Genomic DNA, 130,001 nt, shown 5'->3' on the forward strand with positions numbered 1-130,001 from the left:
AGGCTGATATGGCTAGGAACTATACTCTCATTCAGGCGTAATAATCAAGGAACTTTGCTGCCGTTCCATGGCTGCAGCAGTGCAATGATATTACGCAGCGCCTGTGAGCCCCTGCTTGCACAGGGAACGTGCCTTGCAACCATGGAGACGTATGTGAGAGACGCTGCGTAATATCATTGCACTGCTGCAGCCATGGAACGGCAGCAAAGTTCCTTGATTATTACGCCTGAATGAGAGTATAGTTCCTAGCCATATCAGCCCAGAAAATCGCAACTTTTCATTTTCTGTCGGTCTTAGTACACGATTTAACTACAGAAGAGTCAAGTTTTAAATATGAAAAATATCAAAACTCTATGGTCATTTTTAAGCGTGATGCTAACAGTCTAATCAGATTCAATGAACTATGCTAAGCTATGCTAAAAGTGGTACCGCCAGAACCGGAGATCGGCTGAATGGATTCGAAAACGGTAAAACTCAACTGTTTAGCTCTAGGGGAGTTGGAAAATGAGCCTATTTTCAAAAAAAGTGGAGTGTTCCTTTAAAAATGAAGGCCTGATTGTTTTAGGGGCCTTGTCACAGGTCCATTGATTTTGAATCTCTGTATTACTTTTGCTATATTTTCACACTTAAAATAATGATTTGGTAATCCTCTTGTATCACCGTTCTCTTTTGTGCTAAGAAATAAGTTTTACTGACAATTCTTTCTCAAGTGGTTCCATTTTTGTCAGTATTAAAGGCTGATTTATACTGCGTCGAGTGTACACCGTAGCTACGGCGTAGGTTGTTTTTACCACGCATAGCCTACGACATAGCCTGACGTGCAACTCTTCAAAAATGTAACAATGCGTCAATTCTACGCGGACCACAAGCACTGTGATTGGTCCGCTAGAACCCCTCCCTCAGGTCGAAAAACTGCCGCTGCGCAATAGGAGAAGAGCAAGCATTTACAACTTCCATAGGAATGAAAAACGCACTGTTTCAGGGTACACATACAGTCATACTGCAACAAAAGTCGTTACCTATTTGCCACTTCTCTGCTGTTTCTATTTGTAAGCTTCTCTGACAACGTACATAACAAGCAGCTTCTTCCTCGGCTTTTGTCTTGATCCTCAGCATGACCGCGGACACTGCACACTAGTGGTCTGCATGCACGTCAACGCAGACAACGACGCAAAAGTATAAATGAAAACACGCATATCCTACGGCGCCGACGCAGAAGTATAAATCAGCCTCAAGTCTGAGAAGGATTCAGTGGGCTATATAACACTTAATTTAAGAAATTACTTCTCTTTAAATGTTTTGGTTCATCATACTTACATTTTAATCAAAAATTGTCTTAAACTTACACCATTTTTTTTCTTATTTAGCTCTATTTAGTAAATGGGTGCTCCATTTTGTAACACAACATCTTTATATATATATATATATATATATATATATATATATATATATATATATATATATATATATATATATATATATATATATATATATATATATATTTATTTATTTATTTATTTATTTATTTTTCGACTGATAGTGGTTAATAAAGTCAAATAAATGTATGTGAGAGAGTCAGCTGTAATATCATTGCATTCCTATTGTTCTGGACCAGGCTAGTTTCCCAGCATATGTTGCCAGAGTAACTGAGTTTGAACTAATTTAATTTGTTTTATGAAACTGAATTCGCTGACAATAAGTCTGACTAATTAAAATAAGCCTGGCTTGTTTTCTAATCTTGTTTCATGAAACACCCTCAGGTCTGCAGCAACTTAGGCTTACTTGATTATTATTAAAATAATGTTAAAATGTGAGTATCAAATATGATAGATCAGGCTTTTGAGGAAAGTTTATTTGTACATCTCCTAAACATCATTGTATTGCACTGCATTATAAAAACAGTTTTATCATAAAACTAAGCATTTAAAGGTGCAATACGTAATATTTTTGCAGTAAAATATCCAAAAACCACTAGTCCAGTGTTATATATTTTGTTTACTTGAGTACTTACAATATCCCAATTGTTTCCAACTATTTGTAAATCGTGAGAAAATTGGAATTTTAACCAATGGCTCCGGGACGTGTGAGGAGTCACCTGTCAATTGCGTCATACCCACGTTACCCTCAGTTTCTGGTTTTATTTTGTAGAAACCATGGAAACACCAAAGACGATTTAAAGGGGTGGTTGCATGCGATTTCACTTTTTTAACTTTAGTTAGTGTGTAATGTTGCTGCTTGACCAAAAACAGTATCTGCAAAGTTACAGCGCTGAAAGTTCAATGCACATTGAGATATTGTCTTTTAAAGTTATGGCAGTTTAATGCCAACAAAAACAGGCAGTTTGGACTACAACGAGCTTCTTCCCGGGTTGGTGACATCATAAACCCTTGCTATTAACATAAACACTGCCCCCGGGAACACGCAACAAAGTGGGCAAAGCCATGTGGCGCAGCATAATGAAAGCGGAAGAGTTGTTTACACCGAACGCGAGCTGTGTGACGCGGCGCGTCAACAGATATAGAACCCATTATAATCTGTGATATTTTCTACACTGGACGCGGCGCTGAAGAAGCTTCCAGAATCTACACGAGTTCAATGCTGGATTTACACAAAGACTTTTACTGAAAGATGAAGCAGTTCCCACTTTAAAAGCAGAAGCAGTTGTTTATCGCTCCCAAACTGTAAGTACGTTTTATTGTTTGTGTTTTAAACGTAATGTTATAGTTCTGTTGCTATTTTTAATGCATCAGGGACATATACAAAGAGCAACTCGTTTCTGCTAGCCAGTTAGCTAAGTTCTACTGCAACAAACACCAACAAACTTCTATGTTCATAGACAAACAGTTGTTCATGCTATAAATTAAACCCTACCTTTACAAAAATGTGACAACTCAGGCATGTATTCGGCTACAGTAAAGCTTTAATCAGGATAAAACTGTATATTGAAAGCTAACAAACAGCAGTGATAGCATCGAAACACTTTGACACAAATACTATATGAAATACCATTCATAAACGTCATTTAAAAGCAGCGATTGCAGAGGTTCTGCCTGACCCTCTTCGTCTGGGTCTGATTTGGCTCAATTTGATACAGCAATATAGGCGCTATTATTTACTTTCCACCTAAGCACGTAACTACGAATGGTAAGGGGCATGGCGTTTCTGGACGCTTTAGCGAATCACGACAGACTGGGCCAGTTACCAACCTGCTAACCAATCTGAGCATATTGCGTATGTCGGAGGGAGTGGCTTCATAGAAGCAGGAAGTCAAACGAGCCGTTCATATGACAGTGGAAACAGAGGTGTAGAATTAAGATAAAATATATGAAAAATACAGCATTTAAAAAAAAATGAAGCATTAAGACATGTTAAACTGTGCCCCAAGAACACAATCAAGCCTAGAAAAAAAACACGTAACCACCCCTTTAATATATTACACATTTTAATAGACAAGGGAACATCTGTTTTGATATATTTATAGACAGAAAATGAATTGTTGTTATATAGCTCAACACGTTTAGTCTTTTTTTTTTCGATTTACTATGCTTTACCATGCCTCAGAGAAAAACAATATTTTGTCAAATAGCTAACATAGCATAATCAGATGCAGCTTTATTTTTATTAACAGTAATACATAATTTTCTCCATCATACAATGCATTTTAAATTGCATGCCATTTATCAACACAAGTCATCCAGCATTTAATATGATATTCTAAAATCTATCTATCTTACTGCAGCGTGTAACAAGTGTCTCACAGCAGCCGCCGAGTGAATGCAGAATAATGTTATAATATTTTCAAATGTGTCTAATAATAAACAGAGCTGTGTTACCTCATACTCATGACCGGAAATGCGGTAGCTGTACATTTTTTGGACTATTACTTCATATGTCTAGCTTTAAAGGAATAAACATGTAACAGGACTGTTGTAAAAATTTGTTTTAAGGTCTGTATATTTTTTTTTTACACTGCAATCTCAATTGTTGATATACTTTTCCCACATTTATATGCCACAAATTAATGTTAACAACTTATCCCTAAAATGTGTAGAATGACGTTAGATTTTGTTAAATGAATTTACTAAAATGTGTGATCTCCCCTTAATCCCACTCGTGTGCAGCTCATTTCTAACTAGTTTAAACTGATGGTGTTACAATGAACCCCTTGTTTCAACCATCCTCCTCTCCATACAGCATTTATTGCGATAAGATGCATGACAGATATGTGTTCCTTCTTCGAACCAGCTCAAACCAGCCAACTATTTGCCAGTTTTAGCCACTATGCCAGAGCACCCCACCCCAAGTTAACATAGGTTATATTTCAGGTGCCTCATTTACATACATATATAATCTCCGAACTGTACGTGACATATAGACATTTCATATAGACGTTCACCACCACATTTGATGTATTGTGATTAATATCATTCTGTTAGGAAATGATGATGAGGGAAATTAAACAGCATAAAAAAGCCTTTCTAAGGCTTGGATAGCTAGAATTTTTTGTAGTACTTTCATAATCTTTGCATACTGTAATTTGATTTTTTTTTTTTTTTTTTTTTTTTTTTATTTATACATTTTGACTGGAAATAACACAATTTGTGTATAAATTCTGCCTTACAGTGATATATACCAATTCATGTGTATATATTATTTTATAATTTTAATAATTTTATAATTGATATAATTGATACATTTAAAAGTCTGCTTCTCAAGGCTAACAAAATAAAAACTATACATAGAAGGCATTTAAAAAGTATCAAAAATAAATGATGAAGGCATGGTACAAAGTTTCCAAGACAGATTTAATGTGACCATCCTATATAGCAAAAAGAAGAAAACGTTAAAATCTGTTACTTTTAATAAAAATCGCCCGTCCACGGCTCAGATACTCAGAATCAAAGCTGCATCAGAGGCATCGCTGTTATGGTTGAAGATGACGTATTTTAGTAAATTTGTTAGTCGCTGTACACAGCAAACACACTTTCCTCTCTTATACACTCTTTCAGTTGATCTGACACTGCGCTGCGGTCACATGAGGTTTCACCTACATTTTAGCTCAGTCACTTTGAGTTATTTAAAAATATGGCATGTTAGTTTAATAAGTGCCACGATTAATAACTATCTAGGCAAATGGATGTCACTAGCATATGTTTGTGCTTGCTTTGTGGACCGTAGACAAGGTTGGGTCCACATTGCTTAACTACATAAAGAGACCACTTTGATGGAGTAACGCACCCCACCTCTCCCTCACACAACACACATACATATTACAGTATCCTCTATCCACTCAAAGGGACCTCATGTCCTCACATCCCACAGGGCTGGACATCAATGAAGCCTCTGTCTTTTTCCAATAAAGGCATGTTTTGTCTGTGTTACTTAAATGCATTATTAACAGTTTATCACATCTGAAGGCTGGCTCACGGATGAATTCAGGGAAACAAACCAGGGTGGGATGTGAGGGGCCAGAGAAAGAGGTAAACAGTTTGTGTACATGTGTGTATGCGTCTAATAAGGGTGGAGTTGGTCTGGCTGATGGACAGGAATGATGCCGAAGCCAGACACCTCTGATGATGGCATCAGGGTTTTGACGGCAGACTGGAAAGTAAACACATCTTTCTCCTCCATCCATCCCAGCCCAAGTCCCTAATGCAAGCCTTGATCACTAGCCTAGGTAACGTCTGAGGGGTATGAAAAATAGCAGGACACAGGCCATGCAGTAATCCCTGTGCAAAAACATTCAGGCTATTTTGACAGCTCAGACAGTACATAAAGTCTCACCAAGGCTGTAAAAATAAAAATATTTGGTGTTAATTTCAATCAAACTTCTCAACTGTAACAGCTACTGAGAGTTAGCTAATGCTGAGAGGTCAGTATAAAATGGAAAGTGTTATTTTGTCCTTCCTTGCTTTTTTCTTCCCCCCACAAGATGTACGGTGCCTCGATTGATTAACAGGACTCCAGGCAAATTAGGGTGTTTAGGGAATTAACATTAAGGAGGCACTTCAGTGGCAGCATGAATGAAGAGAATAAAGGAGCTGTTTACTCGTCGGGTCCTAGAACCAGCACAAACCAGCCTAAGGTGGTTAAGCTGGCATCTCTTGAAGATTAGAGAGGGTTTTGGGAACTTGTCCAGGGCTGCATTTCCCAACAGCATCGTAAGCCAATCGTAGAACAATTGCCACCAATGGTCTCTACAATCAACTTAGGCTTACGATGCTTTTGGGAAATGCAGCCCAGCTGGCCGACCAGCTGAAAACCAGCTTGGCAAGGCTGGTGTTCTTCTTGGCTGGTGTTTTGACTGAAAAATTTTACGTTTTATAATTTAAAATTTTTTAACTTCATCTGAATGGGGCATGTGCAAAAAAAAAAAAAATGAGGTTGTAGTTATTAAAAGAAAATAGTCACACTTGTAGATTTTCAAGGTCAAAAATGACCATATATACGTTACACTTTAATTAATCTAATTAATCGCAAATTATTCACACATCACATTTGGCTGAGAAATTACCCTTAAAAGATTATTTAAAGTCATTATTGTGTTAACTGAGAAAAGCATCAGATAGACATTACAAAAAGTAGCTTTAGAAAGAAATATTTTATTTTATTCAACATAGAATTTATTACACAAACTTTAAGGTTACAATAGCCATGAGGCCATAAGGGTGTGTAAATGATAACAGAGTTTTCATTTTTGGGTAAACTTCTTTAAAGGTGCCCTAGATTCAAAAATTGAATTTACCTCGGCATAGTTAAATAACAAGAGTTCAGTACATGGAAATGACATACAGTGAGTCTCAAACTCTATTGTTTCCTCCTCCTTATATAAATCTCATTTGTTTAAAAGACCTCTGAAGAACAGGCGCATCTCAACATAACACCAGCTGTTACGTAACAGTCGGGGTGTATGCCCCCAATATTTGCATATGACAGCCCATGTTCCCAACATTATGAAAGGCATTAGACAAGGGCAGGACGTCTGGATGTGCACAGCCGAATCATCAGACTAGGTAAGCAAGGACAATAGCAAAAAATGGCAGATGGAGCAATAATAACTGACATGATTCATGATATTTCGTTAGCATGTTGCTAATGTACTGTTAAATGTGGTTAAAGTTACCATCGTTTCTTATTGTATTCACGGAGACAAGAGAGCCGTCGCTATTTTCATTTTTAAACACTTGCAGTCTGTATAATTCATAAACACAACTTCATTCTTCATAAATCTCTCCAACAGTGTAGCATTAGCCATTAGCCACGGAGCATAGCCTCAAACTCATTCAGAATCAATGTAAACATCAAAATAAACACTGTACTTACGCGATTAGACATGCTGCATGACGAACACTTTGTAAAGATCCATTTTGAGGGTTATATTAGCTGTTTGAACTTTTTTTTTATGTTGTTTAAGGCAAGCGCAAGCTCTTGGGGTGTGGAGCACCAGATTTAAAGGGCCACACACCCTGAATCGGCTCATTTCTAATGATGCCCCAAAATAGGCAGTTAAAAAAATGAATTAAAAAAAAAAATCGATGGGGTATTTTGAGCTGAAACTTCACAGACACATTCAGGGGACACCTTAGACTTATATTACATCTTTTAAAAAAAAGTTCTAGGGCACCTTTAGAGGTGCAATATGTACGATTTTTGCAATAAAATATCCAAAAACCACTAGACCAGTGTTGTATATTTTGTTCACTTGAGTACATATCCCAAATGTTTCCAACTATTTGTAAAATAGTCGGCCAAATTGCAATTTTAACCAAGGCTCCGGGACGTGTGAGGAGTCACCTGTCAATTGACCCTTCGCCGGGAGTTTGACAGACAAGCGATCTAACCAATCATAACGCCAAATCCGCCATTTTGTCTGACAAAGCATTCAGAAGTTAGAAGATTAACCTCGGTGGACTTGAACTTGAAAAATGGTGTATATTGACGTCTTTCTGCTTTTGAAACAACATTCCTTCTCATGTTCATTCATGTTTATTTGATGCTTTTAATTAAACTAGTAAGAAGAGATTATCGGTTCACGAGCTTGAGCTGAGGCGCTACAGCCATCTGTCACTACACATTAAAGAGCCACAAAACTGTTTTTATTGTTCGAATTTCTTAAAAAAAATTACACAATTTGAAAACTTTGTTTAATATCACAAGTAACCTGCTCTGTCTTGCCTGTCGACGTGTTGTCAGTGTCCTCTTTGCTCTGTGATGTATTTTTCACTCTGTGAGGTGTGACAGTGCCATGGCTTGTCGGACAAAGCAACAGTAACTAAGGGGGGCGGGTCTTTGCGAAGGGTCAATTGCGGCATACCCAGTCTTTCCGGTTTTATTTTATAGAAACCATGGAAACACCAAAGACATTTTAATATATTACATGCTTTAATATACACTTTTAATATAAGCTCTTATATATATATATAAGTCGGCAGCACAACTTTCGAGCAAAATGAGAAAGAAGCACTTTTTTCCAAAATTGGTGATTTTCGTTTTTTTGCAGAATCTGTTAGTTGAGATCATGAAGAAGCCTTTCCGTGTTTGAGATAGCAGTATTGGTATATTTAAAAGCGTACATTTTGAGGTTGAAATTGGCTTGTTTTTCGGAGATTCTAGCACGCAGTAGCGTGTCATGTCTTTGTGTATTTCCATACTGGGAAGCGTGGCTACTTATTATGCAGCGCTCTGGCCGGCTCTAGCTGATATCAAAATTCAATGAAGAACCGTGGCTGTTACACCGAAAATGTTTTGAAGTACTTCTTCGCCAAGCCGGATGCTTATGAACAAGCGCTCACTGATTCTGAAGACGATCTGAGTGACGATGAAAGCGGCATAATAAGACATTACCTCTCTGGAGCCGGGTAACGCGCCGGCGCATTTTGCAGGATTTTTTTCACATTGCAGCAAAACAGACTTAAAATACTCCGTCATTTTTTGTCATAGAGACATAAGTAATATATCAATTGAAACTATAGAATGTCTTCTTTTATTTGTGTACACTCAGAGTAAAAACAAAATGTTGTGCTTTTTGTAAAATAAAGAAAACTAACATGATGCGTGATCTCTCATCTCCCTCTGAACGAAGTCCAATCTGATAGTTCTCAGAAAATGAACTGTAACTTAGTGAATACTAATCATAAAAAATTTTTACTTGTGTCTGAAAAAACTTTGAAATGTCAGGTTTTAAATTGTGTAAGTCAAATCGAAAACAAACATTCTGTGTTTATGTAATCTGTATGAAAATGGAGCCATGTCAGAAGTCTGTGATTCAGCTCATTATCCGCTAATGCGGCCACGCCCACGGAGCCAGCGCTATTCAGAGGCAAATTCAGTCAATACATGCATTCATCGTCTCAATCGTGTATTTATTGTCTTGAAAAGTGTTTTGAATAGCCATAGTTAGCGATCTCTGGCCTCTGTTAGTCCAGTTAGTTCCTGGATTGCCTATTCTTCTTTAACAGGCTTCTCATGTGAGAAAATTTCATTTCATGATTATAGTGACCAAAATGATCACGGTTATCACAGAATCCTGTTCAAAAAGTCAATTCACCAAGTTTCATGTGGAAAACCAGCAAATAACAAATAAAATTAGCATCAATATGTACTTTTTCTTTACATAAACATTAAAATAATAACATTAAAAATGATGGGCAGATTTTAAAGGAGTGTCTTACAACAATCTACAATGCACAAGTTCAAATAGAGTTTTGACAAAAAAAGTCACATATTTCAGCCTCTAAATCATTTTTATAAAAGTCAAAAAAAATAAATTACTGACATTTATAATGCGCATTAACCTTTATTATTAATAGTATGCGGTCCATGCAGCTTTACAGGGGGTATGGCTTATCTAAATGAGATGTAAATGAGCCCTATTGTCAATCCCAGCAGGTGGGAACAGGTGAGAACTGCAACTTTAGAGGCGTTTTTCTCCCTATAGAGCTTTCTTGAATGCCTACCTTCAAATGGCCACAACTTCTCCAAACATTATCCGATTTGCATGTGTCACACATTGTTGGAAAGCTTGGAGACTACACTTTCAGAATCTGTGAATAGCTCAAAATGCCCCAGAACCGACTTGTGTCCCTACTTTCCGTGAATTATTGTTATATAGCTCAACGTGTTTAGTCTTGTTTAAATCTAATTTTCTTGATTTTCTTGAGTACCATGCTTTACCATGCCTCAGAGAAAAACACTATTTTGTCAAGCAGCTAACATAGCATAATCAGATGCAGCTTTATTTTTAGTGACAGTAATACAGATTTTTTTTTTCCAATTTTTTTAAAAATTAATCGCATGCCATTTATCAACACATAAGCCATCCAGTATTTAATATGATATTCTAAAATCGATTTAGCTTACTACAGTGTGCAACAAGTCTCTCATAGCAGTCACCGAGCAAACACACAGAGAGTCGCTTTAACATAATTTTCAACACTCTCAAATGTTTATAATATGATAAACAGAGCTGCGTTACCTCATACTCATAACCGGAAAAGTGTAAGTGGCACCGGCAACTGTGGCATAATAAAAGTTCCGCTGCTCATGAGGCGTGTGTTTCGCAACCGCTCCAGCGGCCTCGTTCAGCTCCCACAACACTCTGCTTCATACTACAGTAACGTTAATTATCGCATCCATGAACATGATTTTATGAGTCCTATCTCAATTCTTTTCCACCGGCCGTTGAGGTAAAGACCACATGTCCCAAGATTCCGCGCTCAAACGTTGCATCATCAAGCTACACCTTTGTTTTGAATAGGCCTCTAGTGACCTCTAGCGGACAGAAATCCTATATACTGCACCTTTATTTTTTTTTTTTTTTATTTTTTTTTTTTAAGGAATACTCTAAATACGAACTGCCAGTAGGTGGCGGTAAATGTCTAAATGAGTAAGTCATTGATTCATTAATTCAATCAATTCGTTCAAACGGCTGATTCATTCAGGAATTAAGTAAATGGCTCTCTTTATGAATGGGCCATTGAATCATTGGTTCACCTGATTCATTCAAAATGTGAATTAATTCAGAAAATAAACACTGCTGTGTTACTCAGAGACACACAGCCATTCTGCTGTGGCTTTGTAGGTAATATTTTTGATGACAAAAACGGACAATATTGTGTCAATATTGTTGTATAAAATCAGTATCACATTTGCACATTGAACAAAAACAGCACTTGTGTGATATTGCACTCATTGCTTGTGTGATATTGAATATGATATAAATATGAGAAAGGAAATATGGATTTTAGGGGCATATAACTGCATTCTGTAGGCTACATCATACAGTGAGTTGTTGTCCTTTTTATATTACATCTATAAATATCAACAAAATTATATATAAATTCTGAAAAATGATATAATAATGAAGTAAATCATTATTTTTCAGCACCAAACTAAAAACTTTGTCCTCTCTATTTAAAATAGCATAAAACGTTGTCTAACAAAATGAGTTTTGTAAAGAGTTTTTACAGGGTTGAGGAGAATGTGGACACTGGGCTTCAAAAGGTTGTGAGATTTGAACTGATGGACTCTCAAAGTTCTATCTTTCTCAGCATCAGTCCGTGGGTGGGCCATATGAGGCTGAGAATAAGTGTCAGTGATACAAAGAATAGATGGAGTCTATACACTTGTCAAAATTGTTCCTTAATATGGTTTTGTTTGGCAATATCTCTTTCTTGTTTCCCCCACAAAAATCCCACATATTTCTCCTCTTGCCACCGCAGGAACTTCACAGTCCCATCCTTGCCAATAAACCGGATCTCCCTGAGCGGACATGCACTGACCACAACAACTTTAATCACAAAGCCAGCTGCACCCTCACATGAGCAACTTCGGCTCCAGCAGGGTCATATCACATAAGGAATTCATATTCTAGACTCCTCACATTACCATCCAAAACATTCTCATGCACATCATTTATCATCATCAACAAGAATCATAATATCCAAAACGCAATACAACCTGCATGGGGCTCTTACAATATGCAAGACAGAAGCAGCAAATAAAAAGAGTTTTATTTGAATCAAAAGCTCCCACATTCTAAGCAGTGTTATATTCTCTGTCTCTGATTTTCACTTTTTAAACATGGTCCAGTATTTACACAGTGTGACCATTTTGTCTTTATTCAGTGTCGGTTTGAGCTCAATTTGAACAGGCTTGCCACCATCTTGAACGCAGTTTGCATAGAGACCACATTTACGTCATGATACTCGTTGAGGCCCGGATTCAAACGACTCTCAACGATGTGCAACTCTTGTCCATGTAACAGCTATCCTCTAAATTGCTTTCTCACACAAAAAGTCCCAAAGTGATGAGTGCTTTAACCGGTAATTCAGGGGGGTTGAGTAGTATAACCTGTAATTCGAACCTGTAATTCCTGTAATTAATTTAATTCCATATATATATATATATATATATATATATATATATATATATATATATATATATATATATATATATATATATATATATATATATATATATATATATATATATATATTAAAAATTATATTTAAGAGAACTTATGTCATTGATTAGGATATAAATATAATAATAATATAATAATGTATTTTCCGATTGTATATAATTATTATTTTAAATGAATTTTCACTAGTTTGAAAAGCCCTTGATGGCTTAGTACTTGAATGCACTAAACTCTCAGAATATTAATATAAAACATTAATTACAAGTTACATTAAGTTACATTGACATGTTCAAAGCAGTTGTAAAATGACTATAAATGCACACCTTTGACTGCAAATGCTATAATAATGGCAAATTTGCTACATTGTTTAAATAAATACACCAATTGTTAATCAATTAATAAATATCAATGTTTTTATTTAATAATAATAATAGTTATTTTTATTATCAATTATCACACACTACAACGATCAGGCATAACATTGTGACCACTGACAGGTGAAGTGAATAACACTGATTATCTCTTCATCACGGCACCTGTTAATGGGTGGGATATATTAGGCAGCAAGTTAACATTTTGTCCTCAAAGTTGATGTTTAGAAGCTGGAAAATCCAAATTTCCCAGATCTTAATCCAATCAAACATCTGTGGGATGTGCTGAACAAACAAGTCCAATCCATGGAGGCCCCACTTCGTGACTTATAAGATCTGCTGCTAACATCTTGGTGCCAGATACCACATCACACCTTCAGGGGACTAATGGAGTCCATGCTTCGACGGGTCAGGGCTGTTGAGACCAACACAATATTAGGAAGGTCTGAATTCCTCCACAGCGTTGTAACAGACTCATTGCAAGTTATCGCAAAATTTTGATTGCAGTTGTTGCTGCTAAGCATGGCCCAACCAGTTATTAGGTTTAGGGAGCAAGCACTTTTTCACACTGGGATTTTGTTTTCCCTTCATAATAAAAACCTTAATTTAAAATTTTAATTTTAAATTAAAAAAATCCGGAAGGGGGCAAACACTTTTTCACATCACTTGTGATGACTGTGTAGTAAACAGCTCAGTTGACTCACTCAGCTGAAGACATATATTTGCAGTTTAAACACTACAACTCTGTGTTAAAAAAAATATGTTCCCTTTCAGTCGGTCACGTTAGACGTACGTCAGTAATGACCAACGAATCGGAATATCGCTAACTAAAACAGGCCAATGGAATTGGTGTGCGATATTTGCATTATGCGCACTGCCTCCGACAGGTGTATATAAATAGGAAGCAGATGCAATCACACTCTGTCTTTCACTTCGGAGCCAACCACTTGGTGTTCTCCAGTTTTCAGACTTTGAGTTTTTCTGAAACAAGCCTTGAAGGATTTCAGCATCTTGTGTTGGTGTCACGGCACTTCAGCGAGGTAGCAAGCTTCCCGAAGAGCCTGAGCATAAAAGCTCTCAACTGCTGTTTTTACAGCAACTTTGTCCCATATTAACCACAGTTGTCTGTTGCGAATTGGGCCTGTTCCTCCATTGTGTTCGGGGAGTGGTGTACCTGAACACATCGTGACACTCCCTGTGTGCTTCGGCACGAAAGAGCTGTATTTCCCCTCTAAAAGAGCTTCACAGACGAACCCTGCATCTATATCAAGATTTCATTTTGTCTGTGCGTTACTGGATGTGGTCGTTCACTGGTCCCTGCTGACGGTCACAATCGCTGCATCACGAGCTGCTTTTGTGGATAGTTCATGTACTCATTGTGGGAACATGACTATCGCAGTACTGAGATCGAGACTCTCGTTCCTTGGTTCCCAGGGAGCGAGGGTCCCCTCCCCTATGCCCCGTGCTGCCGTTTTCTCTGGCTCCGGCCGGGCTGACGCCGCATCAGCGTGTAGGTAGGGTGATCTGAGGATCACAGTCAGGGCTTCCCCGCCGAGCGCCGCTCCGTGGGCTCTTGCCCCCTCTACAGTACTGAAGCCTGTGGTGCTGCCGTTGGATTGTGCTGGTCCCTCTACAGAGCGATCTCATCCGTTTCCTTCGGCACGCCTGTGGACAATCAAATATTAATCGCGGCATCGAAAGGTGAGCAAGAGTCCTCAGGAGATGAGGACTCAGCTGCGCTGCCTCCCTCCGGGACAGTAGCGTTGCCTTAGGCTGGTCCTGAGTTGACGGCTATGCTTTCCCGGGCTGCCGAGAAAGACGGGCTCATCTGGAATCCTCGACCGTGCCCCGGCCCCTCTCGGCTTGATGATTGGTACCTCAGGGTGGACTGCGCTGGTCCCCAGCACCCCGCCCCGATGCTTTTCTTCCCGGAGGTGCATGATGAGGTGACCAAGTCCTGGAGGACGCTGTATAACGTTGTGTGATATCTGGCCCCTCGTCCAACTTCACCACCCTGGATGGTGAAGAGGCTAGGGGATACACACGGATTTCCCCGGTCGAGCGGTCTATTGCGATGCAGCTGAGTCCAACGGCCGCAGGCTGGCGCGCTGACCCTGGCCTGACCCTGACCCTGTTCAAGATGCTTACGCAGCTTAGGCGGCCATTGTTCCGCTCAAGGAACAGGGCGTTCGCATCCTCAACTACCTCAACAACTGGCTCATCCTGGCCAGCTCACGAGAGCAGTTGTGCGAACAAAAGGATATGGTGTTAGCTCACCTCAGCCTTGGGTCCTCAGGTCAACTGGGACAAGAGCAAACTCGCCCCCGGGCAGAGGATCTCTTATCTTGGTATGGAACAGCGTGCCTCATCGAGGAGCGCATCCAGTCAGTGTTGAACTCCCCGAGTACGCTCAAGCGCAGAACAGCGGCCCCACTGAAACTCTTTCGGAGGCTCCTGGGGCATATGGCTTCCACAGCTGCAGTCACGCCGCTCGGATTGCTTCATATGAGGCTGCTTCAACACTGGCTCCATGGCCGGGTCCCGAGATGGGCATGGCAGCGCAGCATGTTCCGTGTCCCCGTGACAATGAACTGCCGTTGCACTGATGCCAGGCAAATGTCCGTCACCGACGTTGATGTTGGCTGGGTTCCATATGTCGCCACCCCTCCACGTGAGCGGTCCCATATGTGTATTGTCCACGGTTAACTCCCCATGGTGAGCCCATGTCTTTCCCTTAGCAAAGCCAGCTCTGCTGTCACCTGTCAAATGAGTCTCCCCCTATGCCAGGTGGAGCCATCCCAGGGACTCCATATGCGTACTGCCCACGGTCAGTCCATATGTGTATTCTCCACGTAAATTCCTTCCCTGCATGGTAGGTAGTGGTCTCCGCAGCATCCCCTATGGGTTCGCTTCCCCAGTGTAGTCTAGTTTACTGGTGCACCAGGTGGCTGAGCTTGCACTGGGCACTGGAAGGGGTCCATAACTGTGGCACTTTATTTGGGATCCCAATTTGTCGGTCACTACTGACGTACGTCGAACGCGGCCGACTGAAAGGGAACGTCTCGGTTACGTATGTAACCCTCATTCCCTGAAGGAGGGAACTGAGACATATGTCCCGTCGCCACAATTTTTATACCCTCGCTGAGTGCGATTGCATCTGCTTACTATTTAAATACACCTGTCGGAGGCAGTGTGCATTATGCAAATATCGCACGCCAATTCCATTGGCCTGTTTTAGTTTACTCAAAGCTGATGGGGCTCTCTAGTGATATCCCAATTCGTTGGTCACTACTGACGTACGTCTCCATTCCCTCCTTCAGGGAATGAGGGTTACATACATAACCGAGATATTTTCTCACTTTTTTGCCTGTTCTACTCTAACTATGCACATGTTTTCTTTCACCAGATTTTGAAAGATTTCCACTGTGCTTTCATCTCAATTTACAACCTTTTTCCTTTTGTTTTTACACACACTATTTTACTTTCATTCTCAAGTCTGTGCCACACCATAGCATTATTCTCAGCAGCAGCACCCCCGTTTCCTCTCCACCGGTGACACATTCACTCATTCAGAGGAAGTGCAGAGAGGCTATACACTCCCTGTGTGCTTTTGAAACCTTTTGGGTTAAAAAAAATATATATAATTTTAAGACAGGGGTTCTCAACCTCTTTGTCTTTATGGCCCACATTTGTCCTCATGACATTCCTAGTTACATAAATTAAAAGTCAGTATTCCAGAAGAGCTGAATGTTCTTATGGGATAGATACCACCTACAAATTTGTATGAATTTCCCAGTTAAGGACTTACTTCAAATTTTCTACCTGATAAACTAAAAAAATATATATATATATAATATATAATATATATATGACCGTGGAATAATTAGTAGTGAGGAAATTTCACAGGTGGCAACCTATCACAGTACCACGCTTGAATTCACTAAGCTCCTGAGAGTGACCCATTTTTTCACAAATGTTTGTAGAAGCAGTCAGCATGCCTAGGTGCTTGATTTTATATACCTGTGGCCATCGAAGTGATTGGAACACCTGAATTGAATGATTTGGAGGGGTGACACAATACTTTTGGCAATATATATATATATATATATATATATATATATATATATATATATATATATATATATATATATATATATATATATATATATATATATATATATATATATAATGCATACAAGTTAAAAATTGTTGTAAATTGCATAACTAGGTCTAAAAATCACTCTTTGAAATCACTGTTTTCTGGGAACCAGGGAATCCTGTTTCTCTCACCCACAAAAATAAATAAATAAATAAATAAATAAATCTTGCTCTTTATTTCTACTTTTAGCTTATTTTAATGCGTGTTTTATCTTATTTTGAATCAGAAAAGTCCCCTTGATGTTTGCTAGAGCCCCTTAATTATGAGGCCTCAGCAAACATCAAGGGGACTAATTGAGAATCGCTGATCTAAGATCAAATTTTGCATTCATGGTGTTGTTAGACCTCCTCTCCTCAAACGTGCAATTTAAATGTTCATCCTAAAATGAAAAGTCTCTCATCATTTACCCTGATGCTGTTCCAAAGTTATATAACTTTTTTTCTTCTGTTGGACATAAGTTTAGCAGAAAGCTGATGGTGCTCTTTTACATACAATGGAAGTGAATACCAGAGAGACCAGTGGCTGTCAACTCCAAAAATGACAAAAAGCAGCATATGAGAATCATAAAAGTGGGTGATATGACATACTCAAATATCTATTATCATGATGTGTCACATCTGGTTTAATGTCAATGATGCCAAAGATCATTATTGCATGTGTTTTGTAATAGACTGTCATATATCAAATTGTAATTAGGAACATTCTAAATCACCCATATCATATTTAAGACATAGGGCAGAGAGGAAGATTTTAAGCAAACATCTCACATTTTTTACTTCCTCCATCATATGAATTCTACAAAAGAAGAATTCTACATCACTACAAAAGAAGAGCAATCAATCTGGGCTTTGTTTCCCAAAACATCATAAGCCCAAGTAGATCGTAGAGAGCATTGTTGCCAATGGTTTTATGATCTATTCAGGCTTACAATGCTTTGGGGAAATGCAGCCCCAGCCTGTGAAAATAGGTCTTGCTTGTAAAGCTGGTTTGTGTTTCCTGCCCTTAAAATTTAGCTAGTGATGAAATATAACAGTCATTCTGAAAATACCCCACTGTGCTGTTTAGTCCCCACAGCCACTGCTGTACTTTCTTGTGAATTCAGGACTAATAAATAGACTCTGCTCCATCAGCCTGGTGGAAGGCTAAGGGGAAGGCAAGCTGCATAAATAAATACTGCTTAAAGAAATCAAATCCAACGCTATGCACCATGTAAACTGATCAAACAGACTGCCGCCTTTCAGTTATATGGCCAAATACAGAACATTTGAGAACATGAGGGTCGTGCACGCACACACAAACGATAGTGGTATTCCCATACACCAGATATTTTAATAGTTCTCTATTACTATTAATAGTAATAGTTCTGTCAGACATTTGAAGTGTGCAGGTGCCATTTTCCAAACCAGATTAAAGCAAGGCTTCAGACTACAAAAATAACTAAGAAAACAAAATGGATTAAATGAAACATTTAAGCTATCTTTAAATGTCCTTGCACAGTTTAATAGTTTAGAGGTTGCGTGAATGCATTTAAACAACGATTACAGTTGCATAATGTTACAATATTAATTTAAGACTAAAATATAAAATATATGACAAGACAACAACAAAATTGAAGTCTGCTCTGATACTGAAATTAATTTACAAAGAACCAAAGCAGCATCAGAACTGCCTTTGATATCACATATTGAGCTGGGTCAGAGCAGGCATAGTTTAGTTTGCCTTTATACTGAATTTTGAGATGACACAAAGCAGCCTAATTGTGGCTCTGTAAAGAAAATTTAAAAGTCAAATAATTTATTTATCTGACAAAATACCGAATTGCTCATTTTAGCAGCCCTTTTTTTTTTTTTTTTTTTTAGCATTTTTTGTTTTCCATTTAAAACTACAATAATCTAAATAAAGAGTGGAATAAAACATTTTCACACAATACTGAATAGATTTATCTTAATTATTAAAAAAAAAATGATGACTACATTTCCACCCAATTTTGCCCCTTATAAAAGTTTTATTTGTTACTGCACTTGTTTACCAAGGAGACTGAATTTTTTTTTTTTTTTTTCTGTGTGTATATAATGTGGGCTGAATTTCCATGATTAAAAAGAAGAAAAAAAAAATGCATGTTAGGGTCCCATATCTGAAGAAACACGCATATATTATTAAAGGGTTAGTTCACCCAAAAATTACAATTCTGTCATTAATTACTCTTCAGTTACCCTCATGTTGCTCCAAACCCGTAAGACATTCATTCTTCTTTGGAGCACAAATGAAGATCTTTTTGAGGAAATCTGAGAGCTTTCTGTCCTTTCATTGACAGCCTACGCAACTACCAATTTCAAGCCCCAGAAAGGTAGTAAAGACATCTTTAAAGTGTGACTCCAGTGGTTTAACCTTAATTATATGAAGCGACACGAGTGCTTTGTGCAAAAAACTGATTACTTTAACAATGTCTTTACTACCTTTCTGGGGCTTGGTAATTGCATAGGCTTTCAATGAAAGGACAGAATGACATGAGGTTAAGTAATTAATGACAGAATTAAAATTGTTGGGTAAACTAACCCTTTAAACTTTATTTTATGCTTTAGTATTAGCTAACATATGGAACAGTTTTCTTTTTTCTCTTCAGTTCATTGAGTGCATAGCTCCCCATTCTACAGTACCTTTTAACCAACAGTCACTTCTGTGTGCTGTGATGAAGGGCCGTTTCATATAAACTATGACTATGAGGATTTAAGTACATAAACTACTGCATTTTTTTTTTTTTTACTGTATTTAATATAAAGACAGATTTTAAACCCATTTGAAACTACTCATGAGCTGAAAGTAAACATGAAACCAAGCAGCACTTACTGAGTGAACATATGCAAAGGGCCTCATTTCTATAAGCGTTTCCTCTTGGCAAGACTCAGGTGCGGGGGAAACTTATCACTACTCAAGGGCTTTTAACATACAGAGAGGAACCATATGAAGCCACTTAAGAATTTATCAATGCAATTGAAATTTTGTCTCTCACGTTCTCACGTTAGGTTTTCACAACAACACGAGTTCATCGGAGTGATTATGGGAGAAAAAAAAGGGAAAAAGCAAAGTGCAAAAACTAGCATTTGTTTCCAATCTTTGTGTAATGACAGCGATTTTCCCCACATACTGATAGTTGCACTGCTCCAACCTGCACAGTGTGTGTTAAACATTTGCTTTATGATCTCATCCTTTCTTCTACAGACAAGAAGAAATGCTGCTGGGATTTCACAGGATGATTCCACCCTATTTCTCTACATATTTTTATGTTACTGACTTTCTAAATGGTGACATAACTAGGAGTTAAGAAGCAGAGCTTACCCTTCAAAACATTATAATCTTGCATCCCAAGACACATGTGATGAAGAAAACATCTTTAACTCAGGAGACACAAATTGCAAAAATAGGAAAAGAACTAAACTTCTAACACAACAAGAATATGATCATAAAATTATGAAAGCATACTGTGCAAATATAAATCTTATATGCTGTATCCTTGAAAACAACATACACCCCATTGGTAAATTGTATTTGATTTTTTTTTTTTTTTTAAGCATAAACTTATTTATGCTTTACATAGAAAACAAGGAAATAATGTTTTAGAAAAATGCAAAAAATAATTAAGTATCTTGTTTTAAGGACAATGCGGTGAAAAAGAAGTCTGTTACTGTCATACAATTTGCAACCTTCTGTGTTTTTCACCAGTTTTATTGAGAAGAAACATGAGAGGTGATGAGGGGAATGGGATCAGCAAATGACACAATCCAGGTTTGAACTCGCAAAAGTGTCATCCACGTGGCCAAGGTCTGGCTAGTAGATAACCTCACCATCTGGATGCAAAAATCTTTCTCTATTGATGGCTATATTCAGCTGGATTCAACTTCATCACAAATATTTAATTATATTACAGCAGATATTTTTTTCCCAGTCTACTGACTTTGATTTCAAAGCAATGCTATTAGTGAAGACTTTGAAGACTAGTCATTTCCCTATGGCTCCAAAGCAATTATTCAAATGACATTTGGTTCAGGTGACTGGTAGGGGTGTGACTAGATCTTGTGAAAGGCTGTCTCACAATTTTGCCATGACGAATATGCCACTTCTACATTTACATTACGCCTCTACTGTCGTTTTGCATTTTAAAGAAATAAAAACCATTTTATTCAGTTGGATAACGGTCGCTTCAATTCATGGAAGATGATTTGTTCCATGGTGGATGATTTGTTGCACAACAGAGCCTAAGCTTCTTCTTTTTTTTTTTTTTTTTTTTTTTTGGACCTTCACTTTTTTTTTTTTTTTTTTTTTATTAGGAGTGCAAAACTTACAACATAGGGTGAACACAAAACACAACAACAAAACACAAAAACAACAATAAAACAGCAGTGATAGTAACAGCAATGAAAACTAAGCAGAAATGACAAATAATAGTAGTAATAGTAGAAGTATTTAAACAGTAATAGCATGTATATTAATATTGATAATATTTTGTGATGCTGGCAACAGTAGTATCAGTAATGGTAATAACAGTAATGACTATAATAATGATACTAAAGATGGTGATGATAAGTTGTGTTGACGGCAGTAGTAATATCAGTAACAATCATAGATAACGTCTCGGTTACAAAGGTAACCCTCGTTCCCTGAAGGAGGGAACGGAGACGTACGTCGGACAGACCGACGAATAGGAATCTCGCTAGAGAGGCCAATCTACTTCGAGTGTAACTAAACGAGCCAATGCACATTGGCATGCAATCATATGCATCAGCTGCTCGCCTCGCAGCGCGGGTATATAATGAGCAGCAGGTGCGTTGCATCTTCAGGTTTTCGCTGAGGAGCCGAACCGGATAGGCGGCAGCATCAGCGGGGTACAGCGACTGTGGCGACGGGACGTACGTCTCCGTTCCCTCCTTCAGGGAACGAGGGTTACCTTGTAACCGAGACGTTTCCATTCAGTCGGTCACGTTTCGACGTACGTCGGACAGACCGACGAATAGGAATCCCTACCAAAGCGCCACAGGAGCTGCCCCCTTCCAGCGCTCTGTTGTAAGCCACCTGAACCCCCTTGCCTGAGGATGGTGGGACAGGGCTAACACAGAGAGAGTCGATCACTGCTGTTCCCCAAAACCCATTCAGTGAGACTATTGGATAACGCTGGGAAAGCGTACCCTTCACTGGGAAAGGAACGCTGCGGAAGCCACATCCTTCCCCGAAGGAGTTATGTGGAGAAGTACATATGGACTAACCCTGTAGGGCTGTGCTACATATGGAAGAGCTGGGGTGACTCCAACCCGATGAAGGGTAGGTTCTCCCAGAGGGAAAGACACGGGCTTCGTTTAGGAGCAACCGTGGAACCAACCATATGGGATCCCCGTAGGGTCACACATATGGAACCCAGCCTAAACCCGGTTCTCAAGGATACAACGGAGTATAGGCCTGGCGCCAGACGCTCCGCCACGTCGGCTGCCGAAGGGATATCGGAGGACTCGACAGGGTCTGCCTTGTAGGGACTCTCTGGAGAAAAGAAGCGCATGTAGCGCAGCAAGCCGACACTAAGCCGGGGCCTCTCCGTGCCTCTGACCTGTGGCGAGAACATGGGAGGAGACCGGCTTGACACGAAGGCTATAGTATCTAGCGAACGTGTTAGGTGTCGCCCAGCCCGCAGCTCTACAAATGTCTGTCAGCGAGGCGCCACGAGCCAGCGCCCAGGAGGATGCGACACCTCTCGTGGAGTGAGCATGCAACCTGAGCGGGCAGGGCACACCCTGAGCTTGGTAAGCCAGGGCGATGGCATCCACTATCCAGTGGGCCATCCTCTGCTTGGAGACAGCCTTTCCTTCTGCTGGCCTCCATAACAGACAAGAGCTGGTCTGAGGTCCTGAGGCTTTAGGGTTCTGTCTATGTACAGTCGCAAAGCGCGGACTGGACAGAGTAAAGCCAGGGCTGGGTCTGCCTCCTCCGAGGGCAGCGCTTGCAGGCTCACCACCTGGTCCCTGAAGGGAGTGGTAGGAACCTTGGGCACATAGCCAGGCCGGGGTCTTAGTACCACGTGGCTATCACCCGGCCCGAACTCCAGGCACGATTCGTCGACCGAAAATGACTGCAGGTCCCCTACCCTCTTGATGGAGGCCAATGCCACCAGCAGCAAAGTCTTCATAGACAGAATCTTTAAGTCTGCTGACAGTAAAGGCTCAAAGGGAGCAATCTGAAGTGCTCTCAGCACCAGAGTGAGGTCCCAAGAGGGTATGGAGAGGGGACGAGAAGGATTTAACCGTCTCGCCCCCCTAAGGAACCTGATGACCAGGTCGTGCTGACCAACAGATTTGCCATCTAAGTGGTCGTGGTAAGCGGATATAGCAGCAGTATGGACTTTGAGGGTGGAGGGGGGGACAGCCTACGCTCCAACCCTACTGCAAGAAGGAAAGCACGACTCTGGTCGAGCATCTTCGGGGGTCTTCCCGGCGAGAAGAGCACCACTCGACGAACAGGTTCCACTTTGAGGCGTGAGCACGTCTCGTAGACAGTGCACGTGCCGAAGTGATGGTGTTAAGTACCTCAGTGGGTAAGTCACCTAGAACCTCCGCATCCCGTCCAAGGGACCAGACATGGAGTTTCCAGAGGTCTGGACGCGGGTGCCAAAGAGTGCCCCGTCTCTGAGAAAGAAGGTCTTTCCTCAGAGGGATGGGCCAGGGAGGGGCTGTCGCGAGGAGTGAGAGTTCTGGGAACCAGGTCCGGTTGGGCCAGTAAGGCGCAACTAACAAGACCTGCTCCTCGTCCTCCCTGACTTTGCACAGGGTCTGTGTAAGTAGGCTCACTGGGGGAAACGCATATTTGCGCAGGCCCCGGGGCCAGCTGTGAGCCAGTGCATCTGTCCCGAGTGTCCCCTCGGTCAGAGAGTAAAACAACTGGCAGTGGGAGGTTTCTGGTGAGGCAAACAGGTCTACCTGAGCCTCTCCGAATTCTCTCCAGATCAGCTGAACCACCTGGGGGTGGAGTCGCCATTCTCCTGGCAGCGCAGCTCGTGATAGCTCGTCGGCCACACGGTTGAGCACACCGGAGACATGAATGGCGCGAAGCGACCTCAGATGCTTCCGACTCCACAGGAGGAGATGGCGGGCGAGTTGTGACATGCGATGGGAGCGTAGACCACCTTGACGGTTGATGTACGCAACGGTCGCAGTGTTGTCCATACGGACCAGTACATGCTTGCCCTGAAGCAGGCCTTTGAGGCGGCTCAGAGCAAGGCGTACTGCCAGCAACTCGAGGCAATTGATGTGCCAATGCAGATGGGGTCCCGTCCAAACCCCTGAGACTGCATGCCCGTATTACGTGGCACCCCAGCCAGTGGCAGAAGCATCTGTGAACACCACAGCATGCCGGGACACCTGTTCTAGGGGCACTCCTGCCCGAAGAAACAAGGGGTCCGACCACGGACTGAAGGTTCGGCGGCACTCCTGAGTGATTGGCACCCGGAATGTGCCGCGCTGCCACGCCCATCTCGGGACTCGGCCGTGAAGCCAGCGCTGAAGCGGTCTCATATGAAGCAGACCGAGCGGTGTTACAGCCGCAGCAGCTGCCATATGCCCCAGGAGCCTCTGAAAGAACTTCAGTGGGACCGCTGTCCTGCCATTGAATGTATTCAGGCAGTTCAACACTGACCGAGCACGTTCCTCTGTGAGGCGTGCTATCTGCTCGACCGAATCCAACTCCATACCGAGAAAAGAGATCCTCTGCACCGGGGCGAGTTTGCTCTTTTCCCAGTTGACCTGAAGCCCCAACTGGCTGAGGTGTCTGAGCACCAAATCCCTGTGTTTGCACAACTGATCCCGGGACTGTGCTAGAATGAGCCAGTCGTCGAGATAGTTGAGAATGCGAACACCCTGTTCTCTCATGGGAACAAGGGCTCCCTCCACGACTTTCGTGAAGACGCGGGGAGACAGGGCCAGCCCGAAGGGTAGGACTCTGTACTGATATGCTCGACCTTCGAACGCGAATCTCAGGAATGGCCTGTGTCGCGGAAGAATTGAAACATGGAAGTACGCGTCCTTCAGGTCAATCGCTGCAAACCAATCTCGGGGACGGATGCACTCGAAAATGCGTTTCTGCGTGAGCATTTTGAATGGTAGCTTGTGGAGGCTCCGATTCAAAACTCGCAGGTCCAAGATCGGTCGTAACCCGCCGCTTTTCTTGGGTACAATGAAGTAGGGGCTGTAGAACCCCGACCTCAAATCGGCTGGGAGGGACCGGCTCTATCGCGTCCTTCGCCAGTAGGACTGCGATCTCCGCACGCAGGACAGGGGCATCGGCATCTTTCACTGTAGTGAAGAGGACGTCCCTGAACTTGGGGGGGGGAGCCGGGCGAACTGAATCGCAAAGCCGACCCTGATGGTCCGAAGGAGCCAGCGAGACGGACTGGGGAGCGCTAACCCGGCTCGCAGAGACCGTACAAGCAGGACCAAAGGGACCACCGGTGTACCCGCAGCAGGGCAGCGAGGTGGAACACAGGGACGCGGCTCGGGGGCTCTCTTTGTGAGGCGGCCCGAAGCGGCGTCACAGTGTGCTAGGCAACACTTACCTGGCTCCACGGATGGACAGAGGGAGCAGTCGAGGCTTTGGCTGCCCGCTGCTCGCTGCTGTCCGTTGGCGACAGAAGAGGGAATGAGAGTGGTGAGGTTTTTCTCCTCCCACTGCTCTCCAAACCCTCTTCAGACCTGGAAATGGAGGAACTGCTCTTTAAAATTTGGGTACCGCTGCCTCTTGGGTCAGTGGCGGAACAGAAACAAACCCAATAAAGGATTTACCACCTGGCCCTCCTCCAGGGGTAGAAGAGCAGCCCCACCCATCTCTGGGTCGCCCGTCTCAGGGGTGATTCTCACCAACCAGTTAAACAGCTGCAGAGACGGGAGGCGTCATCTCCCCGCAATGGATACAGCAGAGCCTGCTGGGCCGGAGTTTCTTGCAGGGGACGACACCCTTGGCGACGAGCAGACTGAGGGGCGGCCCAAGAGGAACTCAATGGTTTGTCATGGGAAGCTCCCCTATCCGCTACTAACTGAGGAGAACTGCTGGGCTCAGTCCTCGACAGTGTCACCGAAAGGCCACCTCGTAAGATGGGAGCATTGAGAAAGCATTTAGCTTGACAACCTCTCACACCTCACAAGGTAAGCCAGGGGCACTTCTGGACCACGGAGGTGGACATCGTCTGGCTGAGGGCCTGCGCCGTGACTTTGATCACGGTTAGTCAACAAGCGCAGCTCAACCCCAGCACAGAACTACCCTCATGCAAAAAGAGTGCCTTGGCCTCACATGCAGGGTGGGTGTGGTCTGTGTACAGCCACCCCATCCAAGAGGGTAGTGAGAGAGGAAAACTTATGCAGATTGGCACCTTTGGCATTCCATATTTATGGCACCAATATACCCCCATACTGCCAAGTTTTCCATGCACATCTGGAAGACCCAGGAAAGCATGGCTGTAAACTCTGAATCTGAGTCAGCATAAGCACACACCATTACAGTGGGCAGCGTCACCCTCATTTCCAGAGCATAACAGCACTCTCTCCGATGCTGCAATCGACGTCTGTCCCTCAGCTGGAGCTCTGAATGAAATGCTAGGGTTCCCCTATGAAAAAGGACCAGCAATCCAATCCAGAAACTGCACAGCTTGCAATGCGCTAGAGAGGGAGGGGCCCTAGGGGGTTGGTTCCCCGAAGGAACCCCTCAACCTCATGTCACCCAAGCCATATCAGCAAAGTAGACCTCTTCTGGTGCACCAGAGAGGGCGCTACAATGGAGATTACGCAAGGGAACCGCGCATCTAGAGCGCCGAGCGAGCGCTGGGTTGCCGTGACAACCCGCGCTGCAGCCCGGCAGCTCGACGGCACACGACACGCAGAGGAGCGAGAGATTTGCTCTCGCTGATCTCCGCGGTCTCCCAGAGTGTCGGGCAGAGCCGCGGCTGTGCTTTTACACACAAGCGGCAGCTGGCCAACAACAGAGGGGACTCAAGCTTCCCGGAGAAAGAAGAGTCACGACCGGCGTGTCGACGTGATCATGTTCTCATATGAAAACATGAACACCCACGAACATCATTTCAGCACGCGCCCAGACATGCGAAACGGTGATCGTGGCCGTCAGTGAGGACAGGAACGATCGCATCCAGAAACACAAGTAGGATGTCGTCTTTAAAAAGACGCGAATCTACTTGTGTAAGCTCTTTCAGGGACTTTACTCTTTTAGAAGTGCTGAAGCACGCAGGGGAACGGCCACCGCAACACAGACAGGGATTGTGTGCAGCCTGTCATGTGCTTTCTCTCTCTTTGAAGGCGCTCACTCTTACCAGCCGTAAAAACGGCTTTTCAGCGCTCAAAAGCGCACCGTACCGGCCGTGAGAACAGCCTTCTGACGCTGTCAAACAGCTATTTGCTCAAAAACGGCAAACGAAACAGAAAAAGAGAGGACGTCGACCCCGCTGCTGTGCTGTTCGCCCGCACTCAGAAAAAAAGAGAAGTTCAACCAAAAAGCTTGACTCGTCTTCTAGCAGACACTCGCTTGCAGAGAACAGGAACAAACACCGTTCGGCTCCGAAGCGAAAAGCTGAAGATGCAACGCACCTGCTGCTCATTATATACCCGCGCTGCGAGGCGAGCAGCTGATGCATATGATTGCATGCCAATGTGCAATGGCTCGTTTAGTTACACTCGAAGTAGATTGGCCTCTCTAGCGAGATTCCTATTCGTCGGTCTGTCCGACGTACGTCGAACGTGACCGACTGAATGGGAACATTGATAATAATAACAGAAGTGGTACTAATACTGGTACTAATACTGAAGATGGTGATGAAAATATTTGTGTTGACAGAAAAAGTCAAATCAATAATAATAATAATAATAAAAGTAGTAACAACAATAACATTTGTATCAGTAATAATGGCAACAGTGATAATTGTAATACTAAATATGGTAATGGACATAATTTTGTATTGACAATACAACTGCAATAGTAACAATATAATAACATTAATAACAACAACAATAAGAAGAAAATTAATAAATAATAATAATAACAACAATAGTGATTAAAAAATATTAGTAATGCTAAAGATGGCGATGATGATGTTTTGCGATGACGGGACAGTGATACCAATAATAATAATAATGATAATAATAATAATAATAATAATAATGACAATAATAATTATAATAATTATTATTATTTTTATTATTAACAGTTATAATGAAATCATGACACGTACCTTAACACATACCACACCTCTCCTAGTTTCTGTGTCAGTGTGCTTTTTTTTTTTTTTTCCTCCTTCTCATTCACAGTACAATTACTATTTGTAGGTATGCCTAAGCTGAGGTGGTGCATTAAAAGAGGGGTGTGGTGCATTAAAATCATCATTTGGTGCATTAAAATCATGTGTGGTATATGTTAGGTATTGGTTTGATTTGGTTATATTTTTTTATGTTTTAGATATTGATATTATTATTCCCATTATTATTTTATTCATTTTTTAATTATTAAAAATATACATTATACCATTACCATCCTTATATCAAGCAAAACAAGCAAAACATCATCACATCATCATCATTTCAGTACTGCTAAATGTTTCTGTAAAATAACAACAATGTCAATAATAATAATAATAATGAAAATACTCACAATATTACTAAAACCTTGTATAAATATGTGTAATAATAAATGAATGCATGATTGAACAGGATGAGTGTGTCAGATTTGTAATAGTTGAAGGAGGTCTGATCTGGAGTGTTGTGGTTCCGATATACAGTTGTAATGAGATGAAAAATATTCTAAAGAGATGTAGTCTAAGAGCAAATTTTCCCAGTGCGTTATGTGAATAGTGTTTCGGGATTTCCAGTTCAAGAAGATAGTTTTCTTGGCGATGGTTAGGGCTACAAGAAGCATCCTTTTGTTTGTCATTTCCTGATTGAGAGTTGATAGATCGCCCAGTAGACAGAGGGAGGGGGATAATGGGATGTGCAGAGTAATTGTTCTTTGTCTAGCCATATAATGTCTGATTGAGTGGGGTGAATCCATTTATATATGTATTGAAGTTGGTTTGCTAGTGAGTAATGGTAAAAATGTGCCGCTTCTAATCCTCCTAGGGATTTGGGTTTTTGTAAAGTGCTTAATTTTATCCGAGGGGGTTTATTTTTCCAGTAGAATCGGGTAATGATGGAGTCTAAAGATTTGAACCAATTGAGAGAGGGTTGGGTTGGGATCATTGAGAATAAATAGTTTATTTTTGGAAGTACTGTCATTTTGATTATAGCTATTCTGCCCTGAATGGAAAGTGGTAAGTTGTGCCAGCGGTGAAGGTCGTCTTCTATTGTTTTCAGTAGAGGAGTGAAGTTGAGTCCAGTCAGCTCTGACAACCTGGAGGAAACCCTAACACCTAAATAAGTGATGTGTCCTGTGCATAGAGGAATAGGTGATACCTGGGCTACCACATCCCATTTGGTTTGATGTAATGGAAGAATTGCGGATTTATTCCAATTTATTGCATAATCTGATATTGTAGAGTATAAATCAATGGTTTTAATTATTTCTTGCAGAGATAATTGAGGATTTTGCAGAAATAGTAAAATGTCATCAGCATATAAACTAATCGTATGTTGTGTTTGAGGTGTGTGGATTCCTCTGATGAGTGGGTTCTGACGGATGGCTGCTGCTAAGGGTTCAATGAAGATGGTGAATAAAGAAGGAGAGAGTGGGCATCCTTGCCTAGTCCCCCTGTGCAGTGTGAAGCTTTGTGATGTTAGTCCATTGGTTGTGACTGTGGCAGATGGTGCTGTGTATAAAATTTTAACCCAATTAATAAACGACTCACCAAAGCCAAATTTTTGTAATGTGGTGAATAAAAAGTTCCAATTGACTCTGTCAAAAGCTTTTTCTGCATCTAAAGTGACTATAATGGTATTTTCCTGTTGTATTGATGAATAATGGATTAAATTGTATAGTCTGCGTGTGTTGTTGGATGCCTGCCTACCTTTAATAAAACCAGTCTGATCCGGGTGGATTATGAATGGGATAATTTTTTCAATTCTATGTGCAAGAACTTTACTGATTATTTTGATGTCTACGTTGATGAGAGATATAGGTCGGTAGTTTGACGGAAGTGTTGGGTCTTTATTAGGTTTAGGGATAAGTGAAATATTGGCTGTGTTCATGTGCACGGGTAATCTTGAATTTTCTTTTATTTCCGTTACTGCTCTGATGAATAATTGAGATAAAATGGACCAGAAATGTTTATAGAACTCAGCAGGGAAGCCATCGGGTCCTGGTGCTTTATTGTTTGGCATTCGACTTAAGGCAATATGGAGTTCTTTTTCTATGATTGGTTCATCTAGTGCGCTTATTTGTTCGGTGTTGAGTTTTGGGAGTTGAATATTATTGAAAAATGAATTAATATCGTCTTGTCTTGTGTTATTATCAGATGAATAGAGTTTAGCATAAAAGTTTCGAAATATTGTATTTATTCCTTGTGGAGATTTGGTAGGCTTCCCTGCTGAGTCCTTAATAGTTGCAATTGTTGCTTTTTCTCTGTTTCTTTTAATCTGATTGGCCAAATATTTACTTGATTTGTTGCTATGATGGTAGGTTTCTTGACGGAGTCTATGAATTAGAAATTGAGTTTTTTTATTTATGATTTCTTTTAGCAGGAATTTTTGTTTTCTTAATTCATTATATATTACTTCTGTTGGGTTATTTGCATGTAATATTTCAAGTTCTTTTATTTTATTTTCTAGTCTGATTTCTTCTTGTTTTTCTATTTTCTTTTTATGGACGGAGAATGAAATGATTTTACCTCGTAATACTGCTTTGCCTGTTTCCCAAAGTAATGAAGCGGATAACTTTGGCGAGTCGTTTATTTCTAGGAAGGATGTCCACTCTCTTTTAAGATAACGGTCAAACTCTGGGTCTTTAAGGAGTGATATGTTAAAGCGCCATCTACTGATGTGTTTATGTAAATTAGCTGGATTCCATATGAATGCTACTGGGGCATGGTCACTGATGCTGATGGAATGGATTTTGTGCTCAGAGATATTTGGTAAGATTGAATTGCTGGTTAGGAAAAAGTCTATGCGAGAGTAGCTGTGATGGACTGGTGAGTAAAATGTATATTCTCTGTCAGTTGGATGTTGTAGCCTCCAACCATCGCAAAGGCCAAAATCTCTCATGGACAGTATTATTGTGTCAGTGGATTGCAAGTGTCTTTTATTACTTGTGGATCTGTCAAGTGATGGGTCAATTACGGTATTAAAATATCCTCCTATAATTACCGGGCCGTTGGAAAGATCTGAAATGGAAGAAAAAAAAGTGTGGAAAAAGGCAGGGTTATCTGAATTTGGGCCGTAAATGTTGGCAATTGTTACCGGGTTATTGTTAATTGTTATGTTTATGATAATAAAGCGTCCTTCTGGGTCTGAAATAGTTGTATTATGAACAAATTTAATTTTTTTGCTTATCAAGATACATACTCCTCTTTGTTTTGAATTATAAGTGGCTGAAAATGAGTGAGTGAATTGTGCTGATCTTAGGGTGTTTTGTTTTGAATCTGCAAGGTGTGTTTCTTGTAGTAAGCATATATCTGCCTGTAGATTATCCAAATAGTTGAGAACTTTATTTTTTTTTGTCTGAGAGCTAATGCCACGGATGTTCCAGGTTATGAATTTGAGTTGCATGTTGGGCTAATATTTCTATACTGACATATATATTTGTAAATGAGTTGTGAAAAAAAAAAAAAAAAACAGAACAGTAAGACATAACACTAGACAAACATGAACATTTACAGCAAAGCACATAATAAAACAAAAAATACAAAGTTTGAAAAACAAAACATAGGTGACTGAAGTGCATACTTATAGTGCAGCGAGACATAGGTGCATTATATTATAGATACAAGAAATTAAGATATATTATGGCTGGGATGATATTGTTGTGGAAAGGGTTCTAGTAGAGCCAGGGGGTGATGTCCTTGTCTTTGGATAACTGTCCATCAATGTACAATTTGTCCACTGTAAGTATTGCTCTTTTGCCTTCTTTTATCATTTGCTTGCGGATGGGGATTAGCTGTATACGTCTATGGATGATTTCTTGTGGAAACTGGTCGTTGAGTCCATAGTGAGTGTCCTTTAACTGTTTGCCTTGTCAATGAACCAATTCTTTTTGTTTAAAATGTTCGAATTTAACGATGATTGGGCGGGGTCGAGTGGCGTTATTGAGTTTTTTTCCCAGACGGTGAACACGGTGAAAATTGATGTTGTTAACAGTTTCTGTTGGGAGTTTGAGCTGTTTGACCATAAAATCCTTGATTGCCTTCTCGGGTTCGTCAGTGGGTGATTCAGCGATGCCGGTGAAAATTAGATTGTCCCTCATGCTGCGTGCTTGTAATTCCAATATTGTTTCTTTCATTGTTTTATTTTCGGAGGTGATGGAAGCGAGCTGATTGGTAACAGAAGACAGTTGCGTTGTGAGAGTTGTAACAGAGTTTTGAAGCGAACTGTTTTCTTGCGTGAGCATGTCAATTTGTTGTTGGCTGTATTCCAGGCTGTGGCGGAGTTGTTGAAATTCTTTGTGCAGTACTTCTATTAATGCTACTCTGGCGTCTAGTCCGGATAGTTTATTGTCTATGGATGTAAGTATGTCGCTTACCTCGGTACAGCACGGGGGGTGCGGAAATATGGGTGAGGAAGATGCGTTGGATGCGTTGGATGAAGCCGGTGAGTCCAATATGCGCGTTTTTTTAGCTTTTTGAGAGCGTCCCATGATGCAGAGTCTATTGTAGTATGCGTCGATGTAGTCTTCTAGATGATCCAGGTCCGAAATGTAATCCAGTTTATTGTATTTGTGGAAGGTAAAGTGAACAAACAAATAAACAAAGGGGGAAAAAACACACACACAAGAAAAGTTTGCTGACTTCTAGCAGCAACGCGCTGCCATGTTCAATCGCGCACCGTCTCGCAAGAGTTTAGCATTCACAGAGCCATCTCCTCCTTCACTGAGGCTCTGAAGCCCGTCGAGTGCGGCCAAGGAAGAGAACGGGACCCAAGGAAGAGAAGCCTAAGCTTCTGATAAATGTCTGATCTCGTGCATTCAGCACCGCCGCTCCCTATTCACAGAGTACGCGCAATTGCGAAAGTAAAAACATGAGCGTACATTTAAACGCGATTTCAATACCCCGCTGTGGCGACCAGGGCGGGCGAGAGCTGTGAGGGAACGGAGCGAAGCCGGTGATGCAAGTGATAACGAGCATCACCTGGGAGGCGCACCAGCCTTGAGTCTCTCTCGGAGGAGCTCTGGGAGCATAAAAGGAGGAGCGACGACCGTGAAGGACGAGAGAAGACCAGGCCTGGATATTATTTTATGTTTTATTATGTTTGTGTGGCCGGCAGGCGTCCGCGAGGGTCTGCCGGCATTACTTTCGTTTTGTTCTTTGTTTATTTTGGTATTAAAGTTTTGTTGAATGTTCGCCGGTTCCCGCCTCCTTCCCGTTTACGAACTGTGTTACATTGGTGCCGAAACCCGGGAGGAAGGAGGGACATGTTGTCAGAGAGCCCTCGCTGCTGAGGGGGATTGCGGTGCTGTGGAGTTTGGGCAGCGCAGGAGTATGAAGGCCGCGAGAGGCTGCCCGAGGCGGTGGTACTGGAGCCTTGTGAAAGGTAGGACGGAGACCCGGATGCCGTGCTCCTGGGACGAGGTGGGTTGGCTGCCGTCCAGGAAGGAGTGGAGGAGTCGCCGTCGTCCACCGTGGGCTGGAGCCTGCTGCCGTCCACCATGAAGGGGAGGAGCAGGGGACGGGGGACTCGCTGTCGGCTGCCCTCAACCGGAGGAGCCAATGCCGGCTGCCAAGAGGCGGTCAAGGATCGGGCTGTCCACTGAGCGTCCAGTGCCACCGCATGGCACCGCGAGGAAGAGCCTCTTGGCAGGCTGAGGACCAAGCGGCAGTGTGTCTGGGAGCCGGACCCAGAATTTTTTTTTTCTTTTTTCTCTTTTTCCTCTCTCCCCTCTCTCGTCCTGTCGCTCCCCTTGCTTCCGTCTCCTTTCTCGCGTCTTGTCTGTCCTTACCCCCAGGTGCTGCGGCTGCCGAGACAGGGCGGGGGAGTAGAGCACAGTCTCGGGAGTACCCCCCGGGCCTTGAGTCTCTCATGGAGGAGCTCCGGGAGCATAAAAGAAGGAGCGACGACTGTGAAGGACGAGAGAGGACCAGGCCTCGATATTATTTTATGTTTTATTATGTTTGTGTGGCCGGCAGACATCCACGAGTGTCTGCCAGCATTACTTTCGTTTTGTTCTTTGTTTATTTTGGTATTAAAGTTTTGTTGAACGTTTGCCGGTTCCCGCCTCCTTCTTCCCGTACATATGAACTGTGTTACACCTGCATTTTAAATGCGGCTCCCTGATGCAAATATTTCCCAATATGAAAGCTATCTTAGGCAGGGCTGTGTAGTTGTAATAATCTCTTATCTCTGTATCATGCTTGAAGAAACATGTGGTCTCTATTTGCACTTTGAATTTTGAGAGAGTACTTTATGGTTGTACTTATTGTTTGCACTTAAGAAGACTAAGAGAAAACTGTGTTATTTGTTTTTACTTATACTGTTTTTATTTCTATGATCAATTTGTGGAAAGGATTTCAGTTAGAAGGTCAAAAGTTGTAGAAGCTCATAAATCATGTCCAGTTCTAAGAGACTCATGAAAGCATACAAGAGAGAAGCCTGTAGAAGTGGCAAAACCTTTTACATTGCTTGAGTGTTGTTGTCTTCTACTGCATATGATAGTTCATACTCAGAAAGTAGAACTGAAATGACATTCATTACAAGATGATTAGCTAAAATATTTCAAACTAACCTGCAGATAAGGATTTCTTAAAAGTACTGTGTAAAAATCTCATCTCGTTCTCATGAACTCAATCTCGTGTCTTTTATCTTGTCTCATGACATAACTGCTTCGTCACACCCCTAGTGACTGGCTCACAACTGAATGGTCATGAGTAAAGATGGCAGGCTTCAAGTCACTTACATCTAGGGGTGATTGTCCTCTGCCAGGTGAGATGAATGGCAAGGCTAACCGAGAACTTTCTCCAGGTATGTACAGGTATTGCATCCTAGCTGTAGCCGCACATCATGTTGCATGTGCACATGCAATCAACACAAGTCCATGTCTCTAAAAAAAGAAGAAAAAAAAAGCAATTTACATTTAAAAAACATTTGGGAAATTAGCCAATTTCAAAGGACAAGGAAAAACGTACTCTTCAGTGAATAGTTACACAACATAAAGGACATTAACATCCTGGTGTACGTTTCCCATACAACAACGTAACTTGCTGCTTCAATACCATTGTACGATGCATCGTTGAACAAATCAAGTAGCTAGTCACGAATGTTTCCCGAAACCGTATTGTCGCAAACCTGTCGTAAAGCCACATTGGTGAATGATGTCACGCAGGTGGTGGAGTAATACCTTCTTTAAATGAATTTGTTTGAGATTGAATTAACGCTAGATTTTTTTGCTATAAATCACAGACATGGCATCTGAGGACTTCTCATTTCTCTTAGTTATTTTGCTTTATTTCCAGATTCAAACATAGGCTTGTTCTACGTAACAGAACACGTACGCGCATGCGCATTCTTCAAAAATGATGCCTCAAATCTCTTGACAAACTAAAATATGTCAATGACATCTGTATACATTCAAAATAAAAGATTGTACTTAATGTCAGCTCAAGATAACAATCCACATAAAAGTCCACGTCATAAAAACAAGAAACTATGCTTCTAACCACAGCTCAAGAGCTGTCGTTCCAATCACACAAGTTTGCAATGTAGTTTGCAAATGTTCATTTGAACTATGGTTTCCGAAAACACCAAATTGTTGAAATATGTTAGTAATGACGGAGCTTGTGATGTTAGTTGGCTAATGATGCTTTTGGGAAACGCACTCCTGGATGACAGTTTGTTTTTGTTTTTCAAATCTGAATGTAGTGTACAATCAAGACTGGAAAGGTTTGGTATTTTTCGTAAATGTGTTTCCTTGTTTTCATGTTACTGTAGGTAACATGACATAATGGTTTACACAGTTAAATTTTGGTCTTTTCTGAGGAGTGAACCACAAAAACTCATTTGACTCTGGTGTTGAAATTGCATTTTTTCCCTGCTGTGTTGAAACGAGCAGACATATTGACCAACTGAGCTTCACAAATCATGTGGATTTTGACTCTAGCACGTCTCTGAGCAATTACTGGATAGATTTGCTTGAGAGCTTATAGATTATTTGGCCATCATTCCCAAAGCTCCATTATGCAATGAGGGAAGAGGTACACTCCTGAACTTTGACACATTGAGTTGTCTCTTGCCAAGCTACATTGGTTGGATCTGTCATGACAAAACAAGGCTGAAACAAACTGTCTCATAATTCCCCGTCGAGCACGTACTTGCCTATGCTCTTTTAACTTTATACTGGTGTCCTTATGACCAAAGCATTTGTTCCCACATTTTAACATGCATGGGTGTACTTCTGCACATAAATGCTTTCCTTATGTACTTGTTATTGATTATTAATAATAATAATAATAATAATAATAACAATGAAAACTAATTCAAAAGTTAATTAAGGGTCAGTAAGTTTTTTTTTTTGTTTTTTTTTTTAATTCAGCAAGGGTGCATTAAATTGATCAAAAGTGATGGTAAAGATTTTTATAATATTAAAAATTATTTATAACATTACAAATTTTTATTCAAAAACAAAACATGTATTACAGTTTTCACAAAAAGTACTAAAAAGCAGCAACTTTTTTTGAAATCTGATAATAATAAGACATGTTTCTTGAGCATCAAATCATTCGGCTAAATTACATTACAATATTAAATAGAAAACATTTATTTTAAATTGTACTAATATTTCACAATACTTAAATAAATGCAGCCTTGGTGAGCATTAGAGACTTCTTGGAAAGTTGGAATTTTTTTTTTGATAGAAATTTTTTTGTTTTTGATAGAAAACTTTTGATAGAAATACATTGTCTCTTATGCTCACCAAGGTTGCATTTATTTAAAAAAAAGAAAATACAGTAAAAACATTAATAATGTGAAAGAATATTATAAATTAAAAGAAGTGTTTTCTATTTGAATATATTTTAAAATCCAATTTATTGATGAATTTAAAGCTGAATTTTCAGCAGCCATTATCTTCAGTCAAATGATCCTTCATTATAAAATTCTAGTTTGATGCTAAAGAAACTCATTATTATTATTGCTGAAAACAGTTGTGCTATTTGAGATTTTTGAAAGTTAAATGAACAGCATTTATTTGCACTTATTACATTTATTAATGCATTAAATCAAAATCTTTTGTAACATTATACATGTCTTCACTGTCATGTTTGATCATTTTAATAGAACAAAAGTATTGATTTCTCTCTCTCTTTCTTTAAATCTTACCATAAATGTTTGAATGGTATTGTTTCCGCAAAAATGTTAAGAAGCAAAAATTGTTCAACATTGATAATAATAATAATAATAATAATAATAATAATAATAATAATAATAGTAAATGTTTCTTTAGCAGAATTTTAGAATGATTTCAGAAGGATCATGTGACTGAAGACTGGAGTAATAATGCTTAAAATTCAGCTCTGTCACCACAGGAATAAAATGTGTAAATGTATTATTTTTAAACAAATACTTTAAATGTTAATAATATTTCAAAATATTATAGTTTTTACAGTAAATTTGATGGCATAAATACAGCCTTGGTAGGCATTAGAGACTTATTTAAAAAAAAAAAAAATAATAATAATAATAATAATAACAATGTTTCCAAAAATTTCCAAAAACTACATGTTAACTAATCCTGCGGTCACACTGTCACGGCTACACAACCTGCACCTTCAGACACGGACACTTACGCCACGCCCACTCGTTCACAATTACCGGAATACTGAACACCTGTGCATCATCACCAGAGCCACATATAAGCACACCAGTCCCGTTCACTCATTGTCTGGTCTTGCACCGATCCCTAGACGTCTCTCAACCTCGTCTTTCCTGAACTGTGCACTTACCTGTTGACTTCATCTCCAGTCCTGAGTTCCCCGTCATCATCTGTGTCTTCGTCGTCATCTGCCAAGGAAAGTTATCATTGTCATACCTATTGTCTGTTCTACGTGTCAAGATTCTCTACCTGTGTTATCACCTGTGTCTGAAACCTCTGTTAATAAACACTGTCCTCGTCTGTGTCTGACAGAAGACCAGACCAGATGCAGAGCTCTTCAGGCACAGGCGGGGACCGCACCACGGATCCCTTCCTGGAACTGGTCAACGCTGTGCGGTCCTCACTCCTTCAAAATACCACAACCACCGCACCGTCATCATCAACACCTACTCCACCGCTCACTTCTTCAGCTGCCCCTGCGAGTCCCATGGCCAAACCAGCGACATACAGCGGCGCGGCGGAGGATTGCAGCGGGTTCCTACTACAATGCTCTCTGTACATGGAAGCCAATACCCATCTGTTCACCACCGAAAGAAGCCGGGTGGCTTTCATCATCAATCTACTATCAGGTAAAGCCCTACAATGGGCCCAATCATTATGGGAGGCTAATTCTGCGATCCTTGGTTCCGTGTCCTCATTCTGTTCCCAGTTAAAAGAAGTCTTCGGCCAGCATACAGCTGACTTATCCGTTCACGATCAGTTATTCAACATTCGACAAGGAAGGAACGAGACCGTGAGTTCATATGCTGTGCGCTTCCGCACCATCGCCTATATCAGCGGCTGGAATGAAACCGCTCTCCTCACAGCTTTTCGCCATGGATTGCACAAAGAAGTTCAACAACTGATCATAGTATATGAAGATTCCCTGGGATTAGAGAGTTTGATCCAAAAAACTATCCGGGTCTCCCAACGCCTCACTGCTTGCAGTCACACTGCTCCCGCTGTGAATCCTCCGCCCGTCTCACCATCTGCCGCGCCTCCAGCACCTGAACCCATGCAAGTTGACAATTACCATCTCACCACTTCAGAACGCCAACGCCGCATCAACTTACGGTTGTGCCTGTATTGTGGGGGAGATGGACATCAACTACCCACCTGTCCAGTTCGACCTCCTCGTCCAGCGGTGAGTACCATTCAATTACCTCCTCAAACAGCACGTTTAACTAAGACCTGGGTGAACCTAAGACATTGTCAATCTTCTGTTTCAGTACAAGCCCTCATTGACTCCGGGTCGGCGGGGAACTTCATCAGCCAACAAACCCTCAATCAACTGAGCGCCAAACGCCAACGTAGCCCCGTCGACCTGAGAATTACTACCATACAGGGAAAACCGCTGGGCCGAGGTCATGTCCGTTACTTCTCCCCCACACTCATCCTTCGCGTCGGTCACTTGCATGTGGAGGACATCACATTTATGGTGCTGGAGGAGTCAACCGCTGACATTATCCTGGGACGCCCATGGTTAAACCAACACCAACCGTACATCCATTGGCCAAATGGTGAAATCCTCAAGTGGGGTAAGGACTGCCATGAAAACTGCATTACCTTACCAGTAAGAGTTCTTCAATCATCTTCTTCATCCAGAAAACCACCACTGCCGATCCAATCTACCTCAGTCGAAAGTCCAGAAACCTAAGTCCAAGTAACCATTCCTCCAGCTTATCGGGCATTCCAGGATGTCTTCAGTAAGCGGTTGGCGACCCAACTTCCACCTCATCGGCCATGGGACTGCGCCATCGACCTCCTGCCTGGGGCTACATTACCAAAGGAAAGAGTATACCCATTGTCCATCCCGGAGCAGAAGGCCATGGTGGAGTACGTCCAAGAAGCTCTTCAGCAGGAGTTCATACGACCATCGACTTACCCTGCCGCGTCGAGTTTCTTCTTCGTGGCCAAGAAGGACGGAGGCTTGCGGCCGTGTATTGACTATCGCCATCTCAATTCACAGACCGTTAAATTCAGCTATCCCCTTCCTCTGGTCCCAGCAGCCCTGGAACAATTACGTGGAGCCACCATTTTCTCAAAACTGGACTTGAGGAGTGCCTACAACCTGATTCGCATACGGAAGGGGGACGAGTGGAAGACGGCGTTCATCACCCCGTCCGGGCACTACGAATATCAGGTGATGCCGTATGGGTTGTCCAATAGTCCGTCTGTGTTCCAGAATTATATGAATGAAGTTTTCCGAGATTACCTGAACAAGTTCGTCATTGTATACATCGATGACATCCTCATCTACTCTCATCGTTATGAAGACCATGTGAACCAAGTCAAACTCGTCCTCCAGAAGCTCCGTGAACACCAACTCTACCTTAAACTGGAAAAATGCGAATTCCACACCTCCTCAGTCCAGTTCCTGGGTTACATCATCGATTCCAATGGTGTGAAGATGGACCAGGGGAAGGTGGAAGCCATCACTCACTGGAAACAACCCAACACCATCAAGGAGCTACAGAGATTCCTGGGCTTTGCTAACTTCTACCGCCGTTTCATCAACAACTACAGCATGCTCAGTTCACCACTCACCTCTCTTCTCCGTAACCGGCCCAAGTCTCTGTCCTGGAACCCCACGGCCACGAACGCCTTCCATCAGTTGAAACTCGCCTTCAAGTCCGCTCCGATCCTGGTCCATCCCGATCCAAACCGTCAGTTCATCGTCGAAGTAGATGCCTCTTCCACTGGGGTCGGAGCGGTACTGTCCCAGCGGCAGGGGGATCCTCCACGACTCCATCCATGCGCCTTCTATTCCAAGAAGCTATCCCCGGCGGAGCAGAATTACGACATTGGTAATCGTGAGCTCCTGGCGATCAAGCTAGCATTGTAGGAGTGGCGACACTGGCTGGAGGGAGCAAAGGAACCGTTTGAAGTCATCACTGACCACCGCAACCTTGAAGCTATCCCCGGCGGAGCAGAATTACGACATTGGTAATCGTGAGCTCCTGGCGATCAAGCTAGCATTGTAGGAGTGGCGACACTGGCTGGAGGGAGCAAAGGAACCGTTTGAAGTCATCACTGACCACCGCAACCTTGAATATCTACGAGGCGCAAAAAGACTCAACCATCGCCAAGCCCGATGGGCCTTATTCTTCACCAGATTCAACTTCAAAGTCACCTACCGTCCAGGAAATCAGAACAACCGTGCTGATGCTCTATCTCGTCTTCATCAAGCAGATCCCGATCTTGAACCTCCAGAGCCTATCCTCCCTCCAGCCATGATCGTAAGCCCTATCCAGTGGACCATCAACCAACAGATCCAACAAGAGAACCTCCTCCAACCTGCTCCGCCGGGAGGTCCAGAGGGTAGATTGTACGTTCCACCTCATCACCGAATCACCCTCTTGGACTTAGCTCACTCATCTCCGGGCTCTGGACACCCAGGCAGGAGAAGGACCCTCTCGCTCCTTCAACATCGTTACTGGTGGCCATCCATGCTTCAGGATATCTCCCGGTACATCAAGGGTTGCTCAGTCTGTGCCATCGCGGATACCCCTAGGAGATTACCTGAAGGAAAGCTTGTGCCTCTGCCCATCCCAGAACGACCCTGGACCCACATTGGAATAGACTTTATGACAGATCTTCCTTCCTCGCAAGGATTCACCTGTATACTCGTTGTGGTGGATAGATTCTCGAAATCTTGTAAGCTCATTCCTCTCAAAGGACTGCCTACGGCCTTCGAAACGGCAGAGGCACTTTTTCACAACGTCTTCCGCCACTTCAGCCTACCTGAAGACATCGTTTCTGACCGCGGGCCACAGTTCATCTCCCGGGTCTGGACCGCATTCTTCCGCCTCCTAGGGGTATCCGTCAGCCTCTCGTCAAGATACCACCCTCAGACCAACGGCCAGACTGAGCGGAAAATCCAGGAAATCGGGAGGTTCCTGAGGGTCTACTGTCACCATAACCAGGACTGTTGGAACCAGTATCTGCCCTGGGCGGAATACGCCCAGAATTCCCTCCAGCAGTCCACCACAGGGCTCACCCCGTTCCAGTGTGTGTTAGGATACCAACCTCCCTTGTTTCCATGGTCGGGCGAGCCCTCGGAGATCCCAGCGGTAGATCACTGGTTCCGACAGAGCGAGAGGGTCTGGGACTCAGCTCACGTGCACTTCCAGCAGGCAGTCCGGAGGCACAAGGAGCAAGCCGACGACCCACTCCTCAATATCAACCAGGACAACAAGTTTGGCTCTCCACTCGGGACATCCGCCTCCGTCTGCCTTGCCGTAAGCTGAGTCCCCGATACATCGGACCATTCACCATCGAGAGGCAGCTGAATGAAGTGACCTACCGTCTCCAACTCCCAGCACAGTACCGCATCTCACCATCCTTCCATGTTTCACTTCTCAAACCCTTCACTGACCCTTTGTCTCCTCCTTCCACAGAGCCTGGTGATGATGCCATACCTCCTCCTCCTGCCATCGATAAAGACACCAACATCTACCGGGTGAGAGCTATCCTTGACTCGCGGCGACGGGGGTCCCAACTGGAATACCTAGTGGACTGGGAGAACTACGGCCCAGAGGAGCGTTGCTGGGTCAACCGCCAGGATATCCTTGACCCCAGTCTACTCACCGATTTCCATCAGGAACATCCCGACCGTCCCGCTCCTCGAAGCCGTGGTAGACCCCGTCGCCGCCATCGTTCCCAGCCGTCAGGAGCTGCCCGTGGAGGAGGGGGTACTGTCACGGCTACACAACCTGCACCTTCAGACACGGACACTTACGCCACGCCCACTCGTTCACAATCACCGGAATACTGAACACCTGTCCATCATCACCAGAGCCACATATAAGCACACCAGTCCCGTTCACTCATTGTCTGGTCTTGCACAGATCCCTACACGTCTCTCAACCTCGTCTTTCCTGAACTGTGCACTTACCTGTTGTCTTCATCTCCAGTCCTAAGTTCCCCGTCATCATCTGTGTCTTCGTCGTCATCTGCCAAGGAAAGTTATCATTGTCATACCTATTGTCTGTTCTACGTGTCAAGATTCTCTACCTGTGTTATCACCTGTGTCTGAAACCTCTGTTAATAAACACTGTTGCACTTACCTCATCTGTGTCCTCGTCTGTGTCTGACACCCACTAGACTTTGAACACATAACTGGTCATGCAATGTAATATGATGTCACTCTGCAACATCTTTTTTAAAAACATAAATTCAGCATATAACAAATAATAACAAATCTAAAATGGAAAAATATACAATCTACTCCACATTAGTACAAAAACTTTTAATTCAGCTAAGAGGTCATACCGATCTTCTATTGGCCACACTTCTTCAAGTGATATGAATTCACAGAGTTCACCAAACTTGAACTTTGGAGCACAGAGAAATGCAAAACTTATTCGCAGGAGCTTGCATTTCCTCTCTTTTCCTCAGCATTCGTATGCATGTGTATGAATGGAAGTCAAAGGAACGAAAAGTGTGACCGTCCCTTAACTCTTATTCATTTACAACTAGATGTCAACTAACTCACTCACATTAGAGTATTAATAAGACTGATAGGTTTAGGGTTAGTAGAATAAGTTGCATGTACTTGCAAAGTTACTTATAGTCAGTAAAATGTCTAAAGTGGACTATTGAAATAAAGTGTTACCGATCAAGTAAATAAATAAAATCAAATTCATGTGTGTGCAAAATTTTGTACACACTGGTAGTGTATGCTTCTGAAAGTAAAATGTTACAATTAACTAAAAATAAAATAATAATTAAAGCTAATTTTAGAAACACTAAAATTCCAAAAAGTCTACTGCTTTATTTACAGACAGTTTTTGGACTTGAAGTCTAAAAAGAATAAAAATAATAATAAGAAGAAAGAAAAGTTACAGGAATAGCCTTTGCAGAGTGGGAGGGATACAGTGTTTTGCTCTGAACGTTTCCTATTTCCTTCAGCACTCTTGATTAGCCTCCCATGCTAATGGAGAATTTCCTGTGTTAAAAAATGCCACTCAAACAAACCAAGACAGGGCAATACTAAATTACACACAAACAGGCTAGTCACGACATGCAGCCTTGGAATACCAAAAAGAGAGAAATATAAAAACATTTCAAGCCGACATTCTTTTGGACATATGGAAACATTGTCTTTAATAACTTCAGCTGTTTGAGAAAAGCATCTTAAATGTTTGACACGGATTAATATACATTATTTTTCTTGGTACTATATCCGATTGATTTTGAGAAGAGCAACACATGGAAATATTAGGAAAGATTTTATGCAAACAAACCCTTGAAAATCACCTGCCGCCAAGTTTCTTTTGATTCGAACCAGAGACGTAATTCTCCAGATTATATGATCTTTTCTTTTCTGTTTGCTTTGCGATATGTGGCTCATTGGTTTTGTGAGCAATCACCTGACTGACATATTTTAGTAAAATATGACACAGTTTTCATTTCATTTGCCATAAATGATCACAGTGTGGTGATTTTCCTGCTGAGGCCAATCTGAGTAGCCTAAGTTAACTGCAATATGCTTTAACATGTCATTCTCTCATCTTGTTTTTTCTTCTGTCCCTTCATCTCACCCCATTTGCAGATTCTACTCGACAGTACTTTTTTCCCCAATTGTCCTCTCTTGACCAATACCACATGACACACATTCAAGTTAGGCAATCTCACTCTCTAAATTGGATTTGAACTTTCCTTTCATCCTTAATTCCACTTTTCTCACTTTGCTTTCCCCCCTCAAGGAACAGGATCATGTCGCTGTTCCGCAAAGAGGTCCGTCTCTAATTCGATCTCATCATACGCAGATGTTTCCATGGAAATTAATAAAACAATCCCGAAACAAATTGGTGGCGGGTGTATGATAAACAGGCAGACTAAGGCACTCTGACTGTGCTCATAACTTACGGCCGAGCTTGATAGCATCTAGCTAATTCAAGGAGGCCTGCTCTTTGTAAACGGCATTTCCACTCTTTGAAGGAAAGAGTTGCAGTCTTGTAAACTTCTTACAATCCGGCTAGGCTCTTCTAAGGCAATGCTGAGAGAGACTGGAGGCGGACAGATGTGGGAAGGGTCAAGGAAACGGAGCAAAACAAATTTACGAGGCATCGAGACTATGTGGATACTGAGGAGATTATTGCTTTGAGTTTGCCCGCAGTGATAAAGAGCTTTTCCTGAGTCATTACTGGGATGATGTGAATGTTCTAGAAGGGCGGTTCTCAAGGGCTCAAGCTTCTCGACTAATAATCAAGGTCCTTTTTTCTGGTGTTTAAGTGTTGAATTACAATAAAAATGGGCTTTCATGGGAGCGCTGTGATCCAACACACCTCTACATTACCACAAGCATGTGGACACCTGACCACCACACTTTAACACTTTACACCATGCGTTGAAACCTGAAATTAACTTCATTTTATTTTTAAACATTGGCATTAAAGGGTTAGTTCACCCAAAAATGAAAATTCTGTCATTTATTACTCACCCTCATGCCGTTTCACACCCATAAGACCTTTGTTAATCTTCGGAACACAAATTAGGATATTTTAGTTGAAAACCGATGGCTCCGTGAGGCTGAGGCCTGCATAGAGAGCAATGACATTTCCTCTCTCAAGATCCATAAAGGTACTAAAAACATATTTAAATCGGTTCATGTGAAGTGGCTCAATATTAATACTATGAAGCGAAAAGAATATTTTTGGTGTGCCAAAAAAAATAAAAAATAACGACAAAGTGATGGCCAATTTCAAAACACTGCTTCAGGAAGCATTGGAGCACAAATAAATCAGTGTATATATAGTGTGATATATATAGTCTATGATATCGTAATTGTTGATTTAACGATCTGATATTATCGAGTATGTCCCTCACTTTACAAAAAACAAACAAAAAACACTCAGTAGCCACGTTTCCACTGCCGGGCCAAAGGCGGGCATGCTAGTGCGTGCCAGGGCCGGTGGCGTTTCCACTGTCACTTACGGGACTTGATCGTGCCTCTTCGGTGCTTCCTTGGTGCCAAAGGCACGGGTTTTTCAGCCCGCCGAAAAAACCTTGGTCCAAAGCAGGCCAGCTGAGGCTTGAGGCGCGGTTGAGGTAAAAGGCGGAGCTAATCGTAGTCAGGTGATGGCCTACATGCTGAAATGGCTTGGGTTGTGTGACATTTGATCAAGCGATGTGTGTTTAAGGGCAGTTTTTAGATCAGCGCTGCAGAGCTAGCAGACCGACATTGGAAACGCAACTTGATTTTGGCCTCGGTGCTTAAGGTCTGTGGCCATAGGCCCAGCCCGGCGCGCTGTTAGCCCTGGCTCGCACTGGCCCAACAGTGGAAACGCGGCTACTGAGTGCACGCATGTACTACATGACGTAGTCTAGTAGTTTATACTAGTGCGCATGCATATTTAGATTGCACGCTTTCACTGCGTGATTTAGTATATTAAAATGCCTATAGAATGCCCCAGAATTCAAGATAAGGGGAAAAAATGCCCCTGTATATGTTTCATATTTATATCATTTAATATAGTTAACTAATATTACACAAAGAGCGCAGTTTTTTCTCCAAATATTAGCATGATTACAGTTACATATGTGATATTTATTTTATTCAGCGTACAGTTTAATGAACAAGAACTTAATATCAAGTGACTAACATTTAATAAGTCACCAAATCGTCCAATTCGCTCTATTTCGCCTACAAAAATAGCTCCAAAGTCCACAGAATTGTTTTGCGTCTCTGAGCAATACTTCCTGAATGAATCAGCCGTTTGAATGAATCTGTTGAATCTCAATGATTCGCTCATTAACAGTGATTCACTGCCACCTACTGAATAAATAATAAATACAACAGAACAAACATATAAATGAAATAAATGGTGCTTTTCAAGTCTTTCATGTGGGTTTAATTTCACATATAAAGTTGTTTTAAATAATTTCAACAGTATTTAAAGTTTTATATTTTCAACATTAAAACATTTTATGCATCTGTAACTGCTCTTGACTGATTAACTTTAATAAAGTGTAATCTACAGTATAGTTATATATTAAGCAATACATTAGATCACAATTTCTGTACCTGAAAATCTAATTTAAACTTAGGCTACATGAAAAACTTGAAAAGCACCATTTATTTCATTTATATGTTTGTTCTGTTGCATTTATTATTAATTTGTGCTATTACTCGTAATCTGATTATATGTTACTATTTTATTACTTATACTGTTTATTTGTCTAACAATATTTAAAATATAAGTTAATGTATAGCTTTTGCTGTCATAACCCTATTTATTCATAACCCATATTATTGAGGTTAAATTTAACAAAGACAACGAAAACTATGCTTATTTTATAGGCCCATTTTCTTGTCTCTTACTTTTATTAATTTTTTTGTTGTGGGGGCAGTGAAAATTCTGGCGGGGCAAGTAAAAATTTGAACCAGAAAAAAATCCTTAGCGTTGAGCCCTGTTCGGTATCTATGTAGGCTGTGCTGTACATTATAGGCAAAAAAGGGTTAAAATACAAACATTACATTCTAAACCTACAAAGGAACAAATGATTACTTGTATGAGTTATGAGGAACACACACATTACTCATATAGTACAGTATTCAAACATATTAGCCTAATTATATTATATTAATAATGGTCTATACAAACAATAGTGCCTTTACTGTTACCGCTCTCATACACTTAATTTTCGCACAAAAATATTTATGTAGCAAAATGTGTAATATTTTAGTCAGGATTATTGCGCGCCTTTTCTACTGCGCTCCGTCTGTTTGACGCACATGCGCGCACTCGTTCATTGAAGTTTAACAAGTCGCTTGCTGTCAGATTATGCAAAATGGAAATAGTTGCGGGACTTTCTAACATTTACAAATAAGGATATAACCATAAAATGTAGGTTATGTGCTAAGGAAAAACTGTGTCAAACAGCACATGCACCTGCCAAAGCAAGAGGAGGGTGGTAAACGCTAATGCTTTTGTTTGAAGTACTTATAAATATAAAGCAGTTTCATGTTTCGCACAACTTGGATCATGTACAGTACCTTTCCGCATCAGCTCACTCTGTCCTCCGTTACTTTCCCTATGCGTTTTGTCCATAGAAATGGGTTATTCAGAATCAGGACTATAAAGCGACGAGATTAGCTGATGGTTTCTCGGGCGTAGCGCGCAAAAGCGACTAATTGATAATCAAATTCATTGTTGATCATTTTCATTAAGGACAATAATCGATTTATCGATTAGTTTTTTCAGCCCTGAATTAATCAATATATACAGCCCATCAATTTCACTATGCCTTAAGAGCCATTCCAACAAATGGGTGAAGTTTCTGTCCCCAGGACATTGTAAGTATAAATATGCATAAAAATTTACTCTAAAATACATTTTAATATTAATCAAAATGTGATGAACATGACTCTAAAATATATCATTTAAATTATTAAAAACTACTCAGAACACACACACAAAAAAAAAGGCATTTGTTACATGTCACCGCTATCTAAACCTAAACTTTATCATGAAATATAATCATTAAAATATTTCAGAAATCGTATTATTTTTGCATTATTGGATTATTCCATACACTATTTATGCTAAACAAAAAGAATTGTCATGAGAAATCCATAATATATTAAGTTTTTATATAAAATACACATTTTAGTCATGTCCCCAGGTTTTTACTCAGTCCTGTTACCCTCACACATTGCCCCTTCTAAAAAACTTGGAACAAGACACATTTTCAACAGGAAGTTGCATCATCTACATCTTATGCAGGCCATGAGAAGACCAAAAGTAAGTCCTCTCATTTTAATTTCTGAATATTTAATGGAATTATAACTATGACTGAGAAGGTCAATCTCAACGTACTGTCCTGTTACCTAAATTATTTCTCAGATGTTATTTGTTTATTTTAAAAAATATATTATCTTAAAGTAGAAATTGCTCAGTGTCCTCATGCTATTAGCATGTATGCCATGTACGTCATGTATTTGATCATTTTTGCTTTAAAACTCAATCCTGTTACTTTCAGTCCTGTTACTCATATGAAAAATAACAGGAGTGAGTAAAAGTAACAGGGATGAGTAGAATCCTCTGTTTTGTTGATCTAATAGTGTGAATATTAGTTGATATAATACTATTCACCTGTATCATGAGTTTTACAGTTGAAATTACTTAAATCGTAGACTTAGTTTTACAGTGTGAATGCCATACTTTCAGGGAGCCAGTCCACCATGAAGTGACTTAATCTTTTTGTCTTTCTCTTTCTTATCTTTTGTAGAAGAGGGAGAGAAACCATACTATGCAGTTGCCAGAAACACCCATTCATGGGTGCAAGAAGGAGGAGTGAAACACACCCGCAACTCTCTTTTCTCCCTTTTTTGTCTTTCCTTCCCTCGCTCTCCCTCTCTCTCTCCTTTTTTCTCTTTCCACCTCCTTCACTGTGATGTACTACTAGCACACAGCACATCCCTTCGACACAGAAATCTCACTCACACACATGCACAAATAACAAATTGAACAAATAACCAACCATCTCTTTAAAATATACACTTTCTTGAGGTGAATACAAAGGAATTAAGTGACATGCTTTTAAACATTTTTTTTTTTTTTTTTTTTAATGGCACATGAGTTTTTGTATCAAGACTGAGATAACATGCATCCATATTCTGCTTTGAAACCTTGTAAAAAAATAAATAAAGTTGCCTGAGATTGACCAATATACATTTTGAATAGTTACATATGTGTAGTATTAGTTAAATTCAGTTTAATTTTGAAGAGTTTCAACAAGCAAATGTCACCCATTCCGTGGAATGGCCCTTAAATACTACTTACACTAGTTGTTGGTACATGACTTGTTGGGATTTGATCCTATTCAGATTCAAGAGCATCAGTGAGGTCAGTGTTCAAATTTATACCAAAAAGTATTCAATATGTTTCAGGTCAGGGCTTTGTGCAGATCAGTCAAGTTCTTTACTGAGTAAATCATTACTTTAAAAAACTTCTTTGGTGTGTCCCATTCCTGAATGCTTGTTAGTTAAGACTGTTACTAAAACAGCCAAAATGGCCAGTTATAAATGGGTGTACGAATACCTTTGATCATGTAGTGTAGTTTCTGATGACGGAAACTTAAATAGAAAAATATAGATTACAATCATTCAATGGATGACAAATTCTAAAGGTAGGAATTTCACTACTGCATCCAACTTCTATAAATAAAATTAAATAGGACAAATATTGCATCAATAAAATGGTTATAGTCCATGACCATTAAACCATTAGACCAATAAACATGAAGGAATCTGAATGCTTTGCCAAGAGATTATAAAATGATTGTACCAAATATATTCTGGTTTCCAATGGTTACTGTGCTTATATCAGTCATTGGCTCAGAAACCATAAAACAACCTAGTGCGGGTATCTAATATCTAATAACTAGTATCTAATGGCTAGACTATTTTGGTCAGTGTTATCCAATCAAGAACAAGTTGTGTCAATCAGTACCTCAATATATCCAGTATACATTAGACTAGTTTAAAACAAAAATTCAATTTATCCGACTTGATTAAAGGCTCATTTGATCAATGGACAAAGACTAACTCAGTTAAAGTGTAATTTCGGCAATATCCTCTGTCATGAGCCGTACATCAACTGTTATTTAACAAGCCAAGCATGCCGCTTCTAAAAGTTTATTTGGGCATGAAAGCAGAGAGGTGAACTTTTTAAAGGGGCCACTGGATGTCAACACCTGAAGCTGTGCCAGTCTTCACCCCAGCCCTCTGGACTATTACCACAGCCAGCTATGGCACGTTCTCACGCACAGACTAATGACCACCTGCCAAGTCTGTCAGCTCTGACACTTACTGCTGCAGTTCCCATTGACAACCCTTAAGCATTCACACACAGAACAAGAAAACACTCAGATGCATGAGAACACAATTACGAATATGTGCTGTTTCTACATATGGTGAAAACATCAAAATGCCCTTTATATGCAGTCACAGAGGATATCCCCTCAAACTCTCCCATTCGAGGAATATTGCCCTGCCCCTTATCAAGGCTTTTCACTTCACTGTTTCCTTCAAAGGGAGTGTCCACTGTCCTCCAAAAAAAGGGAGCAAAAGGTGCTGACAGAAGCTTTTAAGTGATATGCTGTATACAGTACTGCAGTTTTTGCTGTTCCCTGCACAAGGAACAGGGAATATCTGATGACATTTGTGTAAGTTCACTGCACTTGACAAATTCTGTCATTTGGAATATTGCAACATCAAACTCTGACAGTTGAGCAGATTGACAATTAAGAGTTTAATGAAATAACACTGGCTAACATAAGTATATTTACTTGCATAAATTATCATTTTGCATTGTGTATGGATCTGCCTGAAGTGTACATATTAAGTAGACTCTCTTGACCCAAGATTGAGGGGTCAAGGGTCTGTCCAAAGAAACTTCCTTCACCCACTTGACAAAGCTGAATGCACTTCAAAATGGTGGTGGGGATTTTGCTCAGGGAAGTTTGCAAGTGTATGTCTAAAAGTGGAGTTAAATGATTAGTTATCCTAAAAATTAAATTTCTGTCATTAAGTACTCACCCTCATGTCGTTCCAAACCCATAAGACCTTTGTTCATCTTCAGAACACAAACCAAGATATTTTTTGATGAAATCCAAGAGTTTTTTTTTTTTTTTTTTTTCTTCCCCAATAGAAACCAATAGAATTACCATCATTCAAGGTCCAGGAAAGAAATAAAGACATTGTTAAAATAGTCAACGTGACTACAGTGGTTCAACCTTAACGTTATGAAGTGAAGAGAACACTTTTTGTGCGCAAAAACAAAACAAAAATAACAACTTTAATCAACAAATTATTCTCTACCTGGACTCTACAGACTCATACGCAGTTGGTGCAGTTAACACAGTTCAGCACTTCCGTGTTTTCGCCCGAACGCTGGCTCAGTATTGGCTGAGACTGTTCACATGAGCACCACGACGCATGCATGTGAACGTAAACACATGAATGTAAACACGGCATTTGAACGTAAACACGGAAGCACTGAACAGCATTCAATGCGTCAACCAATTCACTGAGTCTGACATGGTAGAGAAGAATTTGTTAAAAAAATCTTTATTTTTGTTTTGTTTTTGCACACGCAACAGAGCTCGTAATAAAACAAGAATCAACAATGGCTTGGCTTTTCGGAGATGGTGAGAATTGAGGAATTTGAACGGACGCAATGAACGCAGTTCAGTGCTTCTGTGTTTATGTCCGAATGCCGGCTCAGTATTGGCAGAGACTGTTCACGTGAGCACCACGATGCTGCCAATACTGAGCCGGCATTCGGACGTAAACATGGAAGTGCTGAACTACGCTCACTGCGTCAACTGCATACGAGTCTGTAGATTCCGGGTAGAGAAGAATTTGTTGATTAAAGATGTTATTTTGTTTTGTTTTTGCGGACAAAATGTATTCTTGTCGATTCATAACATTAAGGTTGAGGAACTGTAGTCACATGACCATTTTAACTACGTCTTTAGTACTTTCCTGGACCGTGAATGACAGTAATTACAGGTCTTAAGGGTTTGGAACGACATCAGGGTGAGTACTTAATAACAGAAAATTCATTTTTGGGTGAATTAAATAAACCCTTTAAACAGCCTGAGTATAACCACTCCATACAATTTGAAATCTCACTTAAGACCCAGAGAGAAAAAAGTAGAGCGAGAGAGAGACAGGAGGAGGGGGGTGCACCTGTGCATTGTAATCAATCAAAATAAGAGACTGTAAAAGAGCTTTTATTGCTTAATCCAATTAAGCTCTTAACAAGTTCAGATGAGCCTCTCGCTAATGAGTCACTCCACTTCCAGAGCACATTTATCACCCCTTTGCTAATGGAGTCAGAGTCAGCAATGGCCATTCACAACCACATGCCCTATGCCACGTAGTGAATTTTGTGTGAGAACAGAGATATATATCAAATTCTACAAACTTTGACACTTAGCTTTCTTTCTGTGTAATTCTGCAAAAAAACAACTGAAAAGCCATAGAATGTCCATGCCAAATACTGAAAAAGTTGGTGGATAAAATTATTTTGGTTTAAGTTAAAGGAGGAGCAAAGCACGCAGACATATTAGTAGACAATTTATTACAAAAAAATATATACTTTATTTAGAGGCCAAAATTGTTTAACTTCTCTGAGCAGTTCCTTTCATATTGTAATTTTGTGCATAACTCATGTCCAGTTCATAATGTTTATCTCTAACTGCACACATTTACTTAGGATTTAATAAGCAAATTTTGCATTGATATCATCACTGTTGGTTTGATTTTGAATGCCAAATATACCTGTATGCTTACCTTAAGGACTCCAGACGATCAACTTACCTGTCTCCAGCGTCTCCTGTATTCCCCGTGTGCTTCTCCAGCTGTGTGTGAGTGTTCCCCATCTCCAGCGTCCAGTTTATCCAGCGTAGTTCAAGATCAGCATTCCTATGATAACAAGGACAGTATTATCACTCTGCTCTATTCCTATTATCCATTCATCACGTCATACTCACCTGCACAACTGTTTAACACTGCTGGTATCAATAAACATCACTGTTTGTTTTACTCCTGCCTCCGACCCTTCTTTGTTGTAACAGAAGACCGGACCAACAACAGCCGATACCAGCATGAGTCTCCGGGACCCTTTCCAAGAGCTCGTAGACGCTTTGCGTCGAGCACTCACCACTCAACCACTGTCACCGTCACCCATCATTGCTTCCGCAACCACCACTTCCTCACCTTCACCTGTGGTTCACACCAGTCCCATGGCCAAACCAGCTCAGGATCGGCGGAGGATTGCAGCGGATTCCTCCTGCAGTGCGAGCTGGTCCTGGAGATTCAACCGCACCTCTATCCTGACGACACATCTAAAATTGCGTTCATCTCTCAACTGAAAGGCAAAGCATTACAATGGGCGGATTCCCTCTGGACACAAAAAGGGCCTGTTGTTCAGTCATATTCCTCCTTCGTCTCACATTTCGTGAAGTTTTTGGCAAGCCTGTCTCTGATTCTTCTGCTGGTGAGAAACTTTACAATCTAAAAAAAAGATCTATGTCTCTCAATAAATATGCTTTGCAATTCAGAATGCTGGCCGCTGCTAGTGGATGGAACAAGCAAGCCCCCATCACCTCCTATCGTCAGGGTCTGGAACCTAGAGTGCGGCTGCATCTCGTTGCATACAAGGATTCCATCGGCCTCGAACGCTTCATCCAGCTGTCCATCCGCATAGGCTCTCGTATGCAGTCGTGTATCGAAGATCACGAGGGCCAGCCATTCCCTAACACCCTCCTCCGTCGATCCGAACCCGTCAGTCCTCCAGAACCAGCCAGCGAATCCATGCCAGTGGACACTTCCCGACTCTCTTCCGCTGAGCGTCAACAAAGGCTGACCCTGAATCTCTGTTTATATTGTGGTGCTCCTGGGCATATCATATCTGCATGCCCTATCTGTCCTCCTCGTCCCATGGTGAGTGCTATCATTCCCTCCATTAAGAAGATGAAACCACTCACTACTGTTGTAAACCTTACTGCTGCTGATGTATCTGTTCCAGTGGTGGCGCTCCTCGATTCAGGGTCAGCAGGAAACTTCATCTCCGGCTTCCTCTGCAGACAACTCCTGCTCAAAACCACGCCCTCTCCGACCATCTACCAAGTCCACTCCATCACGGGCAAACCCCTGAGCCGAAGAAAGATCAGTCGGTGCGTGGGTCCTCTTCAGTTGCATGTGGGAATATTACATGTGGAAGAAATACACCTGCTGGTTCTGGAGGAATCAACCTCTGACGTGGTTTTGGGGCGTCCGTGGCTAGAGCAGTATAATCCAACCATCTCCTGGCGTACAGGCGAAATCCTGAAGTGGGGCGAAACCTGTTTCTCCAACTGTTTCTCCGATTTTCCTGTCTCCGAGTCTCCTCGTGCAAAAGATCTCTCCATCTGTACCACCTCCATCGAAAGCCCTGTTGAGAAACGTTCCGTGGATATTCCAGCCTGTTACGCCTTCAGTGACGTCTTCTGCCCACAAAGAACATCAAAGCTGCATGGGACTGCGCCATTGATCTGTTACCGGGTGAGCCAGTGCCCAGGGGAAGGATTTATCCCCTATCAGTACCGGAGGAGAAGGCCATGGAGGAATACATCAAAGAGGCACTTAATCAAGGTTACATCCGCCCATCTACTTCCCCTGCTGCTTCGAGTTTCTTCTTTGTGGCTAAAAAGGACGGAGGCTTGCGGCCCTGTATTGATTATCGTGCACTGAACAAGATCACAGTTAAGTTCCGGTACCCCCTTCCTCTCGTCCCAGCTGCCCTAGAACATCTCCGTGGTGCCACTGTGTTCACCAAGCTGGACCTCCGCAGCGCATATAACCTATATATCCGGATACGCAAGGGGGACGAGTGGAAGACCGCCTTCATCACGCCCACCGGCCATTATGAAGATCTCGTCATGCCGTATGGCCTGGTCAACGCCCCCTCCGTATTCCTGCATTTCATACATGAGGTGCTCCAGGAGTTTCTCCATCGATTTGTCCTTGTCTACATAGATGACATACTCATCTACTCCTGGAGCTTGGCCAAATATCGCCACAACGTTGCGGAGGTCCTCCAACGCCTAAGACAGTTCCATCTCTTCCTGAAAGCTGAAAAATGTTCATTCCACAAACCCTCAGTTCACTTCCTCGGTTACATCATCGATCACAGTGGCATCCGGATGGACGAGGGGAAGGTGGAAGCTATCAAGTCCTGGCCCACTCCATCCACAATCAAAGAACTCCAGCGCTTTCTTGGCTTTGCTAACTTATACCGGCGCTTCATAAAGAATTACAGCTCCATTGTTCATCCACTCACCAATCTACTCCGCAACCAGCCCAAATCTCTGTCCTGGACTCAAGAAGCCACCAACGGCTTCGAAGCCCTCAAGAAAGCCTTCACTACCGCTCCCCTCCTTGTCCACCCAAATCCAGATCTGCCCTTCGTCGTAGAGGTGGACACTCCACGATAGGAGTGGGAGCGGTGCTATCTCAGCAGCAGGGGACGCCAAGTAGACTCCATCCATGCGCCTTCTCCCGCAAGCTCAACCCGGCGGAGGGCAACTATGACATCGGTGACCGCGAGCTCCTGGCCGTCAAGCTTGCCTTGGAAGAGTGGAGGCATTAGTTGGAGGGAGCTAAGCACTCCTTCTTGGTATTAACTGACCATAAGAACTTGGAATACCCGAGAGCTGCAAAAAGACTTAATCCCCGTCAAGCACATTGTGTCATGTTTTTCTCCCGATTCGATTTCTCGATCTCCAAAAATGTAAAGGCAGACGCCTTGTCCCGTCTCCATGCTCCAGAGGAAAAGAATGAAGAACCTGAAATAATTCTCCCCGAGTCAATCTTTGTGAGCTCCATCTCCTGGTCGGAAGAGACCTTACCCTCCTCCAATGCCTCCACCAACGCTCTGCCGGGTTGTCCCCAAGGCTTGCAATACATCATAAGGACACAACGCACTCCACTTATTCACTCTGCCCACACGTCACTTGGCACTGGTGGTGCTTCTGGTGGCCCAACATGGCCAACGACGTCAGAAGGTACGTGCAGGGAGTGCGCCATCTCTAAGAGCCCTCGTCATCCCCCAGCCAGCAAGCTCAATCCTCTGCCCATTCCTGAGCAACCCTGGTCACACCTGGGAGTTGACTTCATTACAGATCTCCCAGCTTCTGAAGGCCACACATGCATCCTGGTAGTAGTAGACCGTTTTTCCAAATCCTATCGTCTGATCCCCCTGAGAGGTCTACCTACCACCATGGAAACGGCTGAATTCATGTTTAATCACGTATTCTGATACTATGGTATTCCCGAAGACATCATCTCAGACAGAGGACCCCAATTCATCTTGTGTATGGAAGGCGTTCCTATCACTCCTGGGTGTGACCGTCAGTCTGTCATCAGGTTACCACCATCAGTCGAACGGGCAGATGGAAAGGAAGATTCAGGAGATCGGCTGCTTCCTGCGTACCTTCTGCCACAGCCACCAAGACTCCTGGAACCAGTACTTGGGTTGGGCCGAGTACGCACAGAACTCCCTACGACAACCGACCACCGGACTCACTCCATTCCAATGCGTACTCGGTTACCAATCCCCACTGTTCCCCTGGGACAGGGAACCATCCAATGTTCCAGCGGTTGACTACTGGTTCCGGGAGAGTGAGAGGGTTTGGGACTCAGCTCCCCACCAACTGCAGCGAGCCCTGTGCAGACGCAGGATGACAGCGGACCTTCGGCGTTCCCACGCTCCCTCCTATCAACCGGGACAGAAGGTCTGGCTGTCGACCTGGGACATCAGACTGCGTCTGCCCTGCAAAAAGCTGAGTCCCAGATTCATTGGCCCATTCACCATCACCAGACAGATCAACCCGGTCACTTACCAACTTCAACTCCCTCCACAATACAGAATTCACTCCACGTATCTCTACTATAACCTCACCACCCCTCTGTTCCTCTCTCCACAGAGCCTGACGTGGCAGCCACCGAACCCTCCCTTCCACTCATCCTGGACGACGGTGCAGCCTACGAGGTTCGTGAGATTTTGGACTCCAGGCGCCGTGGTGGTCAACTAGAAAACCTAGTGGACTGGGAGGGCTATTGTCCCGAGGAGCGCTCTTGGGTCCCCAGAAATGAAATCCTCGATCCCAATCTTCTTGAAACATTCCACGCCAGCCACCCTGACAGACCTGCCCCACGTGGAGGAGGGCGGCCACCACGACGTCGGGGTCCTCGGCCCTCAGGAGCGGGCCGTGGGAGGGGGGATATGTTACAGACACGCCAGGCTCCACCGCCAGCCAGTCACAGCGCACCCAATCACCAGAGTACTAATCACCGGCACCTGCACCCCATCAGCACTCATCAGTCACAATATAAAGGACTCACACTCACACACACTCACTGTCTGTCTCGTTCGTATCATACATACCTGTATGCTTACCTTAAGGACTCCAGACGATCAACTTACCTGTCTCCAGCGTCTCCTGTATTCCCCGTGTGCTTCTCTAACTGTGTGTGAGTGTTTCCTGTCTCCAGTTTCTCCAGCGTAGTTCAAGATCAGCATTTCTACGATAACAAGAAGGACAGTATTATCACTGCTGGTATCAATAAACATCACTGTTTGTTTTACTCCTGCCTCCGACCCTTCTGTGTTGTAACACATTGTTGGCGTGTTGCTATTTTGAGGCAACCGAAATGGACTCTGCTATTGACCAACTGAAAAACCTACAAAAATCTGTTTCCTCATTAGAGAAGTGTTCAGTTTTTCCACTTGCAAATTTCCCTATGTAAATGTCGAATCTGCCATGGCGCAACTGGCTTTTAAAGGGAATGGGAGACGAGACTCTGATTGGTTTATAACACGTTAGGCCCAAAACACACCTATTACTCATTAAGAGAATAGGGACAACCCTTTTAGACCATGCGCAGGGATTTTTTTACCTGTCCTTAAACTAGCAAAAGTGGATTCAGACACACTCTAAGTGCACTTGCGCTGTAGACCATGTGCTAAAGATCGTTAAAATAGGGCCCACAATCTTCTTTGAGGAAAAACATTTCAGAGCAATCATTTAATTTCATAATCATAATAAAATATAATGCACATCAGGGTTATTATCATGAACTAAAACTAAAACAATAAAAATATTTTGATTACTTAGAATTAAATTAACATTAACTGAACTAAAATTAAATAACAGACACAGTATTTCCTTGAAAATAAATTCCTGCATAGCGTTACAACAACCCATAATGAAATGACTCTTCACAATAGATAATGCTTTACAATGAACTGTAAGTGTGTAATAAGCTACAAATAACAATTTATCTGTTAAATAAAATACCTTACTCACCTGTTGAGTAATAAAATGGCATATCTGCATAGCTTTTAAAACATTTCAAATTCCTTAATTCTCACCATCTCCGAAAACCCAAGCTAATGTTGATTCTTGTTTTATTACAAGCTGTGTTGCGTTTAAAAGTGGAGTTAAATGGTTAGTTCACCCAAAAATAAAATTTCTGTCATTAAGTACTCATCCTCATGTTGTCCCAAACCCATAACAAACTTCGTTCATCTTTCGAACACAAATTTTTTTATGAAGTTTTTTTTGTTTTTTTTTATGTAATAGAAAGCAACATAATTACCACCATTCAAGGTCCAGGGAAGTACTAAAGACACAGCGTTACAACAACAACTTTAAAAAATAACAACTTTAATCAACAAGTTCTTCTCTACCCGGAATGTACAGACTCGTACGCAGTTGACGCAGTTAACATAGTTCAGCACTTCCATGTTTACGTCTGAACGTCGGCTCAGTATTGGCCTAGACTGTTCACGTGAGTACCACAATGCATACATGTGATGCTGATGCAGGAGCCAGCCAATACTGAGCCGGCATTCAGACGTAAACATGGAAGCACTGAACTGCTTTCATTGCGTCCGTTCAAATTCCTGAATTCTCACCATCTCCGAAAAGCCAAGCCAATGTTGATTCTTATTTTATTACAAGCTCTGTCATGTTCTCTTTTTGCCTGCAGACTCTTCTCTGTCCGCTGTATTTTTAAAAACTGTTGATTCCCCAGACATTGGAGATTTAGTGTGTTCCATGTCAAGTTTTCTCACTCATTGTGACAACTAACTTATGCCACTCCCACACCGTACATGCCAGAGCAACTTTACTCTATTTACGGATATGACAAGCCACACACGGACAAGTGCACACAATTTACCCTGAAAACCATCCCGTCAGGTCTTAAAATATAAACACTTATAACAGGCTTATAATGAATTGAGTAAGACAAAAACATGTTTTGGAAGAAGGATTAATAATGTGTTGACTCATTATTTAAATTTTAATAAATAAAAAAAAATAAAAAAAAATTACATACTGTAGTGTAGGCTACCGTTAATTAAAAATTATATAGACACATTAAAAAAATAATAATAATAATAATCATGAAATGACAAAAACAACAAAATTACTAAAAGGTAACTAAAATTTCAAATGAAATCAAAAACGATAAAAAGTATGTCAGTGATATTAAAGTAACACTGATGCAAACAGACAGAATTTAATTAAGAATAATGTTTAATCTTATGACTGCGGGTCTGAACGATATATCTCTGGGCAATAAACAAAGAGGCTTCAGTAGAAGTTGAAAATAACTATGAAGCGCTAGATCTTCTGAGGATATCTGAGTGTTTACCTGTTTATATGTAGCCTCAGCCCAAACTCATTTAGAATGGCATGAAGCTTGTGGGTAAGCGATCATTCTCAAATCTAATAAAGCAATAAAGTCACATCAGGGTTTACAGAAGAATTTCTCTGAAGGTAATGAGCACCGACATACTTTCAGATGTTCAGATGGAGACACAATACACTTCAGGTCATCTCAGTTTAGTCTAGACCTTTAGCTGCATTAGATCAATTTGATATGTTAAAATATCTTCATGTCAATAAAAAAATGTTTCAAAATTTATTAGACTGTCAATTTTGCCAACTGCATTTTTTAAAGGTCCCAGGAGAACAACAAAAGCAATAAAGCCTCACTTAACTGAAGAGAGAATGCTGCCAACTCTTTGTTGGGTAACAGAGGAAATACAGTACAGTTTGTTTTTAGCTATACTCATCTATAACAAGCACCTTATGACCGGAACTAATTGTGAACCTTGTTTTCAATATTAGAGTGTACTCGAAAATAGAATCTTCAGATTCCTTTGACAAAACTTTATATTATTCATTTAAGACAGCCTAAGAGGATATATTCTTGTGCGATGCACGCATTTTTTTCTTTTTCTTTTCAGAAACACTTCCAGAATAGTTTTAAATGGGTCACGGGTAGAGACAAGTATAATATGAGGTTAGACTTTATTTTGGTAGTCCACTTTGCAGAACCTGATTCCATTGAACTAATCAGATCTGAGGGACAAGTTTACAGTTTATGCTTCTAAATCAGTGTTATTCACCTGTCATTTTCCACTGATCAACAGAATACGTTGACCCAGGAACTCGCCTAACTCAGCAAAATCAGGACGTGCATACACTCTACAAACTATGAGTAACTTTGCAACTACGTGTCAACTAACTCTTAGAGTATTAGTAGACTGTTAGGTTAGGGCTTAGGGTCAGTAGAAGAAGTTGACATGCAGTTGCAAAGTTACTTATAGTCAGTAGAATGTCGGTTGGGGGACCTTCAAATAGTGTTAGCAGATATTAAGCAGACAGTCTAATACTCTAATGACTGGCAGTTGACATGTAGTTGCGAAGTTACTTATAGTCAGTAGAATGTCTAAAGTGGACTATCAAAATAAAGTGTTATCTATATCATCTGGGTAACAGTCAAAATCTAAATAATCTATCTAGGTGTGACGCAACTATTTTCCAGGGACAAGCAGTTTGTCTGGTCACACTAAATGTAAAACTGCAACAAAACACAATCATAGCATGTGGAAGACTGTTATTGTTTAATACACAGCTATGCAGAGGCAATTAGATTTCTATAAACCATTGAGATTTCACCTTGGACCCAGCAGTGGCAGCCAGGGGGGAGGGTGATCAGATTTATATGGAATATGCATCTTTTTAATTTTAATTGTATTGAATGCACACTTGTAGTATACTTCAAATCTTAAAAGCATTTAATTTTTTATTTTTTATTTATTTATTTATTTTAAGTTGACTATAGCACATGTACACTCTTGATGGTGTAAAATAGTACCAAATTAGGGTTCTTCGGCTTGTAACAATAGTATAACCCAATTTGGTGTTAAATAGAACCCTAAAAAAAGACATGATTGGTAGGAAACCAGTTAGAAATTGAATGTCAGTCTGTGTGATTTAATGGCTGAGCTCCAGAAAAACAGTAGAGTTGGCAGTTGACAGTTACAGATTTGACAAACAAAAAGGCGAGAATAAAGAACCCTAAACTCTAACACAAAGAACCATTTCAGCATATAATGGGTTCTTCAGGATGATACAGTTCTAAACAGAACTGTAACTATATGTAAAGAACCATCTTTTTTTAGAGTGTAAGTAAAGTGTAAAGTACTTGATTATAATTATAATCTTTTGTGTGTTCTTCAATATTACATTTAAAGTTAATATATATTTGAATGTACTAAATTGCAACATCAACATTACAACATTACAATTGTGTAATTACAAATACGTTACGTAAAACTTTTAATAGAAATTATATTAAAGTATATTTTAGTTTAACATAAATGCTTGTCTGTGCATTCAGCAGCACCTTATTTCAAAGACAATAGAAGTAATTATTAAATTAATTAAGTTCTACTTAAGTGGGACAAAAAAGCAGACTTATGTTCAACTTATCGCATTTAATATTAAACCAGAATACATTTTCATTTAATTTCGATTAACATGCAATTAGGTGTCATTTAGTCATTTAGGCCCAGTTTCACAGAAAGGACTTAGACTAAGCTAGGATTAGCCTTAGTTTAATTAGGGCATTTAAGTAAATTTTATAAACGTGCCATAGAAAATAACATTACTGGTGTGTATCAAGAGACAAACAATGACACCAACATATTTTAAGATACAATCTAACATATTTTAAGGACAAGCTTAAGCCTTGTCGGTGAAACCAGGGGTTAAAGTATATTATTTTGATATTTTATTATTATTATTTATTTATTTATTTTAAAGTTGGCAGAAGTGTACTACTTCTTCACAAGGGTTTGTAAACAAAAAAACATGCTTAAGTGTTGAGTGATGTGAATAAAACAAGATAATGTCAGACAGAAAGGAGGAAAAAGACAGAGGAGGGAAGGAAGTACTTGATGACAAAGACCTTGGTGACTACTCTGCCCAGATTTTCGCAGCTGAATGGCATGCCAGGCATTCGTCTTGATTGTTCTTCCTGGTTGTGGCCGGGTTGGCGTGAGTCGCAGGCCAGATAAGCATCTATTATTTTTAGTGCTGAACAACGGCCCCTAGGGAGCTGGTATCCTGTTCATATCGGCAAACACTGCAACAGAACACAGTAGAATGTGATAATAGAAGATACTCAGCAACAGGTTGGATGTGATATCAGTGGGATGACTAAAAACATGAAAGACTTTGCAGCTGTTCTCTAAAAATAATGGATTTGTGCTTTTGTTTAATGTAGCTAATGCAACACAATTTATAAATGTATCCCAACTTTTTATGGAGAGACGACCCACCCCCCAGCCCTCCAAAAAAATGTGCACCTGTGGATTAAAATATCAAAAGTTGTAGTGCATATAAAATATAATATTTTTTTAAATAAATTGTAATTTATTTTTTTATTGGTTTATTTATTGGGAGGCAAACTACCTCTAATTAAAGAAAAAAACCCTAATAGGTAGACAAGCACTATCATCCATCTGTTTGACTCCAACTAATCTAAGCACAGCATGATTGACAGAGCCTTAGCCTTGTGACTGAATTCTTAACATACGACAACATTTCTGAGTTTCTTTGAACACCAGGACAATGCAGTAAAAGATGGGTATGAACAGATAGCTTAGTCTGAACAGGCCTGTCTGGTTGGCCTGACTATACTGTCAGGGTGAGATGGTGACGAAGACAAGACAAGACATGACCAAAACACTGGATAATTTTGTTTTTGTAATATAAACACACACATATATATATATATACACACACACATATATATATATATATATATATATATATATATATATATATATATATATATATATATATATATATATATATATATATATATATATATATATATATATATATATATATATATATATATATATATATATATATATAAAAACATACACATTTTTTTAAAATCCTTTTACTCTTAATTTATCTCTTGATTGAATTAAACTAAGTGTTTGCACTTGCAACATCAAGTTCAGTTCCCAAGAGAACACACATACTGATAAAATGTATACTTTAAACACTGCAAGCTGAATTTGATACAACAGTCTGCCACATGAATAAATTAAATCACAATAATTGTATAATTTTATAATATAATTATATTACAATTTAATAATTTAAATATAATATTAAACACACTGTAAAAAAAAAATCATGATTTGTTATCACAACATTTTTTTCTTTTTATCAAATCAACTTAATTAATGTAGTTCAGATAATATAATATTTTGAGTTACTGTTTATTAAAGGGTTAGTTCACCCAAAAATGAAAATAATGTCATTTATTACTCATCCTCATGCCGTTCCACACCTGTAAGACCTTTGTTAATCTTCGGAACACAAATTAAGATATTTCTGTTGAAATCCGATGGCTCAGTGAGGCCTCCATAGCCAGCAATGACATTTCCTCTCTCAAGATCCATTAATGTACTAAAAACATATTTAAATCAGTTCATGTGAGTACAGTGGTTCAATATTAATATTATAAAGTGATGAGAATATTTTTGTTGTGCCAAAAAAACAAAATAATGACTTATTTAGTGATGGGCGATTTCAAAACACTGCTTCATGAAGCTTCGGAGTGTTATGATTCTTCTGTGTCGGAATTTTCATTTTTCAACTAACCCTCTAAACCAATCGCCTTCATTGTATTAACTCAAATTTTTTAATTTAAATCAACTCAAAATTTTAAGGCAACAAGGTAACTTACTTTAAGTTAAACCACAAATACTTTTTTTTTTTACAGTGTGTATTTAATCAACATTTTTTAAAAGATTTCCTTTTGGTAGGTTCACTGACAGATCTCTTGTGATCTAGTTATAATGTAAAATGTTGTTACAGTTACAATTTTAATGTTGTTAATGTTGTAACAGATTAACTTCAGTTTAGACATTAATATTATATGCGTTTCGTTATTTTGGGGCATATATTATTGCATGTACGTTGACCTGATGTCTATTTCTGATGTGTGACAGACAAGATAAAAAAGTGTTTTATGTTTGTTGATTGTGTACTTGTTGGATAGATATAGAACGAGAGGGGGTGTGTGTGTGTGAATATTGGGAGTGAGGCACTCTTTAAAACTCCACCCCTCTTGGGTGAAATGTGACGGCAAGTACAGCATGCTGAACACTAAAAAACAGAGAGAGAGAGAGCATTATCAGAGAGCGAGAGTGCTTAACCACTGTTGACTGTCGGCAGTGTCACTGCTCCTTTGAGCTTTTGGCAGTAGAGGCACCTCCACACACACGCGGCGGTAACACGCTGACTGAACCTCCTCCACTTCAGCTCAAACTCCACTTCAGCGGACTACTTCAACAGGATGGCTGCTTATCTGCCTTTTCTCTGGTGGTTTCAAGAGCTTTTCTAAAAGTTCAAATGTTTTTCCCCCATCTCTCTTGGACCAGTTTTAACTCAGAATAAAAGGGGCTTTTTGTTTTTTTTTTTCCTCTTACATCTGCAGTTCAGATGTGTGGAACATGGCATATATGTTTGCTTCAAAAGCCACAGGACAGCTGGATGTGCACGTTTTTTTTCAGCATGACTGAAGAATATATGAAAAGGAATTGATGCTGTTGTTCAAGATTTGGAGATACGGTGGTATAAAATGCAAGATTAAATACATTATTGTCATGGTATCTCAATCACTTCTTTGAAGACTGAATAAATGTTTTGAGCACCTTTTTGTTGCTGCTTGTTTCTGATATCCAGTTCGAAAAATTGCATATCTTGATCTCTGAATACTGAAACATGGAAAATCTGACAACCACCACTCAGGTACCCACTACGAAGTCAAGTGAACATCCTGAGGAGTTTCATCTGTTCATCATGGTCATGATGATTATCATCGTCATGATTATCGTCGTGGGCAACCTTCTGGTCATCATCTCCATAGCACGAACCTCCCATCTGCAGACCACGACAAATATCTTCATCATGTCGTTGGCGTGTGCTGACCTTATAATGGGGGTGCTGGTGGTGCCACTGGGTGCCACGATTGCTGTGACAGGGGAATGGCAACTGGGTAACACTGGGTGTAATTTATGGACATCAGTTGATGTTTTATGCGTCACCGCCAGTATAGAGACCCTTTGCATCATTGCGGTGGATCGGTATATTGCGATCACGCGGCCACTGCGGTATAAAGTGCTCCTGAATAAGTGCAGGGCTCGAATTATAGTTTGCGTTGTGTGGCTGGTCTCAGCTCTTGTCTCCTTCGTACCCATTATGAACGAATGGCATTTGGTGAAAAATATGACAGAAGAGGAAAGTCGCACCAAAAAAAGCTGTGATTTTGAATCAAACCTGGGCTTTACTATAATTTCATCAGTGATTTCATTTTACATCCCACTACTCATCATGATTTTTGTCTATGCACGTGTCTTTCTCATTGCCACAAGACAGGTACAGCTAATTGACAAGAACCGTCTGAGGTTCCAAAATGAGTGCATGGGAAGTCAGATACAGACGGCGATTCATGGCAACAACAACTTGCCTTCGATGTGCAATAACGTTGGAGGGACAACGGCAAGGCGGAAAAGTTCCCGCAGGCGACCGTCAAGATTAACCGTTGTAAAGGAGCACAAGGCCCTCAAGACCCTTGGCATCATCATGGGCATCTTCACACTGTGCTGGCTGCCTTTCTTTGTGGCGAACATCATTAATGTCTTCAATCGAGAAGTGCTGGACAAGAACGTTTTTCGTTTCTTAAACTGGTTAGGCTACATTAACTCTGGCCTCAATCCTATCATCTACTGCCGAAGCCCAGAGTTTCGTGCGGCCTTCAAGAACCTCCTTGGCTGTCCCTGGATACCCTCGATGAGAATGAACTTCCTTTACAAAGAGCTTCGGACTCGATGCCCCTGCTTCATGGGGTCAGCGGAGCCAGGAATGCCTGGATCATTCCAGAAGCCCCCAACATCGCCCGAGACACTGCCTGGGGATGGGAGCAGCCAGAGCAGCTATAGGAGCGAGGAGCCGTCGCCAGGACCACCACACTCCAATGGCAGCATGTTTTTTAGTGATTTCTCCGAACCGGAGACGGAGTTGTGAGTCTCGTTCTCTTCTTACTTTTGTGCTGTCAGGTGTATAATATATAGATAAAAAGTTTTACACTTTCTTACTTTACCTTGCTTATATTTATTTTAGTATTCACAATGTGTCTGATCAATTTCCCAAGAAGTTCAGAAGAGCAAAACTGTATGTACTTCTTGATTTTGTATGTCAGTATTAGGTCTGTATTGACAAATGACTGAAATCAATTCCCCTGAATCAATGTCAGTAGGGGCAGATTGCTCAATATCACGTCCTGTGAATTTTAAACCTGCTGTAATCAGGTGACCTAAAGTTGTGAATGCGCTTGCGGCGACTTTTCTCAGGGGGGATATAGCCCTGTGAGAAGTGCGTCAAGGTTGAGCAGGGCAATGTTGAAGTTGTCTCAGATTACAGAGTGAATGGATGTGTACAACATTTCACGCAAAAATGAACAACTTGTTATGTTACTGCTTATGGTGGAATGTAAAACAGCCAGATGAAGTTTGTGTAGGGGGGAAAAAAATACAAGGTTTAAGCTCATAATTGCTTGTGTTTTCTAGCTGGAATAGAAAAACAAGAAGGCCAGTTAAACCTCATGCAGATGAAGGTTCCCCAGGAGAGCTACAGCTCTTAATGTTCATAAGCAAAACTGGCATGAGGAAGAATTTTTGCTCTGGTTTGAACATTTTGGCATTATCTTTAAAAGAACGCATGTCAGCAGAAAGGTATGAGGAATGGAACAGTACACAAGCTCTGATATGAAAGAGAAAACATGTGCTCTAAATCTAGCTCTTTCTCTTAAATGCCCAAGAGAACTGGCCATCTTAAAAGAGGCAGAATTGCCCTTTTGTTGATTTTGGTTGGACTTTAAATGGTTGATAATGATTAAGTAGCTTCTTTATACAGTATATATGAAAAAAGTCTCTTTACTTGTACAAGTATGAAAAACAGAAACTGAAAAATATGAACATAAAATATATCCATCTCAAAAATACTCATGACACCACTACATATTTTTGTTTCTTTTGAGTGTCATCTTGACGAATAGCAGTAAGAATAACGGTGCATTCTCTAGATATCAAAAATTGAAAAAAGAAAAAAAAAAAGAGAGAGACACCACGTAAAGTTTATACAAATGTTGATTTAACCCCCATCCCACAGCACACAGCTTTTAATATTTATCTCCAATTTCATACAGATCTAAATTTCTTCATCCAGACCAAAAAAAAAAAATAATAATAATAATAAGGATATACAAACACTTCAATATTGTTTCGTTTCATAACGCATTTAGAATATTTTCCAGTCTGTCATGTTTATAATGTAAATAGTGATCCGATAATTGTAGGGTTTTCTCCAAACCATGTGGTAGTTGCTTTAATAACTCACTGGAAGTGGCCAATTTTAAGATGTTTTTGTGGGTTTTCATTTGTACAAACTCAGAGCTTCTGCAACAGAGGAAATAAATACACTACATTAAATATTTCCTAACAACAACAAAACATTTACAGTATAATGTTTTATAACTTTCAGTTTAAAAAAAAATGGTGTCAGTGCTCTGAATAAACGTCACAGATAATAACAAATGGTAACACTTTAGTTTAGGGTCCAATTCTCGCCATTGACTAGTTGCTTATTAGCATCATTATTACTATATTGGCTGTTTATTAGTACTAATAAAGCACATATTAATGCCTTATTCTGCATGACAATATTCTACATCCCTTAACCCTTTAACACGTACGATCACACCGGTGTGATCAGTCTTGTCTGGTCCCAGGAGCGTACGATCACACCGGTGTGATTAGAACGTTCAGCGCATCGCGTGATCAACTGCCAAATTCAAATGTGCGCGCGCGCTTTGGCTGGCGCTAAACCAGAGACGGACACACGCAGCGCTTTTCATATCACATATATGCAGTGTTTTCAACCAAATAATGTTTATTTTAGATTTCAGACATTTAAATACACACGAGTACTAACAAAACAATATATTTAGAGTTTGTAAAATACACAATGGTGTCTATAGAAGCGGAAATAACAACCCTTTCCATTATAATTAGACGACACGTTTTATTCATATCAGATACACATTGTGAAAGTAACTTTAAAGCTTACTCTATTCTTCCCCAGTTCACCGACTCACTTACTTTCATGTATTTCGGGAGAAGTGGATAAATTCACGGGTTGTAAATCCAACAGATCCGATTCTCTGTGCGGCGCAAACTAACATGGCGGCGCCCATCGCGCATATGGCTCAACTAACATGATTGTTATAAAGGTGTTTAAACAGCAAAACACATCCACTTGCACATATTTGGCAATCGGAACATTAGATATTTCATGCTATAGTCAACAAATTTGTGAATATTTTGAATAACAAAGGAAAAATTAAATGAAAGCAGATTATCATCATACAGTGCTGCGGTGTGTCACATAACAAGCAATGACGCGTCACCATGGAAACCATAAAGTGATATGTTCTAAATAACGGTCGCTTCAAAAAACTCACGCTGGGGGGTCAGCCAGAATATTTAAAACTTACGTGCGAAAGGGTTAATCCTACTATTAATGAGCAGTAATTAGGAGTTTATTGAGGTAAACGTTATTTATTTGATGGTTAGTTAATAGAGAGAATTCGACCCCTAATCTAACGTGTGACCAAAAAATAGGATTTTTAATTAACTAAAAATAGGAATTAAATATTGGAATTGTTTTTGCTCTGTATATAGAGGCTTTTCAGGAAATATGTTTTCCTAGAAGGGGGAGACACACTTGACTATCACAGTACAGGGTTTACAGCAGCTGTTATAGGGGGCTGGGTGGGCAAGCCCTGGAGACATTTCCTAGCCACAATGAAGTGGAAACAATGCACATGCATACACATCTCACATTCATACATAGTCATGTACACTAGACACCACAGGAGAGAGAAATCTTTGTTGTTTTTTTACATTTTGAGTTTTGTGGAAATAATAGTCCCACTATGAATTGAAGGCACTTGTTGTGCATTATTTTTTCATTATAGCATTAAGCATTATTGGTAATTCTTTACATATAGTTTCAAATTATAGTGAGAGTCATATATATATATATATATATATATATATATATATATATATATATATATATATATATATATATATATATATATATATATATAATTGCCATGTGCCATTTTATTTCATTTGATATCACAAATGTAAAGCTATTTTTTTTCGAGGACATGAGGTACAAGCTGCTAAAACGACGACAGACATCATGTGAAGAGTAAAAATGTCGTGGTGGAAACCAAAAGCTAGAAGCGGTGAGAAAGGAACAACTTAAAGTCATTCTGAACGACTTCAATCTCCAAATGCTTGAAGCAGTGAGTTCACTGGTGTCAGGTAGCCCATTTCCACAAACAAATCACATTATTCAGCGTATAGCTCACCAACTTACGAGTACATTGAGTAAAATTTGATCAGCCCTGTGATGTCTGAAGCCCTTTTACGTAAACTGTGTACTTCGTTTTTTCGTACACCGTGACCAGGTCTCCAGTGAGTTTTATTTAACACGGGGGCAGCTCGAACATTATGTCTCGCAAAATGTAATAAGGCAAAATGAGCATTTTGAGTATTTTTAGTGCAGTGTATTATGAATGTTGCCCTTGCAGACATTCAAATAATGACAGATGGAAGATAATGAAATGAGCATTTTGAAATACACAAAATGAGCATTTTGAGTATTTTTAGTGCAGTGTATTATGAATGTTGCCCTTGCAGACATTCAAATAATGACAGATGGAAGATAATGGCACTGTGTTTTGTTTAACGGGAAGTCAACATTTTGCTGCACTGTGCAGCTGATGGGTACATAATGTGTTGCCGGCAGAAACACGCAAACGAAGCCACAATGATTGCTTTGTGTTTCAGTGAGCACATTGAGAAAGGGTTGAAACCCTGCGTGAGAAAGAACTTTATAAGGACACTTGTTGCCTTTTTTTTTTTTTTTGCAAACAAATGTGTGTCAATTGTATATTACTGCTGTAGAAGCTAAATATGGATTTATTGTTGTCCATAAATTTGATGCTACCTCTACATTAACTTGTATGGGTGAGAATGAGGTGGTTTCTGTAGTGTTTTTTGGCAAGTGTTAGGGCCCCTCTGTTGCTTCTCTAACACCCCCAGGAGCTGATAAACTTTATCACTGAAACGCAACACTTCCGCCTTTGAGGAGAAACTGTTTACGACCTAAAGAGAGCAAGCGCAGCCAATGCTCAAAGCGAAGGCGAGATAGTAAGCAAACACTTGACAGAAAACCTCAATTACTTCATGAAAATGAGAGATACATTTTTGGTTCTTTATCAGGATTTCACAAACTGTATCAAACAAACAAACAATTGCTCAACTACACTGTAAAAAATAATTTTTGGTTTAACTTAAAAAAGTAAGTTACCTTGCCTTAAAATGTTGAGTTCATTGAAATTAAAAAAATTTGTGTTAATACAATGAAGGTGATTGATTTAATCAACAGAAACTCAAAATATGATGTTATCTGAACTACATTAATTATCTAAGTTGATTTGACAAAAAGAAAAAATGTTGTGTTAACAAATCATTTTATATATATATATATATATATATTTATTTATTTATTTTATTTTATTTTATTTTTTTTACAGTGGAACCTAAGTTTATGAGCAGAGAAAAAAAATGACATGGGAGCCAATGGCTCCTAAAATGAAAAATATTTGAGACAAGCTGACAAATTACACGATCACTTGATTAAGATGGTTATTATATAATAATTTCATTTAAATAATAATTTAAATTATATAATAATAATATTTTTATTATAAAATATCATTGTAAATTCATCACATTTTTTTTTATTAGTCAGTAAAAAGATTCAGTGAAGTAAAGTATCAGACATACATAAAAAAAAATAACAGCGTACAGTGTTACAGTCTGTTGTGAATGATTAACAAGTAAGCCGTTTCAATCTTGAAAATCTTAACAGACTTTTTAAAAAGTTCCTATACATAAATTAATCTTCTTGTGAATCAGACTTCATGGCATATGTTGTTTGTCATTGCGTGCAATAAACATGCAGACTACCAGGATGTTCTTTAATAAAACCTACCTAATATGTATGCACACACAAGTTTTCCTTGACCATCACCAGTGGCGACTACATGTTCAAATATAATGCAAATCTTTATTGTTGTCGCACTTTCAACTATTTTAGTCACAGTCTGGATCCCCTGTTTCATTAGTTCAATGTTTTTGCATCATAGTGTTGGTTTGTGCTCCATTTTGGCAAATTATCTGTAAGTATCAAAGGTCAGAAAACATAGCCGTGAACGCATGCCTTACTCCTCTAACACATTTGCATACTAAAAATCATAGACTGTTTTGAGTGGAACACATCCAGTTGTTCTTTGCTGATATTTGGCCAAAAGAAATAAATTGCGTTCACCTATCCATGCAAAGTGCAAGTAGGATGGACACATCAAAAGTAAAGTTTTGTTGGGAAAATAATCAAATGAGTTAATGCAGGAGACTAGACAGGGCAAAAATTATCTACACTGCTGAGCATTCTCTCTGCATTACTCCATAGGATTACAATGTTCTACAGTTGTTGTTTTTTTTGAAAATGGAACAGCTTTAAATCAGGATATTCTTTCATATCGAGCAAGCCTGGAAATTTCCATTCGCTGAATTAAAAAAAAAATAATAATTCGTCATGCCGTATGACATTCTACAAATTAGGATGTCAGTTCCATCTGATCATGACTCCACTGATTGAAAAACCATTTGCAAATCGTGCTGTACGGCTGTCTGACACCTGTGTGTGTGTATTTTCCTGGAGCCTGACTTTACAAACAGGTGCTTAATCACTGAATAGGTTTATGAGGAAGAGCACAATACAGCTGACAAGCCGAGGCTGGTATAATGGCTTATCTGCTCTCATCGCCTTCATTGCTGTAACAGTGGGGCACCATGTTTCCACAGATCAGAGGTTTATCGCCACCATCAGCTACTGGTATCGCTCTCTGGCTACTGTTGGTCTTTACAAGAAAGGGTAGCTAAGATTGGCTCTTGATTGATAAATAACTGAGTGGCACAACAGGTTTCGGTCTGAGATTTCAAATCAAGGAGCGGCACGACAGAGGGAGTTAAAAACCTCTCTTTTTTTCTCTGTTCCATTTAAAGGGATACTTCAGCTACAGCAATTTAAAATGGTCATCATTTACTCACCCTCATGTCGTTCGAAATTTACATTACTTGTTTCTTCCGTTACATGCAAAAAGAGATATTTTTAAGAAGCTATTGGTTAATCTTTTCCATGTAATAACAATGACCAAGTTTACAGGCACTCTAATAATGCTATTATAATTCAACTTTATCTCATGTCAATGCAATACTTGTGAATAGCAAATCCTAATCATAATAACCCTAGTGAAAAAAAGTATACCAAAATGTATTTAAAATATGTATTTCATATTAAGTATAGTACAAATCCCTTAACATATTTACTGACACATCACTTGAGAATTACAGATATAAATAGTATAATTACACTTTATTTGGAGTATTTCTTTATTGCACAATGCACATTTCTTAAAGGGGACCTTTCTCAAGATGTAATATATGTCTCTGGTGTCCCTAGAATGTGTCTGTGAAGTTTGAGCTTAAACAGATAATTTATAATAGCTTGTCAAATTTTTTGTCAAAATATTTGGGTGTGAGCAAAAACACTGCATTTTTGTGCGTGTCAAAGGTGTTATAAACAAATACCTTATAAAAGTTAATTTTGCATAATAAGTCCCCTTTAAAGGGTTAGTTCACCCAAAAATTTAATTTCTGTCATTAATAATTAATAATAACCTGTAAGACCTTTGTTTGTCTTCGGAACACAAATTGAGTCCAGACCACATTCAAAGTCCAGAAAAGTAGTAAAGACATCATTAAAATAGTCACTGTGACTACAGTGGTTCAACCTTAATGTTATGAAACATTAATTCATGTTAATGTTACGAGCTATACTTTTTGTGAGCAAAAACGAAACAAAAATAACAACTTAATTCGACAAATTCATTTCTCCTCTGTCATTCTCTTACGCTATTTTCGTTGCAGCGTTCACACTGTCAAAACTGCGTACGAGACTGACAGGGTAGAGAAGAAATTGTTGAATTAAGTCGTCATTTTTGTTTTGTTTTTGCGCACAAAAAGTATTCTCGTCACTTCATGATATTAAGGTTGAACCACTGTAGTCACGTTAAATATTTTAACGATGTCTTTAATACCTTTCTGGACCTTTAATGACAGTAATTACATTGCTTTCTATGGAAGATAATAAATAAATAAAAAACCTTGGATTTCATCAAAAATATCTTAATTTGTGTTCTGAAGATGAACAAAGGTCTTACAGGTGTGCAATGAGGGCATGACAGAATTTAAATTTTTGGGTGAACTAAACCCTTTATTAAGCCTAAAATGTGTTTTAATCTCTATACTAGCAAAGTATATTAGTGTTTTAAATACTATAATAGTGTGATAATATACAAGATTTTTAAAGTGTGCTTAAAGTATACTTGCAATAGTTTAATTTTAGCACAAATATACTACGAAGTATATCTTTAGTTAGACCTCAGCACTACTTCTAGATAACTAAAGTGCATTAGATACAAAATTACGTAGTTGTTCCAATTTAGCAGACTTTAAGTAGGACTATATCAATTTAGTATATACCAAAAGTACAATAGCTGGGCATTTATATTAAGTAAATACATATGAAAATGCATTTGTAGTATACTTAGCATAAAATAAATGTATTTCAAAAACATGTTGGTATATTTTATTTTTTACTAGGGAAGATATGTAGTGTATGCCAATTTTAATATCAATAAACAGGCATGTAAACAGTATAATCAATCTATTCCACTCTGACCAAAATGTGCAAGTGAAGTACACAGATGATGTTGTCATGCAAAGATTCGTAAACATGGCGGTAAAGAAGGCCTCACTTTTTTGGAGTACTGAACAAATTTAGTTCACGTTGTGCGACATGAATATATTGCAGTATAGCGTATTGATGTCGAAAATGTCGTCAAAAAAAGTGGAAAATTTTTTAAGCACAATACCGAAAAAAAATATCTGTAAGTGTTTTGCATTTGACGTGAGTAGATTAAATCTACTGCACAAGTTCATAATTTGTGAGATGCTTTGGAGATGTGAATAATGGTGATAAAAATAAGCACCATTATCTTAACGAATAATCAGAATAATGAAAAATACCTCAAAATTGTCATTAAAACATCTTACAAGTCCTTACTCTGATTATTGGAAATAACCACAATCACAGGCCAGTGTATGGAGACCAAGCAGGATCCAAAAACACCTTAAATGCATCAGTCCATATGACTATATTCAAAGTTTTCTTGAAAATAATATAAAGCTATGTTCACAAATAATTCTCTTTTCGTTGAAAGGGCAGATCCAGTTCCAAAAACTTGTGTGAATGATTCGTTCAGCAATCAGACTGATATGATTCTCAGCTCATTGTAACTGAACATTTTATATATATTATACCTTTATGCTGCTTTTGCATCCATTAAACATAATGAAAGTGAGTAATGAATAATTATATTGAATTACTGTACAATTATAATAATTCTATTTTTTGAATGAACTATTCCTTTGAAATGTACACAAATCACATATAACAAAACATTAATATTTGATTAATGAATATGCCCAGATGGCCTTTGGTTACCGAGTAACACCCTCTGTACATGTGCATTGAGCCATATGTTGTACATCAGCACACAAATGCCTACAAATGATTGCTCTATCATTCTCGGTGAATGAAAAAAAAAGAGCTGGAGCAAAAGAAAGAATGACAGAAAAAAGTACAGACAGAATAACAGAATAAGCAATGAGGTAATTCTCTGCAACAGGATATGAACTCAATATGGAAAAGAGCTCTTTTAGCCACAATATAGAGCAAATCAGCAAGATCTAGCAATCCCTATATCTGCCTTCTATGAGATGACCTCACCGTTATTCTCATTTCAGGAGATGATCCCTTTCTGAGGCCACCTGAGTCTAAGCATGTAACTTTTTTTTATCAACAGAGGCTGTGGCATCCGTTTAGTTTATATGGTAAAAGTTTCTTTTTAAATTTACAACAAGCTAGTTGAACCCTCATGTTCTGTTGAGATTGACTTGTTTTTCTTACCCCAATGATGTATGTGTAAAATAATAATTGTAATGTTGAGTTTAACTCAACACTGAGATTCTATTAGTAATATAATATAATATACATTTTAAAATATTGAAGTGTTATTTCTCAGTTTTAACACAAATTAGACGTGCAATTTCAGAAATGTGACTGGTACTAGTAACATTACTTCTCCATGCATTCTTAAAGGGGTCCTTGATTTTGATTTCACTTTTTTAACTTTAGTTAGTGTGTTGCTGTTTGAGCATAAACAATATCTGCAAAGTTATGATGCTCAAAGTTCAATGCAAAGGGAGATATTTTATTTTACAGAAATTGCTTTTTAAGGACTACAATAAGTTTCTTCCCGAGTTGGTGACATCACAAACCCCAAAATGTACATAAACACTGCCCCTGAGAACACGCAACAAAGGGGGTGAGGCCATATTGGGCTGTTTTAGAGAAGAGGAAGAGTTGTTGTAGCCATGCCATCATTTTATCCGGACTGCTTCACAAACGAGGGTCAATTCAATGCTGGATTTGCACAAAAGATTAACATGATGGAACATGCTAGCCGATGAGTTGAATCAACTCCACAGCAACTATATAAATTTATCCACTAACCATTCAGAAACGTCCAGTTGAATTCTAAAAGTTCTAACTTCTTCCTGAGTCTCTCCATCAGTGTCTCTGGTTTGAACAATGTAAGGCTAAACGCCATTACTGACAACTGTTATTTTGGCTGTGTGAGATTCTCCAGCTTTGTTGTTGTTGAGCAACCGAAGTGCAAGCTGTTAAAGCTCCGCCCACTTCTGGAAAGCAGGCTGGGAGCAGCAGCTCCTTTGCAATTAAAGGGACACACACAAAAACAGCGTGTTTTTGTTCACAAATAGGGACAAATTTGACAAGCTATAACAAATGATCAGTCGGGTATTTTGAGCTGAAACTTCACAGACACATTCTGAAACTATATTACATCATGTAAAAGTGGCGTTATAGTTCCCTTTTGAAAATAAAGGCTCTTTATTGGCATAAATGGTTCCATGAAGAACATTTAACATCCATGGAACCTTTCTAATGCACAAAAAATCCTTTATAGTGGAAAAAGTTTCTTCAGATTATTAAAATGTTCTTCAAGCTTATTCTATTCTTTTAAAGGTGCCATCGAATTGAAAATTGAATTTACCTCGGCATAGTTGAATAACAAGAGTTCAGTACATGGAAATTACATACAGTGAGTCTCAAACTCCATTGTTTCCTCCTCCTTATATAAATCTCATTTGTTTAAAAGGCCTCTGAAGAACAGGCGAATCTCAACATAACACCGTCTGTTACGTAACAGTCAGGGTGTACGCCCCCAGTGTTTGCATATGCCAGCCCATGTTCAAGGCATTCGACAAGGGCAGGATGTCTGGATCTGTGTACAGCTGAATCATCAGACTTTATGCAGGTGAGCAAGCAAGGACAACAGCGAAAAATGGCAGATGGAGCGATAATAACTGACATGATCCATGATATCATAATATTTTTAGTGATGTTTGTAAATTGTCTTTCTTAATGTTTCGTTAGCATTTTGCTAATGTACTGTTAAATGTTGTTAAAGTTACCATCGTTTCTTACTGTATTCACAGAGACAAGAGAGCCGTCGCTATTTTCAATTTTAAACACTTGCAGTCTGTATAATTCAACAGTGTAGCATTAGCCGTTAGCCACGGAGCACTAACTCATTCAGAATCAAATGTAAACATCCAAATAAATACCATACTTACATAATCATCATCATGACGAACACTTTGTAAAGATCCATTTTGAGGGTTATATTGGCTGTGTGAACTTTGTTTATGCAATGATAGAGTCGAGAGCTCGGGAGGGGGCGGAGAGAGCGCAATTTAAAGGGGCCGCAGCGTGAATCGGCGCATTTCTAATTATGTCTCAAATAGGCAGTTAAAAAAAATTAGCTGCAACTTCACAGACACATTCAGGGGACACCTTAGACTTATATTACATCTTGTAAAAAACGTTCGATGGCACCTTTAAGAACTTTTCACTAAAAAGTTCTTTGGGGAGCCCAAAATGGTGGTTGTATGGCATTCGCTATGAAACTTCTCTTTTGGGACCTTTAATTTTAAAAGTTTGGGGTCACATTGGCTTCAGCAAAAACACATTGTTGACAAATGTAACAAATCTAACTAAAGCAATAGTGGGAGACAGTAAGAGAAATTCATATTTATATTACAATATATCATACGCAGTTATTAAACTGTTAAAATGGCTTTGAAGTCTCTCCACAACAGACCATGGGAACATTATGTTAACAAAGGACTTTAATAATAACAATTCCATATTTGCATACAACTTTTCAGGAAGCTGCACTTAAATCAGGAAAAAAAAAATCTCCTTAACCTTGTCCAGTGCTGCACAGTGGAGATATAAAATGATAAGCTATAAAATACAAAAGTATGAAATATAAGATATATACTATATGTCTTTTTACAGTAACATCCTGTGCAGAAACACATTTCTTTTCTCAAATAACCCTGGGTGACTTCTAACAACAGGATCTGGCAAGAGGATCATGAGATGTCCACAGGTACAAAGTGTACAGCTGCAGGTCGGAACGTGAATGTTGGGAAGTAAATTTCACTGCCATCACAATACTGATACATCTGATCAAATAAACAAATCAATGCATCTTAACCTTTTGTCACCTATATGCATCAAGCTCTGTTGGCATGAAGTGCATGTTTAGTAATGCACTGGTTCATCCATAATATGGGCTTCTTGATTCATGCATTTGATTTGACACTGAACTCAATGACCTCTACTAGTAGCAGACAACTGAATTGGAGATCACATTATAGATCCATTAAAGCTTATTACATGCAAAGCATCACAGGAGCTTGTTCCAAAAAGTCATCTGAAACTTTGAGAGTTGCCTTGGTGAACAAATATTTGTTGAAATTGGAGGATGCAAATTGTGATATTTGAGCGAACAGCTAGAAAATTAAAAAAAAATAAAAAGCGAGGGATGTCACGATGTTAAAAGGATGATTCAGGTTGTTGAAAAAGGATTTGCAGAGCGTCAGAAAGATGTGGTTTCGCTTGTTTTGGATGTCGTGCTGAGATCAGAGTTCTCCTCGTACAGACAAGATGGCCTTTTAAACAGCAGGAGAATAATAACTCAGACAGCCGCGAACGTCACATTCTGTTATTGAATCGAATACACAGTACTTTTAAAACCTCAGGAATAAAAGAGCGTAAAAGCAGTGTCAAAGTGTGCAATAGTGTACCTGAAGAGGTTTTTCTTTCCAAAGAAGAGATCTATGGCCCCATACCCATATCAACACCTTGAGATGCTTTGGAAATTTCTTTTGGAAATGTCACGTATACAGCAGGCGAGGGGGGTGGGGGCAGTGGAGTAAATGTTTCCCACGGTTCAGTTGCAACAAATAAAGCTCTTTTCTAGACTTTTGACAGCTAAAAGGAAATTCCACCAGTTTTTCAAAATGTCCTCAATATGTTGGTGCGCAGATGTAAACAAGGCCACTTTGTATTAGGCACCTCACTATTCGTTGGTCATTTGAACAACAGCTTTGGGGGAAAAGAAGTAAAAGAAAAGATTATAAAATACCTAATGAGATGTAAAGGAAGCTGTCACATTAAACCAGAAAGATATTAATTGTTTACAGGTAATTATTAAAGACTATATTGTTGCAAAACCTTCTGGCTTCACCACACTGAAGCACATAATACATTTAAAGACAGCACCCTGAAGACTGGATAAAACAATTAGACACATGTACTTTATATATATGTTATATATATATATATATATATATATATATATATATATATATATATATATATATATATATATATATATATATATATGTATATATATATATATATATATATATATATATATATATATATATATATATATATATATATATATATATATATATATATATATATATACTTTATATGCATGTTGCCATGGGAGGTGATACTATAAGGAGGATTATGCATAACTTATTCTGCTTTACTCTTATTACCTCAATACCTTAACCTCAATGCAAGGCTTTAAATGTCTTTTTGTCTTGTTTTCCAGAATAAATATTAAAACATAGTTTACACTAAAATATTGAAAATCAAAAGACTTTTCAACCCAACTTTTAAGAAGGAGTTCAACCCCATACAAAATATTGTCCAGTTTGACATAAATGCATCTATAAATTGGAAATTATATTGATTATTGGTTATTAATAGCCATTTACCTTGGCTATAATTTGAAAGTAATAATTTTTAACATTTGATCAACATTACTGGACACATTTCTGTAGTACTAATACTAATTGTCACATATAACAGATTTACTTAAAAACATATGATTTTTAATGACCAATAAATAATAAAATCATTACTTTAAACACTTTGCATCAATATTTTTAATAGTTACAGCATCATTATTAAAAGTATCAATGATTCAAGTTCGATCCTCCCATACCTAATTCAAGTTTCTCTAAAAACCAGTTGTTTTACAGACTCTTATACAATTTTACTTATGAACTAAATCTGTTATTTATGGAATGTTAAGATATTTTTACTATAAAAAGACAAATGATGTAGAAAAGAAGAAATAAAATGTATATCTATTGGTTTGGGTCACATTTTTTGGTGATTCTTGTCTAGCGTCTACAGCATAGAAATACTGTGCATGAGAGCAATACTTAATTTCCTGTGGGATGGCAAATAAACTCACCAAAATTAGTTTAAGCTGTCATTGGCTCAGAGCTTAATTCAATCTTTGGTGACATGATTTGCATAGCTGGTTGCGAATAATCATACTGTTACTTTCTCAGCTGTGCTCCACTCTCTCATTCTGCCAAAACAGCTACGTAATGAAGTCAATAGCTCTGCCTTTCCAAATTTTTCATGAGAGGCAAGAGTCAAGTTTTCACATCAAAAGTAGAGAGGAGCAGCTGCTCCCGTCTCGCAGATTGGTTTGCCACATTTTATTACAATTATGATACAGTGTGATTTTTGAGTCTGTGGCCAGCAGCTGTGTGGATTATAGCCCGTTTATGAGGTGATGACATTCACACCGGAGCCTCGTTCACACTGACCTAGATTTTATTGCTGGAGTTTGCCAAATGTCAGTATTACTGGTGGCATGTTGGATGGCTAATAGTGGGCATAGCTTTTGAAAATCGAACAATACTAAATATTATTTGCTTAAAAACTTGAGCCTTATTGATGAGGCAGGAGGGTTCATAAGACAAAAAAAAAAAAAAGTTGGCTGCCCCATGGTATGATTATAGAGCGAACATTGATAACTCGGTCATTCGGCATGCAACGCCGATTGCACACTCACCGAAAACATGTACCAGCAAGGTTGTTTTTGCAAAGTACACAAGATAACTTGCTGGTACATGTGTCGATGAGCGTGCAATCAGCGTTTCAATTACGAATGACCGAGTGTTTAGAGTTCGCTCTAAAATTGTATCATGGGGTTGAACCTTATTGGCATAGCTGGATGGTTCATAAGACAAAGAAAAGTTGGCAAACACTGCCCCATGGTATGATTTTAGAGCGAACATTGATAACTCGGTCATTCGCCATGCAACGTCGATCGCACGCTCATTGAAACATGTACCAGCAAGGTTGTTTTTGTCTTTGTACATTGCAGAGCTGAAAACCAGTGGGTAAGAACCTCGATGTTCTGCTTCTGTGAGGCTTTCAGTCTGTTTTTAAAGTTTTGCCTGTGATTAATGTCTCAGAGGTATATAGTATATCAAATCAGTTAAGGCTCATTCAGTTCAGAAAAGGAACTTGGGGAAAAAATGCAGAATGCCTCTGTAGGATAAGCACTGGAGGTCAAAGGGCAGCTCTGTGGTTCTGCTATGCTATGATGTATTAAAAATGGAAAAATTACCATAGAAACTGGATTGGCAGATGGGCCGAGTGGAAATATTTATTCAAACTGTTGTCATTCAGCTACCGATGTTTAAACAGCTTTGTGTCTGCTCTACAAAAATATTAAATAACATTTGATGGACTTGGACTAGGATTACCAAGAACTTCTTTTAGAAATATTTGTTCAGAACAAACTTAAAGGGATAGTTTTCCCCAAAATGTAAATTCTGTTATAATTTACTTACCCTTGTTCCAAACCTGTATGACTTTTTCTCTTTTGGGGAAATATTTCAGTGGTTTTGGTTCATACAATGAAAGTCAAAGGGTCCAAAACAACACTAAGCCTCTCAATCATATAAGCATAACTTTCAAAATATTCTTCCAAAAAGTAAATTTAAACAGATATTTAAGTGAACTCTTAATGATCAAATATGTACAAATATACAATTCATAAAACAAAATTTGCTGACTTTGTTATCATACGCCTCAATCTATCTAGCTTTTGTTCAAGCCATTCTTGCAGAGGCCTGTAATAGATTAAGTGTAAAAGCGAATAAAACTTAAGAGAACATTTGTCGATTGTGAGGTCAGCTCCTCAACCATGCCAATACTGCGGTTTGACTAAGTGGCTGAAATTATATCAGTGTTCTGAACTCTAACCTCAAGGCTTAACAGTTCATTTACGATTAAACTGTGTAGATTAGACGGACAACAGGAACATTATAATGCTGTTGGATCTAAAGGACCTTTTGGTCATGTAACTGTTCGGTACAGCTGGTACTGGAGCATGAAATCAGCCTTGGAAGAGCTCCATTTTGCTGAATGATGAGACAAAGCTACATCATTGGAAGCACATAATCGGAATACGATGTCGTATTACTCAAAATGACAGGACAAACATTTATGTACACATTTAATGACACCAAATTTCCTTGACAAAAGAGATGGATGTGTCTGTGACAGAAAGAAAACAAACGAGAATTGGATTGCCATGAACTCAGCTGATGGAACAGATGATTGGGCTGAACTAGGGCCAACAAGCTGAGATTGGATCATGTAGGGTTTTTTTGGAGAAGGCCATATCTGGATGAAATGCTCAACAAAAGTGTCACCCAGACCTGTCAAGACTTAGTTCCCAGTGTAGCACTCACTTCCTTGATATTTGTAGAAAGCCTTTTCCTTCGATACTGGACAATGTCAATCGTCAATGCTTGTTAGCACACATAGGCGTTTTTCTCATGAGAAACCAAAGGCTGAAAAAAATATAAATGGAGGTTGTTGTTTCTTACACTTGTATGTAGCATCTATGAGAAGAATTCCTTGTACTGTACATGAAAGGCCTTCTGGACATCCAAAGACGGGTTTGATAAATAGGCTAAAGCTGAACAGGATACTGATATTCCACCCACAGTACAAGCTAAACCTTTCTATTTAGCCTGATATAAATCATGCTTTCCACTCCTGGTCTACATTTTATTACAATGGAGACCTCATTTCCCCTCAGGCACTGTGTGTGACAGGTATTGTGCTAAATAAATGACTGTGATTCATCTAAAATGGAAACACTATGGCCAGTCAGGGTTAACTGCAGTAAATCAAGGTGAAACTCAAAGGAGAGTAGATATGAGAGTGCATATGTGACTGCGTTATGCTTTATACAGTAAACTCTATTTTATTTTTATAGGTGTGGTCAGAGTGACTATATTTAGTGAGAACATTATTTGCATGTTACCATGCTGGAGTTCATATTCAAGCATAAAAAATACAAACAAACAGTGTGTGCATATGTTGGATTGGGGAAAACAAGTTTTTCTAGTTTTCAAATTGTGCCATAAAATACTATGCTGAGGTGCTGTACAAGTGACTGGCAGTACGGTTTAATCAAATGACATTAGTTAATGCATTAAGTGTCATGAAATAACAACAACCCCACAACCTTACATGACATGTGGTTTGGAAAATGCATGGATGAACTTAACCACAGTTGATAACACTTTAAAATAATTACAAAACAAAATATTCACCAAAAAATGAAAATTCTGTCATCATTTACTCTGTATGATTTTCTTTCGGTGGCCATTGACTTCCATAGTAGGAAAAAAATGGAAGTCAATGGCTACTGTCAACTGTCTGGTGAAAAACATTCTTCAAAATATCTTCTTATGTGTTTAACAGAAAAAGGAACTCATACAGGTTTGGAACAACATAAGGGTGAGTAAATGGTGACAGAATTTTTTATTTTCAACTATGCCTTTAAATTGCACACAGTTAAAATGTTATTCAAGTACATGTGCTGTAGCTAGTATGCTAGTCTACACATGAAAATAAGTGTACTTTTTTAAAGGATGACAAAAGATTAAAGGGTTATTTCACCCAAAAATGAAAAGAATGTCATTTATTACTCACCTTCATGTCATTCTACACCCGTAAGACCTTCGTTCATCTTCAGAACACAAATTAAGGCATTTTTGATGTAATCCAATGGTTCAGTGAAGCCTCTATTGCCAGCAATATCAATGAACCTCTCAAGATCCAGAAATTAACTAAAGCGTATTTAAAACAGTTCATGTGAGTACAGTGGTTCTACCTTAATATTATAAAGTGACGAGAATACATTTGTGTGCCAAAAAAACTAAAAAATGACTTTTTAACAATATCTAGTGACGGGCGATTTCAAAACACTGCTTCGAAGCTTTACAAATCTTTTGTTTCAAATCAGTGGTTATTTTTTTTATTTTATTTTTTATTTTTTTGGTGCACAAAAAGTATTCTCGTCACTTTATAATATTAAGGCAGAACCACTGTACTCACATGTTTTAAATATGTCTAATATATAAACATTTCTGGATCTTGAGAGGTTCAGTGACATTGCTGGTAATAGAGGCCTCACTGAGCCATCGGATTTCATCAAAAATATCTTAATTTGTGTTCCGAAGATGAACGAAGGTCTTACATGTGTAGAACGACATGAGGGTCAATAATAAATGACATAATTTTCATTTCTGGGTGAACTAACCCTTTAACATAATTTTAAATTTTAAAGTTAAACTTTATATTTGATATTATTACAAAGAGCATTTTAAAGTGTACTTGAGTGTTCTAAGAAACATACGAGTTTGATGTCTTTAAATACACTTAGGTTGCCTTTTATTTAATTAATGTTAATATTTTAATTATTATTAAGTACAGATTAAGCTTCACAAGGGGAACCTTATTGCAAAGTGGTACCATTTCTGTTTAAAATGACAGTTTGAAAAGTGGAAAACTGGCAGGAAGATGATAAAGTTGATGGCTGAATAGCATTACCTTCTAATCAACTCTGCAATGGAAATGAAACTCTGGCTAAGACTCTGCGGTCTTCTTTTCACTGTCCTCATACGGATATAGATGGCGGCAGACAAACAGATGCTGCGCATTCTGTCAGAGCATCAGAAACTAAAGGTTAAAAATATCCCTTGGTCCTTTGATTCTTTATGAGGTAAACAGAAATGAATCCATAACAGAGTGAGAGAGATGAATGAGATGAATGATTTGGGTGCCACTATAAAACTATTCTGATAAGCAGACATGGCCAACAGGATTTAATAATAGAGTGGATATGGATATTGAAATAAAAAAAATGTGCATTTATGTCATGACATGCATTCGATGATTAATTGGAATAATTATCCTGGGAATAGTACACCCCCAATTTGAAATTATAACATAACAGACCCCTTTGACCCCTGCAGTGTCAGGTAACTCCCAAACCTCTCTGTTTTAATGAATAGCTTTGTAAAAAAAACAGCAGTGGAAGCATGACAGGAGGGAACGGCTCGAGCTGAGTTAGCGAGATCACAAACGAAGAAATTCAAAACGTGTTCCAGGTGGCCTTTCTGGGCATGGCAGCAAGGCCAGATGCGATTAAAATATTTTCAGGTCATCAATCATTGAAGTTCACCATGTTTTACATCTGACATTTCATTGGACTATTTTCCCAAATAAAGTGGTGTCCAATATAGAGCTAGAAATGGCCAATATAACCATCTACCTTTACTCAGAAAAATATATTTTAAACTAAATATACAGTTTTTGAAAGTTGGGAAAATATCCCCGTGTTTCACACTTAACAGCTTTTTGCAGACTAACCTGAAAGCACTGGCCAAATTCGAAACAGAAGCAAGGCTGTGCTGCCACTTACCTCGGCAGCTAGGGTGAAGTGTGCTTCCGGCAGATGAGGCTAATGGTGGCCAAGGACGGGGCTATGTATTGTTTAATATAGCAGTATGGACAATGCATCATGGAGATTATTCCATTTTGGAACTCGCAGTGAAACACTAGCCTTGGTGTCTGTGAAAAGCGTTATGTACATAAACACCAATATCATGGATCATGTTAGGATGTCAATCAAAGCGGATGGTGCATGTCAAGGTTAGAAAACAATATTGCAACAGTAGATGCCCAAAATTCAATAAAGGTTTGTCCTGGATTTCACCTGTGGGTTCACTATAGAGAAAATAAAACTGAAAAAGTGGACAGTCCCTGTTGCACGTTATAATATTTGGAAACATAACTCAGCTTCATAAAGCAATTGAGACTAAAACCACTCAATGAAATCTGGCTTAACTGACTGAAAACCAATGGGAAACCAATATTTATGACTCTGCAATTTAAAACGAACAGAAAATGTAATGCAGCTACTGCACCTTTCAATTATAAAGAGCCAATTGTAATCACATCACTCTAGAATGATTTTTAAACTTTTACTCAAACTTTATATTAGTGTCCTTAACTATGCACTTACATATAAATAGATAGATAGATAGATAGATAGATAGATAGATAGATAGATAGATAGATAGATAGATAGATAGATAGATAGATAGATAGATAGATAGATGATAGATAGATAGATAGATAGATAGATAGATGATAGATAGATGATAGATAGATAGATAGATAGATAGATAGATGATAGATAGATGATAGATAGATAGATAGATAGATAGATAGATAGATAGATAGATAGATAGATAGATAGATAGATAGATAGATAGATAGAGATAGAGATAGATATATATATATACACACACACACACACTATATTGCCAAAAATATTGGGACACCCCTCCAAATAATTGAATTCAGGTGTTTCAATCACATCCATGGCCACAGGTGTTTAAAATCCAGCACCTAGGAATGCAGACTGCTTCTACAAACATTTGTAAAAGAATGGGTCGCTCTCAGGAGCTCAGTGAATTCAAGCGTGGTACCGTAATAGGTTGCCACCTGTGCAATAAGTCCATTCATGAAATTTCCTCACTAATAAATATTCCACGGTCAACTGTTAGTGGTATCATAACAAAGTGGAAGCAATTAGGAACAACAGCAATTCAGTCACAAAGTGGTAGGCCACGTAAAATCACAGAGCATGGTCAGCGCATGCTGAGGCACACAGTGCGCAGAAGTCGCCAATTTTCTGCAGAGTCAATAGCTACAGACCTCCAAACTTCGTGTGGCCTTCAGATTAGCTCAAGAACAGTGCGTAGAGAGCTTCATGGAATGGGCTTCCGTGGCCGAGCAGCTGCATTGAGTGGAGACGTGTTCTCTGGAGTGACGAATCACGCTTCTCTGTCTGGCAATTAGATGGACGAGTCTGGGATTGGTGGTTGCCAGGAGAACGGTACTTACCTGACTGCATTGTGCCAAGTGTAAAATTTGGTGGAGGGGGGGATTATGGTATGGGGTTGTTTTTCAGGGGTTGGGCTTGGCCCCTTAGTTTCAGTGAAAGGAACTCTTAATGCTTCATTATACCAAGACATTTTGGACAATTTCATGCTCCCAAGTTTGTGGGAACAGTTTGAGGATGGCCCCTTCCTGTTCCAACATGACTGCGCACCGGTGCACAAAGCAAGGTCCATAAAGACATGGATGAGTGAGTTTGGTGTGGAGGAATTTGACTGGCCTGCACAGAGTCCTGACCTCAACCCGATAGAACATCTTTGGGATGAATTAGAGCGGAGACTGCAAGCCAGGCCTTCTCATCCAACATCACTGCCTGACCTCACAAATGCGCTTCTATAAGAACGGTCAAAAATTACCATAAACACACCCCTAAACCTTGTGGAAAGCCTTCCCAGAAGAGTTGAAGCTGTAATAGCTGCAAAGGGTGGGCCAACTCCATCACGTCTCCACTAATATATAATATATATTATATTGAAGTCACGGTTCGGTACAGTTTTTGGTACAGCAGGTGGAGAGAAAACTAAACATAAAATTGCTTTTTTTTATTATTAAACAGAGGTTTACTGAACAAATTGTGTTTTTGTCTTTAAATATATTAAATGAAATTAAAACTAAAAGTTTCTTAAGGATAAAAAAATGATCTCTGTTAATGCTATAAACTAGCCTATGTAGGGAGCCCTAACTTGAAAGAAGCCCAAACTATTAGCCTAAATTCAATTGCTTTTTATTTTTAGATAAAATAATCAACACTCAAATAACAAATTGTATGCAAACCTGTAAGCTGCACCTAAGGCAGTTTTTGCATTAACTTCTAAATGTTTTTACTCCAATTCGTTGTTGAAATATAATCATTTCTACACAGTGGCTGTTATTTTAACATCAGATTTATTTAAACATACATTAAATAGCCTAATCAGGATATCACTAAAAGATTAAGTAAAATAATGAATACATTGGCTAATACAGTGCGTATATTAAGCGAAAGAGTTCATTTCTCTAGCGAACTAACAAGCTGTGAACACTGAATGGCTTTTCTGAGGTAAATGCATCATGACATATTGTTGAATACGGACGCTTTCATTGTCTTTCCACCGTTGAAACACTGAATGAGCGATTACATGAGATATGACCGTTTCAGTAAGTTGTACTGAATCTTGCAACATACCTTCAGATGTTCTTTCATGTTTATTCTGTAACTAGTATTAAGGAGGAAGAGATGAACACATTCACTTGCGCTCGCGCTGCCGGTTGAACTGAGGCGCCTGTACAGTGATCTGTCAGCCCACATCAAAGCACGTCAAAATGGCATTTTCTGTTTAAACTTCATGATTTCGTGGACAGAATTTGAAGGATAACACTTTGTTTCTTATCGAAAGTAACAAAACGCAGAGCTTATTGCGGTTATTGGTGGTGAATATTGGTTGCAATGTAATGCTTCGGTACACACGTGCACCGTACCGAAAGCCCTGTATCGAAACGGTTCGGTACAAATACGTGTACCGTTACACCCCTAATATATATATAAATTGTACCTAAATATATTTATATCTTATTGTGTGTAGAGTTCTCAAAAGTGCTGACATTTTTAAAATGTGATGCTTTGAGCGCTGAGTGGTAATAATTCGTAAACATCTCTGATTGTGCCACTACAATGATCAACGCACGGGAGCATTTGAATTTGAAAGCGTTTTGAAAGCGGTAGCGTTTGAAAGCGGGCGTCTATCAATGGACTGGTCCATGATAGACGCCTGCTTTCAAACGCTCCAGTGCATATATTTGTGTAAGCGCTCGGTGAAGAGCATCAATGATGACTATTTACAATGTTATTGAAGCGTTGATCATTGAAACCAATCACAGATATATCCAATGAGCGTGTCAACAATGGCCAATCAGAAGTGTTTACAAATCTGCCAACAGTGCTCAAAGCGTCACATTTTTTAAGTGTTACAAGATCCGTCAGAAGGAATTACTATCCAAAACCTTACAAAAAAACTCAAATCTATAATGATTAATTATATTTTTGATATAGAAGATGTAGATAATTTAAAAACATCCACTTTGTCAAATGATTATTTTAAATGTCAATACATAGTAGTTAAAGATACTTGATATAAAATGGCACCAAAATGTCTTATTCCATTGTATTCTGACTATTATTAAACCGAGAACCTTTACCTAGGAAATGTATCCGGTCATCTTATATTCTATCACGCTGCCCCCTTGAGGATCGAGCGGTGGGCCGGGCACTCTCAGAACATTTCTCATTTTGTTTTTTCCTCTTCCCTCAGATAGCACATAAATGCTCAGTATTGTTTATGTGTTCCTGTGGAGACATGTACAGTAGTGAAGATAGGATCAGAATCTCAGGCATTTAAAGCGAAAGAAAATAGTGGAGAAGAGGTAGGGCTCACAACAGTGTGACGAGGTTAAATAGAGGGTGCTATGAAATGAGGGATGCTTAACTGAGAATATCATTGGCAAAAGTATCACTCAACCAGCCAGTCTTCATTGGAGAAAGGCAGAGGAGATTGACAATGGAATAGGATTGAGACAAGTCGTAGGCCGGTCTAAAACCTGCTTTAGTCATGTAACATATGCACTATAACTGCTGCGCCCACAGATCCAACCGTCAAGTCAATTCAAATTAGCAGAATGTCTACCATCTGTGACAGATTAACCACCAAACCAATGTTTAATGCACATATTTTTATGAAGTTAGACCAGTTTGCACTCCTAGCTCATTTGCTGCCCTAGGCAAGATGAAACATGACCCAAAAACTGAAAGATGACACCGGGTTCAAATTCTAACATACACTACTAACATAATGTTTTTGAAAACAGTCTCTTATGCTCACCATGGCTGTATTTATTAGATCAAAAATACAGAAAAAAATAATATTGTGGAATATTATTACAATTATAATAACTGTTTTTCTTATCATTTAAAATGTAATTTATTCCTGTGATGGCAAAGCTGCATTTTCAACATCATTACTCCAGTTTTTAGTGTCACATGATCCTTCAGAAATCATTCTAATATGCTGATTTGGTGCTCAAGAATCATTTCTTATTATTGTCAAGTCACCTTTATTTATTTAGCACTTTATACAAAGCAGCTTTAAAGAGATAACAGGAATATGATTCAGAGTTCATTTCAGCAACCAGCTAAGTGTCCTCAACTAAGTAAGCCAGATACTGTCAATGTTGAAAACAGCTGCTTAATATTTTTGTGGAAACCATGATGCATTGTTTACAGGATTCTTTCATTGATAAAAAGTAAAAAGAACAGCCTTCATTTGAATAAAATGTTTTGCAACAATGTAAAAGTCTTTGCTGTCACTTTTGATCAGTTTAATGAATTTTTGCAGTATAAAAGTATTTTCTTTAAAAAAATAAATAAATAAATCTTACTAACTGAATTTAGTAATCAGTGGCCAGCATCCATTAAGATGCCATAGCTGTTTAGATTTATTATCAAATGCATATATCTGTGTCCCCTCGGTTTGAGTGGAAGGAATCTGCCATATTCAACACATTTTTAAAGCTAAGAAACCAGGAATTTGGGAACTGGCATGCAACAGGGGAAGGGGGTACTAGTCCATCCAAATAGCATTTGACAAGCTAATGCCTTTTACAAGCCAGTGACTGTCAGAATAAAATTTGCATTTAGACATGCAGCCAATGTCTTTGCCAATGTCGCCGTTCATACGGAGTTTAACAGTGTGGACAGCTTTGACCACTTATATCTTACCGCTTAAAGGGTTAGTTCACCCAAAAATGAAAATTCTGTCAATAATTACTCTCCCTCGTATCGTTCCAAACTCGTAAGACTTTCGTTCTTCTTCGGGACACAAATGAAGGTCTTTTTGAAGAAATATGACAGCTTTCTGTCCCTCCATAGACAGCTACACAACTGACACTTTGACGCTTCTAAAAGTTCATAAAGAGATTGTAAAACTAATCCATATGAATTGATCGGTTTAGTCCAATTTTCTGAAGAGACACGATTGCTGAACCATTTCAATTTAGGCTTTTATTCACATATAAACATTCATCAACTCACTGCTTCTTTTCAAATGTCTAAACATGTTGTTTTGTACAAGTTTTGTAACCCTTAAAGGTGAAGTGTGTAGTTTCAGTTTATATATATACTATAATATATATATATACACCGGTATATATATAACACTCCCCCATCCTTTATTGGTCAGAAACAGATAGTACCACCCCAATCTTGGTTGATCTAATGTTTCTGTATCAGACAATGTTTCATAGCACCTGAAAATGGTTCTTATAGATGTTTCCACGTATTCAGCTAGAGTAAGATAAACTATTTAACAAGTTACAAAATGTATTGAAAAACATTTACATGCTTCAACTTTAACTCTATCTGATCTTTTTTTTATTTCTTTCCTCCAGCTGTAACCTAGAGGAGCAGGATGGCTGAGAGTCTTTTGCATGGTTGAAAGAAAAGGACGCTGAGGAAGAAACAGGGAAAAGGACTGACTTACATCACAGTTGGCAGGACTTCCCCAGCAGAGACCACAAGGGCCCAGCAAAACATCCATGAAGCCATCAGGGGAGCCTGCTCCAAAAATGAAAGACAGAAGGGTGCAAAGTTATAAACATAGAGAGGCAAGCGCTGAGAGAACTTTCTCACAAACAACCCGTCTATGGAGAGAACGACTGAACTTGTACTGCTCATGGAGGAGTGTAATGGCGAGGAGAACTGGAGTGATCCACTTCAGCCCAGTTTGGTCTAGTTTGTTTGGCAAAAAAACTAATCAGACCTGTAGGTCCTCCAACATGTGTTTTAGTGCTATGTTCTGAGTATGGACTTCTTCAAATACATGGACACAATAACTTTGAATAGACTTTCCAAGCACAGTGTTTTTTTTTTTGTTTGTTTGTTTTTTGGGTTTTTTTAATGAAAAGTTTAGATTTTGTACAATATCCTATACTAAATTATTATTATTTATTTTACTCCCCACATTTTAGCTGTGAATGTGTAAAATGCCTGCCACATTAATATTTCTGTGTTGTACAGGTTCAGTAGTCCACTGATTTTTCCCAGTCCAGCCACCTCAATATAAGCTACAAGATTTCGCGTTCCAGCATCCATCTACACCGCAAGCAAACCTGAACTCTCCCGAGAACGTCGAGAGCGGGTAGACAGCTTCACCAATTTGAATGGGATCATTCAAATATGGTTGCTGTGTAAAAGTGTAAACTGTTGTAAAAAGCAGAGGAAGGCCAACTCTTCACTCACTCAAAATTAGGGATGCATGATATTAAAATTCTGGTTGATACTGATAAACCAGAAGAATAGCCAATGTTACAATTCTACACTATTTTGTGTAAATAAATAAAAACTAAAATCAATAGTGAAATGATAATATACAGTATGGATAACTGATATCCATTTTGAGATTTTCTGAAGATTAAATTAAAGTTAACTTTAAATGAGTGTTAGATGACAGAAAATGTAATAATGTATATGCAATTATATATCTAAAACCAATAAATTTGAAAATAAAAACATCTAATATCATCCGATAATCGATATATCATGCATCCCTGCTCAAAAAAAATATTTTTAACTTTGATCCTCATCAGATTTATCTGTTTTGCTGGCTCATGTTCAATGCTGCTATTTTACAGTTTATTTCAGAAATTCAGAAAAAAATAAAATAAATAAATAAAAGCTTTACACTCCTCCAACCATTACAATATACAGAACTCTACGCACAATAGTTTTTATTATTATTATTATTATTATTATTATTATTATAGGCCTACAAGATAAGCAAGCACCTGAACCTCATATTCCAGAATGTATTTTTGACATAGGGAACACATTCACCTATTTGTTGTATAACATCACTTTCTATGCTTAATGTGATACTAGCCAAAAAATCTAGTTTTTTAATTTTTCCTGTTTGCACAGATCGCAATGCCATCTCATACCAAGTCTAAACATACTGCATCCTCTTTCATTGATTTCCTCTGTAACGGCAGTTGACCAAAATGCCCTTCTAGCAAGGATTTGACAGTTGTGACAACTCTATAATATCCAATGGTGGAGTTTCAATGTTATGTTAACAGGACAAATATGAGAACAGGATTTTAGGTACATTTGTTTTGTTTGTTTTTCAGGTTTTTTATCAGGTACAGTGGTAGAGATAAATGTATTATTTAAGAGAGACTACAAAGGGAAACCAAAAATTAAATGTCAGATGAATACTTATTGATATTAAATACATTTTAAGCAAGATCAGTCTACCTTTCAAACTCTGTATATAAAATTGTGTGTAATTGTATGTATGTGAGGCAAAAGAATGTTTGCGCTGACAGAAATGCTCAAAATTCTGAAATTAAAAAAAAAAAAAAAAAAAAAATCTCTTAAAGATATTATATTCATTATGTGGGCTCAGAATGAGTGTAGTGTGAGAAAGATGGTTTAAGTCATTGCATCTAAATGACAAGACAATGTCACCACTGATTTAGAATTTAAATGTGCACTTAGCTTTTTCCTATTAAAAAAAAGAAAAAAAAGACGAATAACACTTTTGAAATCAGTTTATAAATGTACACTTCCACATGAAGATTACATTCATCCCTTATGAAAAAATAATTATATTTAATTGTGTTGAATGTGCATTTGTAGTGTACATATTACTAACTAACTTAAGTACAAACTTATATTTGGTAACCTAAACCCTAACACCTAACCCTAACCTAACAGTCTTCTAATATTTTAATGAGTTAGTTGAAATGTAGTTGCAAAGTGACTTATAGGTAGTGAGTAGAAAGTTAGTAAAGTTGATAATCGAAATAAAGTGTAACCTTATATGTAAAAAATGTACTTGCAGACAATATAATATTAATGAAATAAAATGCCACTTAAAGGATTAGTCCACTTTTAAATAAACTTTTCCTGATAATTTACTCACCCCCATGTCATCCAAGATGTCCATGTCTTTCTTTCTTCAGTTGAAAAGAAATTAAAGTTTTTGATGAAAACATTCCAGGATTTTTTTTCCATATAGTGGACTTCAATGGGCATCAAACAGTTGAAGGTCAAAGTTAGTTTCACTGCAGCTTCAAATTGTTCTACACAATCCCAGATGAGAAATAATGGACTTATCTAGAGAAACAATCACTCATTTTGTAAAAAAAAAAACATTTTAACCATAAATGCTCATCTTTAACTAGCTCTCTTCTTCTTCTTCTTCTCTATCACACTGCTAAGTTTATTATTTCCCTCCACAGGTCAAAGTTTGAACACAATTGTCATATACAATATGCTAGTTCAATAGTATATAAAAATTAGTTCAAACTTTGACCTGTGGAGGGCAGTAATACACTTAGCTGTGTCTACACTGCCGGAATTCTAATAGAGAAGAAGAAGAGAGCTAGTTCAAGATGAGCATTTATGGTTAAAACGTATATAATTTTATTTATTTTTTAGAAAATAAGCAATGGTTTCTCTAGATAAGACCCTTATTTCTCATCTGGGATCACATAGAATGCTTTGAATCTGCAATGAAATTGTAATTTTGACCTTCAACCATTTGGTGCCCATTGAAGTCCACTATATGGAGAAAAATCCTGGAATGTTTTTATCAAAAACTTCAAAAAAAAATTATTTTCGACTGAAGAAAGAAGGACATTGACATCTTGGATGACATGGGGGTGAGTAAATTATCATGAAAATTTTGTTTAAAAGTGAACTAATCCTTTAAGTGTACTTAAAGAGAGTACACTTTCATGACTGTCTATTGCTTAAAGGGATAGTTCAACCAAAAATGAAAATGATCCCATGATTTACTCACCATCAAGCCATCCTAGATTTATATGACTGTCTTCTTTCAAACGAACACAATTGGAGATTTAAAAATATCCTTAGTCCTCCAAGGTTTATAATGGTTGTGAATGGCGTCCCAAATTCTAAAGACAAAAATAATGCATCTGTCCATAAAAAAAATGAATCCATATAACTCCAGGGGGGTAATAAAGGACTTCTGAGGTGAATCGATGCATTTGTGTAAGAAAATTATCCATATTTAAAACTTTGTAAAGTAAAATAATGAGCTTCCAGCGCAACAGTCACACACATTCGACGTACGCCGAAAAAGCGTTAACTTCGACGTAGTACACAATGCCATGATGTTCTACACAATGACAAGTTGTTTTTTTTTGTTTTTGTTTTTTTTGTTTTGTTTTGTTTTGTTTTGTTTTTTTTTTGTTTCTTACACAAATGAATTTGGGCCCCCATTCACAACCATTATAAACCTTGGAGGACTAAGTATATTCTCTGATTGTATTCATCTGAAAGAAGATAGTCATATACACCTAGGATGATTTAAGGGTGAGTAAATCATGTGATAATAAAATTTTTTGGGTGAACTATCCCGTTAAGTACTTTAAAAAAAAAAAAAAAAAAAAAAAAAAAAAAGTGCACTTTGTAATAACTTCAAATGAATGTTTTACTTCAAAGTATTTTTTAAGTAAGTAATTTTTAAATCATTACATTTTAAAAAATTTTGTCAAGTTTTAGAGAAGAACACTTATTTTGGTCTGTTGACTAACATACTACTGTAAGTATATGTAAAGTACTTGATTATAATTTTATCTATAGTGTATTATTTGCTATTACATTTAAAAGTTATTATACTTTAAAATGTACTAAATTGCAGCTTCATCCAAACAAATGTGTAATTACAAATATATTTAAATACATGGCATACAAGTTTCAATAGAAATGGCATTAAAGTTTATTTTAGTTTACCACAAACATCTATATTCAGCAGTACACTTTAACCACATTACAAAGACAATAGAGGTAATTATGGAATTACATATAAAGATGTACTCAGGTCCACAAAAAAAAAATTAAATAATTGCATTTAATATATATTTAAACTATAATATATTTACATTTAATTGTAAATAACATGCAATTAAGTGCCCTAATACCATTACACTAAAGTATATTCCATAATAAATACTAATAAATACTAAAAAAATATATTATATATATAAATATATAAAATATAAAATTCAATAAAAGCTGTCGACATGTCGAGATCACATGACCCTTTGTAAAAAAAAAATATATATATATATTTTTTTTTTTTTTTTTTTTTTTTACAAAGGTTATCAGTAGCCCAATAAAAGCTGTCGACATGTCGAGATCACATGACCTGCATAATACTTTATTTATTTTGTTAATTCCCTCTGACTGCAAAAAGTGCTTTATTACAATAGCATCAGTAACTCAAAACACTATAGCTTCTGCACTATAATGCACTGCATCCACACCACTAAACTATTGCAACGCTCTTCTGGCTGGTCTTCCAACATACAATCAAATCTCTATAAAGGATCCAGAATGCAGCAGAACGACTGGTCTTCAACCAGCCCAAGAAAGCCCACGTCACACTTCAAGACACTGGTGCTTGCCTACAAAACGGCGACTGATCCACATCCTCCTACAAGTCTACATCTCCTCCAGAAGCCTGCGGTCGGTAAGTAAGCTGCACCTTGTGGTATCATCATAGAGAGGCACAAAATCACTTTCCAGAATGTTTTTGCTGTTGCTTGCTAGTGGAATGATCCTCCCAACCCTATCCGGAAAGCCGAATCCCTGACAATATTCATAAAAACAGCTGGAAACTCATCTCTTCTGTGAGCACTTAACTGAACCCTGCTGGTAAAACAAACACAATAATCGTCTTCATCTTTTACAATTCTTTTATCCCTGTTCTAGCTTGAACTATTCGGAACGATGTCTGAAACTTTGTATTAAAAGCACTTCTCGTGTTTAAATGTAAATGTACATTTAAATTTTAAATGTAAATGTGGTTGTCAGTATAATCCAGATATGACTCAGCAAAACATAAACACAAAAAAATGACTGAGTTGCACCATATATAAAGTTCTACACAGCTCAACAGACAGATATAGTGTATGCATGCATGTGTGTTTACCAGTTCATTTGGTGAATGCAGCATTACGACAGCCCAGGATGTAACAACACCCTTATCACTCCAGCTGTACTGGATGGAAACAATTAAAGGAGAGCCTCCATTCACAGCACAAGATGAGCTGACAACAAAAGCATGTGGATACAGGGCAAGGCAAAACAATATCCTTAAAGCATTTACACAAGGAAAAACGTCAGAACTAGCATTTAGAGTGGCACCAGGGATTTGACGATACTTTAACGCCATCACTGTACCTTCTCTCGGTCAATGACCTCTACTAAAATCGGCCTAAGTACTGAAAAAAAAAAAAAAAAATCATCATCTCAGGAGATAGTGATCTTCAAACCTCCCATGCAGCTCAAAGCCATAATAAACAGCATCATGTCAGGAGGGAAGATGAATTTTCCTAAAGAGGTATATCAGATCATGGTTGAAGACGGACGGAGTTACTCAGAATCTCTAAAACAAATAAATGTTGGAATGAAGGGAATTTAAGATTCAACTAAGGGAATCAATGGCTACAATCAAACTGTTACAGATGTGCTTCAACTATATGAAAATATAGACACTATCAGAATCATAATGAACTGTTAAATGTAGTTTAAAATTCAGTTTTATGACTAGTAAAAAGAAGAAAAATTTTTCTGTACTTTAATTATAGTTACTTCTAATGTAATTGCATTTAATGCTGTATAGACTACACAACAATTCGTTATAAAAAAATAGTGGATGTAGTCAATAATTTTATCCTTTAAAACTCATCTTTAATCACCAAAATTACATTTAAACTTTTTTCCTGTGAAAACAAAAAAATAATAATCAGCTTAGAATAGCTTGAAAGCAACTCTACACCCTTGCCTAATTTAATATACAAGGATCTATGAATATGATAATTAGCCCCGCCTCCACTCACTCGCACAAGCTCAGACGAGATCCACTCGGTCAACTTACTGAGGTAAACGGTGCACAATGGTATTGCTTTATACAATGTCTGACACATAACGGTAATTAATATGATTAGCCTTTTGCTTGACTATGTTATCAAACAGCTAATAAGGCATGCAGAGGACTTTCCCCAGCAGTCAAAGCGGCATTACGTCACAAATGTGCGGGCTCAGAGGAAGACCGTGAGGGTTTAGGGTGCCATTTGAGAATCAGCCTGAGGCTCCTTTGCGTGGTCAGTTAACGATATGCTAAACCCCACCGGCACGTTGACGTGATTGGTTACAAGGTAGTTTACAAGGTAGTTTGTGACATCAGAAACAACAGCGATTTCAAACCGTGGGTTTGAGACTGTCTTTGGTTTACTGCAGTTTTAAAGAGAAAATACTCAGCAATGGTGTTGACTTTGAATTTGCACATGGTTTGTCTTAAAGCATGTTAAAAACACCAGAGAGACATATGAACAACATTTAAAACTTGATTTTCACCACAGGGGGACTTTAAAATGTATGTTTTTAATGAAACCTATTCACATTGGTCAGTTCAAGAGTAATTTATGCCATTGTGCATAAATAGTTTATTTTGAAAGAATTAAAAGTGCAGTTTCATGTCTATCCTTGTATTGTTCAATTGGTCAGGGTTGATATAGAATTTAGCAAGTAATTAGTAATAAGTAATCCGATACTTTTTTTTTAGAGAGGGTCCTTAGTACAATAATCTAATTAGACTTTTGACTATGTAATTAGTAGCTAGTAATTAATTATTTTTTTAGAGTAACTTACATAACACTGTGACCAAAGTTTTAAAAAGTCACAATAAAAATAAAACCGTAGTAGCAGTAGTAGTAAAATTAATTATTAGGTAATACTTCAGTTAGGGGGCCTATTCTCACTATTAAAGTGTCACCCAAAAATGAAAATTCTGTCATTTATTACTCACCCTCATGCCGTTCCACACCCATAAGACCTGCATTAATCTTCGGAACGCAAATTAAGATATTTTTGTTGAAATCCGATGGCTCCGTGAGGCCTGCATAGGGAGCAATGACATTTCCTCTCTCAAGATCCATAAAGGTACTAAAAACATATTTAAATCAGTTCATGTGAGTACAGTGGTTCAATATTAATATTATAAAGCGACAAGAATATTTTTGGTGCACCAAAAAAAAAAAAAAAAAGACGACTTGTATAGTAATGGCCGATTTCAAAACACTGCTTCAGGAAGCTTCAGAGCATTATGAATCAGCGTGTCAAATCAGCAGTTCGGAGCGCCAAAGTCACATGATTTCAGCAGTTTAGCGGTTTGACATGCGATCCGAATCATGATTCGACACAGAAGCATCATAACACTCCGAAGCTTCCTGATGCAGTGCTTTGAAATCGGCCAAGTTGTTATTTTGTTTTTTTGGAGCACCAAAAATATTCTCGTCGCTTTATAATATTAATATTGAACCACTGTACTCACATGAACTGCTTTAAATATGTTTTTAATACATTAATGGATCATGAGAGGAAATATCATTGCTGGCTATGGAGGCCTCACTGAGTCATCAGATTTCAACAAAAATATCTTAATTTGTGTTCCGAAGATTAACGAAGGTCTTACGGGTGTGGAACGGCATGAGGGTGAGTAATAAATTACATTTTTTTCAGTTTTGGCTGAACTAACCCTTTAACTAGATGCATATTAGCTTGCATATTTCTAGCACACATTAATGCCTTAATCTGCATGACCATATTTTACATCCTTTAATCCTACCCAACACCTAAACTTAACCACTACTAACTATTAATAAGCAGTGAATTAGTTGTTTTTTTGGAGGCAAAAGTCATAGTTAATAGCAAATATGTGTTCCCCAAACTAAAGTTTGACCAAGTATTGATTCACTATTTACTATGTAAATGTGACTATTGTAGATAATTTCTATTCATGCTCTACAAAGTTTAAAAATATCTGAATGCTTCACTTCATCGACTTAAAATAGTATCAACCCAAACAACATTTCACAATAGTATCTGCGCAACATAATTCCTATTTCTTTCAAAATTCTGAGTAATACAGTCCGCGTTTATGAGTTTCTGTGTTCCTCAAATAAACTGCAGGTCTGGGCAGGGTGTTGATGCCAAGATAACAGGGACATCAGAGATAACAAGAGTAAGATGAGTGTGGAGTGAGTGGGTATGCACTATTTGTACTTACTAAAAAAGAGAATGTGGAAAATTCCTCAGAAAAGAAGAGGTAAAAATGTCATAGAGCAGGATAGATTGGTTAGCCATCTGATAAGCAGCACAGCCAACATGTCGGACTCACCCGCCAAAACAATGTGTACAAGAATTTCACCCAGCAACATCAGTGAGTCAAATGTGAAAATCATAAAACAATAAAAATCCTAAGAGGTTAACTAAAGGTCAGAAGTCTTTTCTTCTTCTTCAGTGATACACAAGTACTCACACTGATCAGATGAAAACAAATGCAAAAACCTGATGAAGAAAGCACTGGCAGTGTCCACACATTTTAAAGAGATAAACTATTGCTCAATAGTTTGGGGTCAGTAACATTTTTTTTTAAAAGAAATTAAGAATTTTATTCAGCAAGGATGCACTAAACTGATCAAAAGTCACAGTAAAAACATTTTTAAAGTTATAAAAATATTTTTATTTCAAATAAATGCTGTTCTTTTGAACTTTCTATTTAAAAAAGCATCCTGAAACAAATTGGATCACGATTTCCACAATAATTTTAAGCAGCAACATTGATAATAAGAAATGTTTCTTGAGCACTGAATGAGTATATTGAAATGATTTCTGAAGGTTCATGTGACACTGAAGACTGGAGGAATAACTGCTGAAAATTCAGCTTCGCGTCACAGGAACAAGTTACATTTTAAAATATATTACAAAAGAAAACAGTTCTTTTAAAATGTAATAATATTTCACATTATTTTTTCAGTGTATTTTGATCAAATAAATGCAGCCTTAGTGAGCAGCATAAGAGACTTCCTTCAAAAAACAAAACACTACTGTAAATCTGATTATGGCTAAACAATGAAGATTAGTAAAGATTAGTGATTATGGCTAAACAAATTAGATTAGTAAAGAAAATCAAATACATTTTGACTAGAAACTCAAACCAGGGTTCTGGTATGAATCGCAGGACACTTGTATGCTCAGGAAAAAGGCAGATACTCAAGAATATGACACAGGACAGGAAATTAATGACCTCTATCTATATATGTGACATTTCCAGGTACAACAATAATAGAAAAGTTCCTTTTTATATTATACAGAAACAAACAGAAAGGTAGAAGAAAAAAAAAAAGTGTACTTCAACATGTAACAAACTCTCTTGGAAGGCCATTAAGCCAATCAAATGCAAGGACCAAATATAATATAATATAATATAATGGAATATAATATAATATGCAAATATTATTAATAAAAAAATAACATTTGAGTGACATACTACTTCATTTTATCCAATTTATGACCATAGGATTTTATTTTAACTTAAGAAAAGTCTACTGCCACAGTGAGCCAAGGATGCAATAAACTAAAAATGAAGATCTAGTAAGTGACTGTGGAAAAGCAAGGAGCATTCACCTGCCTTAGACAAAAAAACAAAATGCGGAAGAAGAACTGTTGTTCAGCTGAGCATAAGATATTGACATGTGAAACAGAAATATACATTATTATCACAGAGTGATAATCTCTCTGCGGGAATCACACCCTCTGACCCCAGGACTAATGTTTATAAATTCCACAGTATGGCTGTGATCTCGATGATGATTTTCCTGTGACCAAAACTATAAAGATACAAAAGCGAAAACCTACATACAGACAGAAGAGAGAGAGAGATTACTGAGAGAGGGGGGCTGGGGGCTAAATAAAAAATGTAAGTAGTAGTTTTTCTGTCATAATTTGGTTTATAAAAATAAACTCATACATTTTAAACAGCCATTTAGCTTTTTTTTTTTTAATATATATATATATATATATATATATATATATATATATATATATATATATATATATATATATATATATATATATATATATATGCATGTGTTTATGCTTGATTAAATTGATACAGGTCATTACCCGCTTTCACAGACAGGGCTTAGCCTAAACCAGGATTAGGCCTTAGTTCAATTAGGATTTTTAAGTAGCTTTTATAAACATACACTAGAAAAAAAAACAGAAAAAAAAAAACAGAACTGGTGTGCAACTTGGGACAAAACTATGGCACTGACCTATTTTAAGATATGTCAGTACAAGTTACTTTCAGTTAAAACAGCTCAAACATGCATTTTAGTCTGGGACTAGCTTAAGCCTGTCTCTGTAACCGGGGGTATGACTGCCAACATGTTGTTTAAGGCAAGAATTATGTAAAATGTATAAACAAATAAACTGTCACCCATTCATTTGCTTGATTCTGAGACTTCTTCTAAAAATAAAGAAATAAATACAACACATATGACTGTTGTTTAAGCAAACTTTAAGTTAATAAAATTTGTATTTAAGAAATAACACTAACATACGGTAAGATAAACTTTAAATAACATCCTCAGGAAACAAACTTGATAAGAAGTAATCGAGCGCCCTCTGGTGTCTGATAAAGCGTCTCACGCTCAGGAAAAAACACCTGAATTTCATCACCAACAGATCCAATTTATCAGTGATCTGCATTTAGTGTTTTTCTCGCTGTTTACAGGTGTGTCGATGTGAATAGCACTGTATTTTAAATATATAGTTGTTTAATCCTTGTGCCAGGGTATAGTAACTGATATTGATCTTGATTGTACTTTTTTGATTATATTCTCAAGAAAATTCGCCCATTTGTAAACAAACATTTACGACTGGGGCCGTGCTGAATTGTCCAGGCGAAGAAAGGGTGCAGACAGATTTTTCTCCCCACGCCGTTTCACCTGAATAGCATTTATGCTGGTTGAAATGACAAACTGCTTTGTCGAAAATGATTCTGTAGCTTCAGTCAGTCTGTCGGAAATATCCAGCTCATCATCTGTGTCTGACAGAGCCTGTGTTCACTGGGGTAAGATCAATTCCATCCTGTACAACGAGCCATTTCGATTGCCCTCGGTGTTTTACCTGCTTTTACTGGCTTTCTTTCCTGAAAGGTTGTGTACTCAGTGACTCTAAGACCACAGCTGTCTTTCAAGCGGAAAATGATCTTCTGGAGAATCAGTTTTTCATCAAAACGGTAACAAATCCATCAGTTCTTATCACAAACGCAGTTTTAGGCCTCACATGTCCACCCCAACATGAACATTGTCAACATTTACTCACCCTCATGTTGTTACAAAATCGTATTGACTTTTCTTTTCCCGTGGCAGTGGCATATGTTATACAGCTCTTCCTCCAGGAAGCTGTTAGTCGTTGTGACTGGATCATTGAGCAAGTCCGATTCATTGAATCATTCTTCTCAGTCAAATCTTTTCATCCATGGATCGAGCATTGCTCATGAACACAAATGGAGCCATGTTTGTTTGTTTATGTGTTTATACATGTATGTATGAGTTTTTAAAAAAAATATTTATTTTTTTTCCAAGCTGAAGGCTTGAAATAATTTGCCGAAGTTAAAGGGTTAGTTCATCCAAAAACGAAAATTCTGTCATTTATTACTCCCCCTCATGCCGTTCCAAACCCGTAAGACCTTTGTTAATCTTCGGAACACAAATTAAGATATTTTTGTTGAAATCCGATGGCTCTGTGAGACTTTGGTAAAGTTGGTTTTATATTAGCACATTCGGACATCCGTATTCAATAGCCTTGTTAATCACACTACAATGGACATTCAGTGGACATTCACACGTAAATATGCCATTAAAACAATACTTGCCTATTTTGATCGACTGTGAAAAATGTTGTAAGTTGACAATCGTTGGTTGTCAATATCATGTCGCTGCTTAATATTCGCAAACATTAATTTATTGTACATTTATTGGAAAGTCTGAATTTATCAGAAGTCCGAATGTGCGACTATAAAACCAATTTTACCCAAGTCTCCATGAGGCCTTCATAGGGAGCAATGACATTTCCTCTCTTAAGATCCATAAAGGTACTAAAAAACATATTTAAATCAGTTCATGTGAGTACAGTGGTTCAATATTAATATTATAAATCGGCCATCACTAAATAAGTCATTATTTTGTTTTTTTGGCGCTCAAAATATTCTTGTTGCTTTATAATATTAATATTGAACCACTGTACTCGCATGAACCGATTTAAATATGTTTTTAGTACCTTTATGGATCTTGAGAGAGGAAGTGACATTGCTCCCTATGAAGGCCTCACGGAGCCATCAGATTTCAACTAAAATATCTTAATTTGTGTTCCGAAGATGAACAAAGGTCTTACGGGTGTGGAACGGCATGAGGGTAAGTAATAAATGACAGAATTTTCATTTTTGGGTGAACTAACACTTTAAGGAACTGTAATGCGCCAGGGCCTTGAACTACTTTATAACTTTTATGATGCTTTTTGTCATTTTGTGGCTTGAGTACCAGTCCATATTCACTTTCATTTTCATTATAAAACATAAAATGTACCTTTTGTGTTCACGGGTTATTACATTTCGGTACATGAGGGTGAATGACTTGAATTTTTGGATGAAATATTAAAAAGGTTTTAATAAAGTGTATGAGTGGGCCTGCTAACCTACATACAGATCCACAGGTTTTTCATTGCTCTGAAATGGCCTGATTTCTGTTTTCACAGATATGTCTTAGTGAGGAGGCAGGAGATGAGATGCATATTGTGGCCGTCTGTGATAGTGTCGGAGCTTCCAAACCATTGCCAATTGCAACCCTCCGCCACTGCATGCCAATGGTGAATTTATTATTGTGGCTAATAGTTTGTTTGATTGATTGAAAGTCTTAAGTACATGAGTGAATATTTTGTCATATGTTACAGATCAGTTTTCCTAGTTTGGAGCTTATACCACCTGTCACATTTAAACTCAGCTCTGGTAAAGGACCTGTGTTCATCTCTGCTCAGCATATCACATGTAAGAGTTTGCTTTAGAATACTTTTATTCTTTTTTTCTGTGTTCTCCGAAGTTGGGCAAAACTCATTGTTTTAGAGTTAGCTCCCTGTCAATTCACAAGTGTAAAAACGCAGGTTGTTGAATGGAAATTTGAATCAGAATGACCAAGATTGCACTGAATTGCAATTCAAAGAAATTCAACATGGTCACACACAAGGAGTTTCCTTAGGCCAACAGTTTTTCCACAAAACTGAAATAATTAAATTTTAATTTAAAATTGATTGCAATATACTAAAGTTTAAGTTGATTAATTCACTGTATTTGTATTGTTTTAAATTAAAATAATTTAAGGATTAGTTCACTTTCAAATGAAAATTTCCTGATAATTTACTCACCCCCATGTCATCCAAGATGTCCTTTTCTCTTCAGTTGAAAAGAAATTAAGGTTTTTGATGAAAATATTCCAGGATTTTTCTCCATATAGTGGACTTCAGTGGAGCCCAAACAGTTGAAGGTCAAAATTACAGTTTTAGTGCAGCTTCAAAGTGTTCTACGTGATCCCAGACGAGAAATAAGGGTCTTATGATAGAGAACCCATCGCTGATTTCTAAAAAAAAATTACATGCGGTTTAACCACACATGCTCATCTTGAACTAGCTCTCTTTTTCTTCTCTATTAGAATTCTGGCAGTGTAGACACTGCTAAGTGTATTACTGCCCTCCACAGGTCAAAGTTTGAACTAATTGTTATATACTTGCACAAGCATATTGTATATGACAAATTAGTTTAAACTTTGACCTGAGGAGGGCAGTAATACACTTAGCAGTGTCTAATAGAGAAGATAGCTAGTTCAAGATGAGCATTTGTGGGTTTTTTTTTTTTTTTTTTTTGTTTTTTTTGAAAATAAGTGATGGTTTCTCTAGATAAGACTCTTGTCTTTAAAGCCCTTTGAAGCTACCCTGAAACTGTAATTTTGACCTTCAACCGTTTGGGCTTCATTGAAGTCCACTATATGGAGAAAAATCCTGGAATGTTTTCATCAAAAACCTTAATTTCTTTTCAACTGAAGAAAGAAAGACATGTACATCTTGGATGTGAACTAGTCCTTTAACAGTGAATTCTTGGAGAAAAACTGCACAGAAAATTACACCAATCAGAAAGTCAGAAAAACAGATGGCTCTTTCGTTCCGCCGTAATCGAGTCGATCTCTCTCTCTATCCAAAATACTTAAATGTTGGCATATAGGCATATTTTGCAATAAACTTAAAATATATTGTTTTTACATGTCAACATTTAATGACTAGTTTTATATTTCAACATTGTTTTTAGTTCAATTATGCTGTTTGCAATGTTTCATGGGATTGTAGTTTTTTTTTCCCAAAAATGAAAATTTGATGTTTATCTGCTTACCCAGTGCATCCAAGATGTAGGTGACTTTTTTTCTTCAGTCCTAAGACACGAAACGATCGGTTTGTGCGAGAAACCGAACATTATTTATATAATTTTTACCTCTAATACACCACTATGTCCAACTTCGTTCAGCTTCCTGTTAGTGAGGTCAAAAAACGTGTTCTGAAGACGGAAGTGATGTCTCGCCCATATACTTCAATGAGCGCGAGACATCACTTCCATTGTCAGAGCGTGATCAGACCTCACTAGCCGGAAGCTGAACGGAGTTGGACATAGTGGTGTATTAGAGGTAAAAAATTATATAAATACTGTTCGGTTTCTCGCACAAACCGATCGTTTCGTGTCTTAGGACATCAATGTGCCGTCACGAGCCGCAGGGTTTAATTTGGATTTGTCTATGGAAGTTTTTTCGACTCTTATTGTTCAAGTTCCCAATCACTGCTATTATTTGACTGACAAACGGCAGCGGTTGCAGTTAAAAATCATAATTTGCGTTCGACTGAAGAAAAAAAGTCATCTACATCTTGGATGCCCTGGGGGTAAGCAGATAAACATCAAATTTTCATTTTTGGGTGAACTATCCCTTTAAAGCGTTAAGTACAGCGTTAAGTAGTCTTGTTCAATTTTCAAATACTTTTTTGTTTCAAATCCAAGTTTGTATTGTTGCAATTCACCTTGTAGCTGATTTAACGAAGACTTTTAAAATCCCAATGGGAAAAATGAATGGAAAAAATACGTCATACACTGTTGCACTCCTATTCAATTTTGAATGGTGCTTAACCATGCTAAATATTAATTTCTGCCTTTTTGCAGTGAATCCCATTGAAATGACTGAAGGAGAAGAGGACGACGAAGAGGAGGATGAAGATGGTTAAATGCCAGTGATGAGAACATATTGACATTTTGAATCATGGATCCTGTGTGACAGCAATATGCTCATTGTCAATATGTTTCTAGAGTATCAGATTGTATTAACTTCAAGAGTTTTAATGCTAACGAAAAACATCACTTGTAAAATAATAAAATGAGTGTAAATAATACCACAATTTTATAAGTATTTTTCCCCATCTGTAGACTGAGATTTCCACACCTAATAGAACACAAAATGTTAAATAAAGATACAACTGACTTGAAATAAAGTATAATGTACAATGCAACAGTTTGTGTGAACTGATTAATCCCTCTTTTGGCAGAATGGTGTTTATTGTAAAATGTATTTATTTAGCAGTGGCCACAATAGATGAACTAGCTTGGTGAGTGTATGACATCATGACTTAATAAGCCGTTGCTAGGAAACAGTCACGCATCTAAGCAACAGACAGTAAACAAACCGTTACATGTTGTCATTGACATAGAGCTGGAGAATGACTTGTGTTTACAGTGGGAAAAGAACGTAATGCACCAGCACGACATGTCGACTAGCTCTGTGTTTGATGGCGCAGTCTTCATGCCATCCGAAATGAAGCTTATAGAGGATTTCAAGCGAGACACACACCCTGATAAAGTGAATCTCGCTGGGAGGGGTGAGTGATTTTACTACCTCTGCCTCAAACTGGACATGGACTACTACCTATAATGATGATGGTTAAATTAAAGACCCTATAAAATAAAAATTGAATTTGAGCTCTCTTGCTCTCAAGATCATTTATATGCTAGTGTACTCCTAAAATGTCAGATATACAGGAAAATGAATCAAACGTGTAATTGATAATGCATTTTGCTCTAGTATAGTTCACACACACACACAAAAATGACAACTCTGCTATTTACAAATTACTTTCTTCTGATACACACACAACACTGCCTGTTTGTAATCAAATGTAGCCTACATTTCTCTCAATGACCAGAGTATGTTGGAGAGCATGGACAAACCACATGGCTTCCTCTTGTACGAAAAATTAAGCAGCAAATTGCCACAGATCCAACTATAAACCCCGAGTACCCACCCATCCTTGGGATCCCAGAATTCACCAGGAAGGCAACTGAGCTTGCATTGGGCAAAGATTGCCCCGCCATTGTTGAAAACAGGGTAATATCCTTTCATTATTTCCAGTAACCGATGTCACACTGTAGACTAACCTTCTTTAAAATATATTCCAACAATTGTTGAATGCTCACTTTAATCCCCAATCTCGCATGTGATCAACAACTCGCAAGCTGAATACACTGATAGCACTGTAGAGGCTTGGTACATATCCAATGTGCAGTTTGTTTGTAGAGGGTGTATAGCCGGTTGTTTTCAACACTATCGTGAAATGGCAGTACAAGCTGTAAACTGCATATAGCTTTTGATAATTGAACTATGGAGAAGATGTGACGCAAATGGGTCAGTCACCCACATCAGATGGTCAGATATCAATGCTGAATAGAAACTAACCTCCACTGATCACTTTACTATTTTTTAACTGATTAACATGACACTTTAGTGTTCATTTTCAGGTTATATGTGAATAAAAACCTGAATTCAATCTGTTCATCATATAAAGTGATCGTGTCTTTTCAGAAAATTTGGACAAAACCGCTCAGTTCATATGGATTAGTTTTACAATCTCTTTATGAAATTTTTGAAGCGTCAAAGTGGTTTTGTTGCGTAGCTGTCAATGGAGGGTTAGCCTAATCCTAACCCTAACCCTAATCATTTGTGTTTCAAAGATGAATGATTGTGGGTTTGGAACAACATGAGCATGAGTAATTATTGACAGAATTTCAATTTTTGTGTGAACTAACCCTTTAAGATTAACCCTTAAATGCATGACTGTTTCGCCAATCATTCTTACATATTCGGCTCTTTATCGACCCGGATCTATATCTAACACGAAAGGATCTCTACCTGTCGTGATACTATAAAACTCCTCTGATATTAGAGTAACAATTACAGAAGAATAAAATAAATCGTATTTTGTTACCTTTTGGAGCTTAAAAGGGCTCTGTTTGAGCAGATGTTTTATGCCATCATCACTGTCCTCGTCAGAGCTCATTTCCCAGTAAATTCAGCAAATAATGGCTAGTTTTATGTTTGAGGTCACGAATATGAGCCCATTCGCGATATCAAACATATTCTCAGAACTATATAATTTTCAACATCTACAAAATCAATATTTCGATCGTTAACAGCTTCACCAGATCAATCCAGTGACAGTTACAGTCATATTTGCTTGCGTTCAGTACTGAGCCATTTCATGTTTTTCTTATTATTTCGTTTTCTGTCTGAATGAGTCGTTACTTCAGCATTGTGTATCAGACATTGCCACCTTGTGGAATAAAGGTTAATTGCACTTATTCTGTCATCTAAGATTCAATTATTGTCGTGCAGAAAAAATATGTACATTCATACACACCTCGGGTCATTTGCAACCCTATGCAATTTTTACAAAAAATGAATACAAAAATAGGCATTCTTTTATAATTTTATGATTTTTTTTCTTGTTATATTATTTATAATGAATTTATTGAGGAATACCAAGAAGGTTGATGTCTAACTTTAAAAAAATGAACGAGGAGGAGGGTAGTGAATGACTTCCCGGGTCACTAAAGACCCGAGGTATGCATTTAAGGGTTAAAGGCCTGACAACAGTAGTCTTTACATATCTGTCGACCTTAAAGGGATAGTCCTAAAATGAAAATTAAGTCATAATTTACTCACCCTGTGATGTTCGAATTCCCTTCTTTCTTTTGTGGGCCACAAAAGGAGAATTAAAAATAAAAAAAGGCCCACTCACACTCGTATATATCATATATTGGCAGTGAAGAGCGACCAGCATCAAGCTTTTTAAAAAAGATGCAAAAGTATCACAGAATGACCCATGCTGTATATTTCAAGTTTTCTGGGGGTATACGATAGGGTTTGGTGAAAAACAAACCAAAATTGAATGTATCATTTATCAAAATTCTTGGCCTTGGCAGTTTCTTTTTTTATTTATTTTTTTTAAGTCTTGTAGTTCATGTCACGTTTTTGTTCATCTTGATTTTTCACAACTTGTGTGATTTTTTCTGAGAGACACAGAGTAAACTGCAGCACTATTAGTGTCTCACGGATGTGCACATCGTGCAGAGAGAGAAGAACAACAGCCAAGGTTAAAGTCCCTGTAAAGTCAATTCTGAGAATTCTTTCTAAACACTTTATAAATGTTACAAATGTATTGCTGAAACATTATAAAGTGTGTTAATTGAGTAATGCTTAATTGTGAAGTTAGAGCATTAAACAGTTGTTCAACAAGTCTCTGCTCAGGATTTTTTGGGCGGAGCTAAAACGGGGGTCTAATGACGCACTTTGGATGACGAACCGAGCGTGGCGCCGCCTCTACAGCGGTTCACTCGCTCAATCTCGAGTGTCATTACAGTTATACAGCCCTTTGTACATTTGATTTTTTTAATCATTCAAATTTGGCTGGGTGGTTAATAACACATTTTTCTGTGGTGTGACAAGCTCAAAACATACTTTAAAATGACTTTACAGGGATTATGTATTTAATAATACATTACATTTCAGGTTGTTTTTCAACAAACCCTATCGTATACACCCAGAACACTTGTAATATGTGGCAAGTGTTGCATGGGATAATTCTGTGATACTTTTGGATCTTTTTCAAAAACCTTAATGCTGGACGACCACGAAAAAAAAAAATCTCCTTTTGTGGTCCATAAAAGAAAGGGCATACTACATTAGAACAACACCAAGGTGAATAAATGATGACTTAATTTTTCATTTTAGGGTGAACTATCCCTTTAAGCATTTCAACCAGATGGAACAAGCAAATCCACATGATTTAAAAGAGGAATATAATGTCACTGGTAATGTAGAGCAGTCTCCCTACCAGGGGTCATGTGTGGCTACTAAGTTTGTTAAACATATAAAACAGAAATTGCAACTTTTGGTTTCTTTTATAAATAAATTCAACATTTGGCCATTCTCAGAAAACGTTTCTCCATAACCATCTCTCAGAACTGTTAAAACTTTCGACAGACAAGCAAGCTTAGGTGTCTTATTATGGCAAGTCTGTTTTTCACACACAATCAGGAGTGTCAAGCGGAGTTCAAAGGAGACAGCAATGTATCCACAAGCTCAGATATTGAGTCAAATTGATTTTGAATGCAACTTCCAAAAAAACTTGTATGTGTGATAACTAAAATGCAGGATAATTAGTGTATGTCTAAACTGACAAAAATTATCCTCAAAATTAAAATGTCAAACTGTTCTTTACCATATGATGAAAATAAATGACAAGTGACTGAAATTACCAATTGCTGTTTTTCTTGGTTAAAGGTGCCCTAGAACCAGTTTTTACAAAATGTAATATAAGTCTAAGGTGTCCCCTGAATGTGTCTGTGAAGTTTCAGCTCAAAATACCCCATAGATTTTTTTAATTAATTTTTTAACTGCCTATTTTGGGGCATCATTAACTATGCACCGATTCAGGCTGCGGTCCCTTTAAATCGCGCACGACGGCTCTCTTGTCTCCGTGAATACAGTAAAAAACGATGGTAACTTTAACAAAATTTAACATTACATTAGCAACATGCTAACGAAACATTTATAAAGACAATTTACAAATATCACTAAAAATATAATGTAATCATGGATCATGTCAGTTATTATTGCTCCATCTGCTATTTTTCGCTGTTGTTGTTCTTGCTTACCTAGTCTGATGATTCAGCTGTGCAGATCCATGTTAAGACAGACAAGGCTGCCCTTGTCTAATGCCTTGAACATGGGCTGGCATATGCAAATATTGGGGTCATACATATTAATGATCCCAACTGTTACGTAACAGTCGGTGTTATGTTGAGATTCGCCTGTTCCTTGGAGGTCTTTTAAACAAATGAGATTTACACAAGAAGGTGGAAACAATGGAGTTTGAAACTCACTGTTTGTCATTTCCATGTACTGAACTCTTGTTATTCAACTATGCCGAGGTAAATTCAATTTTTGATTCTAGGGCACCTTTAATAAAATTATAATAATTGTATATCAGTTTTTAATTCGAGTCTCCTTGCAAGCTAAATAAAATGTCTATCATGCCTGTACTTACAGTCTGTTAGTTTAAAAGTCCAATAGTAGATCTAGACAAGTGGAGCAAAGAAGGTGGAGGGTTTCAGCCGAACTCTGACAACGTGCTGCAGGACCAGCTTACAGCGAGCACTGAATGAGGCTATTTAAATGTTGAGCCATCTAGTAAACCAGACTTTCCCAACCCTGTTCCTACACAAACACCAACAGTGCACATTTTCGATGTCTCCCTTATCTGACCTATCCGTTTCTGGTCACGGAGTCTCTACTAACAAGCTGGTGAGTTGAACCAGGTGTGTTTGATTAGGAAGCAATCGAACATCTGTAGTGTTGGTGTGCCTCCAGGAACAGGGTTGAGAAACACTGTAGTAAATGATGTGATTGATAGCAGACTGCATTTAAAGGACCTATCAGCCTGTCTGTCGGTGCAGTGTGAATTGGCCTTTAAATGCAAAAACACATTCTTTGTGAATGGTTCCTTGAAATGTCTTGCACTAAAGGGACCCAAGACTTCCAAAAAATGTGTTGCATGATGTCCCTGAACACATTATTAAATGTTTTGTTGTTGTTGTTGTTTTAAAAGTAAATCAGGATTAATAATTATAATGGCCACTTTTGAGAAAATAAATGATCATCTTGTCTAATACATTCTGGTTTGGCAAAAGGGTATTTGAGTCTCATTGAGGGGGTTGAAAAAGAGTTGGGAAATACTGATGTTGTGAAGTACGTTTAGTTTCCAAATCACCAAATTAAATTTGAAATGTGTTTGGAAATGCTGTAGGTGTTTGGCGTCCAAACAGTAGGATGTACTGGAGCAGTTCGTCTGGGCGCTGAGTTACTGAAATCCTGGTACTGTTCAAGTTCTTCCTGGAGCGGACCCATCCTGCTCTCCTCTCCCTGTGATGGTGCGTACCAAATGTGCACATGCCATAATGTGGATTTTTTATTATTTTTTTTTTATGTAGAAATTAAATTCTAATGTTCAGTAACTTGAAGATGAACCTATATCTAAGATTTGAATTTGCAATGGTAGCACATGTGGTAATTTCTCTGATGTTTCTATAAGACTCACTGACAGGCATCTTTAAGGCAGCAGGGATTGCGGATGTGCGACATTATCGGTACTGGGATGCAAAATCCAATGAAGTGTGTGTGGAAAATATGGTGAATGACTTGGAGAACGCTCCGGAACGGTGTGTAGTGGTTCTGTTTGCTTCAGGCCACCGTCCCACTGGTGCTAATCTATCTCAAGAGGACTGGAAATGTGTAGCTGAGGTCATGATGGTACGGTCTTGGAATGAAAAAAGAAACCGAGCTTAAAAATGACATCTTTCCTTGATTTTTTTTCAGTTTAATTATTTAGAAAGTTTATTCTAAGGTGTGTAAGGCCAGTTAGACACTCAGGGTAAGATCAAATATACTTCAGCCTCACTAAACTCACCATGAGAATGAGTTTTTAAACATAGTTTCTGATCCATGAAAAAAAAAATAGTTCTGGTTAATACATATCAGTTGTATACTACACTGACCATTAATGGAAGGTGTATTTCTTTGATCTCATCATCATCATTAGTGTATATATAGCATAGTTCAAGCTTTTATCACTAATGACTACAGAGTTGGTCAGTGGCATTAAGGATTCCATGAATGAAATTCCTGTTATCTGGAAGTCTTTCAATCCAATTTTTTCTCCTTCTCTTGATTAGAAGCGCCGGTTGTTTCCATTCTTCTTGATGTCTGCCCAAGGCTTGTGCAGTGGTTCCCTTGAGCAAGACACCTGGGCTGTTCGTCATTGTGTGTCTTTGGGGCTTGAACTGCTCTGTGCTCAATCTTTTTCTCACAGCTTTGGCCTCTATGGTGTGTTTACTGGACTATTTTAAATTGTGTTATAGTTTAAAGTACTAAAAACCATGTCTAAGTGTTAAGCTACTAGAATTATTTTGACATTGACAGGTGAGAGAGTGGGGCATCTTCTCTGCGTTTTAAAGCAGAACATGTTGGCGGTGCAATCTCAAGCTGAGAAACTCGTTCAGACACTTTGGTCCTGCCCACCGATGGAAGGGGCCAGGGTGGTTGCCACTATATTAAGTAATCCTGCCCATTTAGTTGAGTGGTAAGACGTATTCCATTCATTAATGCATTTTAACATGATTAAAATGTTTATTTAAAGGAGTCATGACATGGATTTTTATTATTGTAAAATGGTTCTTGAGGTTTACTTATGTAAAGAAAAAAAAATGCAGCAAAAAAACCCCAAAAATGTACAGTATGTGGGAAAAATTATTATTGTCAACACTCATTTTGACCCTCTGTCTTAAAGGGTTAGTTCACCCAAAAATGAAAACGATGTCATTTATTACTCACCCTCATGCCGTTCCACACCCGTAAGACCTTCGTTAATCTTCTGAGCATAAATTAAGATATTTTTGTTGAAATCTGATGGCTCAGTGAGGCCTGCATAGCCAGCAATGACATTTCCTCTCTCAAGATCCATTAATGTACTAAAACAGATTTAAATCAGTTCAGTACAGTGGTTCAATATTAATATTATAAAGTGACAAAAAAAAAAATTGGTGCGCCAAAAAACCTAAATAATGACTTATTTAGTAATGGCTGATTTCAAAACACTGCTTCAGGAAGCTTCGGAGCATAATGGATCGCGTGTCAAACCGCCAAACGGCTGAAATCACGTGACTTTGGCGCTCCGAACCACTGATTCGACACGCTGATACATTATGCTCTGAAGCTTCCTGAAGCAGTGTTTTGAAATCAGCCATTACTAAATAAGTCATTATTTTGTTTTTTTGCCACACCAAAAATATTCTTGTCGCTTTATAATATTAGTATTGAACTACTGTACACACATGAACTGATTTAAATATGTTTTTAGTACCTTTATGGATCTTGAGAGAGGAAATGTCATTGCTCCCTATACAGGCCTCACGAAGCCATTGGATTTCAACAAAAATATCTTAATTTGCGTTCCGAAGATTAACCAAGGTCTTACGGGTGTGGAACGGCATGAGGGTGAGTAATAAATGACATTGTTTTCATTTTTGGGTGAACTAACCCTTTAAATGATTTGTTTTAAAGGGATAATTCACCCAAAAAATGAAAAGTATGAAAGAAATTCTTGCAAGTTTGGAACAACTTGAGGCAACTTGATTGGTTAACATCATTGCATAGGAAACAGCATCAACGCCCACTTGCTATTGCACATGAGTAAGTGTTTTGAAAACATTATCGATATAAAACTATCATTCACAGACAAAACATTATGAAATCATGTATTTATGGTTTGTGATGCAACTGCTGTCAATTCTGATACAGTTGTCTGCTTCATCTTTCAACAAAAGCTTCTTTGTAAACTATTATTTACAGACAGAACATTATAAAATCATTTATTTATGATTTGTGATGCAGCTGCTGTCAAGTCCAATACAGTTGTCTGCTTCATCTTTCAACAAAAGTTTCTTTGTAAACTCTCCATTACACCATGACTTTGTAATGCTCCAAACAAACATATGATCTTCTTACATTACGCCATTAATATAAATCAACCACTTGTTCCTGACGCTCGAAACCTTTTGAAGTCTGTACAGAGATGCAAAAGAGCTTAGAACTGGAAGCGTCAAAGAGAACATTCATTTTCTCTTCCATTTGTCCTTTTGTCGACAGACTCAAGTGTGTGAAGCTGAACGTGCATCTGTATACTGTATCCAGTGTGGACAGCATCAGTGATTATAATGGGGTTCTATTTGCTTTTCACGCAATGCAACTGCATCTGGTGTAAGCAAATGCCAGCCTTAAAGCCAATAAATGTCAGTGGGCGGGGCCTATGGTGCGATAATGTATAACAATTATTTGATGTTTTGCTGTGGAGGAAGTCATATGCAAATTTATTTTCCCATGTGACATCACAAATCCCACAGTATCAAAATGAGCCATTTTTGGAGCTTGGTTAAATAAAAGGTTTGTTTATAATGAGGAGAATGATTTAAACTTTAAAACTTGCAGGATGTTTTCATGGTACAAAGACGTAATATGTGTCAAAAGATCAAGGCAAATTTGTTTTTCTCATGTCATGACCCCTTTAAAGGGTTAGTTCACCCAAAAATTTAAATTCTGTCATTACTCACCATGTTGTTCCACACCCGTAAGACCTTTGGAACACAAATTAAGATATTTTTCATAAATTCCATTGCCAGCAAGACAATTAACACATTCATATGCCCAGAAAGCTACTAAAGACATATTTAAAACAGTTCATGTGACTTCAGTGGTTCAACCTTAATGGTATGAAGCGACAAGAATACTTTTTGTGCACCAAAAAAACCAAAAAACAAATAACCTTATACAACAATATCTAGTGATGGGCAATTTCAAAACACTGCTTCATGAAGCTTCGAAGCTTTATGATTCTTTTGTTTCGAATCAGTGGTTTGGAGCGCATATCAAACTGCCAAAGTCACGCCCCCCAGTGGTAAACCATTGAAATTCCAAAACACTTATGACGTAACAAAGCCTCATTTACTGAAATCACGTGACTTTGGCGGTTTGATATGCGCTCCGAACCACTGATTCACAACAAAAGATTCATAAAGCTTCGAAGCTTCATGAAGCAGTGTTTTGAAATTGCTCATCACTAGATATTAGTGAATAAAGTTGTTTTGTTTTTTTGCTGCACAAAAAGTATTGTCATTGCTTAACATTACATTAACATTAACATAAAATTAAAGGTGTCCTAGAATTAAAAATTGAATTTATATTGGCATAGCTAAATAACAAGAGTTCAGTACATGGAAATGACATACAGTGAGTCTCAAACTCCATTGTTTCTTCCTTCTTATATAAAATCTCATTTGTTTAAAAGACCTCCGAAGAACAGGCGAATCTCAACATAACACCGACTGTTACATATCATAAATATGTACGCCCCCAATATTTGCATATGCCAGCTCATGTTCAAAGCATTAGACAAGGGCAGGACATCTGGATGTGCACAGCTGAATCATCAGATTAGGTAAGCAAGCGAAAAATGGCAGATGGAGCAATAATAACTGACATGATCCCTGATAACATGATATTTTTAGTGATATTTGTAAACTGTCTTTCTAAATGTTTCGTTAGCATGTTGCTAATGTACTGTTAAATGTGGTTAAAGTTACCATTGTTTCTTATTGTATTCACGGAGACTCGTTATTTTCATTATTAAACACTTGCAGTCTGTATAATTCATAAACAAAACTTCATTCTTTATAAATCTCTCCAACAGTGTAGCATTAGCCATTAGCGACGGATCACAGCTTCAAATTCATTCAGAATCAAATGTAAACATCCAAATAAATAAAATACTCACATAATCCGACGCATACATGCAGTATGCATGAACACTTTGTAAAGATCCATTTTGAGGGTTATATTAGCAGTGTAAACTTTGTTTATGCACTGTTTAAGGCAAGCGTGAGCTCCGTGGGTGGGGAGCGTGAGCATTTAAAGGGGCCGCAGCCTGAATCGGTGCATTTCTAATTATGCCCCAAAATAAGCAGTTAAAAAAATCTATGTGGTATTTTGAGCTGAAACTTCGCAGACACATTTAGGGGACACCTTAGACTTATATTACATCTTGTTAAAAAAACGTTCGATGGCACCTTTAAGGTTGAACCACTGTAGTCACATGAACTATTTTAAATACATCTTTAGTAGCTTTCTGAGCCTTAAAAATGTTAATTGTCTTGCTGACAATGCAGGCCTCACTGAGCCATCGGATTTTATGACAAATATCTTAATTTGTGTTCTGAAGATGAACGAAGGTCTTACGGGTGTGGAACAACATAAGGGTGAGTTCATTTTTGGGTAAACTAACCCCTTAATGTTCATACATTCTTTGCATTTCACTTATGCTCTAGCTTGTTTTCTAGTCTAGCTTTCTAATAAACCTGTGGCTGGTTGCATAAACTACTTAGACTAAAAGTTAGAGCCATTCTTGGAGAAAAAAAAAAAAAATAGATGACTAACTTTTTAAATTCAGTCTAATTGTTCTAATTTTAATCAGAACAATTAAGACTGATTACCTATTGTCTTGTTGCTAGTTGATCAAATGTACACTTTAAATGCCTAGATGATGCACTTAATTAACCGAAAAAACAAAGTGTGGAATGTTAGACACTTCATGCACTCAACTGATGCAGCTTTAATTATGTAGCAGAGGGGGACTGGGCTATAAGACTCCAATGTTGAATGACAAAGTAACCTTAGAAAATTCATTCACTACACAGTTGAGTGCATAGTGTATATATCATTTGGGACATAACTACAGTCTTAACATAGTGATTAAGTTTATGCAGCTTGCCCCTGGCATTTTTGAATACATAATATTGTTGGCTCTGCAAGGAATTGCTTATTTTCCTCTATTGTAAGTTGCTTAGCATATGCTAAAGGCATAAATGTAAATGTTATTGTTTCACAGCATTTTATGTTATAATGTCCTCAAAGTATTTGGATGCTTAAGTCACACAAAATGCATGAATGCCACTGAATTACAAAATATCAAACCAAGAGGCATGTGTAAACAGATGCAGCTAGATGCTTTTTCTCAGAAATAAGAATTTCATTTTTTTTTTTTTCAAGGTCATTACAAATGATAATATACATCACATTACATTTATGAACATTATTAATAATTTGTGTTAGTTTTGAACAGTATATATATATATATATATATATATATATATATATATATTTATATTTATATTTATATTTATATTTATATTTATATATATATATATATATATATATATATATATATATATATATATATATATATATTTATATTTATATTTATATTTATATATATATATATTTATATTTATATATGTGTGTATATATATATATATATATATATATATATATATATATATACATATATAAATGTAACAAAAAATATATATATATATATATATATATATATATATATATATATATAATATATTAGTTTTATAATTTACGTTTTGTGGAATGATTTGCTTTGAAAAAAAAAATGCCATTATTATCTCTGCATAATGCCATTTGGTTTGACATTTTACCATATAATGCGAAGACATTCATAAACTAAGTGTGGCTTAAGTACATGTTTTTTCTGCACATGTGGCCCTTGGCACTTTTGTATTAGAACATCTGATTGTCATTCACAGTCAATTTTTATCAAAGCTACCTGAATAGATTAGTTTGTTCTTGACCTTAACCATTTCATTTTTGCTTAATGTTCAAAAACAAATGTGAAATCATTCACTCCTGAAATTGCCATTTCAAATTAAAAACATCTCGATCTGAACATCACACTTGTGAACATGCATAAAGGCAGTAATGATTTTGAGATGAACAAATGCCCAAGGCTTTCTATTCTTTATGCAAAGAATTGTGCTGAAATTAGAAATTGCTCTTTTCATTATTCAGCAAATAAGTCTGAAGTTTTTATCAGGCAGGAAGGTATGAAGGCCATTGCTGAACGCTGCATGCTAATCCGAGAACGTCTGCGTGAGAGACTGAGGATTTTAGGTGGTCCGGGGCGTTGGGATCACATAATAAAACCTGGAGGACTTTATTGCTGTTTTGGACTGAATGGTGAGTCATACATAATACATGCATGAGGGTATTATAGTTCCACTTTATTCATATTTTTAAGCTATAGCTGTTCAGCATAACTAATGCTAATATTACAAGTGGAGCTCAATACTACAGTATACATTTACATGTATGCTTGAAACACTGTAATGGAGTAATGAGTTTAATGTTGTCTACCAGCTCAACAGGTGGAGTTTCTGATTCGGAGGAAACGCATCTACTTGTTACCCAACGGATGTCTAAACGTTAGTGCCATTAACAGCCGTAACCTGGACTATGTTGCTGAATCCATCCATCAAGCCATGAACTCTCAACTCTGATTTCACTTCATAAGCTTACTTCAACTCTTCAAATGCAAACTGCTTTTCATTAAATATGCAGTGGGAAGTTTTGTCTTTAAATTTTCAGTAGGTATATTTCAAATATATTCAAGCAGAGTATTCAGCACACTAAAACTTTTAAAACTTAGGCTTAACTTTTAATGAAGGCTGTAATGCAGGCAGAGCTGCAATAGACTTTCCTGCTCTTGAATACTGTATTTGAATACTGTACTTGAATATCAATAGGCCTATTGACCGTGTGTGTATAAAGAGTATAGGAGTATATAGGAGTATATTTTACATAGAAATTAAGAAATAAAAGTATATCTGTATATCAGCCCCAGCCTTGTGTGATGCCAGTTATCAAGCAACATTGAGTGAGTAAATGATGATAGATTTTTCATTATTGGGTGAACTAACTGTTTAACCGAGTTCATGTTGTTCTGATGTTAACACTAATGCTGGACATCATGACAGGCATCATATTTTGTTCCTCCTCTCCGTAAGAATGTAAAGCACCAACAGACCTTCCAATAAAATTAACATTACTATTGTCATTTGCTTTTATTACTGCTGGGTGATACATTAAAATGAATAGTCAATTTTATTCTTTTTCTTTCTATATACTAAAAAATTAATCCAGGGCAAAATATTATATATTATATTATAGTTATAATATAATATAATATAATATAATATAATATAATATAATATAATATAATATAATATAATATAATATAGTATAATATAATATAATATAATATAATTAATATAATATAATATAATATAATATAATATAATATAATTAATATAATATAATTAATATAATATAATATAATATAATATAATATAATATAATTAATATAATATAATTAATATAATATAATATAATATTTTTTTTTTTTTCATGAATGATAACATAAATGCACAGTGTATAAATAACTAGTTGCCACATTATTTCTTATTATGGTCCTTCAAAAAATGGCCGCAACCCAGCAAAGCTGTTCCAGAGGCTATGGCTGCGTCCGAAAACTGAAAAATGCTGCCTTCCGAGGACACAGTTCAAGGTAAGAAGGCAGCAAGGCACGTCCGAATCCAATGTTGGCTTCACTTCCTCTCTCATGAGATTTTTGAAGGAAGCATAGATGTATCCTTAGCTGCCTTTGATATCCTGTGCTTTCCATTCTGTGACAGTTGAGCTAGATGGCGTCCGAAGGTTGCGTTTGCTGCTCAGTTTGTGTATAAATGTACGATTTTGATCAACATATTTCAATTTTGATATCATTTCTATCGAGAAATTACTACTGTAGTAATTAAATATTTGTTTAGTTCTCACCAAAGCTCTATTGCTGTAGATAATTAAACTGTTACACTGCCTCAGAAGTCTGTCCGAAATCAATTTCGTGAGGTATCTTCATGCACAAATGTTGCCGTACAAGTCATTCTCTTATAAGATAGCGAGGCAGCAAGACAGCTACCTAGGTTTTCGGATGCAGCCTATATCTTGATCAGGGGTGTCCAAACTCGGTCCTGGAGGACCACTGTCCTGCAGAGTTTAACTCCAACCCCAATTAAAGACACCTGAACCAGCTAATCAAGGTCTAATTAGGCATACTAAAAACTTTCAGGCAGATGTGTTAAGGCAGCTAAACTCTGGAGCTAAACTCTAAAGGACAGTGGCCCTCCAGGACCAAGCTTGGACACCCCTGATCTAGATGGTCATGACAGACTAAGTTGCTTTCCATATTAAAAGTAATAGACTCCATTATGCTCAAGACAAAACTGCAAATGAAGACAGAATTGATCAAAACAATTCCTATCGGGACAAACACAACTTTACTTAAAGTAAGAAGTTTCAAAACATTTAACATTAATCAAAGGAATTTACTGTAGCAATTTTAAAAATGTTTTTGAACAATGTTTTAATGTATTCAATATTTAAAACGCTTATTTATATTTCAAATTTGCACACATAACTGTACATACAAATTGTCTATATTATATATAGTTTTTTGCTTTTTTTGCACTTTGTCTATCTTGTAAATTTGTATATTATTATTCTATTCTCTTTATTATGTGTCTTGTATTGTCGCTGTCTCTGTTGCACTGTGGAGCTTCTGTCACTAAAACAAATTCCTAGTATGTGTAAACAACATACCTGGCAATAAAGCTCTTTCTGATATTTTTAAGAAATCAATATGCCTCTTATGCCTGTTAGTTAGGTCTAATAGTCTTTTGCCTTTAATAGTCTCGTACGGTTGTGCTCCATTGATAATTTACTGCATTCTTTGTAGTGACAGCAGGGACAGCAGCATGTCGCCCACACAGTGACTGTTCAATACCATCCAAATACATCTGGTGAAGATTAACAATCACTGCAGTTCTAACAGCTATTTCCTCCACATAAGTTTAACTGCTCTCGGATGGTGATTCACAGCTCCTGACAAATCTTTTTTCTGGTTAACCATATTTGAATTGCATGCAAAATACAGTGTGGGAATAATAAATGTTTTGGTTTTGAGGATCAACAATCTTTTTGCCCCAATATTTTACATTATTCTACTGTTTATTCCAATCCAATTGGTTGAGCGATGTTCCAAGAGTTTTGATTTTCAGTCCAGTAACACTGGGACCTTGATAATGGTATGTGATTATGGTGTGCGTTGAGGTAAATAGACCTTAGTCAAGGTAGATATTTAATTTTAAGAGGGTGAAAAGGAGGCTGCGAGGGATAATTACAATGGCATGCACTGTATAATGGTTCTTAGATCACATGTAATTTTCAAAACTGTTCTGACAGCTACACTCTCTGCCTCTATGCCAGGTCGTTATGCTTCCCAGATTAGGCTCCAGCATTCCTTGTTCCTTGCTTTTCGGGCATACCAGTACAAGGTCCTCCCCTTTGGGCTGTCCCCGTCTCTCCACATCTTTACCAAGGTTTTAAGCTGCCCTTACCCCGCTAAGGGAGGTGGGCATTCGTATTCTGAACTCTCGACTAGCTCATTCTCGAGATCTATTATGTAAACACAGGGACCAGGTGCACAGGCACCTCAGCCATCTGGGTCTTTGGGTCAACTGGGAGAAGAGCAAGGTCTCCCCTGTGTAGAGCATCACTTTTCTCGATATGGAGTTGGACTCGCTGTAATGCTTTTCAGATTGATGCATATAAGATCACTTCAGCACTGGCTACATGGCCGAGTCCCAAGATGGGCATGCCGCTGCGGCACACTCTGTGTAGCCATCACACCAATCTGTTGCCAAACATGCCTTGATTAGACCCTGCCTTTCTACGGACCTGGTTTTCGGACCAATGATCCTCGCGACATTCCCCTAAGGAAGGACCTTCTTTCTCAGGGATGGGGCACCATATGGCACCCATGTCTGCACCTCTGAAAGCTCCACGTGTGGCTTCTGGATGGGACGAGGAGGAATTAAACACCGGTGGTGGTAGACACTATCACTCAAGCCAGAGCTCCCTCTACTAGGCAAGTTTACTTTTGAAGTGAAGTCTTTTCGCTGAGTGGTGTTCTTACCAGCAGGAAAAACCACACGGGAATCAGCTCTGTGCTTTCCTTCCTGCGAGAGAGGATGGAGTGGAGTTTGTCCCCCTCCACACTGAAAGTGTATGTTTCTGCCATCTCAGCACATCGGGAATCAATGTAGTTGATGTTAAGTTGCTGGGAATGCATGATCTGGTCATCAGGTTCCTGAGAGGCGCCAAGATCAATCCTCTCAGGCCGTGCCTCATTTCCTCCTGGGACCTTTCTGCGGTCCTTTCTAGTCTGCAGAGAGCTCCATTTGAGTCGCTGGAGTCAACAGAGCCTAAGATCCTGTCTCTAAAGACAGTGCTCCTGACCACACTCAAAAGGGTGGGTGACCTGCTGGCATCTTCAGTCAGTGAATTGTGCCCGGAGTTCAGGCCGGCCTTGTCTGATGCAATCCTGAGACCCCGGTCCTGAAATGTGCACAAAGTTCCCACCACTCTTTTTAGGGACCAGGTGGTGAACTTGCAAGCGCTGTCCCCAGTAAAGGCACACCCAGCCCTTGCATTGTTGTGTCCCGTTCGTTTTTACGTTGTGTTAACATGGACTGCACACAGAGCTTCAGAAGCTCTGACCAGCTCTTTGTCTGCTTGGAGGTCAGCAGAAGGGAAAGGCTGTCTCCAAACAGAGGTTGGCCCACTGGATTTAGTGGATGCCATTGCCTTGGCATACCAATTCAAAGGTGAGCCATGCCTCCTCGTAGTGAGGGCTCACTCCACTCGGGGTTTTGCCTCCTCCTGGGCATTGGACATCTGCAGAGCTGCGGGTTGGACGACACTTACGCTGGGCACTGTGTAGGTTACAACTGTGTGAGGGCTATTGGCAAAAAGGCACGCTACAGCTTGCCAGCATCTGTGTCTCCAACACTTGTAACAGAGTTCAGTAGCTGTGGCACTAATATAAAAACCATTACGCATATGGAGAGTTCCTGTGAACAACATACACTATTTGTATATAGCCTATTAACACATTAAAGGGTCAGTTAACCCAAAAATTAAAATTCAGTCATTAATTATTCACTCTCATGTCATTGCACACCATAAGACTTTCATTCATCTTCAGAACAAAAATTAAGATATTTTTGATAAAACCCGATGGCTCAGTGAGGCTTGCATTGCCAGCAAGATCGTTTCCTTTTTCAATGCCCAGATAGGTACTAAAAAACAGTATTTAAAACAGTTCATGTGACTACAGTGGTTCTACCTGAATATTATAAAGCAACAAGAATACTTTTTACTACACTCTAAAAAATGCTGGGTTAAAAACAACCCAAGTTGGGTTGAAAATGGACAAACCCAGCGATTGGGTTGTTTTAACCCAGCGGTTGGGTTAAATGTTTGCCCAACCTGCTGGGTAGTTTTATTTAAACCAACTATTATTTAAAAATTGCTATATGGCTAGCTTAAAATGAACCCAAAATAGTTGGGAAATTAAAAACCAGATGCAATTAGAGACAACAATAATAGACAAAAGGTGAATGTTTATTAATAAGCTTTAATATTTTATTAATATACATTTAATCGTTTGATAGTTTATTAATATAAATTTATTAATAAGCAATTTAATAAATGTTTATTGTTTAATAATTATTCATTGAACATTAATAAATGTTCATTTCCAACATACTTTGGGTTAATTTTAATTAAGCAATACAGTAATTTTTAAACAATAGTTAAGTTAAATAAAACTACCCAGCAGGTTGGGCAAACATTTAACCCTACCGCTGGGTTAAAACAACCCAATTGCTGCGTTTGTCTATTTTCAACCCAGCATTTTTTAGAGTGTACGTTATTCAACAATATGACGAATACACAAACTCTTTTAAATATGTCTTTAGTAGCTTTCTGGGCATTGAAAAAGGAAATGATCTTGCTGGCAATGCAGGCCTCACTGACCCATTAGATTTTTTCAAAAATATCTTATTTTGTATTCCAAAGATGAATGAACGTCTTACGGGTATGGAACGACATGAGGGTGAGTAATTAATGACAGAATTTTCATTTTTGGGTGAGCTAACCCTTTAACAATGTTGAGACTACAATATTTTAACTATGAATTAACTATAAATTAATAGTTTGTTAATGATTTACAAGTACTTTATTACTGTATACTTATTATAAAGTGCTAACACTAAAGCTAATAAACTGAATTATTTTTATTTAGTCTAGTTAAGAACTAAAACTCCATTACTGTCATGTTGAAAAAGCTGCTACTTGAGGAAATATCATGAACATACTGTGCTCTTCTGCTGGATTTTTATTTGTCAATTTTTCCCTCACCTATAGCAAGTTTGAAATGAACCCAGTCATATGGCATAAACTGGGCGGATATTAAATCGATAAGATGGTCAACAAAATGAAAGCGATAGGGGAAAAAATGATGTAGGATACAGTGCTTTGACCTTGAGCAGAAGTAGGCATGTCAATAATTTCTCTCCAGGCTGAGAGATTTTTTACAGCGACACGGTCGGGGCACTTAGAAGATCACAGAAACACTCTGCCATCATGGAGGAGCACTCTTTGAAAACCAGGCAACTAGAAATATCTGCACATTTCAAGCTTTGTTTCCATGCCTCAAGCACAGGAGAAAGCGGAGAGGTAATCCATGTGCTCTTGTGATGAATGGTTTATATATAAAGACACAATGCGTCATATTCATGTTTCAGCAGAAACATAACAGCTTTTTTGTAACACTTTGATGTTACAAAAGTCGGATGATGTTCTGAGCTGACTTTTATATTCTCAATGAGTGTTGTTTGCTCAGAATTGGATGTGTTTCATCAATGACGTCACTGATCTGTGAAGATTTTCCAGGTATTGTAAAGTGCATGCTACAATTCTTAAAACACACTGAATTATTCAGTGGAATTGTGAGTGTAGTCAGCAACCTTATTCATCAGATGTTAGTGTGAAGAACCTTTCATTAGAATAGCAGTGACAGTTCATCCAAAAAAGAAAATACTGTCATACTTTACTCAGCCTCGTGTTATTTCAAACCTGTATGACTTTCTTTCTTCTATGGAAAACAAAAGGTGATTTTGTGCTAGTTGCTTTTTGCCACATAATTATGAAAATTTTGATAATAACTTTCAAGCTTCAAAAAGATACAAAAGCACCATAAATGTAGTCCATATGACTATACATATTCCATGTCTTCTGAACCCATGTGATAGCTTTGTGTGAGAAACACACTACAGTTCAAAAGTTTGGGGTTGATAAGATTTGTCAGTGTTTTTGAAAGAAGTCTTCTGCTCGCAAAGGCTGCATTTATTTCTACATATAATACAGAAAACCAGTAATATTGTGAAATATTACAATTTAAAATAGCTATTTTTAAAATATATTATAAACATATAAATATAAAATATATTCCTGATTGCAAAGCCATTACTCCAGTCTTTAGTGACACGATGAATCATATAATATGCTGATTGACAGTAAACAAAGGAAAATAAAAATCCATCTTATGCTTTTTTTTATGCCTTAAATGATAACTAAATGCAATTTATATGCAATTTGCACAAATGTATTCCATCAGAATATGCTACTTTTATGCTAATAGGCTACTTTTTTATATAGCCTCCAATGGAAAAAGATGCTTCCATTTTTCAATACTTTTCATAAAGGGCACAATGTACATCAAGCGAAATTGGAAACTGGTGTGACAATTTAAAAAAAAATCATTTGGAGTTCATTTCAGGAGTTTGAATTAGCTTACTAAAGCAACATTTCCAGAAAAGTTCCCTCTGGCTGGCAAACTACCATTGGTCTGTAATATGTAGGCATGCCTGCTTTGATGTGAAAATCTTCTATGGCTCATTTCTTGTGTTCAATTAGTCAAGGTCAGATGCAAGTAGAAGCAAGAACACTCTGGAGAGCTGCTTTATGTATTAGAAAATTAAGTTCTGATTGAATTTCATGTTTAATACTGTAAAGCTGCCTGCTTTAAAGTAATATATGCTGTATAGTGCTATAAATAATTGTGACCTGACTTGTCTTGACTGGAGTGCTAGATTGCAGAGCTGGTGCAAACATATTCCCATCGCTAAATTATCAGATGCTTTCTTAACTGTTGTTTTTTCACAACTTGTCACTCACATACGATCAATAAGCAATATGCTGTCAGATGTGACATACATAATGGCTGGAAGTTCTTTTATAGCTATTTAAGGCCAGCTTTTACATTGGAAAAGAGCTGCCATGATAATCCAGTCTCAGCAATTTATGGACATCTGAAAGCAGAGCTATTCCATTTTGTTCATATCTAACAAGGGTGCCAGTATTAAGGACAGACACTGAATTGCTTATAAACTGCACACACATATACATATATATACATATGCACTGCATACCCTCTCAAGCAAAAGGCTTTGCATGTGCAACAACTGTTCACCAGTCAAATCACACAGCTGGCACTCGGACTACTTCCGCAATTAAGGAGCTTCTCAGCTGCTTTAATTTAACAAACTGGAATGAATTTAACAATCCATATGTTGATATTAAATGGATGCTCAGTGGTTTCTTAGCTTCCTAAAAAAAATAGAAACAGTGTGTTCAAGTGTTTCTACATGTCTTAACTGTAATCACAGTTACACCCCATTGTTATGTACTACTGTATCTATTGTGATTAAATTAAGTGATTAAATTAAATTTAAATATTGGCTAACTTATTTATATGTATGTATGATTTTTTTTTTTGTCAGTACTTGGCTCTGTCATTAATAAAAATGTCAATAATATGATGTTCTTGCTATTTCATTTTATTTTGTTATTACTTTTTTTTTTTTTTTTTTTTTTTTTTAAAAATTGATAATAATAAGAAACGATTCTTGAGGAGCAAATCAGCATATTGAAATGATTTCTGAAAGATAATGTGACACTGCCTGGAATAATATGCTGAAAGTTCAGCGTTGCCATAACAGGAATTTTACACTGTAAAATTTATTAAAATCAAAATATGTTATTATAAAATGTAATAATATTTACAGACCCCTAACTTTTTTGTACATTCTTGTGCCATCAGCCAATCTGTATTGTCAGTGTTTTATTGACTGAACATTCTCACTCTCTCTTTATATATATATATATATTAGTGCTCAGAATAAATGAGTACAACCCTTTTGAAAAGTAACATTTTAAACAATATCTCAATGAACACAAAAACAATTTCCAAAATGTTGACAAGACTAAGTTTTATATAACATCTGTTTACCTTATAACATGAAAGTAGATTAATATAACTTAGATTACATTTAATTTTTTCAGTTTTACTCAAATTAGGGTGATGCAAAAATGAGTGCACCCTGCTGAAAGTCTCTGGAGCAAAGCTAAATTTTAGACTACAAATGTCTAATTTTACAAGAATTCAACCACAGATGAGTCTAATTATTCATTACACAGGTGTCCA

General features: G+C 38.2%; 3 protein-coding genes across 5 annotated transcripts; all 3 read left to right on the forward strand.

Moving 5' to 3' along the window:
• The first annotated feature begins 65,142 nt into the window (after positions 1-65,142).
• adrb3a (adrenoceptor beta 3a) lies at positions 65,143-94,178 on the forward strand. Its single transcript, XM_067395254.1, has 2 exons — positions 65,143-66,927; positions 92,180-94,178. Exons 1-2 carry the CDS (start codon positions 65,630-65,632, stop codon positions 92,205-92,207), a joined length of 1,326 nt encoding a protein of 441 aa, XP_067251355.1. The 5' UTR covers positions 65,143-65,629; the 3' UTR covers positions 92,208-94,178.
• A 3,180-nt stretch (positions 94,179-97,358) lies between these two features.
• Positions 97,359-108,217, forward strand: npm2a (nucleophosmin/nucleoplasmin, 2a). 3 transcript variants are annotated; one of them, XM_067395258.1, is made up of 6 exons: positions 97,359-97,475; positions 103,514-103,740; positions 103,826-103,908; positions 105,426-105,536; positions 105,621-105,714; positions 107,917-108,217. In XM_067395258.1, exons 2-6 carry the CDS (start codon positions 103,629-103,631, stop codon positions 107,976-107,978), a joined length of 462 nt encoding a protein of 153 aa, XP_067251359.1. In that variant the 5' UTR covers positions 97,359-97,475; positions 103,514-103,628; the 3' UTR covers positions 107,979-108,217. The 3 variants fall into 3 exon arrangements, with proteins under 3 accessions (XP_067251359.1, XP_067251358.1, XP_067251357.1); XM_067395257.1 differs by lacking the exon at positions 97,359-97,475 and adding an exon at positions 103,348-103,401; XM_067395256.1 differs by lacking the exon at positions 97,359-97,475 and having other exon boundaries at positions 103,370-103,740.
• A 261-nt stretch (positions 108,218-108,478) lies between these two features.
• got1l1 (glutamic-oxaloacetic transaminase 1 like 1) lies at positions 108,479-121,053 on the forward strand. Its single transcript, XM_067395255.1, has 8 exons — positions 108,479-108,626; positions 108,951-109,132; positions 113,892-114,015; positions 114,177-114,394; positions 114,817-114,967; positions 115,064-115,223; positions 120,591-120,733; positions 120,914-121,053. Exons 1-8 carry the CDS (start codon positions 108,500-108,502, stop codon positions 121,051-121,053), a joined length of 1,245 nt encoding a protein of 414 aa, XP_067251356.1. The 5' UTR covers positions 108,479-108,499.
• The last annotated feature ends 8,948 nt before the right edge of the window (positions 121,054-130,001 follow it).

The sequence above is a fragment of the Chanodichthys erythropterus genome, chromosome 9 (genome assembly GCF_024489055.1).
Source record: "Chanodichthys erythropterus isolate Z2021 chromosome 9, ASM2448905v1, whole genome shotgun sequence".
NCBI lineage: Eukaryota > Metazoa > Chordata > Actinopteri > Cypriniformes > Xenocyprididae > Chanodichthys > Chanodichthys erythropterus.

Excerpts from the sequence above, each read along its gene's own strand:
- adrb3a (XM_067395254.1), top strand. The coding sequence starts at position 65,630 with ATGGAAAATCTGACAACCACCACTCAGGTACCCACTACGAAGTCAAGT. Across the intron at positions 66,928-92,179 it reads TCCGAACCGGAGACGGAGTT|CTGTAACCTAGAGGAGCAGG; the intron begins GTGAGTCTCGTT and ends TCTTTCCTCCAG.
- npm2a (XM_067395258.1), top strand. The coding sequence starts at position 103,629 with ATGCTGGTTGAAATGACAAACTGCTTTGTCGAAAATGATTCTGTAGCT. Across the intron at positions 105,537-105,620 it reads TCCGCCACTGCATGCCAATG|ATCAGTTTTCCTAGTTTGGA; the intron begins GTGAATTTATTA and ends CATATGTTACAG. Across the intron at positions 105,715-107,916 it reads CTCTGCTCAGCATATCACAT|TGAATCCCATTGAAATGACT; the intron begins GTAAGAGTTTGC and ends GCCTTTTTGCAG.
- got1l1 (XM_067395255.1), top strand. The coding sequence starts at position 108,500 with ATGCACCAGCACGACATGTCGACTAGCTCTGTGTTTGATGGCGCAGTC. Across the intron at positions 109,133-113,891 it reads CCGCCATTGTTGAAAACAGG|GTGTTTGGCGTCCAAACAGT; the intron begins GTAATATCCTTT and ends GAAATGCTGTAG. Across the intron at positions 114,016-114,176 it reads GCTCTCCTCTCCCTGTGATG|ACTCACTGACAGGCATCTTT; the intron begins GTGCGTACCAAA and ends TGTTTCTATAAG.